The sequence below is a fragment of the Bactrocera dorsalis genome, chromosome 3, assembly GCF_023373825.1.
Source record: "Bactrocera dorsalis isolate Fly_Bdor chromosome 3, ASM2337382v1, whole genome shotgun sequence".
Lineage (NCBI taxonomy): Eukaryota > Metazoa > Arthropoda > Insecta > Diptera > Tephritidae > Bactrocera > Bactrocera dorsalis.
The window spans coordinates 40350904-40495082 of NC_064305.1; the positions used below are offsets into that span (position 1 = coordinate 40350904).

The 144179-nt window shown below is 37.4% G+C and overlaps 4 protein-coding genes, 1 long non-coding RNA gene and 1 other non-coding gene across 12 annotated transcripts; 3 read left to right on the forward strand and 3 right to left on the reverse strand.

Annotated features, from left to right (window-relative positions):
• The first annotated feature begins 36558 nt into the window (after nucleotides 1-36558).
• LOC105223785 (beta-glucuronidase) lies at nucleotides 36559-103064 on the forward strand. Of its 5 annotated transcripts, none has more exons than XM_049452089.1 (10): nucleotides 36559-37096; nucleotides 99975-100381; nucleotides 100450-100616; nucleotides 100669-100811; nucleotides 100891-101255; nucleotides 101323-101495; nucleotides 101555-101698; nucleotides 101770-101854; nucleotides 101910-102225; nucleotides 102283-103064. In XM_049452089.1, exons 1-10 carry the CDS (start codon nucleotides 37054-37056, stop codon nucleotides 102483-102485), a joined length of 2046 nt encoding a protein of 681 aa, XP_049308046.1. In that variant the 5' UTR covers nucleotides 36559-37053; the 3' UTR covers nucleotides 102486-103064. The 5 variants fall into 5 exon arrangements, with proteins under 5 accessions (XP_049308046.1, XP_049308047.1, XP_049308045.1 ...); XM_049452090.1 differs by lacking the exon at nucleotides 36559-37096 and adding an exon at nucleotides 66949-67232; XM_049452088.1 differs by lacking the exon at nucleotides 36559-37096 and adding an exon at nucleotides 83790-83923.
• Nucleotides 37113-61077, reverse strand: LOC125777355 (uncharacterized). 2 transcript variants are annotated; one of them, XM_049452112.1, is made up of 4 exons: nucleotides 58253-61077; nucleotides 55565-58184; nucleotides 51977-55417; nucleotides 37113-43217 (listed from the first exon to the last, which is right to left on the reverse strand). In XM_049452112.1, exon 4 carries the CDS (start codon nucleotides 41246-41248, stop codon nucleotides 39803-39805), a length of 1446 nt encoding a protein of 481 aa, XP_049308069.1. In that variant the 5' UTR covers nucleotides 41249-43217; nucleotides 51977-55417; nucleotides 55565-58184; nucleotides 58253-61077; the 3' UTR covers nucleotides 37113-39802. The 2 variants fall into 2 exon arrangements, with proteins under 2 accessions (XP_049308069.1, XP_049308068.1); XM_049452111.1 differs by having other exon boundaries at nucleotides 55565-61077.
• A 31983-nt stretch (nucleotides 103065-135047) lies between the features above and the next one.
• LOC125777103 (uncharacterized) lies at nucleotides 135048-135809 on the reverse strand. The gene is made up of 2 exons (XR_007422105.1): nucleotides 135659-135809; nucleotides 135048-135502 (listed from the first exon to the last, which is right to left on the reverse strand). It is a non-coding gene; the product is annotated as an uncharacterized LOC125777103 (long non-coding RNA).
• A 408-nt stretch (nucleotides 135810-136217) lies between these two features.
• LOC105223262 (beta-glucuronidase) lies at nucleotides 136218-139170 on the forward strand. Of its 2 annotated transcripts, XM_011200932.4 has the most exons (11): nucleotides 136218-136538; nucleotides 136606-136785; nucleotides 136994-137160; nucleotides 137223-137368; nucleotides 137438-137814; nucleotides 137863-138035; nucleotides 138128-138271; nucleotides 138336-138420; nucleotides 138477-138653; nucleotides 138739-138877; nucleotides 138940-139170. In XM_011200932.4, the coding sequence occupies exons 1-11, from the start codon at nucleotides 136218-136220 to the stop codon at nucleotides 139137-139139; spliced, it is 2109 nt and encodes a 702-aa protein (XP_011199234.1). In that variant the 3' UTR covers nucleotides 139140-139170. The 2 variants fall into 2 exon arrangements, with proteins under 2 accessions (XP_011199234.1, XP_049306980.1); XM_049451023.1 differs by lacking the exon at nucleotides 136606-136785.
• Nucleotides 139171-139177: 7 nt separating this feature from the next.
• LOC105223254 (zinc finger HIT domain-containing protein 3) lies at nucleotides 139178-139851 on the reverse strand. The gene is made up of 3 exons (XM_011200920.4): nucleotides 139692-139851; nucleotides 139450-139610; nucleotides 139178-139385 (listed from the first exon to the last, which is right to left on the reverse strand). The coding sequence occupies exons 1-3, from the start codon at nucleotides 139805-139807 to the stop codon at nucleotides 139207-139209; spliced, it is 456 nt and encodes a 151-aa protein (XP_011199222.1). The 5' UTR covers nucleotides 139808-139851; the 3' UTR covers nucleotides 139178-139206.
• Nucleotides 139852-140407: 556 nt separating this feature from the next.
• Nucleotides 140408-140480, forward strand: Trnar-ccu (transfer RNA arginine (anticodon CCU)). Its single transcript has one exon. It is a non-coding gene; the product is annotated as a tRNA-Arg (tRNA).
• Nucleotides 140481-144179: the final 3699 nt, after the last annotated feature.

The following is a 144179-nucleotide window of genomic DNA, read 5'->3' on the forward strand; positions in this document are numbered from 1 at the left end:
AAATCGTGACGATCGCTTGATGACCGCGATCCATAATTCCACACGTATGTATGTCATTGCATCCTGGGATTACTCGTTCATGTGCCTTGGTGTGCCATACGTTGATAGCAAATAAAACGCCGACCAATATTAGCGCGACCTCTTCGTCGCTTCATAAAAAAAAATTGTAATTGATCACTTCGTCTGAAACACACTAAAGTTTTCGCTGAATAATTTTCAATAATTTTTCTTTCAAATAGCCCGAATAAAAAAGCAAGCGACCGAAATTGAATGATTCAAATAATTTACAAATCAAAATATTGAAAAACAAAAGAAAAAAATGTATGGAAAACAGTCCCTTTTTGGAAATTTCCAATTTTTCGAATCTTCCTTATAAAAAGTATAAGGTTTTTTATTTCTAAACGTTTCCATATCCACAGCGAACAACTTCTGAAAATTTCATGAAGATTAGTTCAGCCGTTCTCGAGCCTTAGCGTTACTAACAAACAAACATTCATTTTTACTTCTTTACATACATATATATGTATGTGGGAATGAAACGATATGGCAGCACAGAAAAGTCAGAAGAAGAAGAAGAAGAGTACCAGCAAAACGAGCAAGACGAAAAAGACGAGCAAGAGGAGTAAGACGCGAAAAACGAATAAGAAGTGTACGTGCGGCAAGAGAAAACTAAATTAATTTTAATATTAGATAAATCGTTTCTTTGTATCTTTTAAATCAGTTTTAATTAATAAACCGCATTCTAAATTTGTTAAGTGTAATTGATCTTGCCTACAAATTTGGGGGCTCAACCTAAAAGTAATAGCTGTAATTGTGTAATTGGACTTTTCAAAATGGCGAACCTACAAAGTTTTGGTAATGTACGTGAAAATATACGACGAATGCGAAAAGAGACCATTAGCGCATTGCATAGATTTATTTTCGAAGACGAGGGTGATAGACAAAATAGAAAGAGGCTGCGCGAATTTGAAGGTTTTAATTACGACGAGCACGACGACGAGTATGCGCAAAAGTCCGCATACATTGCATCAAATTTGTCTGTAGAAGAGTTGATTTCCATTTGCAACTTGCTGCAACTGAGCTGCAAAGAGGAAAATGTACAGTTGCATATCTTTCGAAATCTACAAAAAGGGAATTTGCTTGGTTCCAACGATAACGACGAAGACGATAATGATGACGATGAAAATGACGACGAAGAAATTGGCGACGATTGTGAAGGCGAATGCAGCGGTGAGGTAGCAACATTCAACATAAACGGCAGAAATTGCGGCGAATTGGCGGACAAGTGTTCTAATCAGTCTAATCCAATTAGAAAAACAACCAACACTCAGGAAAGAGAAAACGACGATTGCTTTGTATCATTTTTAAACAACGATTACGTAACCGAAAAAGAGAACACAATAACACCGAGAAGCAGAGGAGCGCAACCATCACAATTGTCCCGATTTGCAATGAATTTTCGTGATGTAGAAGAAACAATACGACAATATGATGGAACTGACAGCTTACCAGTTGAAGTTTGGATACAAGAATTCGAGGAAACATCAGCCGTTATGGGATGGGATGATTTTCAGAAATATGTATTTGCTAAAAAGTCCATTAAAGGTACTGCAAACTTATTTCTGAACAGCGAAAGGGGAATTGTTTCTTGAGAAAAGCTGAAATGTGCATTGCTGAAAGAATTTCAAACAGCAACGAACAGTGCTACCATACACAAACAATTAAGCGAAAGAAAAATAAAAAAAAAGACGAAAACGTGCAAGATTATTTTTTTAAAATGAAAGAAATCGCATCAAGGGGAAACGTCGAGAATACTGCTTTTATCCAGTATGTGATCGATGGCATAAGAGACTTAAGTTTAAACAAAAGCATTTTGTATGGCGCTCGTGATATGACGGAATTTAAACAAAAGCTTAAAATATACGAAATGGTGCGATCGAAATCAAAAGATGAGGAGAAAGAAATATTTAAGAACAAGAAAGTAAATAGTGATTTTAACAAAGAAATAATAAATTCAGAAGAACGAAGTGTAAATAGATTCAGAAAAACAGTGAATAATGTTGAAGCAAAAGTGGACATTCGTTGTTGTAATTGTGGTGTAAAAGGCCATAAAAGTATTGATTGTAAAGACAGAGAGAAAGGTGTAAAGTGTTTTGGGTGTAACAACTTTGGCCATATGTCGAAAAATTGTCCAAACAAAAACATACAAAGTGACAAACGTAATTTACAAATTGTTAAAACAAGTAAAGATATAATGATGAAAGAAGTAGGGATGGCAGATAAGAAGTGGTTAGCTTTGTTTGATGCAGGCAGTAAATTTAATGTTGTTACATATAGAGTGTACGAATTATTAAAGAAATCGAAGCTGATAGAATCAAACTTTTATTTAGTTGGATTTGGACAAAAATCAAATGAAAATAAAGTGAAACCGATTGGACATTTTGAAAAAAGTGTGGAAATAGACAATAACATTTTCAATTTAAATTTTCACGTCGTACCATCAGACAGCATAGACGTTAACATGATTATAGGTGAAGAATTATATTCACAAGCTGAGGTGCGAATTAATTCAAGTGGTATTTTTGTACAAAAATTAAATACGTGTGATATATTTGAAGAACATGCGTTGATGAAGATTGATAAATGTATAGACGATATAAACGTGGACCCACTTGCTAGTGCTGCTGCAAAGCAGAAAGTTTTTGATTTAATTGAACTATATACGCCCAATAAAACTAAAACAACAAATGTAAAAATGACAATAGTATTAAAAGACGATACGCCAATTTTTTCTGCACCTAGAAGACGGGATTGTTGAAACTTCAGAGTCTGAATTCTGCAGTCCAGTAGTATTGGTGAAAAAACGCGATGGCACACCCAGGCTGTGTATAGACTACCGACGCATAAACAAAGTAATAATTAAGGACAGATTCCCACTGCCCTTAATTGAAGACCAACTCGATCGACTACAAGGCTCCAAGATATTTAGCACGATTGATCTAACAAACGGGTTCTTCCACGTTGACGTGTCTGATGCAAGCCGCAAGTATACATCATTTGTAACACATAACGGTCAATACCAGTTCCTCAAGGTTCCATTTGGATTGTGCAACTCTCCTGGCGTTTTTCAGAGGTATGTAAATGCTATATTTCGAGATTTTACGAAAGAGGGAATTGCTCTCCCTTACATCGACGACGTTATAATTCCGGCAACTGACGAAAAAGAAGCGCTAATTCGATTAGAAAAGGTTCTAAACTTGTGCCAAGATTATGGGCTTCAAATTAACAAAAAGAAATGCCAATTTTTGCAAAGACGAGTGGAATTTTAAGCGTGACGAAAAAGAAGCGCTAATTCGATTAGAAAAGGTTCTAAACTTGTGCCAAGATTATGGGCTTCAAATTAACAAAAAGAAATGCCAATTTTTGCAAAGACGAGTGGAATTTTAAGCGTGAAAATAAAGCAGTTATGAAGTATCCATTACCGAAAACGTTGAAACAGTTAGATAGTTTCCTTGGCCTAGCCGGGTACTTTAGAAAGTTCATTCGCAACTTTGCATTAATTGCAAAGCCGCTGAATGATTTGAAGAAGCAAAATATTATATTTAATATGGGGGATGAACAAATGAAATCATTTAATACTTTAAAAACCCTTTTAAGTCAAAAGCCAGTATTAAGTATATACAATCAGACGTATGAAACGCAAGTACACACAGACGCATCCATAAATGGTTACGGCGCTGTTTTATTACAAAAATCCCCAGATGATAGTCAATGGCACCCCGTGTATTATATGAGTAAAAAGACGATGGAAGCTGAGCGAAAATTTTGCAGTTACGAACTCGAAGTACTCGCTGTAATAGAAGCTCTTAAAAAGTTTAAAGTTTATTTATTGGGTTTACATTTTACCATCATAACCGACTGTAATGCGTTTGCGAAAACAATAGACAAAAAAGATTTATGTACGAGAGTAGCTAGGTGGATAATGTTATTGCAAGAGTATGACTACGCTATTGAACACCGTTCTGGTTCAAGTATGAAGCACGTAGATGCATTGAGTAGATTTCCGATTTTAACAATTACCATAGATGACGTCACTTTAAAAAGCAAAGAAGCGCAAGCACAAGATGAGGAACTGCGACTAATTAAAGAAATTTTACAAGAAAAAGAAAGTTATGAAGATTCCTTTATGAAGGGTGACATTTTATATAAATTAGTAAACGACTGCGAGTTATTAGTCATACCTAAGAACATGCGAAAAGAGATTATACGACGAGCTCACGAAAAAGGGCATTTCGCTTTAGCAAAAACTAAAGATATTATATCCAAAGAATTCTATTTTTCAAAACTGAATGAAAAAATTCAAAAGTGTATTTCCAATTGCGTTCAATGCATCGTTGCCAATCGCAAAAGAGGAAAACAAGAGGGCGAGTTACATCCATTACATAAAGTAGATACTCCATTACATACGTACCATGTCGATCATTTAGGACCATTAGAATCTACAAGTAAAATGTATAAGTATATATTTGCAGTAATCGACGCATTTACAAAATTTTCTTGGTTATATCCTACCAAATCAACGTCAGCAAAAGAGGTCATCAGTAAGCTAACGACGCAAGGCACCAATTTTGGTAATCCAGTTAAAATTATCTCTGATAGAGGTTCGGCATTTACGTCTGACGAATTTAAAGAATACTGTCGATCAGAAAACATAAAACACGTTAAGATAACTACAGGGCTACCACGTGCGAACGGCCAAATTGAAAGATTGAACAGCACAATAATTGCAGTTTTATCGAAACTAAGCATCGAAGATGCAACAAAGTGGTATCGTTATGTCGACCGAGTACAACAGGTGCTAAATTCTACATATCATCGAAGCATAAATATGACACCGTTTGAAATGATGATTGGGACCCGAATGAGGTCTAAAGAAGATATTTATATTAAAGAACTCATCGAAGAACAATTAGTGCAACAGTTCAACCAAAATCGAGATGAAATGCGCAACGACGGGAAAAAACAAATCCGTAAGATTCAAGAAGAAAACAAAAAATCATACAATCTGCGACGTAAAAAAGCTCATATTTACAAACTAAATGATATTGTTGCTATAAAGCGTACACAATTTGGTAGCGGTTTAAAGCTCAAACAAAAGTTTCTAGGCCCCTATCGAATTACTAATGTAAAACCAAACAACACTTACGATGTCCAAAAACTGGGTAGCGGCGAAGGTCCAAAAACAACAACAACATGCGCAGAATTTATGAAAGAATGGCTAAATACATTTGATGACGACGATTCTACTTAGTTATTCGAGACGAATATCACGCAGGATGGCCGATATGTGGGAATGAAACGATATGGCAGCACAGAAAAGTCAGAAGAAGAAGAAGAAGAGTACCAGCAAGACGAGCAAGACGAGTAAGACGCGAAAAACGAATAAGAAGTGTACGTGCGGCAAGATAAAACTAAATTAATTTTAATATTACATAAATCGTTTCTTTGTATCTTTTAAATCAGTTTTAATTAATAAACCACATTCTAAATTTGTTTAGTGTAATTGATCTTGCCTACATGTATGTACAGTACAAAAGAAAACGTTTTGTATGGGAAAAAGAAAAGGGCTGTTTCAGGGGTTTTCCGGCAATTATTCGAATTTTTCTCGATTGCAACCGAACATTTATACTCTTGCAACTTGCAAGATTCAAAGCCAGGGAAATACATACTTCTACCAATCAAATAGAGTAAAGCCAGCCGGATGTTCGAAAATCCTGTTATTAGTCATATAGGGGCTAGGCCAAGTTTATTTGCGCACGCAGGCACACTGTCATGAGTAAAACACGCTCTCTTATTTTCATTGGCCGATATATGCCGATATATATACAAAGTTCGAACATCTTAATATTAAGTATTGGACCGATTCAACATACAGACATACGGACATACCATTATAAGAGAAGAATTATCCCTTATTTTTTAGATATATACATATATCACACATTGACCGACATTTTCGATCAAAAGTCAAGTATAGGTACCGGAGTCTAAATATTCAGAACATAGGGGCTTGAACAGTTTTTATTGGACTTCAACTATATTTAATCATAAGGTGGTACACATTGAAGAGACCCGTTATATTAATTGCTTTTTGATTTGTGTGCTGGAAACTAAACGAATCAAGTGGAATTGTAAATTATGCTATACAAGAAGTAGGCGTGGTTGTTGTCCGATTTCATCCATTTTCACAATGTGACATAAGAATCTCATATACCATCTCGGTGGAAAATTTAATATCTCTGGCACAATTAGTTATTGATTTATCGCGCTTTTAGTAGTTTTTAACAGTACCGTTATATGGAGAGTAAGCGAGGTTATCCTCCGATTTCATCCATTTTCACACTGTCGGTAGAAGTTCTTAAAATATGTGTACCCAGCAAATTTGATTGTTGTAGCTTTGGTGGTTTAACAGATACTTATGTACATTCAGTTTATTAGAGGGCGGGGTCATTTCCACTTTTTTAAAAAAATTTTGTTCACAAGTGGCCCTTACTTCTACTTTTGTCTGTACCAAATTACAGTTTATATCTTAATTTAGTGCTTAGTTACGGTTTTTTTATATGTTTTCGGTTAATACCGTTTTGTGGGCGTAGCAGTGGTCCTATAACGCCCATATACGAACTCGATTTTTTGTACTAAGGGACCCACATACCAAGTGAACAATTATGCAATAACTTATTAAGTTATTCGGAAATACCAACCTCTCAACTCAAACTATTCCACTCACACTCACATTCGCACGAGTGTTTAAAAAGAAAAGTCAGTGTATTTATAAAAAGCACAATACTTGTATATTTATAATTATCGTATTATTATATACATATATTATAAAAGGGTGTTGGTATCGAAGTACAGCCCAATGTTTTACAATGCTATATGTCGGCGCGGGCGGAACGATGTCGATTAGATCCAAAGGTAGTCTTGACACGGCGCAGTATAGATTCGGACGTTGATGCTGCGCGCGGGATGGGTGTTATAACCGGAAAGTGTATCAAAAAATGAATGTAAATGTGCGGCTTGTATAGATCGAATGTGTCCGCAATCCTTTTTTCCAGCCTTTTTGTTATGTGCGTTCATTGATGTGGAGGGGGGTTGAGTTGTGTTGAGTGGTATCAGCTGTGGTGAACTAAGCTTTCTTATTAGTGTGCGCCCGTTTTTCCGCGTAGAGTGGGTGGATGCTTAACTCATTTAAACATCCTGGGCTCCCTAGGCGAATATTTTGCCTAGTATTGCGTATGTATATGCTATTGCATGTATTTCGGCGTACTGCTGGTAGAGTTGCCGAGGGCGCAGAATACATCCTGTAAATCGGGAAAATGCCTTTGGTTTTAATAGCCAATTGTATTTTGTGTAATATTGGTGCTTGGAGTGAGTTAGGATGTCTGCTGTAATGAAGCATTGAATGGTGTCTTTTGTGACAATGTAAGCAATTAAATTTGCTTTTGCAATTTTTATAAGTATGCGCATGTAACAGACAATTTGTGCAAAGTCTTTTTGACCTGACAAAATTATTTCGTTCGTTAACTTTTAAGTTTTTAAACCTCTCGCAAGATTTAAGTTTATGCCCTCTTTTACATAGTTCGCATGACGTATGTTTCCGTTGTTCAGATGTGAACGATTGTGTTTTGTTAGAAATTCTGTTTGATTTGGTTTTGCTTCTAGCTTGGGGTCTATTTAAGCTTCTATTTTGGTCGTGTTTAATGTTCTTAGTTTTGATTATATTTTCTTCTAACCTTTCCGCAATTTCATATTGAGTGGTGAGAAAATCCCGTGATGAGAGCGATTGCTACCATAGAAGTAACGACATTTCTCGTAATGCGGCGGTGCAAATGTTTACCAGAATAGGATCCCAGCTGTCTGTGGGAATATTTAGTGAAACAGTGGATTCTCGTTTGATGAATTCTACACTAGTTCCTTTCTTAACTTTTGGCAAGTTCATTAGTGTCGTTACTTGTTTATCGACCAGTAATCTTTCGTTTTCAAATCTAGCTTTTAGAGCTTCCCAAGCCAAATTAAAATTGTCGTCATTTAATGCGAACTGTTTAACTATTTCGCCTGCTTGACCTTTTGTTTTGTATCGGAGGTGATACAGTTTTTGAGCCTTTGATAGTTGTGGATGGTTGATGTAAACGGCTGTAAACATGTCCCGGAAGGACGGCCATTCTTCATAACCTCCGTAAAATGTTTCTGTGTCACATGCGGGCACCTCGAGGTAGATGCCTGAACTTGCCTCTTGATATTGTTGCATTTGTGGCAGCTCTACTCTACTGTGGGGAGTAGGTGCAATTGCTTCAATGAGCTTTATTTGATCGGAGATCATAGCTTTTGTTTCTTCGAACTGGTCTAAGCAGTTTTCGTATATGGCGTAAGCAGATAATTTAAAATTTTGTGGCAGATCTGAATCGTCAGAATCTACAATGGCGTCATGAGCCGCTTGGAGACGAGTCCAAAAATTTTCAAGATTTTGGCTTTTTATTTCTAATAACGATTCAGAGTTTTCTTGAATCGGTGAAGAGGCAAATCTAGTGCAGTATCTTGTTAAACTGTCACTTTCGGAAATAAATTTACCAACCTGTTTTGGGCGTGTAGCTCCTGCAGGTGTATTTTGATTATTTTTGTTGTTAACCATTTTTGCAAAATCATATTATCTATTTATATTTTAGTTCGAAAATATATTTAAATTGTGAATTTGTATTAAAAACCGCGCTTTTTATTAATTAAAATATTTGATGTCCGAAATTTTGTATTTAGGTACACCCTAATACTCGGACTTGTATGTATGTATGTATATGCTTATTAAGGTACTTATGTTTTGTGCGATTGAGAGCTCGTTGAAGAGATCAATGCGTTATTTACATAAGTATGCACAATTTGTTTTTATGTATTTATAATTATGTTTCTGTTCTTAAGCAATTGAGAGCTCGTTAGAGAGATCAATTAGCTTTTTGTCCACAATCCTGCTTGTTTTTGTCAATCTCCAGTAGTCGAAGTCGATTAAGAATCGGTTCTTGACATTCGAAAAATCGATTATTTTACGAGAAAACTCGATTCTCGAGTAGAATCGGAATCGAGTTTACCATCCCTACTGGTAGCCATCGGGGCACATATAAAACCTCCGCACAATAACCACCACAAAAAAAATGATTTTTTTTCTATGTAATTTATATGGAAAAGCAGAAAATTTGAAATAGGCACCTCTTAATATTAATATTAGGAGCTCATCTTTTGAGTGACTTTTTTTTACACATTTTCGAAAGTTTTGAGCCTGTTTTTCAGTTGAAAAAAAAGGTTGCCTCAGAATGGCACACCCTAATATATAATGAATAATATAATGAATATCTGTTTCCACTAAATAGCTATATATGCATATATGTATGTATGTAGGTAAATGTAGTTAGTTTAGTTTTGTTTGTGGTTTTGTCTTCTATTTTATGTTTTCAAATATTTCAGCCTTTGCTTTTTGTGCTTATTGCTTTATCAAGCATAAGGGGCTGCCGGAAATTTTTCGCATGTGAATGCTTGAATGTTGGCTGCGTTTTGTTTTTGTTAAGTGGTTGTGTTTGAAAACACCAAGGTAAGCTTAACAAATAGGCAGTTGAAAATTTTTTTATTTAAGTTTGTAAATATTTATATAAATGTATTTTTATATCAAACTTTTATAGGTTTTCCCGTAGATTGAACTTGGACCTTATAAGTTTGGCAACCGTTTAATAGTGATATTAAAACGGATTTTGATTACCGATTTTTAATAGTATGTAAATCAGTAGTTTGTTTTTTTTTTGTTATACATATATGCACATTAAAAATTATAGAAAATTGTATTGAATACGCTCACTTAGTTCCTGCAGGGTTTTTTTTGTATGGCTTTGTGCTGCCTTTTGCGTTTGTCCCTCTTTGTGCTCCAGCTACCACAATGCGCTGTTCTTTTGTTTGTTGGTACATTCCATGTAAGTGGGAGTTGAAGTGGGGGGGGGGGGGTGGCGAATGAAGAATTTTCGATACTTTGTGGTAGGTATTTGTATATTTATTTTAATTGTTCCCGCCCGTTTGTTCCGTTTTTGTGGATTTTAGTGGAATTTTATTGTTTTATTGTGTTTTTAGATTTCGCGCCCGATTTATGTTTCGCGCCTAATATTCTCTCTCTTGTTTTGTTTTTTTTTTTTTGTTTTTTGTTGGAGCTGTTATTTATATTTTAATTTTCCTTGTAATTTATTTTTGTGCTTGTCAGTTCACCTTTTATATTTTTTAAGAGTACTGCACTCCACTTTCTTTGGTTTCTTTTTTTGTTTTTTTTATTTTCTTTTCTTTTATTTTTATTTTGTTCTGTTTGAGTCACTGCACTTGGTATTGATTTGTATTGGTTTTCTCCACGGCACTTATGTACGAGTATATATTTCACTTTCGCACTTCGATTGCCACCAAATTTATTTATTATTGTTATTATGTTGATTGTTAATGTTTTTCATTTGTCTATTATAGGTGCCTTTCGTTAAGGCTCGAAGGACCATGAACAATTTTGCAATAACTTAATAAATACCAACCTCTCAACTCAAACTATTCCACATACACTCACATTCGCACGAGTGTTTAAAAAGAAAAGTCAGTGTATTTATAAAAAGCACAATACTTGTATATTTATAATTATCGTATTATTATATACATATATTATAAAAGGGTGTTGGTATCGAAGTACAGCCCAATATTTTACAATGCTATATGTCGGCGCGGGCGGAACGATGTCGATTAGATCCAAAGGTAGTCTTGACACGGCGCAGTATAGATTCGGACGTTGATGCTGCGCGCGGGATGGGTGTTACAACCGGAAAGTGTATCAAAAAATGAATGTAAATGTGCGGCTTGTATAGATCGAATGTGTCCGCAATCCTTTTTTCCAGCCTTTTTGTTATGTGCGTAGAGGGATATCGATTCAAAGTGATAACCGGTCATATGTAAGTAGCAGACGCACTGTCTGGACAGCTGCTAGACACCATAAGGCAAGCGACGACGATGGCGCTACAATGGAAATGGTGGCGCGAGTAACGGAAGTTCGCGCAAACCCAGAGAAGTAGGCGGATTACATGGAAAAGGATGGCCAACTTTATCGCCACATTCCGTGTCGATCCCAGGATGAAGAGGCTGTACCCTGGAAGCTATGTGTGCCTAAACCACTCCGTGTAAGGGTGTGTAGCGCCGGACACATGGGCATACGCCGGACAGTAGCCCGAGTCGCAAACCGATATTACTGGCCAAGAATGTTCCGCGACATTAGCCAGTACGTACGCCGGTGTGAGTCCTGTCAGAAATACAAGGAAGGAGAGCAGGGAAGATGCTTTCACAGGTGGCACAAGAACCGCTTGTCAAAGCTTGCTCCGATTTCATCGGGCGCTTACCGCGATCAACCCATGGCAATACAATGATACTGGTGTTTTTCGACCGCTTCAGCAAGTGGGTTGAATTACTCCCCATGAGGCACGCTACAGCTAAAGGACTTCGTCGCGTATTCAGAGGAAAAATCCTCGCAAGATTTGGTGTTCCGAAGATCCTTATTTCGGAAAATGGTGTTCAATTTACTAGTACATTATGGCACCACTATCTAAAGGAATTAGGGGTACGCCAACAATTCACTGCACCTTATACCCCTCAAGAGAATCCCACGGAACGAATGATCCGTACAATCAAACGAATTATCGCACAAGTCAGGTCCGCCAATATAACTTGAGGCGTAGAAAATGGACCCCCGCGATCGGAGACCTAGTTCTCGCAAAAGAGCATCATCTCTCTAAAGCCACGGATGTTTTCGCCGCAAAGTTAGCCACGAAGTACAATGGTCCTTATAAAATTCTCAGATAGATTTCACCAGTGATCGTACATGTTCGACAGATCGACGGTGACAAAGAGATATCATGCGATGCCTATGCGAAGCACCTGGAAGCCGAATTTGGCACGATACTCAGCCCATTTGTTGTCTGGCAGCTAAACCAACCAGGAAAGCGTGACGAAAATTTCCGCCACATTCACCGCTGGATCCGGAACGTGGACATATTTGGACAAAAAGGTAGTTCTAGCCCCACATAACATCGCTCATCCAATCGCGAGCTCACGCACCACGTCACCGATACAGTCTGTTTTCACCACCACCAGATATGAACACTAGATTCCTGGGTGAGTGGTATTTGCCTGGCGCAAATTCCTCGAGTGGGAATACAAGGAGAGATACGTGTATGAAAATTTTGAATATCAAGAACTGCTTCTAGTCGTACCCCAGTAAGAGAACACAAATCATTGCGGTATCTACCTGCTGGAGACGATTGAACGGGTCATGAGATACATCGGACGAGGTGAAGGAGCATCTCCAAACCGGCGAAGGCCTGTACTGTTTCAAATACTTTCAGAACTGGAGTGTTTTCACCCATACGAACGACATGACATAAACAGCATAGCCGCTGTCTCCTTATCCGCAAGCTCATCGTTCCATCGCATGCGTTAGTCGTCGTTGCTAATGCGCAAAAGACCATCAATTTTTCTCAGAACCTCTCTCTCGAAAGCTCTTATCGTCGACTCATCAGATGTTGCCATCGTCCATATATTGCTAGACGGGAATAATGAGCGACTAGAGTCTTTGTTCGTCGAGAGAGGACTTTTGCTAACTCAGTCCGAATCAGCATCGCTTAGCAAGAGTTGTTATTTAAGAGATTTCAGGCTGACGTTGTTGTTGTTAATACTGGTAGAAGAAATTATCTAAGACTGCAAGGTTATAACTGTCAAAAGTGACATGGGAGCCAATTTGCGAATGTTTATTTAATGACAGGAGATATTTCTTCTTGACCTCGTTCATTACCAGATCCATTTCCTTCCAGTCTGGGGAGAGCACAAGACCAATGATACCAATATCAACGGCGCATGTGAGCAGTTGCGCACTCTTATAGAAGATTGTACCTTCTTTATTCAGCTCTGCAGCTCGATCCAGACGGAGCTTTTGGGTTTGCGCAACATCAGTTTGTACGTATTAGTTATGCGGGGATACTAAATTCAGACTTCGCGGCAAAAAGACAGCTCCTTTTCGTGCGGTCAAAAGTAGCTTTAAAATGGATGAGTGTCCTTTTTTCCCAGATTTGGTGTATTGTGAGTCTCAGATAAGTTTTCTTTTATGAACCTTCCTCACAGTTGCGAAAGATGTCGGTTGGTTTAGCGGTTGGTATCCGTTTTTTAAAGAGAATTTCGGTATGTTTGCCTCCTCCCGCTGCAATACACTTATGCCAACGAATTTTCCAATCATCATAGCACTTGGAAAAAACCTCCGTCGTGATGGCCAACAGACCCTTCTTCGATTCAGCTTTTATATCCTCAATTGTGTTAAAACGGTATCCTCGGAAGGGTCATGTGAATTTTCTGAGTAGCCAGAAGTTACACGAAGGTAATCAGGCGAAAGCGGTGGTTGAGGCACGATATTAGTTAAAAACTTGGTGAAATGATCAGGAATAACCAATGCAGTATGAAATGGTGCATTATCGCACTTCTTTGTTCAATAAATTCAGACATAGTAAAAATGAAGAATTCACTTTTAGAGCCTCACAAAACGACGCCTGTCGCCAATACTAACTTTGACGTGAAATTTAGCATAGATGTCACTAACAGCACTACCAACTTAAAACATGTAAATTATGTATAAAATAAAATTTCACCTTTCAATTTGATCACAGTATGTTTATAATTTATATATACATATAACCCTATATCTAACTTCATTAGTTTTGGGTGATACATAGAACCGTTAGGTGAACAAAATTATTTCTCACAAATTATCATGCAGAATGTTAAATTAGCGTTTTCACCCACTCACATTAACCCTTTTTGGGAATATTTCGCACATGCGTCGCAATACTGTATAAGTACTCCTGATGTGCGATTCTCGAGGCGTCTGCATTTTCACTCCGTCTCCCCGTGACAAATATACTGGCATTCATTGTAATTAGGAGGCTGATTTACTAACAGATTTAACTATACTAGTACAGCATAAAATAACAACAATGAGCAAACAGATGATTAAAAGCACACCCCAAAAGTCTAAGAAGCACGTGGTTCAAATGGACTCTGATTTGAAGCAGACCTGGTTACGTATCTAATCGCATGTTGTGCTGCACTGGACCATGCCGTAATTTTCGATTATTTAATTCGGTTCTGCTTAATTTCAATAATACTATAGACTATTAGTTGTTGAATTGTGTTACGAAATAAGACGCGTCATTTTATATGAATTTTTATTTCGATTCAGGTAAGCGCATATTACCGTATATGGAAAAGCGTTCAATTTTAAATGTATTGAGTCTTCAGTGAGTGTGTAAAATTAAATATTCAAAAAGCCGCTTAAAATGCTTCTTTAACCCTGCATTACTAACCTCAAATCATGTCGCATGGTTACTAACCATGGGTCTTATCGACCCTCATTTGTATTATCTGTTAAAATCGTTTAAACTAATAAATTGCTAAAACGTATACGTCTTTTAGTATATTGTAGTATTTTATTGTTTAATTTATAAAATGATGTGTTAAAAAATTAATTTATATACTTAAATTGAAATTAAGTTTGTATTCATTACAACATAGCCCAAAAAAAAAAAAAAAAGTTATCCAGCCAGATTCCGCATAAAATGATAAGTTTTAAAGATATTGACTTCAAATAAAGTGCATTTGAAACCTGAAATATAAAAGTAAAATGTTAAAAAGAAAAATTGGAATGACTAATGCAAAAATTTTTCAATTATGTAATGTAATCGACCCAGGCTATTTTTTAAAACAATTTTTTATGCATAATATTTTACATGTTTCTTATTCTTATTGTTTATAAACGTTTAAATATGTACAAATTTAGATTACACATGTATCTTGCGTTAAAAAATATTCTTTATTTTTTGTTAATTTAAAAAGTTTGCGTGTCTGGGTCGATTCGACCCTAAGGTTAGTAATGGAGGGTTAAGCAGAAAATAATAATTAACAGTTACAAATGAGGCATCACTACCAATTCGTATAAATCACGTCGTTTAATATCAGCTGACAGCAATTGAGAACTGTATATTTTGATTGTCTTTTTCAATTAATTAATTTGAATAATGTAGATTTAATTTATATCAAAAATTGTATAATAATAAATAAAAAATCAATGAAAATAAAAACCATTGTTTTACCTATTACTAGTCAAAAACGTGGTCCAATAATACAAATAATTGTCTAGTGTAAGTAAGTATTACACTCACTAAACGAAGTGGCGTTGGGCCAAAGATGATAATATCCAATGACACCGCAATATTAATGTAACGACAGTTGATCTCCCTTTTGCACAGATTTTTTCCACATGGTTTTTTGTGCCCTCATATTTATCTTTTTTACACGGTTTTAGTTTTTACTTTTAAAAGATGCTAGATCTTTAGAGTTTGTCAGGATTCGATTTATTTATTATTTAAAGATTATATCCCGCACAATATTATTATTACATATGTATTTCAATTGTTTAAATATATTACTCGTTTTTAAAGTTAAAATAAAATGAAAAACCAAAACGACCAGTCTCGAACGATGCTGACGCGACGATGTATTTTCTCCGACTACTTTTCTCGGGTTGCTGGTGCGCTCGTTCTTTTGTGTTGCAGGGATGCAATTATGCGGTTGACCTTACAGTCGGCCAATCCTGATTACAGGAGTCGACCTCGACTCCGACATCATTATCAAACCCATCGAAATTCGGCAAATTACACCATGGCTTCAACTTATCAGATGCATAGATTGATGTATAATGTCGTTGTTTGCGTTTTGACCCTGGTATATCTTCAACGAGATACCTGTCGTGGCCAATCACCTTGGTTACCATGAACGGACCTTTGTATAGTGGCTCCAATTTGCGAGAACCACCAGTACTAACAGGCTCATTCTCGGCGAGAACCAAATCACCAACGTTATATTGTGTAGGTTTTCGATGTTTTTCGTTAAAACGCTGTTTAGCTTTTTCTCGCTGCTGATTAATACGACTTACTGCTTCAGTTTGAATTTCGTTCATCTCGTCATTACTTATAACATCATCTTCATGTAAAGCTAATATTAATTTATTCTGAAGAATATCTCGAGGCTTGTAATTGAATAAAAGTTCTTGTGGAGTTCGCTGAGTTGTTTTGTTCTTTGTAGTGTTTAGTGCCCACTGTATACCTCTAAGTTTATCTTCCCAGGTTTTGTCGTCTTCCGTCGACGGAAGTAACATACCCAGTAGAGTTCGATTGGTACGCTCTGCATGTCCGTTTGCGCGCGGAGTTCGAACAGCATTCAAAATCTGTTTAATATCATTATCGTTGCAATATTGTCTAAAATCCTGAGAAGTAAACGCTGTTCCACGATCGGTTACTATTCGTGTTGGCACTCCGAAATAGCTGCTTACTTCGTTAAGTAATGTCAATACATGTCGTGTCGCTGTGCTTCTAACAGCTCGTAATACTGTAAATTTCGTGAAGGAATCAACGAGGACTATTACGTGTTCGTTCTGCTTCTTGCTACGAGGAAAAGGTCCTAGATGATCGATATGTACCGTCTTGAATGGTACAGGTTCTATCTCGTCATAATGATACGCTCCTTCTATTTTGCCACCCCGCTGTTTATTATATGCGCATTCAATGCACGATTTCAAAAATGTCTTTACAAAATTACGCATTCGAGGAAACCAAAAATATTTATTTAATTCTTCCATGTCTTTTCTGTACTAAGATGTTTAACTTTCTCGTGCACGCTCTGTACAATTTTGTATCGCATTGATTTTGGTACTACCCATAGCTTATTATTTTTCTGCTTTCGATAAAGTCTTCCGTTTTCGATTTTGTATTCATCATTAGTAATTTTATCACCGCTGGCAAGTTTTTCTACAATATCTCGAATATCTTTGTCTTGATACTGCATACTGTATATCCAGTCACCTACGTCTAAAGTTGTTTTCGCAATTTTTAGAGACGCTGTATCGATTTCTTTACCTTTTTCATATGGCATTCTGTTGAGAAAATCGACATGCTCCATTCTTCTTCCTGGTCGGTGCTCCAATTTTACAAGAAAGTCTTGAATACGTAGCCACCAACGTGCAATTCGTGGTATCAACTCACGTTTGTGCATTGCTGTAGTAACCGCGCTACAGTCAGTTACAACTACGATCTCTTTCCCTTGCACATAATACCTAAAACGCTCTAAGCTGCTCACCACCGCCAGTACTTCCAGCTCATAGCTATGAAAGTTTCGCTCGCTGTCTGTCGTAGATCTGCTGTAATATGCAACTGGTTTCCAGCCGCCGCCTTCTCGTTGTAAAAGTACACCCGCAATACCAACAGAGCTAGCATCAGTATGAATCTGATGATCTGCCTCAACACGATATCCTGTCATAAATGGCTTCGATGTTAACGCTATTTTCAATGCTAAAAATGCTTCTTCTTGTTTTTCTGCCCATTGAAATTGTTGATTTTTACGCAGCAATAAACGTAACGGCTCACTTATAATCGAGTAACCTGGTACAAAGCGTCGAAAATACCCGCTAAGACCAAGAAAACGTCTTACATCTGTTATAGATTTTGGAGTAGTAAAACAATTTACGGCAATTGTCTTCACAGTACCTGGGCTTATGCCACCTGAATGAAGTTTGTGCCCTAAAAACTCGATCGTCTGCTTCATAAACTCGCATTTTTTAATATTTAATGTTAAATTGAGTTCGCGCAATGCCTTAAAAACACGTTTAAGTTTTTCATACATCTCGGTGACGTTACTGCTACCTACTAATATGTCGTCCATATAGTGGATCATGTCACCAGGTCGAGTTCTATCTTTGATATTTTGCATTAGCCGCTGGAATACCGCAGGCGCGTTTCTGAGGCCAAACGGCATTCTCTTAAACTCAAACAAACCTTCAGTTGTTATAAACGCTGTATACTTGCGACACCCTTCTTCTATTGGTACCTGATAGTACCCGCTGTTTAAATCTAGTACTGAAAAATATTTGTATCGCATGGCTTCGCTAAGCCTTTCTTCAATATTTGGTGTTGGATAAACTTCTTTTATCGTATGCTGATTAAGTCGCCTATAGTCGACGCAAAGGCGTTCACCCCCAGTTTTCTTTTTTACTAAAATAATTGGACTTGCGTATTCAGATTTAGATGTGGCAATAATATCGCATGCCAAAAGTTCTCTAATCATTTCGGTAACTAAATGCTTCTTCGGCTCCGGCACCCTGTATGGTTTTTGAGCTATTGGTACGTTCGTTGTCAATTCGATTTTCATTTCCGTCGCGTTAGTCAAGCCAATATCAGTAAGATTTTCTGCAAAAACGTCTGTGTTATCAGCTAACAATACTTGCAAGTCAGCTTTTACATTTATGTCGTCAATACTGCTAATAATTTCGCAGCTTCTCGATGCTTAAGTTCTACCTTTGCAACCTGCGTAGAAAATACGAAGCTGTCGTTCTTTATTTCTGCAACAACGTCTGCGTTTTTAAAAATATCTTGCCCCAAAAGCACGTCCATTGTTAATATATCGTCATCAACAATAAACAAATTGACGGTTAAAACTACATCATCAACAGCCATGTTCACGTTGATACTCTCAGTTGAAGTACGTTTTCCACCGCAAATGCCTATTATTTCTACAGCGCATGGATACTTCTTGGTTTTTAAACTTGTTACAGCTGATCGTCGTATCATACTGCATTCACTACCAGTGTCTACGAAAGCTACTAACGCCTTACCGTTTACGCTGATTGGTTTTTCGAAAAACTTAGATGGTTGATGTATGTGTGTTTGCTTCACAGCTACTGCTTTTTTACCACAATTTTCTGGTTCGCTACTTCCGTGGAATTTATTACAATCTTTACATTTACGCGGTTGCCTCGGTTTTGGACAATTCCGCGCGATATGTCCACATTCTTTACAATTATAACACGTTATGTCTTTTGTTTCGATTGTATTCCGACGCATGTCTTTTGCACTGTCTTTATTTCGATCACTCGTATATTCATTTTTAAATTGCTTTGTCACAGTTAAGTTTTGAAGGTAACATTCAATTGTTTCGCGCATATCTTTTAACGAATTAAACTTCAATGCAGCTATTGCAGTCTGCAATTCACGGTGTTTCAATCCGTCGCGAATGTATTTTATAATTGAACTTTCACTCAGGTCATACCGTCGGCCTAGTCCGCTCATTCTAAAACAGTACTCTAAAATCTTTTCATTTTGCATACGCGTCGTACTTGCCATTTTATAATGTACTTGCGCTTCATTCAATTCACAACCGAATTCGCTTTTTAACGCTTTCGCCAAATCAGGCCAATTGGAATAAAACGCTGGTGCTGCGTCTAACCACATACGCGCAACACCTTTTAATTTTCCATACACGGCTAAGAGTAAACACTTTTCGTCCCAGTCGTAAGGACTTATGGAACTGTCCACTCTATTTACAAATTGTGTCACTGTTAGTGAGTTATCAGTAGTTGGGTCAAACTCAGGAATTGTCTCTCCAATTTCCTTTACACTGGCACTTCGTCCCTCTGTTCGTATTAAATTCTGTGGTGTAGTAACTAAACGTTCTTCATTTACATTTTCTCGCACTGTATCATTATTTCTTTGCTGCATTTGACCAGCAAAACTTTGCATGGTCGTCATCATATTCTGCATCATTTCACGCAAATCATTTACCTGGCTTTGTAAATGAGATTCTGTTTCGATTTCGATTTCATCACTACCTAAGAAATCATTTAATCGCATTATCAATTCAGCTTTTGAACCCGATGTTAGTAAATTATTATTACGTAGTTGCTCCTTCAGTTCGTCAACTTTCAAAGATGCTACTTTTATTTTCATTTTGCGTTTTTTTTTTTTTTATTAACAAGTATTCTTATTGGATTTTACTTTTCTTTATTTTGCTTCATTCGTCATGCAACAAAATTTTAGACAATAACGACACACAATTGTCACTGTTTCTCTTCTTTTGTTTTTACACTTTCTGTATGTATCCGTTTCGCAATCTCTCGTCCATTCGTACGCGAGAATGTAATTCAAACACAAACCGTCACAATGTTTTTTTTTTATTTATTTCTCTCTCTCGTTTCACCGAACGCTTGTCCGTTTGTACATGCGCAAATGCAAACCCTCGCTTTTCTTGCTTTTATGCCTCGCCAACTGCTCGTCCATTCGTACGCGCAACAGGCAAATTACAACAACAGATATGTCTACGTTTTTAAATGCAAACCGCCGATTTCGTTTCTATGCTTCGCTAATCGCTCGTCCATTCGTACGCTCGATAGGCTAATCGCAACAATTCTGTTTGATTTCAAACGCAAACCGTCACCAACATGACGTTCTTGCCACACTTGGTCTGCTATGTTCAAACGCACGACCACTCGCATGTGCGACTGCTCAAACCGATCACAACAATAACACACACATGTGAGGCTATGAGAAGCGTCTCACTTCTGAACTAAAAGATGCTAAATCTTTAGAGTTTGTCAGGATTCGATTTATTTATTATTTAAAGATTATATCCCGCACAATATTGTTTATTATTACATAGGGAGCGTTCAAGTATTACGTAACGCAATTTTTGAAGATTTTTGACAACCCCCTCCCCCCTCGTAATAGACCGTAACGTTTTTCTATACCCCCCCCTCCCCATCAATAAACGTTACGTAACAATCATTTTTTATAATTTGCCCTAAAGTCGCAAAAGGTTATGGTTTCTACCTTTGGTTTTAATTTAATTGCCTTTGCGGTCATAATCCATACTAATATTATAAATGCGAAAGTAACTCTGTCTGTTACACTAGTGCTAAATAAAATAAGAGATTTTTAATCCGTAACACATTTCTTTATTTTTTTTATAAATTTTTGCTTTACACACAGTTGTTTCTCTTTCATTCATTCATTCCTTCATATTGTTTTTTTTTTACTAATAAACCCAACTGAAATTAAACATTATACTCGAAATAAAATCATATTCTTACAAAATTTAAAAATAATCAATTATGAACCAAGTATCTAAGTAGGTCTATTAAAAACAATTCGATTAAAATTACTGCTCCTCTGTCCACGGGTTTGCTAGCCATTCAGATTCTTTTCTTTCATCACTGGCATCTGGAGTGCAGACAAGGACGGTTCTGGAATTGTTAAGCCAATTGCATCAACTTCGTCTTCATCGAGCCAGTCAGCATCCTCAGACGATGTGTCATAACTACACACAATGCAGAGAAACTCATTTGCCCTTCTGGCAGCAAGGCGCTGCGGCCGTACTCTAGTTTCACAATTGTCTTGGACAGTCTTCCCATGCACGGAACGACAGTGCATTTGAACACTCTTGTGAGATGTGAAATAGATCCCACAGGTTGAACAGACTTTTTTCTTTAGGTCGGATTGTGCAGATGGACAAAAGAAGTCGTAAGGCATCTGCCTAAACCCTTCTAGAGGAGGTGGCAGATCAAGGGACAACCTCACAAGAAGTGGTGAAAACTTGGATGTTCCTTTGTCTAGCAAACTAGGTACTACGAGCTTGCTTGGGGTTTGAAGCATTGGGTAAGGTGGCGGCATGAAAGTATCCGCACTTCTCGGTGGCGAACAGCAGGATTCATCCGCGCATTTTATAACCTGTAAGAAATATTGGGATTCGCGGACGTGAACGCTATACCACGCCAAATTTGGCTCTACTGGATCCTGCATGCTATCTTCGGGCTGTCTATACTCCGCCGAAACGTCGTAATTATCAATTTTCATTTCTCTCCACACTTCTGCAAGTGTTTCTCCAGCGTGCTGAAAATTGCGTTTTTCCAAATCAACATCCGTAGTAATTCCAGTGCTTTTATGTCCAGTGACTGCGACAATTGATTCCACATGAGATGAACACGTGGATGAAGCTACAACATCCGAATCCTATAGAAATCAAGAGGTTAACATTGGAAATAGGTAATATTGACGCATGCGATAAAAAGGAACATAATATACAAGCAGATGCACCTGTTTTGTTAAAGAGCAAGTGAAGTCGATGGAACATTGGGCCTTAGCGTGCCTGGGCGTGGTGCTGGCGTGCTTGATGTTTTCATGGGTAGCTAGAAATAAATAATACTTATGAACTTATGACCAGTTTTTGAAAAATCAAGATTTCTATTACATATTATAATACTTGTCATAATTACGTTTTAGAAGTAAACTTACCTGTGTAAAATAACTAAGCATTGTTGCTTTCTTCTTCGTAGCCTTCACCTTCAACTGTCATATAACATCATTTATATGTTCTATAAACTTTTCTTTATTTTTTAGTTTTTCTTTAGCCATTTTCCAAATATCGTTGGCATTTTTTTGACACAGTTGCACTGGCAAGTTAGCATGACAGCCTTTATAGGCCAAGAATAGCTGCTGATACAAAACTCCCTCTTTTGAAGACATTACAGTATTCGAACACTATGAATTCACTTAAATATAGCTATCTGCATAAACATTAACGAATACTGACAACAAAAATCACATTAAATAACGTACAATACAATCTAGGGATTCCCCGTGAAATATAAACGAAAAGGCTTGCCAACTTGCGAGAACAAAAATGACAACCAGACTAATATAATCGGGTTGCCATCTTGTGAGTTTTAATTCGCTATTTTATTATTTAACAAAAGAAACAATGTTACGTAACGTGTTGTAAGAAAGACCCCCCCGGCCATGTAACGCATCGTAACGTTTTACGAGACCCCCCTCCCCCCAAAATTGCGTTACGTAATACTTGAACGCTCCCATATGTATTTCAATTGTTTAAATATATTACTCGTTTTTAAAGTTAAAATAAAATGAAAAACCAAAACGACCAGTCTCGAACGATGCTGACGCGACGATGTATTTTCTCCGACTACTTTTCTCGGGTTCCTGGTGCGCTCGTTCTTTTGTGTTGCAGGGATGCAATTATGCGGTTGACCTTACACTTTTTTGCAATAAACTCTGCGTAAATACATGTTCAGTTTTGAACATATTATCGAAATACGAGTTTGAAACTGGCGACGGAACTAGAAGATCATTTCCTCAACTTCGACCTATGTAAATTTGAAACCTATTATTGTTATTTTACCATTCCGAGAATATTTTTTGTTTCTTATTTTTAACATCATACATATACACAAATATAATACCATGTAAATTCTCATGGTGCAAATAGATAGATTTACATGTAAAATGAGATTGTTTTAAACGTTTCTCTATTTTGCACGAGTAATTTACTGTCTACATGGTTTTGTTCACCTAAAGGTTGTATGTATAACCTGTCTGTCCGTCGCTTTAGTACAGATGATTGCAGTAGCAAGGGGGTGTTCCTTGCCTGGTTAAAAAATTTTGAAAAAATGGGCGTGCCCCCGCACTCTAATATTATATGTTCAATGCACATATCTCCTAAATTACTATAGCTACAATACAAATTTGCTGAACGCAAATAATATGAGAACTCCAACCGACAGTATTAAAGTGGATGAAATCGGAAGATAATCCCGCTCATTCCCCATATAATGGTACTGTTCAAAACTATTAAAAGAACAATAAATCAATAAATAAATAGACCAAAGACATTAAACTTTACCTCCGAAATAGCATGTAAGGGCTTTTAGGTCAAAGCTCATGTCTCGGGACCCGATTAACCGATTTCGACTAAATTTAGTAAGTGGCATTTTTCATATTCCTATGTTTCAGTGTGAAAATGAGCGGAATCGGTCTACAATCACCTTACCTCACCTAAAACTAAGCGAAACGGATATGGGGTTATGCATATATACATATATAAATGATCAGGATGACGAGAATAGTTGAAATCTGAATGACTGTGTGTTTGCTAAGCGCTCGCTCTTCATATAACGGTACTGTTCAAAACCACTAAACGGCCAATTTTTGGTAAAATCACATATCTCGAGACCCTACCGACAGATTTCGACTAAATTTAGTTCGTACCTCTCTCCTCATATTCCTATATGACAGTGCGAAAACGGGTAAAATCAGACTACAACCACGCCTACTTCCCATATAACACATTTTTAAATTCCATTTGATTCTATCACTTTCCAGTACACAAATCGGAAGAAATTGATATAATAGGCCAAAACTTTGCTTTTATAATTCCTTTAAAGTATGACACCTTATGACAAAAAATTGTCCAAATTCAACCGAAACTAGATAGACTGCTTGACTTTTGACCGAAAATAATCAGGTCAATACTTCCCTGAGCCCCCATACCTAATATAAAAATTTTCAAAGTTTTATGTGGCTTTATGCCGGATATATCTCCCAATATCTGATATATCAATATCTCAATGAAAATTACAGAGCATGGTTTACTCATAACAGTATATATTTGTAGCTAAAATAGATATGTACATATGAACGAAAACTTGCCCAATTATACACATAGGTGACTAGTTTAAGCCCGCGGCTACGCTCGCTGCTTGTTGTCAAGTAAACCATTTATGGTGATAACAACATAACAACACTTCGTAAATCACTTAAGGAATAGTACATACATAAACCTATATACCTATTACACCACTTATAATGACTTTCGTTTTTCGAAAAAATCTTTTGCCGAATTTGCGGGTCAGTGAATAAGTTATATATATATATATGCCATTTCAATTCAGTTGTAATCACAGGGATACGCGGTATCAAAAAAAATGGCAACAACTCCTTCACTGCCAACAGACACATATGTGTATCTATAAATTATGCTCTGGGTGACGTTTTATATTTAAAGGTATTTCCCTGGCGTTGATTTTTGTAAGTTGCAAGAGTATAAAATGTTCGGTTGCACCCGTACCCGTTAGCCCTTTCATACTTATTTTTCCATATGTTTAGATCACCGATGTCACTAGTATTGGTTACAACGTGCGTGGTAGTACATGTTGTTGTACTGCTTTTTGCAGGGCATTGGCATCATTCGAATATGCTGTCATCCTTAGGAGGCGTTTACTAAACTCAACCAAACAGTTGTATACATAAATGTGCATTTGTACATCTCAATACAAGTAAATCCGTGTAAAACAAATTACATGAGATTGAAATTGAATGCGCAAATTCTAAGCACGGATCGCCCTACATACTATTTCAAGCACATCACTCAAGTGAGCCTTTTATGGAACTTTAAGATGTGCAGTAGATCGTATGTGTACATGTGCAGCAATTAAATAATAATACATATGTATGTATATACTAGACGTAGATTATTAATTTGGATCAAACATGATATTTTAAATCTTTCTAAACCTTCGTTCTCAGAATATATGTAGATTATCGTGTCAATAGTCGATTCCGCTATTTAAGACGAAATATGTATTTAAGTACTGAAAAGCTTTAATGGCTGTAGTTGTTGTTTCAATGTCAATCACACGTTTTAGCTGTTATTTCGTGTCTATAAAAACACTTGTAAAAAAGGCGATGGCATTTGAGTTATTAAATTCAAAAAGTTTGTATAGCACAGTCGCTTCCCCATAGTAAGTACGGCGGTTTACCAATGGTTTGTTTAACAGCTATCTGCTATAGTTGCCGAATCGCATGATGATATCTTGTCAAATAAAATAGTTTCTCATGCAAATATTTAATTTCGCTATATGCTATATATCCGATATCGACTTTGTCAGTTGATCAAAACTTTCTGTTTACTACACTTGCTTTCCAAACCAAAGAGGTTTATCACCCAAATTTGCTCAGGATGATTACGCCGCCTAATTCCCTAAGTTCAATAAATCAATAACTAAATGTATCGAAAGCATTCAGTTTTACACCCGAGACAGGAGACAGTGTCAAATTTTGACGGGGGGCTTGCCGCCGCCTACGTTTAAGTGAAACCAAATTCAGCCATATGGCATTGGGCAACATTGCCCTGATACCCATACATTGCAGTGCGAAAATTGGCGAATTCTGATAAAACCACGCCACGCCTACTTGTAACACAATTTTAAATTCGAACTGATTCTTTCAATGAATGTATCAAGAACAATCTGTTCACGAATAGTCCCTTTGAGACGTATTATCTTACGACCAAAAATTTTCCAAATCGGACCAACACTACTCAATCCTTTTAATACCGATTATGTTGATCACAGCTGCTATAGAAATTCAGTTGAATCGGATCAATAATTCCGATATTTTCTATACCGTATGTGGTATACCTCATATATGTAAGTCAAGAAGACCTCTGCGAATGGTAGGCACCTTGTCATGGTGCAGGGGCTTAAACCGCAGCACAGCACGGCATCTCCGTGCGCGGCAGAGGCCGCATGTGCGCGGCGACCAAGAGCTACCACCTCCTAATCCAGGGTGTTATGCGACCCGTGCCCATTGGATGATTTGCGTCAAGGGGCTCTGGCGCAGCGGACGTTTAGATTCCCCTTTCGAAGACTAGACCGGTAGGCCCACAATACGGGCCAAACGGTCGTAAGAACAAGATGGAACAACAACAAAACAACAAACAAACAACGGCAACAACAACGGCAAAAACAACAACGACAACCGAAACAATAACAACAACAATCGGAGCAACGGACAGAAGCAGCAGCAGCAGTAGTACCGCAAGCAAGAGTGGACCAGGAGCTAGACGAAAGTTTAGCTTCCTGGATGCCCTGTCGCCTGAAGAACGAGCACTCTTCGAGGAGCACGCACGCGACGACGACGATGTGCCCTTCTGCAGCGGTACACAGCGTGGTGAGTCAATAAAGACCACGGTAAATCGCGCAAATGCACCCCGCAACCCCCTAGAGCAGGATCGACTGCAGAGAGGAGGGTGGTTTCACGAAAGTGGAATCAAGGGGTGAACGTAAACGGAGACGGCAACGAGGGAACATTCCACGTACCCCGGAGCCAGGACAGCCAGGAGGTCATGGCGATCCTCGTAGAGCAGGAATGAGCGGAGCCACTCTTAAGTGGTACCTAAGATTCCTGGAGGACGGCATGACACCAGAGTCAGCTGAAAAGCGGGTTCTGAGTAGGAGCAGTGGGAATAACCCCTCTCCCAACAATGCACAGCGCACAGGTGCCAACGGTGGATCGGCGGCAACCAGGCGCAGAAATCGAAGGCGTCGCCGAGCTCACGCTGCCTCGCTAGAGGGACGGAGTGAAGCAAGGCCGGCGCCCCAAGAGGCACCTAGAATGGAGAAGAGGAAGAGTGGCCAAATAACACCTCAGGAGCCACCTAGACCAAAGAGGGTAAGAGAGGATAAACCACAGGAGGCCAGTGGAAAGCGCTCCAACCCCAACCAGCAGCCAACCGCAAGCCGCAAATACGCAGAGGCTGTGAGCAGCATTCGGATGGCTGTGTTGCCCCGCAACTACCCGGCGGAGGCCCTGGGATCCGAACAACTGACGGCTCTCCAGGACTGCATTGTGGATGCCCTTTCTGTCGGCGAAGGCTTCACCGGAGCCTTTAACGGCATATTTTTCAAGGGCGGCATGCTGCTGGTTGATTGCCAAAATGAAAAGTCGGCCACCTGGCTACAAGGGATCACACCAAGGCTAGGAGGTTGGAAGGGTCCGGCCCTGTGTGTAGGAAGGGGTGAAGAGATTCCACAGCTACACAGCATGGTGGCGTTCTTCCCTAGAAGCGCAGACAAAGGCTACGACATCGCGCTCAATCTGGTAAGGAACCAGAATGAAGGTTTAAGTACTTCGGCGTGGAAAGTCGTATCAAGCAAAGTTGAGGGTTCTGGGTGGAACCTCAACATAATGATGGACGATGAGTCCTATAAGTACATTCGGCAGAAGGGATTCGTGTTGAATTTCCGCTTCGGCAAGATTCTTGTGAGGCCATGGAGGCCCAAGACCACGTCATCAAGCGAGGGAGCTACGACGGGGATGACCGAAGCACCGGCTCTACCCGTAATCCGCCCAGCAGCGCATGAGGCAACTGCGGCTGTGGTTTCGGAAGGGCAAACTGAGTCCCCCAACGAATCCATCCCGGCTGGGCAGGTTGAGACCACCGCCGCGGCTGTTGACAACAGCAACGAGTCCCCCAACGAGCAAGGAGGCACGCTGCCATCAACCCAGGAGCTCCTGGAGGCGCTGGAGATGCAGGTCGAGGAAGACATCGTGGACGAAGACCTGCCTCTTACAGAACCCATCCTATAAGCTCTAGAACCGGCATGGAAGTGGCTCAGGTAAACCTGCATCATGCATCGGCGGCCTCGGCGGTCATCGTGAAGAGGTTCATCTCGGATAACCTGAGCATCCTTCTAATCCAGGAACCCTGGGTTTTCAGAGGAGGGGTAAGAGGCCTCAACACGAGAAATAGCAAGGTAATCTGGGATCTCTCCAGCGAGAGACCCCGTTCCTGTGTAGTCGTTAGAGCCGATATAGACTTTTTCTGTATTTCAGAGTTTTTAACGCAAGATCTGGTGGCGGTGCAGGTGAAGGAAAAGGAAGGGTCGGACTTCGTCCTCGCATCCGCGTACTTTCCGGGAGAGACAGCTACAGCACCCCCCCATCGGTACTCAGTCTGGTGGAGTATTGCAGGGCCAACAATCTTCCCTTGACCATAGGATGCGATGCCAATGCGCATCATACGGAATGGGGTAGCACGGACTGCAACGTGAAGGGTGAGTCACTTCTTGAGTTCATACTTAGTAATAGTATTAGTATAGAGAATGTAGGGTGTGAGCCCACCTTCGTAACTAGTGTTCGCAGGGAGGTCCTTGACATCACCCTAAGTAACGACAGCATGACCGGGCTGATCTCACAGTGGCGGGTGTCAACAGAGCCCTCACTGTCAGATCACAGGATCATCCGTTTCGTTCTGGGGGTGGCAGTCGGGGACCAACCTCCGACTCGTACCCCGCGAAATACGAACTGGGGTACTTTCAGAGAAATTCTAAGCAATAATATAAGCATAAGCGTAGTGGGGCAGGCGGATGGTAGGTCCACCGCAGATGGACTGGAGAGCAGACTGAGTGCCATAAACGAGTCCATTGTGGACGCCTATCATTGCGCCTGTCCAGTGAAAACGACCACCAGCAAACAAAGCTGCCCCTGGTGGTCCAGTAAACTCTCAGCCCTCAGACTTAAGGTGCGCAGGCTATTCAACAAAGCCAAGCGCACGGGCAGCTGGGAAGACTACAAACGGCACCTAACAGTCTACAACAAGGAGATTAGGCTTGCCAAGTCAAACAGTTTCAGGAAATTCTATGATAGCGTCTCCTCGACCCCTGAGGCAGCAAGACTGCACAAGGCGTTGTCGAAGGGTAAGACGGACACAGTATTATTCCTCAAAAGACAAAACGGGACTTATACGACAAGCGCGGAGGAGAGGGCAGATACACTCCTACAAACGCACTTCCCGGGGACAGTTCAAGCGGACCTAATTCCAACCTCGGTCACACGTAGGCCGGACCGCTCAGACTGGCTGACTGCAAGGAACCTGCTCACTGCAGACTCGGTTAGGTGGGCACTGGCCTCCTTTTCGAGCTACAAGTCACCGGGAGTGGACGGCGTCTTCCCGGCCCTCTTGCAGCGGGGTATGGATATCCTCCTTCCACACCTGCTAAGGCTGATAAGAGACAGCCTGGCGTTATCGTATATCCCTGAACCGTGGAGAACAGCAAAAGTAATTTTTATCCCCAAGATAGGGAAGAGAGACTACTCGCTAGCCAAATCGTTTCGGCCTATAAGTCTCACATCCTTTATGCTGAAAGGGATGGAAAAAGTACTAGACAATCATATTAGATCGGAAGTGCTAAGGATCGCACCCCTACATGCCAGACAACACGCGTACAGAGCGGGTAGATCCACGAACACTGCTCTGTACCAACTCACGTCTAAGCTACGGGATTCGCTGGACAATGGCGAGGTTGCGATCTGCGCCTTCCTTGATATTGAGGGTGCCTTTGATAATGCGTCCCACACTAGCGTGATCAAGGCACTCGAGAGAAGGAACGTCAACCCCACGATACGCAGATGGATAGAAGCCCTTCTGCGCACGAGGGTTGCAGAAACATCGGTAGGAAATAGTAAGATACGTCTTGGCACCACGAGGGGCTGCCCACAGGGTGGAGTACTGTCCCCTCTGCTATGGAGCCTGATAGTAGACGAACTACTCGAGCTGCTCACCAGCAATGGAATCCGCTGTCAGGGATACGCAGACGACATTGTCATAATGGCGAGAGGCAGATTTGAGAACACTCTCTGTGACATTGTTCAAAGGGGCCTAAACCTGGCGAAAGGATGGTGCACCACGGTAGGGCTAAACATCAATCCAGCAAAAACCCCCGTGATCCCATTCACTAGGCGGAGATCTCTTGCGGGCCTGAGGTCCCTAACAATTGGGGGCACAGAGGTGGAAAAGTCAAAGGAGGTCAAATTCCTTGGCCTCACCTTAGACTCAACATTGAGATGGAGCAGGCATTTGGACTTAACGTTGTCCAAAGCAACTAGAGCGCTCATGATATGCAGACGCCTGGCCAGCAGATCATGGGGATGCAAGCCTAATATCATCAGATGGCTGTATACCATGATAATAAGGCCTATCGTCACCTATGGAGCGGTTGCCTGGGCCGACAAGGCAGCACAGTCCTCTGTGATTCAGAGACTAACAAAGCTGCAGAGACTTGCATGTGTCTGTGCTTCGAGGGCAATGCGCACATGCCCCACGGTGGCACTGGAAGTCATACTAGAGCTCACACCGCTGCATCAGGTGATCAAGCTAGCAGCAAAACACACCATGCTGCTAATGTCAGCAGAAGGCTGTGGAAGGGGGAAGATAGTGTCCTCTAAACAGATGGATGCTCTAGCGGAAAGCACACCGCTAGCCCTCCTCCCAAGAGGCGGCACATCAAAGAAAATAAACTTCAAGCAGAACTTCACAGTAACTCTAGGCAGCAAAACGGAGTGGAATGATTCCACTCTGGAAAGGCTGCTAAAGGACAGTACCATTCAGTGGTACACTGATGGCTCAAAAACACCGGAAGGCATTGGGGCAGGTATAGCGGGTCCGCATACTAAGCTGTCCATCCCTATGGGCTGCTTCCCAAGCATCTTCCAGGCTGAAGTTTTTGCCATCAGTCAGTGCGCCGAAGTGAACCTCAGCCGCAACTATCGCAACCAGCGCATAGCTATTCTCAGTGATAGTCAAGCGGCACTAAAAGCGATCCTGTCGTTCGAGACCAAATCGCTTTTAGTCGAGGAATGCATAGAAAGGCTAAACCGCCTGTCCTTGCGCAACCGGGTGCACCTAATTTGGGTACCAGGGCACAAGGGAGTAGAAGGAAATGAGAAGGCCGACGAACTGGCACGCAAGGCGGCAGCGTCCAAGATGTTGGGACCAGAGCCATATATAGCAGTAGGATCCCACACTCTTAAGGAGCTGCTTCGCACTGAGGAGAGAGAGGAGAGGAAGCGGTACTGGCGGCAGGCAGCAAGTATGCATCACGCCAAGCTGCTTCTAGGAGGATATAACCTCTCCAGGTTCAAAGAATTTATGAACCTCCCCCGTGAGAAATTCCGCCTCCTCGTCGCAGTCTACACAGGGCACTGTAAGCTCAGGAAGCACATGTCCAACATGGGCATGGTCTCCTGTGCTACCTGCCGGTTCTGCGACTTGGAGCTGGAAACACCAGCACACCTAATCCTGGATTGCTCAGCAATCTGTGGAAAAAGGCTCAAGGCCCGGGATTCAGTATATATCAGCAGGGATCACATCACCTCACTGGCGCCCGGCAAACTACTGGAACTGTTCAGGCTGCTGGGGCTCTGGGAGGCCATGTGATATAGGGGAGGGCACAATAGACCCTAGGTCGCGGTGCAGAACCTCAAATTTTATTCTATTTCTATTTCGCGTTGAAGACATGCGTCGTTCTGGTCGACCTTATACCTCTTAAACTAATTAAAATATTAAAAAAGTGAACAATATGGTACTTGCAAATCGTCAGGCAAGTCTCTCGCGTTATTGCACGACTCGTCCCGATAAAGCTGATTTTTTTTCAAAAAGAGTACCGTAAAAAGGTCTCTTTGGACATGTTTGGTCGAGCCGATTCCGAATTCTTTGAGAGCATTATACCTGCTGATGAGACATGGATTTAACAAGTTCAAAAACATCGCAATGGGACCCATTTTCAGTCGATTGAAGAGATAAAACAAAATTCGCTGAAGGAGCTGAAGGGGCTGAAGGCCATTCAGAAAATGCTAAGTGTTTCGAGTAGTGGAAAAATTGTTGGTATAAGTGTTTTACATCTGGTGGGGACTAATTTGAAGGCGACAAATTAATTAATGACTAATTAAATATTTTGCGTTTTGGTTACAAATTCCGGGTACTTTTTTGTCATATTTTTTTGTCACAAGAGTACATATATAATAAGCCTGTATTTCACAAAGAACGTTTAACGATGTATGCAATTAATTCACATCATGTTAGGAAAATACTTTCATCATTAAAGCAACTTCACATGCGGCTCATCAAATGTTACATTAATTGACGACGCACCAGCAAAATGGAGAGTCTCATATGAAAACACTTAAAAAGTACACAAAGCACATGAATAGTGCGCGCAATGCTTACCTGTTTTGCAGATTCGCCCAGACTCTGCGCAACCAGAGCTTAGTAAATAAGTGTCGCCAAATGTTAGCAGTACTAATTGTGCGAAATTTTGTTTCAAAGAATTATTCATTGTAAAGTAAAATAAGCTGGTGGAATATAAAATTGTGTTTTAATGCAATAATATTGCAATAAGTCAGCTGCTCCTCATTTATCCGTAAAAGTTGTTTTTTCTACTAGTTTTTACTAAACTACTAAATACTTAATCAAATAATTTTATATTAATTAAATAATTCAATGACGAAGTTCGAATAGCAAATTGCCCGCCTGAAAAACAACAAAGCGGCAGGGGCCGATGGATTGCCGGCCGAGGTATTCAAACATGGCGGCGAAGAACTGATAAGGAGCATGCATCAGCTTCTTTGTAAAATATGGTCGGATGAAAGCATGCCCAACGATTGGAATTTAAGTGTGCTATGCCCAATCCATAAAAAAGGAGACCCCACAATCTGCGCCAACTACCGTGGGATAAGCCTCCTCAACATCGCGTACAAGGTTCTATCGAGCGTATTGTGTGAAAGATTAAAGCCCACCGTCAACAAACTGATTGGACCTTATCAGTGTGGCTTCAGACCTGGTAAATCAACAACCGACCAGATATTCACCATGCGCCAAATCTTGGAAAAGACCCGTGAAAGGAGAATCGACACTCACCACCTCTTCGTCGATTTCAAAGCTGCTTTCGACAACACGAAAAGGAGCTGCCTTTATGCCGCGATATCTGAATTTGGTATTCCCGCAAAACTAATACGGCTTTATAAACTGACCTTGAGCAACACAAAAAGCTCCGTCAGGATCGGGAAGGACCTCTCCGAGCCGTTCGATACCAAACGAGGTTTCAGACAAGGCGACTCCCTATCGTGCGACTTTTTCAATCTACTGCTGGAGAAAATTATTCGAGCTGCAGAACTGAATCGAGCAAGTACAATCTTTTATAAGAGTGTACAGCTGCTGGCGTATGCCGATGATATTGATATCATCGGTCTCAACACCCGCGCCGTTAGTTCTGCTTTCTCCAGACTGAACAAGGAAGCAACGCAAATGGGTCTGGCAGTGAACGAGGGCAAGACGAAATATCTCCTGTCATCAAACAAACAGTCGTCGCACTCGCGACTTGGCTCCCACGTCACTGTTGACAGTCATAACTTTGAAGTTGTAGATAATTTCGTCTATTTAGGAACCAGCATTAACACCACCGACAATGTCAGCCTGGAAATCCAGGTCTAGGTCAAGTTGTTCGGATGGATGAAAACACTCCAGCTCTGAAAGTATTCGACGCAGTACCCGCCGCGGGAAGCAGAGGAAGAGGAAGACCTCCACTCCGTTGGAAGGACCAAGTGGAGAAGGACCTGGCTTCGCTTGGAATATCCAATTGGCGCCACGTAGCGAAGAGAAGAAACGACTGGCGCGCTGTTGTTGACTCGGCTATAATCGCGTAAGCGGTGTCTACGCTAGTAAAGAAGAAGAAGAATAATTCAATATTATGTTTAAATGTTATACATTTTGTGATTGCCATGCACGACAGATAATTTCAAATTTGTAGCAAAATAAATTTCACGTAAAAATGAACAGCTGTTTTGCAACATTGCCATTCCGCGAAGTTTGCAATAAATGAGTAACACAATAGTGGTATAATAATATAATATGTGACTTTAGCCTAGACAAAAATTAATTACGTATATTAGTGTTAAATAATTCAATAGTTGCCATAATAAACATTTTCTCAGTTTTTAATTTGCAAACTTTCTCCGAAGTTTGTGTTATCGAGAAAAGTGTGTTTCTTCAATTTTGTTATGGAAGGTCGGGGAATTGAACACTCAAATAAATTCATATTATGTACTTACATGTGTATGCGCGGAAAACATGTACTTTGAGATGTAGTATGTATAAAGCAAGTTCAAGAAGGATCTAAAGTGCGAGGGAAAAGCAAAAAAATTCACGTTAAGGAAACTGACAACTCACACCGACAAATAAAAGTGTAGCGTGCAAAAGAATAGCAAATCACATCGATGCGTGCTTGGCTAAGCCCTTTGCTAAGCAATTCCGATTCCTTCATGTCTTTCTTTATAAACATAACAGCCGAAGTGTTGTCAAGCCGAGAGAGCATTGAGTAACAATGAAAATACACTGAGTACTACTTCCACAACAAGAACAAAAACAAACAAGTAAGGAAGATGTACTTTGGGTGTCACCGAACATTATATACTCAAGGAACTTGCAAGGATCAAAGCCGGCAAAATACCTATGCATATGTAGGTGTTAGCAAAAAAGAATATTAGAACATTCAACATTTGATATCTTATTAGTTTACACTGAAGGTATTGTACTCACCTAGTATTATTATTATACATTTTTTACTTGCGTCAACGAAAATTTTACAAAAGTCATCTCTAAATGGGACCTGAGTGATATAAACTAAACCCAAGAGGCTAAATTTAATATTTTGAGTTGATGTGAAAAACGTAAACCAGAGAATCGAAATTCCTTTCATTAGCGATATGAAGTTTCGACCAATTTCATTCATATTTAATGGTAAACCACATAATTGTTAATTTAATTTCATTAAAAATCGTAGCCAGGTGAAAAGTCGGAAATATTACAACATTATGTGGGGATTTGCGTCATTCTTACTAGTATACTTTCAATTAATTTTGTTAAGATACTTTCCGTATAAACCGATAAATACAATGTAAAACCAATCGGAAGATCAAAAAGCCTAATTCTCTTAATTTTGGGTAAAAGACGCATCATTATTAGAAAAACATCCTCGATTTCATAACATAACTCGCATATTAGCCAATATATGCAACATAAAGTCAGCCGCAAGCTCGCAAGTTTTTCTATTGGATATATCGGGAGTAAGGAAATTATTGATACAATTGAACCCATTATTGGAACACGTGTATATAATTAGGTTATCAAAAAAGTCTTGCGGTATTTTCGCTAGTTGGCGCTGAAAGCGCGTAGTTCTAGTTTTATTCGTCGGATCGGGTCATGCTATACCTTTTTGGAAAGCTCATTTCATGCGGTAAAACGTGTTTGAGAAAGATAAAATACGGCATATTTTACAGTACTACTACGATAAAGGCAGAAATGCATCTCAAGGCGCCAATAAAATTTGTGCAGTTTATGGACCCGATACAGTTTCCATTTCCACCGCACAACGATGGTTTCAACGTTTTCGTTCTGGTATAAGGTGGTCGAAGATGCGCCACGCTCCGAAAGGCCTGTCGTCGAAAATTGCGATAAAATCGCTGAATTGGTCGAAAGAGACCGGCATAATAGCAGCCGTAGCATCGGTCAAGAGCTGGGCATGAGTCATCAAAAATTCATTTCAATTTCAATTAAAAAAAAAAAAAACATCAATAAAAATACCGCAAGACTTTTTTGACAACCCATTATTATTAGCTCAGGGTTATCTTTGAGTAAGTATAACATATACCACAGTTTAATATCTATTTTCGATAAAAAAAAGTGGGAGGAGTTATCATCCAATTGCATCCATTACAATGTTAGGAAGAGATTTTCAAGTGATTTATCTTGGACGAAGTTAATTATTATAGCTTCAATGTTTTTCTTAGTTTAATAACGTTTTGTAAGCATAGCAGTGGTTCGATTACTCTCATCTAGAAACTCGTCCTCCACTTCTTGCGACAAAGGTTTCATTAAAATATATTTATTTTTACTCATCTTGTCATCCTGATCATTTATACATATATATGTAACCCTATATATAACTCTATTGTTTACAACCGTGATGTGACAAAAATATTATACTCTGTAGCAACGTGTTGCAAGAGTGTAAAAATTACATTCGATTTTTTTGAGTCATTCAACCAACCAACCATTCAGTGAGGATATGGCAATGGGTGACGCTTTTATTCAGGCGGACATCGCTCAGTTGTGCCCGAGTTTTGTAAGAGTACATACGCAGCACGGAGTAGCTCGCTGTATTTTACGAATTCTTGTTCGTTCGTCGTTCATTTTGTATTTTACACAAATACATATTTTATGTGTTTGATTTTTGCTTAAATTGATTTACAACAGGCTAAACAACAAATTAGGCAATGAAACCATGCCACTTCTGGGTGAAAGGAAAACAGGACAACCGTAAAAATAAACTAAGTCACAATATGCAGTTATGGAGTCCACCCTATAATTTTCATGCGAGTTCCTTTTATGTGTGTTAGTGGTGATGGCATTTGCAAAAGAAGTACTTATATAACATGTAATACAATATATGAATATAATGAATTGTGGCTTGTTTTCAACATACTGCTTACGAATAAAATATGTACATACGTGTGTATTCTGTCTGAAATGGAAAGTGTGTGGTTGTGAATATGTCACTTTATTCAAAAGCGCGAATGAAATCATAAATATGTATATAACCTTCACAGATAAATGTTTTTGAAATACCGATGGAAAGTTGTCCTTTTGTTGTCTGGTAAGTAATATTATATTATAGGCACAATTCCGATTTCTTTGGCGCCGCGATCTGAAGGTACCATTAGAAAGATAAAGTCCTCCTGATTAAAAAATGTACAGAGTTATAGGTACCGCAAACACTTAGCTTACGATATTTTCGACTTTAAAGTTTAAAAATTCCCTAAATTCGAACATTTCGGCATTCTATTTTACCACGTTTTGCACACTCTAGCACATTTTTCACTTCAAATTAATTAAATTAAACTATAAACATATAAGTAAATCCATATTTTACACTTTTTGCATGTTTTTTACGTAATAAATCTTTATTTTAAAAATTACATCTTACAATCGTAATGGAGAACATTTATGTGCCAACAATTACGACGAAATGCAGCGCTGCCATACGATAACTAGGCAGTTCGCTGAAATTCCTCTTTTTCGCGAAAATTCCTTTGTTCATGCATATCGATATTTTCTTTTTTAAATTTAATAAACAAATAGGTAATATTATATAACAATATTATATATTTAGTCACCTAAATCACAAAACAACGTATCATCAAAAGAAATGACAATCGCTGGCAGATATAATAACCAATATTAAACTATTTTATAACGAAAACTCAAATTACAATATGTTTTAATATGAGTGCATGATAATCAAAATAAAACCACTTTATAACCAAAACTCAAATGTTAATAATATTATATTATAATTGTTTCTCTTAAGAGGAACTGTTTGAATAAAACACATGATTTTTTTTTAACGTTGGGAAAGCTAGAAAACCCAACGATGTTTATTTGACCGAATCCAAATTAATACTAAAACATTGCTACTCATTACTACTCATTACATCTCTATCCTTCAACATTTCAACATTGACGTCGTGGTATTTCGTTGATGCCATATCGCACCAATTCACCTAATTCTTAACAGCCCCACCGAAAAACCATAAGTTTTTCAAAGATAACCGGTAACAATAACTCCCTGGTCTGGTCTCAAATTCTATTTACCTTCTGTGTCTATAGGCAGGATACATATCTTCTGGACTGACCTGCGCAAGATATTCGTCGCAGTTTGAATTGCCACCGACGCACCATCCCTACTTGGACAAAGTTCTATTATACGGCCTATTGCCCATTGTGCAGGTGGGAAATTTTCACATTTAATCAGCACTAGCTGCCCCAATCGCACTCGTTCGGATTCTCGTCGCCACTTCTTGCGCTGTTGCAGTGTAGTCAAATATTCGTTCTGCCATCTGACCCAAAACGTCTTGATAATAGCCTATCTCTCTGTATCGCTTCGATTTGAGTAAGTAAAGTTGATAGTTGCTCAAAAGAGAGGACTCGAATACCAATGGTTCGAATAAAATGATACTTCATGGACTTTACTGCCGCCACATAAATGCCACCTTGATGGGGCGCTGCAGGGGTCATAAACCGCCATTCCGTTCCTTTCCCACTCAGATGCTGAAATAGTTCCTTTTGGTACCATACCTCCGTTGCTTTACGTATTTCTCTAGCTGCACCTACAAACGCTGTACCATATCGCTTTCACTTCGACTGCGCCGTGCAATAAATCGTTCATAACAGGCAATGAATGCCACTGACGTTAAGTCTGTCCCCACATCTAGGTGAACTGCTCTTGTTTTGAAACATACAAAAACCGCAATCCACACCTGTTTTATAAGCTGATTTTCATCCCTGTCAATCATCTTAATCTCCATCGGCCCAGCATAATCCACACCTGTGTGCAAAAAAGGCTTCCTGCTCTTACTCGATCAGGGGGTAAGTCTGCCATCATTTGAACCTCAGTACGATGATATGTCGCACGCAGATAACACATCTGTGCAGGTATTTCCTAAGTGCACTACGTAGGCGCGGAATCCAGTAGTTCTGACTAATAAACTGCATCATAATTTGAACCCCACCGTGTTTCGTTTCGCTATGTGCGTGATCCTTTATTAGCCACGCTAATCGTGAACCATCCGGAACTATCACTGGGTGTCGCATACTTTCTTCTAAATTTGAGTTTTTTAATCAACCATGCACTCTGAGTAGTCCGTTCATCATCACAGGTTTCAAAGACTCAATCTTACTTTTCTCTGGAATTCGTCGACCAACTTCCAAATTCGTAATTTCTTTGTTGTAATATTGCTCTTGTTCTTGTCTCAACAGAAATTTCATTCCTTGTGTTCTGTGCTCATTATCCGGCACTAAATGTAACTTTTCTCTTCTTTTTGATCGCCTAACTGCTAAGCGGACTTTTACATTTGATATGAATTTGAACAAATACGCCACGATATCTAACGCTCTTTGTAATTTGTCGACATATTCAATTAACGCAACTCTATTCCTATCTGTACGCATTGTAATGTGGATTGATTCCTTGAAATCTGTAACCGCAAAGGCTCTGAATTCAACTTCAGCTTCCCCCACTGTGTTTGGCAGAAACACACACTGTGGCCACTTTTCTGGAGCTAGCGACAATCAGTTCGGACCTTGCACCCATAAGTCTTCGTGTACAATCTCAGAGGGATTCATCCCACGCCTTAGTAAATCAGCTAGATTATCTTTAGTATTGACATATCTCCATTTCTTCACATCAGTATTTGTCCGTATCGATGATACCCGATTTACCACAAACGTCTTCAGGTTGCGTGGTATCTTTTTTATCCAATGTAGCACCACTTGCGAGTCTGTCCACAAGGTGTAGTCAACTTCAGTAAATTCCATTGCGTGATAACAATTCTGCAGCCGCTAACTCAAGTCTTGGTACCGTAACGGTTTTCATTGGCGCAACACGGGTTTTGGATACAAGCAATGTAATTTTGACCTGTCCATCTCCTTGCGCCTTTCGAATATAGATCACAGCACCATATGCCGTCGTTGACGCATCGGAAAATCCGTGTATTTCAGTTTTCTCATCTGTATCTGTACCGATCCATCTGTCGAGCGCGAAATTTTCCAGAAGCCTGATTTCCTGCCAATGGTTTTTAAACCTTGTCCCTATCTCCTCAGGTACAGGCTCGTCCCAATCTAAACCGATGCGCCACAGGTCTTGTATAAGTATTTTGCCAAAAATAGTAACCGGGGAAATGAAACCATTTGGATCATAAAGCTGAGCTACACAGCCTAATATCTTTCTCTTGGTGATCACACCTTCTAGTTCTGGAATCTTGACCACAATCTTAAACTGATCCTGATTGACTTTCCATTTCAGCCCTAAGACCGATGCTTTCTCGTCGTCCACAAACATGAAGGACGCTTCTTCTTCTCCTAACCTCATTTGCTCGATAAGCTTTTTTGAATTTGACTTCCACTTCTTCATTTCGAAACCACCACCTTTCAGAACATGATCAATATCTTTTGCCAATTTTATCGCTTCGCTTTCACTTCTGGATCCAGATGCGCAGTCATCCATGTACAAATCATTTTCAATTACTTTAGAGGCATCTGGGAAGTCTTTTGCTGCATCTCTGGCGCACTGTATTACTGCGCGAACAGCATTAAACGCTGATGATGTCATACCATATGTAACAACCTTCAGCCTCCAAAAAATCCGTTGCAAGTCCCATTGATTTTGGACTGTACGCACTTGCCGGAACATCTTTTGTATGTCGCCTATGATGCCAATTTTATGCCTACGAAATCTCAAGACTATCTCCGCTAGATCCCTCTGTAACTTTTCACCAAGCATTTGCACTTCATTGAGAGAGATACCCTTATATGTACGGCAGCTAGCATCGAACACCATCCTGAACTTTTTTGTGACACAGTGATGTGGAATATGATACACTAAATCACCTGGTTTAGCGGCCCTCGATACTAGTTCCATATGCCCCGACGTCTCATACTCCCTCATAAAGTCGACATATTGCTTCTTAAGCTCCGGATTCTTGTCTAATCTTTTCTCTAAAAACATAAATCGCCGCAACGCTATCTCTCTTGAAGCTCCAATATCGCCAATATTTTCTCTTAACGGGATTGAAACGACAAACCTCAGCAAATATTTTCTCAACGCTTTCTTCTTCTTCAGTCCGCTTATAAAATGTAGCCACTTGATCAAGCTGCCAGAATCGCCTGACCAACTCACCCAATTCCTCAATGCTTGTACAACATATATATTACATCGAATTCCCAGTTTCGATACTGCTTTGTCTTTCATGCGATCCACATACAACCATACCTAAATGTGTCTCAAGATATACCATTCCATCAGAGTTGTGTGAGTGTACGGCTATTAAAATTTTTGCAAAGGTCTTAACATTGAGCACCACTTGCACTATGCCAGGTTTCCAATAATGCGGATCAGCAAGCGGTACAGAAAATGAAACTGACGCTGGTTCCAACTTACAATCAGCATTAGGTAGGATCGGTTGCCAATTGTTTTCCTTTGGTAGAATCCAAAACTCCTCCTATGTACCCATTTGATTGGAACCATGGCCTTATCTTCAGCACTGTACGTCGATTGACTCCAAAGGATTTCCCCTCTATACCGACCATCTTGTGCGATGTTGGTAAGATTGGAAACTGACATCTGTCACTGAGACTGCCAGCAACAAAGTTTGGTTGTGCGTCGCAATCTAGTAGCGCTCGAACTGGTCCGAAAACATGACCATTTGCTTCCAGTCTTACAGATATAGTAGGCAACAAGGCTGGCCTCGAATCTAAATTGAAAATAAAACTCGTAGAATAATCAACATTTGAGTTTATTTCTCATTTGCATGTCGACTATCTTGATCACCTCATTAATGGCAACAAGGTCCTCTGCGATATTTGATTGCACAGGATGAGCATATCCAATTTCTGCGCTACGACGCCGTTTAGTGCTTGTTGCTCCACATTTGCCTTTTAACTTGCGCCTGCGATAAGGTTCATCAACCTTAACCGTTAGTGCTTGTTTTACCACCTCCCTCATCGGACAAAGCAAGCTGTTATGTTTAGTCTGCCCTGGACAACGAGAACACCTTTTTGAAAGAAATTACCAGCTCCGTGCCCCTTCTTAAAACAATTCTGACAGATATCGTTCTTCTCACAAACTCTTCACGAGATCTCAAATTGAGTGCGATAAAGTCATCGCACGTCCATAGTGGATGATCGCCACCACAACCAATGCATGGAAATGATCTTTTACCTAACGACCTGCTTTGGTGGAAGTTTTCACCTTTCGCTACACGTTCCCGTTTACTACCTGTGCTTCGGTCGTTGTTAAAAACTACCTTGACGTCTTGTGACCGTGAATAACGTGCATCTGTTACATTAGCTAAAGCTGCTGCTTGACGATCCAAGAAATCTAACATCAGTTTAACAGTTGGGGTTTCTGTATCTCGTTGTAGTTCCCACAGCCTACTCGTATCTGGATCTAACCTTTCATGCAACATATGAACAATTATCATATCCCAAGACTCGACTGGGACTCCTTGAGCTCGGAGTTGCCGCAACATCTTATGTGTCACATTAGACATTCGCTGAAGCTCATGCGCTCGCGGTACCCCTCCTATAACTGGTAGACGATTAAACTGTCGTAAATGTTCACGACAAATCGGATACTTGCGATCATACAACTGCTTGTGGCGATCCCCACGCCTCTATGTAATTATCATCCGTAAGCTGCCATTTGTGCAGCTCCACCAACGAGTGATTTTTTTAAGTAAGAAAATTTGAAAGCTGGTGAAACATATCTATTTTCGTGTATGGCAGCAGAGAACCGATCACGGAACCCAGGCCACATCGTTAATGTGCCATCAAAATTACACCAAGTATTTTTTAAGTCATGTTGTTGGTATGGCATGTTTACCTGCACCGCCATAGGTTGCTGCTCCAGTACAATCGGCATTGGTGTTAGCTCCTTAACCTTAGCAGCCAACAGGGCTTGTGCTGTAAAATAGCGCGACTCCACTAAAACTGCGATCTCGTCATGTTCATTGACTTGTGCACGGTCCTGATCCAACTGCATCTCGTGTGCATCTACAAAACGTGCGTAATAAACTTCCAGCTTCTCTGTATAAGTTAAATTTTTATTTTATTGGTTTAATTTTTAAAAACTAGCGGACTCGCGTCCGCAGTCTTTCTTTATTAATTGCTGTCTAAAAACTAATTACAAATTATTTCTTAAGTCTAAATTAAACCTAAGCCTGTACCTGGTCACGTTGCCAACAGTTGCGGCGTCAGCAATTGAACGGACACGCGTGTGGAGTCACTAACTGATATTGCTGATGCAGTGTCAGCAATTGGGTGGTTTAAAGTTTCCAGCTATTGACCAACGGTGGGAATTAGCTGACGGTGTGAACCACTGTGTTAACTCTTCCCCCTTTAAGCATGATCGTCCTCGATCATCAATAGAATGGCAAGTCGTTGAAGTTTACGTAAGTTGGCTTGTTGATGTTATCGTTTGGTGGACTTACTGGAGGGTTTTCAATTGTGACTTCTTTTCCGACATATTTAATCTTTATTGATCTACGTTTATAAAGTGCAATGCACATGCATGAAAAAACTACCATAACTGTTGTTGTAAGAGTTCCAATAGAAAGCGTTGTGATTCTTAGGAAATCAATTCGTCTGGTGTTGTTGATGTGCAATTCGTTTAGCATTTCTAGTGATAAAAGCTTGATGTGATTCTTTTCGTCTGGCGTAAGTTGTAAGACTGTGGGTATGGCTTCGAAAGGTATTGTTTCAAAATTTCTATATGTCTGGTTTTTGACTTCTATCGTAGCATTATAGAATTTAATAACGTGTGTCCCATTTGTCATCTGAGGCGTTCTGTTTATATTTATTATACCATTAAAATTGTTTAATAGTGGTATTTCTGGTTGTATTTCTTCGATTGTAGGAATAGCGTGACTCGTGATTGTGGTGCAGGTAGAATTTAAACTATTTATTATTTTTGGTAAACATGTATCTTCACTTAAATCTACTAAACATTTTTTTTTCACAAATTGTTACATTATTATATTTTTCACATAGTTTCTTAACTCCATATATTGAATTTTTTCCTTTAATTATTTCTTTATATTTAATATTTATTGCAATGTTTTTTGGCTTCTTAACCCTCTCATGCCCGAATTAAAATGGGCGGGGCTAAAAAATATTTGAGTACAGATAAGTTTTAATCGCGATTTGAGTATGGACTGACCAAAATTTCATAGTCCTAGGTGTCCTGGTTTGGGAGTTACAGGATGTTGCCTATAGGCAACATTGGGCAACAGTGTATAATAATTTTTTTTTTTTTTTTTTAATTGACTTCTTTTATTGAAAATTGTGTATGATAGAACACAAACACATTAAAAATTATGCATGGTATGATGCGAAGCAATTTTTTTGTGGATTGCAGCACAAATAAACGTTGCATTTGCTACATTTAGATCTGGAAAATCCAGTGTGGCATAGTCTGCATCTGCCTTTTGATCCCCATTGCACCCAGTGATTAGACGTATCGAAACGCGTTGCTCTTGAAGGTTCTGCAACATACGCTCTTTTAGATGGGGTTTCTTCAGAGGCCATTGAAGGAGCCGGCGGGGACTGAGACGATGACATAGGTGATGAAGTAGTTGAGCTCATTGTTGCAAGAAGTGAAGGGCGTCCTCTTTTCCTTGGTACAACTGCTGTTTGACTTGCATTCAACAAACTTTTTCACTTCTTCCACAGTACATTTCAATTCGGTGCCTTTTTTTGCAACGCATATAAATACGTTTCGTCTCGGATTTTTTCCAACAGCGCATCCGCAAAGGTTGTTTCACCTGATTGCAGCATAATGCACTTTTCCAAGTGACATCGCATTCTAATAGCTCTGTGCTGCTCCACTTCAAAGTCGCTAAATCAAATTTCTCTACCACCTCTTGTACAGTTTCAGTATTTTCGTTTTGTTCTGCGATTTCTTCTGTACCAAGTAATTCTTCGATCAAACCAACGTCGACCCCTTGATTTTTTTCAATGTTTTGTAACGCTATTTCGATCAATTCTTCCACATTTTCACCTTCTTCCTCCTCTTCTCTTTCCATTTCCTCATCCTCAGACTCGTCCCAGTCAAAATTAGCGAACTCTTCAATATTAGCTTGTGTCAAACCTTTTGGGCGCATCTTAGTATGTAAACAAGTATATGCAAAATTTTATTACACACAATTGACCGATGTTGCCTATAGGCAACTTAACTTTTACAAAATTATTGCATAGAAACGAAATAACTTTTTCCACTTTCTTTTTTTGTAAATTACTCACTTACCTTTCTTTATTTATATTATCAATGTTACTTTGTGACGAAATAGTGTTTTTTAAGTTTTTGGGAACTTTTCCCATATGCACTTTTTTCCAAATTTATTTTTTTTTATTTTCGTCTACGGAGATCGATTACTGCATGAACACGCGCGAAAATTATAACGAACATGAGAACTAAAATGATGTAAAATACATACACCGACATTTTTGCAAAAGATCTCACATTAAAAAAATTCAAATTGCGGTACTTATGCGCTCATAAAGACAATGTTGCCTATAGGCAACGTCGGGCATGAGAGGGTTAACTGGCCTTATAATTATTCTTCTAAATATTTCGCTATTTGTAAGCGGTATTTTTATCATATAAATTATTAACATTTCTTTACTTAGTACGTTTATTTTTGAAAATTCTAACGCTTCTTCTGCGTTGTTAAATGGCATTTGTTCTTCTCTTAATTTTTCTAATGCAGTTTTTATTTCTTCTTTATTTAGTAATAATGTATTTAAAACATTTGTTTTCGCCCATTGAATGGCATACTTTATATTAACTAATTCTTCTTTTATTAACCTAATCTTACTTTGTAAATCAATTACAATTTCATTTATTATACTATCGTCTTTTCTTATTGAATTTGAAATTAAATTCATTACATTTGATATATTGTTAATTCTGTTAGTAAATAGTTCATTTATTATTACTTGTTTGTTATTATTTTGGTTTAGGTTCAAAAGATTCTTATTAATGATTTCGAGGTCGTCATGGTCTGGTGATCCTGCCAGATATTTCCATGCGGTGCCTAACATGTTCATTGACTTTCTAATTCGAGATGTTTTAGTGGGTTTAAGTGTATCGAGGATTTCAAGGGTTTGATTTATTTCATGTTTAAGGATTGGGCGAAGGAAAGTGTCTTTGGGGATTTTGTCCGTTATATGGTCCTGTATGTCTGTCAAAAGTTGTTCGTACTTGTTGATGTCAATTATATGGATTAGTCTAAATGTTCCGTCCTGAATTTTAGCTAGTCCGTTATTTATCGTCACTAGGTAAGAGTTTGTATAGTCCAAAATCTCTATGCTAGCGAGACTGGTCGTAATAGTAGTCAAGAGGAGTATGCATCTAATGGTGTCCATTTTTCCTGAAAGTAGATATTAGTTATTTTTTATTAGTCCTTTATGAACTATTCTTCCTGATGCTGTTTTAACTGTGGTTCTCATATTTTCGGAAACTGTTTCTTTTTTGTATTTTGAAGTTAATTTTGATCCTAATCTGTTATTTATTTTAACATAAATAATTTCTCCTGGGCTATAGTCCTTGTGTTCTGATCTATTTTTATTATGGTATGAAAGATCTCTTTCTTGTTTTTCCTTCAGAAGAGTAATAATTTTTTGTCATTCTTTTTCTATTTGTTGTGGGTCAGAGCGTATCCTGTTCGAGAAAAATATGTCTACGGGTTTGTTTTTTGTCGTTGAGTGAATGAATGAATTGTATTCTTGAACTGATTTAAATAATAATTCTTCAAATGGCATACCTATGGAGTTAGCTTTGATACATCTCATTATTTCGGAAAGAGTGCTGTGAAACCTTTCTACTTGTCCATTACTGGTGCTGCTGTAAGGAGGTGTGGTGTAGACATTTATAGACATTTGGTCTTTGAGAAGGGTAGATATAGAAGCAGAATTTAGTGATTTCTCATTGTCTATTACAACGAGTTTTGGTATTCCGAAAGCAATCATTAATTCTCTTATTGGGTCCTTTATATGTTCTATTGCTCTTGATGAAATAATTTTAACCTGTGCATACTTTGAAAATTTATCTAAAGCTGTGAGGATGAGATTCTTCTGTGTGGAATAGATGTCAACGTGGACGATTTCTCCTGGGACCTGTGGAATAGGAGTTTCTTGGATTTGGGGTTTCGGTGGATGTCTGTCATATTTCTGTTCATGACAGGTAGAACACTGTTTGGCGATTTTTTCAATTTTGGAATGCATACTTGGAAAATAGTATTTTCGTAAAATTTGAGATTTATACTCTCTACTGTTTCTATGTGCTCTTTCATGTTCCTGAATGATAATTTGCTCTTGTTCGGTTGCGGATGCGATATCTTTGAGAAACGTTTGCGTATAGCGGATTTTAGTGTTACTGAAGTGAAGTGGGTATATTTCCTGTATCTTGCCCATTAGAGTTTCTGTCGTGTGTAGTCCGTTGATAAGTGCTGGGTCTAAGTACCGTTTGAATATGTCAATGATGTCTTGTGTAGAATAGTTTTGTTTTGTAATTATGTGTCTATGAAAAGTAGGGAATGGTATTTGAAAGGTGTAACTGTTCTCGTTGCCAAATAATAGGAAGAGTTGATTTTTAAAAGCATTAATAGGGGCTTCTGTAGCTGGAATTAGGAGATGAGAAGAGCTGTCGTTACTGTGCTCAGTGGTTGTAAGAACATTAATGTCAGTCTGTGGAGGTCTCGATAAGGCATCTGCTACGACGTTTGTTCTTCCTGGCTTATACTTCATTTCGTAGTTGTATTCCTCAAGGATACACTTCCATCTCTTCATTTTGCCGTTGTGGTTTTTGTTGCTCAACGCAAAGGTGAGTGGTTGATGATCTGTGAAGATTACAACTTTCGCTGATCCGTATAAATAGTTTCGGAGTGATGTAAGAGCCCAAATAATAGCCAGCATTTCTTTTTCGTTTGCGGCATAGCTCTCTTCGGTTTTGTTTAATGATCGGGATATAAAGGTGATAGGTTTACCTGCTTGCTCGAGGACGGCTCCTATGGCATAGTTGGATGCGTCGGTAGTAAGATGAAATTCTTGTGTGAAATCTGGATATGATAGGATAACTTCTTTTGATATTAGGGAAGATTTAATTTTGCTGAAGGATTCTAAGGCGTATTTATCAAACACTATTGGCTTTTTACTGGAGGCGGTTTTGGACACGCGTCCATCTTCCCCCCTTAAAAGCGAGGTCAGAGGTTTCGCTAACTTGGCGTAATCTCTGATGAAGCGTCGGTAATAGCCTGATAGGCCAAGGAAAGACCTCAAGTCTTTCAGTGTTTTTGGGCACGGAAATTCTTGGATTGCCTTTACTTTGGCGGGATTGGTTTTTATTCCTGTGGGTGAAATGATGAAGCCTAGAAATTCGACTTCCTTGCGGAAAAACTCGCACTTGTCTAATTGGACCTTCATGTTTGCATTTTGTAGCGTATGGAATATTGTTTCGACATTATGAAGGTGATCTTGCTCATCTTTGCCAAATACTATTATGTGATCTATGTAGACATAACATATTTTGCCTATGTGCTCCTTTAGTATATCGTCTAGCGCTCGTTGGAAAATAGCGGGTGCGTTTTTAAGTCCAAACGGAAGTCGAGTGAACTCATATTTGTCATTATTAATCGAAAAAGCTGTCTTCTCAATGCCCGATTCCTTCAAGGGAATCTGGTGGAAGTCACTCTTTAGATCAAGAACAGAAAAATATTTGTTGTTTCCAAGTTGTGAAATTACTTCATTTATTTCCGGGATGGGGTATCTATCTGCTATTGTCAATGTATTTAATTTTCTGTAATCAATTACAAGCCTATATTTCTTTTGTCCTGAGGCATCTAGTTTTTTAGGTACAACCCAAACAGGTGAGTTATAAGGAGAACGAGATGGTCTGACAATTCCGTTTTTAAGTAGATCTTCTATTTCTTTAGTTACAAAATCTCTCATCGCTAGTGGGTAGGGATAGTATTTTGTATATACTGGAGTATCTGAAGAAGTCCTGATTTCTCCTAGTACGGTAGTAGTATAGGTAAGACTTTCATCTGGTTCAACGAATAAATGAGGGTATTTGTTAGTAAGTTTATTAATGTTTTCCTTCTGTGTTGTTGTCATATGTCCAGTCCTAATGACAATATTGTTGACCGATGGGGAAATTTGTTGTTTTATTCTGACTTTTATGCCATTGCCAAATGTAAGGGTGTCATCGTGAATATTTATGGTTGTGTAAAGTTCTTTGAGGCTATCATTACCAATTATACCGTCAAAGGACTTCAGAGTAGGAAGTATAAAAAATTTTAAATTTGTGTCATCTTTTCCAAATAAATTTATAACTGTATGGTGAGTTACTTGTATTTGTCCTGCTATAGAGTTTGCAAAAAATGGTTGTTCGTTAGGTATTTGCCTTAAAACGTGACAGGGTTGAATATAGTTTTTGCTTGATCCAGTATCGATTAACATTTTTAAAATTTTTCCGTTCTTCGTTTTACATTCAACATATGGCAACGAAGAACTATTCATCCTAAAAAATGGATATCGATATGTTCATGAGTATCATTTCCTGGTTTTGGGTTGTCGTATTGGAATGATTGTCCGTTTTCTTCCATATTCAAAGCTGTTTCGTATTCTTGTAAGGTGTGAGTCCCGGTTTGTTGGCAGTACTGGTCTTGTGAGTACTCCTGTTCTTCTGCGTAGTATGGGTCTTGTGGGTACTGTTCATGTTAATTACCTGTTTCTATATGGAAGTTTCTTTGATGTTTGAGAGGTATTTGTGTTGAAAAGTTAGATGGTCTTTTTATGGGTGGTTTATTGAAATGTGGTCTATTTATGTAGTTAACTGCTCTTGAGTGTATGGTGTGATCAACATCCATGGGCTCTGGAGGTGGGGGCTTATTGGTGACCTGAAACGGTGGTCTGCTAAGCTGAAAATTTTGATAATCATGTTGGGGGCGTTGGTATTGGGGTGGCATCGAGTTTCTAAAAGGATTCTGCGGTCTGGGAATGTATGCTAATTGAGGGTAGAATGGTTGGTTGGAAGCAATTGGTTTCCTTGGTGGTAAGTTATGGGTATTCGGTTTACGTACAGCACCTTGGTTGTTATATGCGTATTGAGTCCTGTAGCCTTGGATTTCTAGTTTTAGGCACAAATGAAGTGCTTGAGGCAGATCTTCAGGTTCTTTCATTCCTAAAAGTCTAGGAAGGTCACCTTTTAATCCCCTGATAAACGTGTCCAAGGCTTTATGCCTGTAAGTTTGAACTAACAGACTTAGTGACTCCTGGCTCATCTCCAAACTCGAAAGTTTGTTTAGAATAAGCGAAAGGTGTGTATAAACATTTTGGTAGAACTGCTGGATAGTACTGTTGCCTTGCACAATTGATGTAAGCTGACATTCAAGGGTCGTAATATCTCTTTTATCTGCGTAATGTAACGTCAAGCATCTAGATATTGCTTTCCATTCCAGTGGGGTGTTATAGGACTCAAGGGCGACATCAGCATTGCCAGTTATTTTATTGCGGATAACAGAAAGTATTACGAAATATGTAGGCGTTCCCTTTTCGGATTCGTAGATTTTTAAAACCCGATCTACACTTTTTTTCCAAGAGCTAAATTCTCCTTGGTTGCCGTTAAATTCCCTTAACCTTCTAACTATGTCTGGTATTTTATCTAGGCCTGATAACTGTCCTCTATATTCTGGGTTGATAGTTTCGTCTGTCGCATTAAGTAAGTCAAAATTAGGGTTGAGAACATGTTGTAAATGTTGTCGGCCCTCATTCCTGAGTACCTGACCTACAATTGTGGTAATTAGTGTTGTCAGTTCAGCATTCGGTTGAGAATTATTGGCGGGAGTTGGGTTTGGGTTTGCGTTCACTGATCCTTGATTAGGAGCAGGAGGAGGGATTGCAGGCTTATTTAGTATACTGGGCCTAATCATTTTAGAAATTCTTTTAAGTTTTGGGATATTTGAATTTTATAGCTAACTAATTTTATTGTTAATAGTGTTTTTGTTTGTTAATTATCCTTTTTCTCTGGAGGGTCCCTTTGGTGGTGAATCGCAGAGTAGGATGTAATGTTATATTGAACCGGAGGGTCCCCCGTTAGGTGGAGAATCGCGGTTCATGTTTATTTGTCCTTTTATTGGCTGTACAAGCCTATGTTATGTTTTTTATATTCCTCTGGAGGGTCCCCCCGAAGGTGGTGAATCGCAGCCTGGATTGTTTTAGGTTATTGGCTGTACGAGCCTGATTTTAAATGGGTTAGTAAATTTTGTTAGTTTTTAATTATCCTTAAAAGTTACACTTATTATATGGCTATCTAATATAATTTTAATTTTTCTTAAAATATTAATTATTTATTCTTACAAGTATCCTCGTGGCGACGGGGAGGTGTTCCTTTTTGGCCTTCTGCTTACTGGGGTTCCCATGGTGCGCACGTATCGAGGGTGCGTTCACTTCCTACAGGATTCCAACGCTGTGTTTCGCTGTGTTTTGGTTCGGGACCAGTTAGTTCGCTTCCGTTTTCACTTGGCCGTTTTTCTTTACGGGCTGTTATACGGGCGTACTGTCTTTGTGTGTTCACTTGTGGCACTGAAACATATGTACTGGCACTGCAGCTGCTTTGCAGGCGTCTGGCCAAACACTACGACACTTTTTTTTTGACGCGGCTGTTGTACAGGCGATTGTCTATATTTAAGTGTCGACGCGGTATCACAATGTTCAATTTTAAATTTTTAAGGACACGGTGAAACAACACTTTGACACTTTACGGCGCGAATCTAAGCTGGTCCCTGCTCGGGCGCCAGTTAAATTTTTATTTTATTGGTTTAATTTTTAAAAACTAGCGGACTCGCGTCCGCAGTCTTTCTTTATTAATTGCTGTCTAAAAATTAATTACAAATTATTTCTTAAGTCTAAATTAAACCTAAACCTGTACCTGGTCACGTTGCCAACAGTTGCGGCGTCAGCAATTGAACGGACGCGCGTGTGGAGTCACTAACTGATATTGCTGATGCAGTGTCAGCAATTGGGTGGTTTAAAGTTTCCAGCTATTGACCAACGGTGGGAATTAGCTGAGGGTGTGAACCACTGTGTTAACTTATATTCACCTTGTGCTTCTTGTCACCAACTGTCCTTTCTACATTTTAACAAATAATTTCATCGTCAAACTACGTAGGCGACGCCAGTATCTACATATGTATATATACATATATACGTATCACGATGCTTCTGCTACTCTTTCAATCTTTTACCTTTTCACTCCATCTTATAAGCAAGAAATATAGAATAAGTTCCAATTCCAGAACATTCGCTCTCTTGTTTTCTTTTAGCCACTTTGACTGCCACTACATGTGCACATACATATGCATGTGTGGCATGTATACTCAAGCGCATGCACATATAACTTAACAAAAAGAAATACCATCTAGTGGACTGTAATCCATAGCATATGCACATCCATATGTACATATACATATTCACATGTTGCTATATTCTACTCCTCTTCTTCTCATATAATTCTCTCACAAATTCTATAGAATTCTATTCTCATCTCTTTTCACCTTTCCTTTATTAAGGGATACTCTTCTCGCAAAATTCTCGCATTTTCTACGACTGCTATTCTCAAAGTTGACAACGAAACCGAATTAACTCCGAGTTGCAATGCTCCATGTACTTATGTATGTATATTTTCGCTTTGCCACAGCAAGCAAAATACAAACTTAGCTCAATTTTTTACCACGCACGCGAACACATTCCACAGAGCATGCGTACATAAGTGTTGCCATTTCACTGACTATTCGCAACAAATAAATACAGTTTCACTCTGTTTCTCATATTCGCATGTATATATACATATGCAAAGTAGTACAAATAGTGTGCACTCTATCTGGATGATAGGTTTAAATTCTTTACCTGAAAGTTCACCTCTTTAACACAGGTTCATACATACAGTGCGAATTCTTAAATTCGCCTTGGATACATACGTACATATTTAAGTATTTTAATCTTATCTCCTCTTTATATCGAGGCCGATCACAAATCCGGCTCGACATGGACCAAATGTTTCTCTTAAGAGGAACTGTTTGAATAAAACACATGATTTTTTTTAACGTTGGGAAAGCTAGAAAACCCAACGATGTCTATTTGACCGAATCCAAATTAATACTAAAACATTGCTACTCATTACTACTCATTACATCTCTATCCTTCATTTATTTCAACATTGACGTCGTGGTATTTCGTTGATGCCATATCGCACCAATTCACCTAATTCTTAACAATAATATTACGTAACAAAGTGTAAAGTATAGAGTATAAACTTCTTATTTAAATTTAATAAACAAATAAGTAATATTATATGATAATATTAGGCAATGAAATAATCAATTCAATATTTTCTCGACCAGAGGTATTGCTTTAGACAGGTTTCTACTTATTTGTGTATATTACATATAAATCACATATTATATATAGAACAAGAAAAAACGTTAACTTCGGTTGCACCGAAGCCAAATACCCGTCACCTGTGCATTTCTGTTAGTAACTATGTGTTCAGTTTGTATGGAAGCTATATGCTATAGTAATTCGTTCTGAACAATTTTTTTGGAGATTATATTGTTACCTTAAGCAGTAATCCATGCCAAATTTCGTGAAGAAACCACGTCAAATGCGAAAGTTTGCCATACAAGCCCTTTATTCCGATCGTTCGGTTTGTAAGGCAGCTATATGCTATAGTAATCCGATCTGAACAATTTCTTCTGATATTACAATATTTCTATAAACAATAACTCATACCAAATTTCGTGAAGATATATCGTCAAATGAGGAAGTTCCCCATGCAAGCATTTGATCCCGATCATTCAGTTTGTATGGCAGCTATATGCTATAGTAATCCGATATGAACAATTTCTTCGGAGATTACATTGTTGTTGTGCCAACTTTTGTGAAAGTACATTGTGAAATGTGAAAGTTTTCCATACAAGAACTTGATTCCGATCGTTCAGTTTGTATGGCAGCTATATGTAATAGTGGTCCGGTATCGGCAGTTCCGACAAATGAGCAGCTTCTTGAAGAGAAAATGACGTTTGCAAAACGATATTTTAAAAACTAAGGGACTAGTTCGTATATATACAGACAGACGGACGGACGGACAAACATACGGACGTGGCTAAATCGACTCAGCTCGACATACTGATCATTTATACATATACATATACACCTTATAGGGTCTCCGACCCTTCCTTCTGGGTGTTACAAACTTCGTGACAAACTTAATATACCCTGTTCAAGGTATAAAAAGTGTTCACAACTCAATTATAATTTGAAAATGTTGGGAAGTATTTTTTATTATAGTTAATACTAGCAAACTCGGCGAACTCCGTTTCGCCATCAGATGGCTTCGTTTTAAGTAACATTTCGTTTTGATTAAAATATGAAGAACATTTTTTTTTGTTTTATATTTGAGAAGGAAAAATTATATTTCATTTCACATCTGGTTTTTGTCCCGGTTCCAACTCACGTTCAATTTTCGTCCATTTAGGATTGCATGTGGACGTAATAAATAAATCCGGAGTTCCATAATTTCACACGTACGTCATAGCCTCTTGAGCGTATTCGTGCATGTGGCGTGGGCTTCCGATATAAGATGATGGGAGAATCGTCATACGTCCAATATTATGAATATCACCATCTGAATGAATAGCATCATGCAAGTATATATAGTCCTCAGATCGTAGCTTTGCCTGATTGAATCGGATGAACGCTAAACGTTCGGTCTCGACTTTGACATATGTACATATCGAGAGCGAATTGCTGGAATTCTCCTAATGCATACGAATCATCATACGATACGCATAGTAATTCATTGCGCTTAGATTTTTATTTAGATTATTATTTTTATAATAGCAATAATTAGTGTGTAAATATTGTACCTGTAATTGGATCGACCATCTTCAACGTGATGTCGTATCCGTCTTGCCCTTGTCAATAAATGATTGGATGAACGACAATGTCTCACGATTTAGTTGGATCGCCAACAATAATTGCAGCAAAAAGGGTGGGTGTATTGAATCTTCACACATGTTCACCTGTTGGGGTACAATCCGCTCTTATGACAAATTTGTGCGTATCCGATGGCATTCGTTCCAATGCTGTTTTGAACATATTAACCACAGCATTATTAGCGTGAAAAAATGCTTGCAACTGTTCGATAATTCGTCTCTTTAACTGTTATTTTCCCTGTATATTGCACCGTACATTCAGCTGATCCACCATCAACGAAATGAACTATATTTGCAGAAATTGATGCGATTCATCTGGTGTTGGCACCATTGAACCATGCAAATGATATATATACATATTTGTCCTTTATCTGTAATTGCAAACAATCATTTGTTGAAGAATACGGTGTAATTTTTCTGATCGTGTGATGGTGTAGTGATGGTGTATATGTAGTTGTTATGTGTTGCAATTCATTGTGTTGGTGTGCGTGATTGGTTATGTGTGTTGTATCTTTTACCTTGCAAGTCGCCATGAAGCCGCCTTCTCGAATGATATTAGCTCCAAAGGAAGTCGTACGAAAACAGTTATTGTATTCAAGGATGTGTTGAAGAAAATGGCTGGAATCGGGATCACTTCCATCGAACAATGGTTTCAGTGGCTGTGGTGGTGCAAGTAATGGATCCAGTTTGACTTTTCCACTAGCGCAGCACAGTCCAGTGGTTTCTCTTTTGAACTTCAACGCATTGCAATATCGGCCAATGCCAATGATCCTCGTGTCCTCACGCGTTGTCTCAATCGGGCATTTTTTCTTATTATATTTTGTCTTTCTTCGCTTAAGTTCTGTGAATACACTTGTTGCTGGCTTGCATGTCTTGAGCGGCGGCCGATGTCACACGTCGTCTTCAAGGCATTTTGGACTATGGACAGAGTGGTGAATTTAACCTCAAATGCACGATCCATATAATTTACACAGTTCAACTTACCACCTTAAAGACAAATGAAATTTAATAAAAATTTGCACAATACACGTGATTGATTTGATGGTTTCCAATTGAAATGTTAGAAAACAAATAAGTTATTTTTTTTCACAATTTCACAGTGAACACAATAAGTCACATGAAATTAACTGAGAGGAAACCATGAGTAGCTGTTAAGCAACGTATCAAGTACCGGCGCAATCTACTTAAAATATTGGTTTGTAGTACATGCTATGTACTGCCCGGGTACCCGGGTGTCCACCACCACACTTTTCTGCTGGTAATTCGGTGAAATTTTGTTTTCAAACTGAGCTTCCGGATCCTTGCGATTTAACTTCCAACAAAGCTATTTCAGTATTCAAAATTGAAAAAAAAATTTTATGAAGTTGAAAAATATGTTTGAAATTAGGAATCTCGGGTACCCACTATATGAAAAACCACGCAATCATCTGTAAATGAGATTCAATACTGATAAATGTTTTAATAATAAATAAATAATTACATGAATTGGCAATATAAATTTATTAAGTCTTCATTAATTATTCAGAACAATCAGGACATATTACATAGTTGCGATATAGAGTGTTCATCGCACACAGTCCTTTTCCAATTAGTACAACTTTTTCGAGTTTTTCTTCGCCTTTTGATTGTCAGTTGGTAACAAACGTGACAAGAACCAGTGACTTTTTTCCTACCAGAGCTGTCGCGAGGCTCAATTTCTTGTTCAGCAACAGTGACAAGGATGAGCGAAAATCCGAGCACGCTTTCGATCGCGATTTTGCTAAAATAATTCCGCATTATTTGCTTGTTTGATGAACGGTCTTCAATGAAACACCAGTAATATATTTATTACTAGCTGACCCCGCATACGTTGTCCTGCGTGAAATTATGTGTTTTGAAATGAAAGGAAAGTTGAATTTACGTTGTGTTAAAAATCTTTTATTTTTGATTTTTCTAAATTTTTTTCAATGTAACGCAGTTTGATAAACAACATTTTTTAGTTTCTATTCCGGAGCGTAAATGTAGAGAAGATGGTTTTCCAACTCGGGAACACGCCACGTATAACTGGCACGCATTCATGCAATCGTAGTTACGATATTTGGCAAATGTAGCATAAACATTCGTGATGAGTTCACATTTCGTTGAAGTAAATTGACAAAAGGCAGGTGGAATTGATATCAAACCACTGGAAACGAAATTTGCCTAATTCCAATTCTTATCGAATACGATGTAAAATGTCTTCGGCAATTTTGTAATTTTGTTCGTATTCGGATTTGAAGGCTGATATGTCGAAATGACCACCAAAAGTTTTCGCAATGACTCAAATCAAACTGAACGACGTATATTTATTAATAGCAATCGAAGGTATTAGCAATCGTCTGGATGTCAATCTATTGGTTGGCCTTGCTTTCTGCGTACCTATTTCTTCGGCGATGCATTCCATGCATAATATCAAGGCATTTCCAAATAGAGCAATGTTCTCACAACGAATCACTGACGCAAGTGGAGAAAAAACTCATCAATGTAAATTTTGTTGTTGGAAGTGTTTCCGCTGGCTGTACTGTATTCTCTGGGTTGAAAAACACTCTTTAGCCATTCTCCAAATGAACTGCGAAACGCACAACAGTCGGAAAAGTCGATTTCACCAAACTACAATATCAAACATTGGCATGAGTTTTGAATGTGAATTAGACAATAGTGGCGAATACGGTACGATCCATATTTAGTGGTAGTGCAATTTGTTTTTCACTATCACTAAAGGTTTAGTGGTAGTGCAATTTGTTTTTCACTATCACTAAAGATTTAGTGGTAGTGCAATTTGTTTTTCACTATCACTAAATATTTAGTGGTAGTGCAAATTAGTGGTAGTGCAAAAATGCCCAACCCTGGTGAGAAGCAGTTTGACGAATTTCAGATGGCTTCTTATACCAGACAGTTTTACCTTTCGCAACGTATTCATCGGCATTTTCTATAGTCTTCTGACCATTGGTCATCTCCCCTCCTCCCCTTTCGGACGCCTCGGTTGCAGTGGCAGCATCTGTTGCTGGAATATTCGCTGTGGCAGAGCGTGGAAGCCAATCCTCATCTTCATATTCTGAGCTCTTATCTTCTTCTCCGAGTAAATTATCCAGACATTCCTTCTTTTTAGAACGAGTCAATCTAAATTAGTAACCAATTAGTAAAAGTACAGTGAAAGTCGAAATGTTATTGGACAAAATTATGCTCACCTTCCGAATTAATAACGTGATAGATAAAGTTCCATTACGAACTGTCAATTATTATCTCTCATAAATGCTCGATTGAGTCCACAAAGTGTTCGATTAATAGTTAATAATGTCGATTCTAACGCAAAGCCGCTCTATGCTCATCGGCGCAGTCGACTTTTCGTGCTTTACACGACATTCCTCATCAACTGTTCACTTCTCACTGATTCACAGTTGCCAAGCTGCCTCACTCACTCACTCACTGAAATAAGTCTATTCTTCGATACTAACCCAACTACAAACATTTCGAACACGTCGTGCCGTGCAGAGCGTGGGAAATCCCTATCCCGATTTCTCTTCCAGAAAAACGAAATGTGCGACAAGAGTCAAACGCAGATAAAATACTCGTTATATTCTCTTAAAAGAATTATTAAATTTTTTTTCAGAATTTCATTCGCTTCCAAACTTAGAAAGTATTTTATTATATACGAGTATAGCAGTGGGTACCCGGGTACCATGGGTGCCCATTAACGTGGCTAAAACTGGGAGCTCACATAAGGGTTAAACGAAAGAATTTAACATTTGTATTTGCATACAAATTATTTAAATGTATTTTTTTCTACAGTACTCAAATATTCGGCTTATGTAAAAAGTTACCAATTATTTCTTAACTGGTCCCGTTGCAGAACGACTAGGCGAACAAATATAATTATGTGATTTTCTAATAAGACATTGGTTTTAATTTACATTAAGCTGATGAAAATGTTGGGAGAAAACAGATGTGCTATGCACACGGAAAATGCTCCAAATGGGCCAAAGTTTTATTGAGAAAACCATTTATAAATAATAATTGGTGCTGATTCGCAAGCCATCTTCGTTTTAATTAGGAGTGATTTTGTGTTCTTCTATCTGTTATGATGCGACTCATTGTCGCATCTCCCACAGCGTAAACGTGATGATTGAAAGTAAAAATGTGAAATGAAATAATAATTTAAAAAGTAAGGAAGGGCTAAGTTCGAGTGCAACCGAACATTTTATACTTTTGCAACTTTCAAGAATCAAAGCCAGGGAAATACTTTAAAATTCCTCAAATCTACTCTATTTTAACAAAATCAAAATTATCTACTTTAGACACAAAGATACACTGTTATAAATAAAACATGCTCTATTATTTTCATTGAGATAACTCACATATCAATAGTTCTATTAGGTATACGAGTATGGGGGCTAAGGGAAGATTTGGTACAATTTAACCCATTTTTGCCGTACAGACATACTATTATAAGAGAAGGATTATCCCTTAATTTCACATTGACAGATATTTTTGATCAAACGTCAACTCTGGGTGTCATAGTCTAAATATTCGGTTTTTGAACGGTTTTTATTAGTTTTAAACAATTTATAGCCATAAGGTGGCACACACTAAAGAAATTATTCGTGTAGAGTTTTATCTCGTTATATTAATTGTTTCTTAATTTGTGAAAAGTAGAATAAGAATGTAAGAAGGATGCCACGTACTAAATTTTGTAGTTGGTGGCGTACCGAGATACTCGTATGGGATTTCACCAAAAAGTGGGCGGTGTCACGCCCAACGCCCCATTTTCACACCGGCTTCGATAGAGCTCTCTCATACCATCCCGGTTGTACAACTTAATGACTCTGTTGTATTTAGTTATTGATTTATCGTGCTTTTAGTAGTTTTTATCAGTACCGTTATATGGGGAGCAAGCGGGGTTAGGTAGAAGTCGATAGAAGTTCTTATAAATTTGTACTCAGCAAATTTGGTTGTTCTAGCTGTTGGGCATTGCCCACTTTTCCGAAAAATTTTGCCGACAGATGCCCCTTCCTACAGCGATCCTCTGTACCAAATTACAACTTTATATCTTAGTTACTTACCGATTAAACCCATCTACGAATTTGAATTTTTTTTTTTGTACTGATGAACTCACATACCAAGTTTCATCGAGATATCTCATTTTTTACTAAAGTTACAGCTTGCACGGACGGACGGGCAGTCAGACAGTCAACCGGATTTCAACTTTTCCCGTCATCCTGATCATTTATATATACATATATGCATAACCCTATACCTATCTCGATTAGTTTTAGATGATTCGTGCAACCGTTAGGTGAAAAAAATTATAACACTCTGTAGCAGCTGGTTGCAAGAGAATAAAAACAAAATACAGGTACTGTTTATTACAAAATAAATTGATAAACGGTAAGAGAGGTCAAGTTCGAGTGTAACCGAACATTTTATACCCTTACAGCTTGCAAAGATGAATGCCAAAGACTTACTTCGAGGCGTTGGTTATAATCTTAATATATAAAAATCACGTGTCACATTGTTTGTTTGCGATGGACTCCTAAACTACTGAACCGATTTTAATGAAATTTTTAACACTGTGTGCAGTTTGGTCCAACTTGAAAGATAGGATAGTTTATAATTCTCCTTATAGTCGCATTATTTATTTATTGCAAATTATTTGTTTATTATTAGCAAAGAGCTATCCACCAGTTGGTGGCGCTAACAGCGGTATTGAGTGCGGTATGTTACAGTAGATGGCGCTACAAACATTAAAAACATTAAATGAAAATACGTTGTTTGAAGTTTATATTATTTGTGGTAAAGTTATACGAGTCTATGACTTCCAAAAAAAATAAAAATTGGGCGGGGCGAAGTTCGCCGGGTCAGCTAGTATTATATATTAAGCAAATAATGACGGACGTCAGTCGTGCAAATTTTATACGGGCTCCTATAAATCCCTCCTGTACCATCCTGGGTGTAAAATTGTGTGTTTAAATCCAATTACATCCATTTTTGTACTGCGCACTGCAGCGAATTTTGTTATTGTAGCTTAGGATATATGTTTGTAAAATAAACCTAGGTGATGCAACGCCTATTTTTATACTCTCGCAACAAAGTTGCTAAGTAGAGTGTTATAGTTTTGTTCACATAACGGTTGTTTGTAAGTCCTAAAACTAAAAGAGTCAGATATAGAGTTATATATATAAAGCAAAGTGTCAGAGTGACGAGTAGAGTTGAAATCCGGATGTCTGTCCGTCCGTCCGTCCGTGCAAGCTGAAATTTGAGATATCATGATAAAACTTGGTACACGTATTTATATTAAGTTTTTTGTACATATCTCGGAAACTACTATAGCTATGTCAACCAAACTCTATAGAGTCGTTTCCTTCAGGCATTTCCATATACAGTTCAAAAATGGAAATGGAGAGACTCCGTCGCCGAGTACTCCGGAGAATGAACGTCTAGCCACAATCCGCATCAAAGCGAGGTTCTTCAACATATCGCTGATTTGCGCCCACGTCCGACGGAAGAGAAGGACGATTTGACCAAAGATGCCTTTTATGAGTGCTTGGAGGAAACATCCCCAAATGGGTTGAGGCTGATCGACTTCGCCGGGGCCCGAAATATGGTTATCTGTAGTACTAGATTCCAGCATAAGAAGATACATCAAGCTACCTGGCTGCCTCCGGACGAAAAACTACCAACCAGATCGATCATACTGTGATAGACGGAAGACACGTCTCCAGTGTTTTAGATGTGCGTGCGCTCCGAGGTCCTAACATCGACTCAGGCCACTATATTGTTGCAGCCAAAATTCGCACCCGCCTCTGTGCAGCAAAAAACGCACACCAACAAACACAAGGAAGGTTCGACGTCGAGAACCTGCAATCACAACAGACAGCCGAACGATTTTCTACTCGGCTTGCACTCTTGCTCTCTGAGAGCACTGGTCAACAACTCGGTATAAGGGAACTGTGGGACGGCATTTCAAACTCCTTACGTACAGCTGCAACCGAAACCATTGGTTTTCGGAAAGTGCAAAAGAACAGCTGGTACAACGAGGAGTGCCGTGTCGCAGCGGAGAGAAAACAGGCTGCCTACCTCGCAACGTTACGATCGACCACAACACGTGCGGGATGGGATAGATACCGAGAGCTGAAGAGGGAAGCGAGACGCATTTGTAGACAGAAAAAGAAAGAGGCCGAAATGCGTGAGCACGAAGAGCTTGATAAGCTGGCCGATAGGAGTAATGTTCGAAAATTCTACGAAAAGATGCGGCGGCTTACAGAAGGTTTCAAGACCGGAGCATACTCCTGTAGAACCCCCCAAGGTGATCCAGCCACCGATGCCCAGAAGTTCGAATAGCAATTGCCTGCCTGAAAAACAACAAAGCGGCAGGGGCCGATGGATTGCCGGCCAAGCTATAAGGTGCATGCATCAGCTTCTTTGCAAAATATGGTCGGACGAAAGTCTGCCCAACGATTGGAATTTAAGTGTGCTATGCCCAATCCATAAAAAAGGAGATCCCACAATCTGCGCCAACTACCGTGGGATTAGCCTCCTCAACATCGCATATAAGGTTCTGTCGAGCGTATTGTGTGAAGGATTAAAGCCCTCCGTCAACAAACTGATTGGACCTTATCAGTGTGGCTTCAGACCTGGTAAATCAACAACCGACCAGATATTCACCATGCGCCAAATCTTGGAAAAGACCCGTGAAAGGAGAATCGACACTCACCACCACTTCGTCGATTTCAAAGCTGCTTTCGACAGCACGAAAAGGAGCTGCCTTTATGCCGCGATGTCTGAATTTGGTATCCCCGCAAAACTAATACAGCTGTGTAAACTGACCTTGACAACACAAAACGCTCCATCAGGATCGGGAAGGACCCCTCCGAGCCGTTCGATACCAAACAAGGTTTCAGACAAGGCGACTCCCTATCGTGCGACTTTTTCAATCTGCTGCTGGAGAAAATTATTCGAGGTGCAGAACTTAATCGAGCAGGTACAATCTTTTATAAGAGTGTACAGCTGCTGGCGTATGCCGATGATATTGATATCATCGGCCACAACACCCATGCCGTTAGTTCTGCTTTCTCCAGACTGAACAAGGAAGCAACGCAAATGGGTCTTGCAGTGAACGAGGGCAAAACGAAATATCTCCTGTCATCTAACAAACAGTCGTCGCACTCGCGACTTGGCTCCCACTTCACTGTTGACAGTCATAACTTTGAAGTTGTAGATAGTTTCATCTATTTTTGAACCAGCATTAACACCACCAACAATGTCAGCCTGGAAATCCAACGCAGGATTACTCTTGCCAACAGGTGCTACTTCGGACTGAGTGGGCAATTGAAAAGTAAAGTCCTCTCTCGACGAACAAAAGCCAAGCTCTATAAGTCGCTCATAATTCCCGTCCTGCTATATGGTGCAGAGGCTTGGACGATGACAACAACCGATGAGTCGACGTTGCGAGTTTTCGAGAGAAAATTTCTGCGAAAGATTTATGGTCCTTTGCGCGTTGGCCACGGCGAATATCGCATTCGATGGAACGATGAGCTGTACGAGATATATGACGTTATTGACATAGTTCAGCGAATTAAAAGACAGCGGCTACGCTGGCTAGGTCATGTTGTCCGGATGGATGAAAACACTCCAGATCTGAAAGTATTCGACGCAGTACCCGCCGCGGGAAGCAGAGGAAGAGGAAGACCTCCACTCCGTTGGAAGGACCAAGTGGAGAAGGACCTGTCTTCGCTTGGAATATCTAATTGGCGCCACGTAGTGTAGAGAAGAAACGACTGGCGCGCTGTTGTTGACTCGGCTATAATCGCGTAAGCGGTGTCCAGAGAACGTTTAATATAGAGAAGGTTCACGGCGCGAATAACGTAAAAATATTTTTGGCTAACTCGGCAGAGATGGAAGAGTCTCACCACAGACAAATTATGAGCGTGTTTCACCACATTTAACAGCGATTGAGGGGTTTTTGGAGTCTATGAGAATAACATGTAAATGTAAATAAAAGAGAACCAATGCAGAGCAATATACATACAGGTGTATTTATATGCAGGTGACTTTTGGTTGGCGGAAAAGTTCCTGTATGCTTTTGTATACTATATACAAGTAGTTAGATTTTTTCTAAGTCTAATACACGTATGTATGCATGCTCCTTATGATACTCCCGCGTGTTAGGAAATTTTTAATATCATTTTCGGCTTTAGCAACCCAAAATATAGCAAGAAGTAGCCTCTAATAGCTGATCGACTTCGCCGGGACCGAAATATGGTTATCTGTAGTACTAGATTCCAGTATAGAAAAATTCATCAAGCTACCTGACTGCTAACGGATCAATAAAAAACGCACGTCAACAAACACAAGGAAGGTTCGACTTCGATTATCACAACAGGCAGCCGAACAATTTTCTACTCGACTTGCACTTCTGCTTTCTGAGAGCACTCCTCAACTACTCAGTATGTTGCTAAAATATGTACCTATAAAAATATATACTATATAATATATGTGTAAAACAATGTTTAATACTTTTAAAAATTGCATTGGTTATTGGAGTTTTCTAATTTCTTTATTCATCTTGAAACATCAAAAATAACTAAATGTCGCATTAATATGCGAATTAAAAATCAAAATAAATTAAGAAAGTAAATACAATAAACAACGGAAAAGGAATTACAGTATAGACATGCTTTGCAAGTGCAAAGTGAGATCGCAAACAGAAACGCGTCTGCAATACTTAGGCGCAATGTAGTACAGAAAATGTATTAAATGTTTTAATATGTTTATATATTTATGTATATATATTTTCAATTCACTTGGGAGCGGCCAGAATCGAATCTTCTACATATGGCCCCAATCGATGCAGATGTTCCATTGCCCTATCACGAAGAAGTTCGAATAGCAATTACCCGCCTGAAGAACAACAAACCAGCGAGGCCGATGGGTTGCCGGCCGAGCTATTCAAACAAGGCGGCGAAGAACTGATAAGGTCCATGTAGAATATGGTCGGACGAAAGCATGCCCAACTGTTGAAATTTAAGTGTGCTCTGCCAAATCCGAAAAAGGGGATCTCACATGAGACACGTGAAAAGAGGATCGACATACACCACCTTCGTCGATTTTAAAGCTGCTTTTGACAGCATGAAAGGGAGCTGCCTTTATGCCACGATGTCTGAATTTTTCGGCTGTGTAAACTAATTTCGAAAAATATCAAAAGATCCGTCAAGTTTGGAAAGGACCTCTCCGAGCCATTAGATACCAAACGAGGTTTCAGACAAGGCGACTCCCTTACGTGTGACTTCTTCAATCTGCTTTTGGAGAAAATAGTAGAGCTGCAGAACTAAATAGGGGGGAAGATATTATCTTCTATAAGAGTGTACAATTGCTGGCGTATGCCGACGACATCGATATCATTGGTCTCAACAGAATAGCTAAGGAAGCGAAGCAAGTCATTAAACAAACAGTCGCCATATCACTGTTGACAGTCATAATTTCGAAGCCGTAGATAATTTTTTCTATCTTGGAACCAGTATCAGCAACAACAATAATGTCAGCCTCGAAATCCAACGAGAATAACTCTTACCAACAGGTGCTACTTCGGACTGAGTATGCAATTTAGGAGAAAAGTCCTCTCTCGACGAATAAAAACCAAACTTTATAAGTCACTTCTTATTCCCGTCCTGCTATACTATAGTGCAGAGGCATGGACGATGACAACTTCAATGGAACTATAGGTCTGCGAATTAAAATACGCTGACTAGGTCTTGTCGTCTGAACGGACAAAAGCAAAGAAAGAGGAAGACTTCCACTCCGTTGGAAAGACCAGATGGAGAAGGACCTGGTTTCGCGTAGAATCTCAAATTGGCGCCACATAGCAAAAAGGAGAAACGACCAGCTCGCTGTTTTTAACTCGGCTATTGAAGAAGAATGTGTCCTAGTAGCAAAAATAAATCAAATTGGGCGAATACTTCTCTTAGCACCCATATAAAGAAGTTATTAGTTATTTTATTAAAATTACACGGAAGGGTGTTCTCTTGCTTAAATAAGTTTAATGCGTTTAATGATCCAGACCCCTGAATAAAATCGGTCAAGACCTACATCTAGCATCTTTACCCGTAAATTCTGGTATTTTGAACATGAAACAATAAGACCCTTAACTTCGGTTGCACCGAGGCTATAATATCCTTCACAAAGATTTCTAACAAGAACTTGATTCTGACATTCAGTTTATATGTCACCTATGTATATGTTATAATAGTCTTGCAGAATTTATTCGAAAATTGTGGCATTGCCTTATGATTCCGATCGTTCAATTTGTATAGCATTCATAAGCTATAGTGATTCGATCTGAAAAATATCTTCGGAGATTGCATCATTGCCTCAGTTAGTAACTCGTCACTAATTTGGTGAATATCCCTTATAAGCACTTGATTCCCGTCGTTCAATTTGTATGACAGCTATACTTGTATGCTACAGTCGTCCGACTTGGCCGGTGCCAAAAAGCAGATTCTTGAGGGAATTCAGATCGACATATATTTAAGCTTCCAGGAAACTTTATATACCCGGTTCAGGGTATAAAAATAATAAACTAATAAATAACTATACAAATAGGCATAAATTAATTAAGTGAAAACTAAAAAAACTTGTACGAATTAATTTTTGATGACTATAAACTATTAAGCTAACTGGCACTCTAAAGATATCACAAAAATATTTGGGCACAATTAAGACAAACACCGTATTTTAAGTTTATTAAAACGTTATTTTCTTTAACTAACTACTTACGACAGTTTTCTACTCTCATCGTTGATTTTGCCCACTGTGCAATGAATTAACAAGACGTCAACGCCTGACTTTCTAAATCGTTCGGTTGAATTCTTGTGGTCAGTTGATTTGTGGCGAGTAAGTGTACGAGTAGTATGTTTGGAGGCGGACGATTGGTGATGTGCACTATTATTGTCATGGTATAAACAGTCTATTGAAATGTGAAACGAATACAGAAGTGTAGACGAAGGATCAATAATTAGTAATATAAAAATTAAAGAGTATTTAATAAATTCAATTGTGTTGTAACTATCAATTCATGTGCAAATGGACATCGTTTCCTCTAGTACTCAGTCAATTAATTTCAATTTCACCAATGCTGTAAATATGTGAGAGTGAGTGACCTTAAAATCTACTGTGGTACGTATGGTAATTTAAAAAAATAAACATCATAGCAATTCAATAGTAAAATCATCTTTTAAAAATTATTTAGTACTTTACTAATTGCAACCACTAGCGACTTATGCCATTCAGAATAAGGGAAAGTAAAATGTGTGGTGGCCCTGTCCCTCTACCTTCGCATGGCATTGTGAAAAGTAGGTCTCGCAACGTCTCGTGTTTAGCGTGCATTTTCACCAATCAATTACCTACTGTTTTCCCTGCGTTTGTCATACACAGTTCACAAGTCTCGTGCTTCAGAGTCGAGGAAACCAAAAGTGTTAATACGAACACAATTGTTTGTTTAACGCAAAGAATAAGAAAGAAATAAGAATGAGGTGTAAATTCAACTATTCATGCATATATTTGTATATACATATACGCTCTTTTATACCCTGTACAGGGCATATAAGTTAGCCACGAAGTTTGAATCAGCAATGAATGGACTCGATTTTTCCATGTCCCTCTGTCTATCTGTATATACGCGAACTAATCTTTCGTTTTCGGGACATCGAACTGAAAATTTGTGCATGGTCTTTTTCGGAAGAAGTTGCTCGTACCAGTATAGTTTATGTTACGTTATTTCTTGATTTTTTTTTAATGTTATATACCATATTTTGGTACTAAACATAGACCAATGCGTTGCTGTCCACTTCCTTGGTTTCATAGTGTATCCAATATTATATTATATATGTAACATAACATGTTGATTCATAGTAAAGAGTTTGGTTCACTTATGGTCGTTTGTATCACCTAAAACTAATCGAGATAGATATAGGATCATATATACATACATATATAAATGATCAGGATGACGGGAAAAGTTGAAATCCGGGCGACTGTCTGTCTGTCCATTCGTCCGTGCACGCAGTAACTTAAGTAAAACTAAAGGTATCTTAATGAAAATTGATATACACGATCCTTAGCAAAAATTAGGATTTCGTAGATGGGCATAATCGGACCACTCCCACGCCCAAAAAACGCTATTAACGGAAAACTTATAAAGTGTTATAACTAAGCACTAAATTAAGATATAAAGGTTTAATTTTGCACAGGTGATCACAGTAGCAAGGGGCATCTGTAGGCGAAACATTTTTAAAAAGTAAAAGTCTCCTAAACCACTAAAGCTACAAAAACGAGATTTGCTTATCGCTCATTTTATAAGAATTCCTACGCTCACTTCCCCTATAATGGTACTGTTAAAAACTACTAAAAGCGCAATAAATCAATAACTTAATACATCAGAGACATTAAATTTTATCAGCACAATGGTACTGTTAAAAACTTCTAAAAGCGCAATAAATCAATAACTTAATACATCAGAGACATTGAACTTTATCAGCACAATTTTAAATTCCATTTGATTCATCCACTTTCCAGCACACAAATCAAGAAGCAATTAATGTAATGGAGTAAAAATCAGCATGAATAATGCATTTAGAGTATGCCACCTTATGCCCAAATTTTTTAAATCCAACAAAAACTTTTCAAGCCACTTGGTACTCAATATGGGGACCTCAGTACAAATAGTTGACTTTTAACCGAAAATATCGGTTTATATATGGGATAAACATTTGAAATTCAGAGAGAATCTTTTCCGTATAATAACATCTCTGCGTATCAAAAATGGGTTTATTCGGGTAAATATTTCCCTCAGTCTCGCGCATAAGCGCAAAACTCAAAAACGCCTGTACCAATTTTGCCAATTCTTTTTTTAAAATGTTCGTTGGGGCTCAAGGATGGTTTTTACGGCAAGAAAAATTCTAATAATTGCCGGAAAACCCCTAAAAACAGCCCTTTTACATATATTTCCCATACTAACGAATGATTGTTTGTTTATTAGTAACGCTAAGGGAACGACTGAACCAATCTTGATGAAAGGATGTTCTGTGTGGATCGGGGAAGGTTTAGAAATAAAAAAACCTGTATGCTTTTCGTGAGGAAAAGTCGGAAAATTGGACGATTCCAAAAAGTTAATTTTTTCCACACAAATTTTTTTTTCAATTTTTTTGTTTTGTTTTTCAATTATTTGAATCGTTCAAATTTGTCGTTTGCTTCAAAAATTTTTTAAAATTATTCAGGGAAAATGTTATGTGTGTTGCACACAAAGTGATCAATTACAGATTGAAATTTGAAATATCGGTCGGTGTTCTTTTTGGCATCAACATACATTAGCAGCGCAAGGCACTTGACCGAGTACTCCCAAGATGCGATGGCATACGTGCGGTATTATGGATCGCGATGAATCAGCAAGCGATCGTCACGATGTCACATCAAGACTTTTCAAGACAATTACACAGAAAGCAAGGCCAACCAGTAAATGGACATCCAGGTGTGTTATCAACTAATGCATTAAGATGAATTCACGCAATCCACCCGAAAAACGACGATTAGTTCTACCTTCGGTTGCTATTGATAAATGTACGCGGTTCAACATCATTTGAGTCATTGCGTACTGTGAATGATACGGTGTGTGCAACTTTTTGAGAAGCAAGCCAGCAATTACAATTGCTGGAAAATGATAATCACTAGAATGCAAATGAAGTTCGCACACTTTTCACGATAATCATTTCGACATATCAGCCTTCAAATCCGCGTCTATTATGGGATACGAACAAAAATGACATTGCCGAAGACATTTTACATCTAAAAATTGAATATGGATAAATTTCGGTTGATACTTCCGGTGGTTTGATATCAATTCTATCTGCCGTTTATCGATTCACGAAAGATGAACTCATCAAGAATGTTTATCCGAACATTGGCCAAATTATCTTAACTACGATTCCTTGAGTGCACGTGCAATGATAGCTGCCTAAAATACCGATGTTGATGACTTAAACTGGAAGATTCAAAGTCAAATTCCGGGAGAATTGTTTGGTATGCCACCGCATCATTTGCATCTCAAAGTTTGATCTGTCGTTATTATGCTTCGCAGTCTATAAGCGCCGAAAGTGTGTAATGGAACCCGACCTATTGTGACGCACCTATCGAATACAAGAGGGCAGAATGCTTGATTCTACGAATTTGTTTGAGTTCTCACGATTTGCCATTTCAGTTCAAACGGATTCCGTTTTCAGTAAAAATAGCATTTAAGATGACAATCATCAGGACACAAGGATAGTCGCTAGAAGTGTATGGCATAAATTTTGAGCTGCTGCTTGAGTTGGAAAACTATTTCTCTGTACATTTACGCACCGGAACAGAAACCAAAAAATGTTGTTTATCAAACTGCGTTACATTGAAAATAAAAGAAATGATAAATTTAACTTTCTTTTCATTTCAAAACACATATGTAATTTCACGCAGGAAAACGGCTGCGGGGTCAGCTAGTTACATATATTTTCGAACTTCTTGGGGATCTTATACTGCATATATTAACCATTATGTGTGTTATGTCAATAAAGTGAGGAAGCGTATCTTTGTGCCTAAAATAGATAAAATGGTCCTAGGCCCCGTATAACTAATATCGATTTTTTCGACATTCAGCTGACTTTTCTTCATTTTTTTAGGGTATTTCCAAGGAAATTTCGTGACGGGACTGAAAAATTAATAGTTAAAAAAAAAACACCTTAATGTATATACATAAAATGTCTTGGATTCCGATCCAATTGACGTTTGGCACCTTAAAATATATCCCCGGCTTTGATTCCAGTTAGTTCCAAGAGTTTAAAATATTCGGTTGGGCCCGAATTTAGCACTTCCTTAATTGTTATTTATATGTATGTATTTGCCCTAGCTCCTAGCGATATAATTTTTCTTAAACTACTACTGCGCTCAGATATAAACCAGTATTAACCAATATTAAAATTTTTTTGCACTCTTGTTCCATTTTATTACGCGTTTCATTCACGCCACTGTAAATTTTCGAAAATGTTGTTACGTTAATTTGCATTTCAGGTGACATATGTACATTCAAAAATTTGTGTATAAATTAATATCATTCAGACACCTGGCAATATTTCACTGCCTTTTATGCAAATTGCGAGAATATTCAACCAAGCATTTTGTACATAAACACTAAATAACTAAATAATTATGCGTACACCCTAAGTATTTTGAGTATCTTCAAATTTTATTTAAATTATTTATGTACATATTCATTTGAGATTTTACGGTTAAGTGACAAATGACACTTAATAACAAACCGTGTGAAAGAAAGTGAAATAAAAATAATTTATTTAATTCCAGAACTTATTATTTATATTCAGGGTTTGTCCGGAAAGTAAAGAACGACTATTTCGGGGAAAGCCTACCGTAACGCTTGGAAATCGCGCCGGCAGCGCTGCATCGACGCAGAAGGAACCTACATATTTTGAAAGTTTTTAAAGACTTGTACCCATTGGTTCAATTAATTTATTTACTGACTCTGTCCTATTACTTTCCGGATAAACCCTGTTACATATATTCAACAGCAGTATATAATAACAGGGCGACTAGTTTGATTTAACATCTAAATAAAACACACAAAATTTATTTAATTGTTGTCAACTATAATCATTATAATATGATATATTATCAGTTTCGTTTATTTATATTAGAAACTTCAAATTTGTTTTTTTTTATCATTCATTTATTCTAAATTTAATTTATTAAGTGTTTTTAACCCAAATTATTTTTAATAAATTCAAAATAAAAAGTTATATGTGAATTTTTAATTATTTTTGTGCTTCATTATTTCGTGCTTTTCCGAGTGAGTTTTTTTATTTTTTTTATTAAAAATCGTTAATATACTTACTATCTAAAAATAAAAGAATGAGGTTAAATTCTATTCACAAGGAAAACACAGAAACCATATCAATCGCTTATCTCATTTAATATAAATTACGAAAGTTAAGTTTCTGTTTAAATACGCGATTAATTATAAATTTTTCAAAGACTATTTTATTGCTGAGATATATTGACTATTTAGTATTTCAGCATTTATTATACATACGACGGCCCGACATCAACGAGACAAAGATTCAACCTATATTTGGCATGTCTTCCCTCAAATTGTTAATTTGTATGCTTCAGCATAAGGTAACATCACTTTACTTAAAATTTGCAATAAGCAGCTAAGTATTTCGGAACGAAAATCTCTTTTTATGAATTTGTTTTATTTGTTCTCTAAGCTCAACGCTCCAATGCCCATTGCCCATTTTGAATCATGAAACTATAATATTTCGCTATTCGTTCAATATATATTTATATTCCATCATCTACTTAGTAAATTTATCAATTATAAATGTGCTATTTTTGAAAGAAATTATTAAGTAAATTTTCGTGCCCTGACTGTTTTACACCAGCTCAACAGAACTCACATAACAAAATGATTTCAGAACGAAAATCCATTCTTATAATATAAATGTAAATGCAAGTATGTTGGGATACAATATTCCGACCGTACTTTTGAAGTGATTATACGATATTACATTTAATCTATTTACTAATCTAGACCGTTCTATAGATTTATAAAACAACTGTTTTGACATTAAAACATTCACATCGTTTATATTTATTACAAAAAAACATTGCAATGCCGTATTTCGTAATAAAAGTCGTATTTTTCCGTTAAATAAAAATTAAGGGCGCATTTTTCGACATGGAAAGTCAGATGCATTGATTTTAATTAAACTGTTTGAAAGTGAACGTAGCACCGCCCTTCAACATGTTTAATGTGCATATTCCCTAAGCCACTTAAGATACAACAACCAAATTTGCCGAGTAGAAATCTTATAAGAACTTCTACCGACAGTGTGATAATGGATGAAATCAGAGGATAACACCGCTAATGGTACTGTTAAAAACTATAAAAAGCGCGATAAATCAATAACTAAATACGCCAGAGTCATTAAATTCTACCACCGAGATGGTATGAGAGGTCTTTATGGTAGCCGGTGTGAAAATTAGCCGGTTGTACCCGAACTTAGCGCTTCCTTAGTTCAAGAGGTACCACGTCCAAGACGGCCATCAACATCTACTGATGATCAACACGTACATAAAATGAAGAAATTTGTGGTTGAGAATCGACTGTTAGCAGTCAGAGATCTTAGGGGCATCGTTGGAATAACGGAAGAATTAGTGAAAACCCTTTTAAAATATCATTTGCACACATGAGGTGCACTCCAAATTCCATTGTGCGATCGATACATTGTTTTGCTGGAAAATCAATTTATCACTATGTAAATCATCAACAAAGCCAAGAAGTTCGTTCCCGTGAGCGGGTCAAATCCCTTCAATATTTATGACGATTGGTCTGTCTAGTATAATGTAATTCGAATTCTTCGTCCTAAAGTTTATATTTTCATAAAATTCAATTCGTCCATTTTTATAACTTTGTTTTAGGCATAGCTTAGACATAAATCTTCTAAAGTTTTCTTATTATTAGATGCACACATTGTTTAGTCATATCTTGACCAAATTCCGCTGTTATTTGCCTGCAACTATCAGTTGCTAGCTGCCATTCCTTCCATCAATGGTATCTATGTATACGACCACTATGCTTAATGTCACCATATAACTACATACATATGTATATACTGCACTTAGTACTTCAAAATTTTTATTCAATCTTTTTCTTCTGATAGGTTTAATTGACAGCAGTCAAAACACAAATAGTTCATTTTGAACATACAAGTATGTATGTATAAATATTTTATACATAAGTACGTTGCAACTAACTTCATCGTACATAACAGTATTATAAACATTGTATGTAAGGTGTGTTAAACATAGTAGAAGGATTCTCTTGCTTTGAATACAATAATGTTTTGTTTGGTTTTGGTCAATAAAGCGTGAGTTAGTAATATATGATATCCTCTTTTAATTGACTACAACCTTTTTAGGAGGTGGAAACCTATAGAACGTAGATGCATACGCATAGTGTATCAGAAATTCCATTTTTGAGTTTTCTTTTTTAATTTTACAATGTGATCATACTTACAAAACCTAAACAAATAAACTAACTGACATAAATTTAATGACTTTTTATTAACTTTTACTAATATTTTTTATCTATTCCATATTTAGAAACTCTTTCTCTGATTTATATGTCTAACAATTTATATTTTTATTCTATCCCAAATTTCTATACTCTTGCAACCTACAGAGTAAAATAGTTTTGTGCATCTAACGGTTGTATGTATCACCTAAACCTATGCGAGATAGACTTAGTGTAATATATACATATATGTACTAGCTGAGCCGGCGAACTTCGCCCCGCCCAATTTTTATTTTTTTTTGGAAGTCATAGACTCGTATAACTTTACCACAAATAATATAAACTTCAAACAACGCATTTTCATTTAATGTTTTTAGCAAGTGGCAGCTTTTGTTATGACAGCCTAAATCCATGAAAATTTCGTCCATCGAAATCAAACAACGTGACACGTGATTTTTATATATTAAGATATACTGTCTGTCTGTCTATCCGTCCGTCCGTGCAAGCTGTAACTTGATTAAAAATTGAGATATGTATCTTAATGAAACTTGGTACGCGGGTTCCTTAGTACAAAAAAATTACGAGTACTTAAATGTACGTAATTGGAGTACTGACACGCGTACTAAACGCTAATAACCGAAAACCAGAAAGTGCTATAACTAAGGACTAAATTAAGTTATAAAACCCTAATTTAACATAGGGGATCGCAGTAGCAAGGGGCACCTATGGGCAAAAAGTTTGAAAAAGTGGTAAACTAATAAACCTACAAAAACTAAATTAGCCTAGCTCAAATATTATAGGACCTCCTACAGATAACCCCGCTCACTTCCCATATAACGGTACTCTTAAAAACTTCTAAACACACAATAAATCAGTAACTAAATACGTCAGAGACGTTAACCCGATATGAAACTTTTTTTATGAAAATGGATGAAATCGGACAACAACCACGCCTACTTCCCTCATAGCATAATTTTAAATTCCATTTGATTTCCAGTACATAAATCGAGAATCAATTAATATAACGGGGTAAAGCTTTGCACAAATAAGGCCTTTAGTGTATGCCACGTAACGACCAAAAATTGTTCAAATCCAACAAAAACTGTTCAAGCTTATATGTGTGTACCCAATATTTGGACCACAGTACCTATAGTTGACTTTTAACCGAAAATTAATATCAGTTATATGGGGCCTGAGGCCCATTTATGCACAAAAATACAATCAATTTCATTAAAACAGTACCAAAAATTGTTCAAATCCAACAAAAACTGTTCAAGCTTATATGTGTGCACCCAATATTTGGACCACAGTACCTATAGTTGACTTTTAACCGAAAATAAATATCAGTTATATGGGGCCTGAGGCCCATTTATGCACAAAAATACAATCAATTTCATTAAAACAGTTCCTTCATCGGCCGACATACATATGTAGTATAAAGTCAACTTGATGTTCAAAAACTTTATATTATGTATGTATAAGGGGCTAAAGAAAGTATTGACGTAAAGGTGTACCATATTATTTTTAAGAGAACATTTTTCCCGAATTTCAATAATTCATCGATATTTTCGGAAAAAGTTAGCCATCGAAGGCAGTGCAAAGGTTTTTCCGAATATATTGATTGGTGCTTCATTTGTGTACTCGAAAGTAAATAAATCATATGGGATTTAATATTGTGCTTTATGAGAAGTAGGCGTGGTTTACATAGGATAATAACCGGTCACCCCTGCTACTGCAATCCCTTTTGGGCCAATAACGCCCATCTACGAACTTCTTTATGATTTCATCAACTTTTGACATTGCCCAGGTATATACAACAACATGTTTTCAAGCAATTTTTTAAAAATACATAAAACTCATACACTGGCCGAAAAATGGTATTCTGCATAGCACTTTTAAGAATAAAAAAATCATTGCAAATTTGGGTAATTCGTAGTAGAATATTTGTATCACATATTTTAGACATTATGCAAAATATTTTATGTTCAGTTCATTTTGTTAAGATGTCTTACATATTGTCCGATATATCCGATATAAAGAAGCTTGAAAATCTTGTATTTTGTATAAGAATGAGAGGCATGCGTAGTACTGAATTGCTTTTATCTATTATTATTAACAGAAATCTTTGATTAAGATAACACACATATTGAGCGATTTAATATATAGTATAAAGTCGGCCGGAAGTTTAGGACTGGGAGAATTTTTAATTCGATTCAACCCATTTATACCAGTCGCGCATATTATTAGCATATAAGAATTCTCTCAGATTTTGTTTACTGGAAGGTGAAAGAATAAAACGGAATTTAGAATTGTGTTATATGATAAAAAGTCGTGGTTATCTCAATGACTCACTTTTTTCTCAAGCCAGAGCTTGCAGAGAGGGACGAAAGGGCAGATAGTGATACAGATTTCAAACCATCTCCTCATCCTGATCATTTATGTATATATCATATATAACAAAACTATTATAGTCTATAGCAACAACACAACACAAACGTTCCACCTGAGCACGGGCGGCGCGATATCTTCATCTTTCCTCGTAGTCCACTCGCCTACAAAAACCGCTTGGGGCGACAAAAATAGTCTGCGTGAAGACATAGTTTTAAATTGTTAAAAGTGTGCCCAATAATGTACATACTAAGGTTCGAATAAAATTACTAAATCCATATTTAAAAAATAAATTCGCAAAAAAGTCTTTTAGAAATATGAAGAAATAGCTGAATTCTTTAGACTATTGCCACGGACGATGAAATGAACAGTAAAATTACTGACAATGTTTACTGGTTTTCGAAGAGCGAAAATACGTGATGTCTATATTTATACCCTGAACAGGGTATATTAAGTTTGTCACGATGTTTGTAACACCCAGAAGGAAGCATCGGAGACCCTATAAAGTAACTGAAAGTGAAACTATAGCATATAGCTGCCATACAAACTGAACGATCGGAATCAAGTTCTTGAATGGAAAACTTTCACATTTGACAAGATATATGAATGGAAAACTTTCACATTTGACAAGATATATTCACTAAATTTGGTACAGATTATTTTCTAAGACAACTATGTAATTTCCGAAGAAATTGTTCAGATTGGATTACTATAGCATATAGCTGTCATACAAACTGAACAGATAGTTACTAACAGAAATGCACCTGTGAAGGATACTTAGCTTCGGTGCAACTGAAGTTAACGGTTTTTCTTGTTTTATAGAAGTTTTGAGATTTAAAATACTAAGAATAGCACTTATCTTTCCGATTATCCAAAAGACCATGTCTTTTGTGTTTTATGTTAAAAATATAAATTTAATATATATATATATATATTGTATATACAAAGTTTCAAATAAAACTATTTTTTAGTTAATTTTTATTTTATTTAGTTCCTTTATACAGTTTTCCTTTTCTTATATTTGTAAGTGTTGCTATATTTTTTTAAATTAAAAGTCGAAAGTTATTAAAGAAATCACATGTATAATTTAACTGTGCAAATTATTTTTCATTTTTAATTGATTTTCAATCGTTACAGACAACTTTCAGCTATGATATATAGATTAAGAGTCATACCTGACAATTTGATGAATTTATGGTCATCAATATATTTTATAGGGATAGGAATACGTATTCACATACTTCTGTCTTGCGAAATGGTTTGTTGTAACAACTTATATTTGCATGATATTACGAGTAGATTTACGTACATGTTTACATGCATACATAATTTGTTAATGGATCACTGTACTTATGGATTGCAGCCTGCACTGCATCTGTACATCTAATTTCACTGCAATTACAATTGCTTCAACTTCAACTCCGCATTTCATGTACTTAATTAGTGAAATACTCAAAGCTATGCACATATGTGCATATGTGTTAATGTTTTCTTGTGCATAAATAATGTATCATTTTATTAATGAAAAGGGTTCAATTTGTTTGACCCCGTATTTTCAATAACTAATTTTTGAACGTACCAACATACAAGTAGTTTGAATTGATTAAGAGCATTGTTTGAAGTTGTACAATTGTACCCGATTTTTCGGGTTGCCGTTTCATCAATGCAAATCGAATAAAAGAAGAACTTTCGATAGAAATAAATTAAATTAAAACGATTTCCAGCGAAGGTTGAGGTAAGCATTGATGCAGAAATTAAAATGTACACTCTCTTATAGATTTCCATTGAACATTAAGAAATTGCGTACCACCTCCGTTATATCCCTGTACATTAGTTAGTTGATTCACAGGGAACAAAAAACCGGAAATACCTTATACGGGAAATGTTCTACAGATCATCCTGAAGGACTTTTCCTAAGAGACTATGGCTTTAAATCCGATTTCGAGCCAGCAATTTTTAAGGCGTAATAGCTCAACACACAAAATTAGGTTGAACAAAAACCCTCCACAAGCGAAATTACTAGTTTCTAGTTTGAGGATAGTGGGGGAAAGGCATGAGCTGAAAACTTTTTAAAAATGGGCATGACCCCTTATATCTTTAATCATATTTTACTAACTGTAATAACTATTCCATCTAAAGGCAAATCTTTGTTTGATAGCAGGAATATACCAAAGCATTAGCCAAAGGGTGATCTCGGAGTTTAGATATATGTACATATATTTAATTCTGCTGTCTTCTACTTCTTTTTTTACCATAGGAATACCAAGATCTTTATGGATACTTTCGTTACGCATGTACCATGGTGAACACCTGATTGTTCTAAGCATTTTTGATTGGAACCTTTGTATTAGATCAATATTAGTTGCACAGGTCGTACCTCACAGTTGAATGCCATACATCCAAATCGGCTTTATGACCGCATTATATAAAAGCACTTTGTTATCTAGGCTAAGTTTGGAGTTTTTATTTAAAAGCCAATTTAAATTTGCATAACTAATCTTCATATATGTTATTCTACTAGATACGTGTTTTCTCCACGTGAGCCTTCTATCTAGGTGAATACCAAGATATGTTACTTCGTTCGCTTGGGGTACTAAAGTATTGTTTATTTTTACTGCCGGGCACATCTTTGGTATAAGCGAAAATGTCACATGCTTACACTTCTGTTCATTCACATTTATACGCCAGTTCGCTAGCCATTCTTCGACAGAACTTAAATGCTCCGTTAATATTTTTGATGCTAAAATGTGGCATTTGTTACGGCTCACTATAACTGTGTCGTCCGCAAAAGTTGAAGTTAGTACATTATTAGCTGTTGGAATATCTTCTGTATATATGTATGATGTATAGTGTTGGACCTAAAACACTGCCCTGGGGTACACCAGCCCGTATCTGTCGTTCATCAGATACGAAATCTCCCACTTTTACCATACATTTTCTACTTTTTAAATAAGACTCCAAGGCTTTATACAATTCTAAAGGTAGAATTTTTTTAATCTTATATAAAAGACCTTCGTGCCACACCTTATTAAACGCCTGTGCTACATCTAGAAATATTGCTGAACAGTACTCCCTGTGCTCGAATGCTTTCCTTATCTCGTTAGTAATTCTATTTACTTGCTCTATTGTGCCATGTTTCGCACGAAATCCGAATTCATGCATTGGTATTGTGTTATTTTCGTGGAAGAAAGGAGACATTTTTGATAGTAATACTTTTTCAAATACTTTTGAAAGACAGGGTAGAAGACTGATTGGTCTGTATTAAGACGGATGTGTTAAGTCTTTCCCAGGTTTATCTATCAAGATAATCTGCGACGTTTCCATGAAATTGGATAGTATCCGAAACTAAGAATTGCATTAAAGAGCAAAGAGAGCACCTCTACAGCAATAATTGGTAACTCAATTAGCATTTTTGGAGAAATTTTATCATGTCCCGGCGACTTTTTTGGATTAAGTTCTTTGATGATACCAATGATTTCAGAAGGTGAAGTCATAAGAGGCTCAAGCGACTCTTTAGCTGTGTTGGGTAAGATTGACAGCTTAAAGTTGTTCTTTGGCAAATTGGGTTGAAATACCTTTTCTAAGTGATTTGCAAAGCAATTAGCCTTTTCCTCGTCACTTCGAGCCCAATTTCCTCCCAAGTCTCGTATAGGCATGTTGGAGTCAGTTGGTGGCTTCATGGACTTTTGGGCTTTCCAAAGGGAATTTTGCTTGTTTGAATTTGGGCACAGCTTCTTTATATACATTTCGGTGTTGAATTCTTCCTCACGTTTAAGCGCTTTTTTTAATTTACGTACAGCAGATTTTACACCCCTATCATGCATTTCGATTACGTTCCCGCTCTACGCTCCGCCGGAGTCGATTTTAGGTATCATGCGTTGCAATTGGATTGAAAGAAGAAGAGGAAGAGCTATAACTCTTTCGAAATCAGCTGTTTGCCTTGAAATATGTGAAACTGGAACATAACAAACAAAAATACACAAATTACTGCTGTTCAAAGAAAATAAATAAAAGTAAAATTTTTATGTTGTTATTATTTTTATTAAACGTAAGTATGGAATCTTTTACCGCGGCGATATTACTGGTTGAGGAGGAGACCAGCGTATCTCAGAATGCTGGGGTGAGAATTGAAAAGAGAAGATTACGAGATATGTGCGATCCCTTCGAGATGAATGACGGGCTGTAAGTAATTGCACGTGAAAGTAGACAATTTTCTTACAATTTGTTTACTTATTTAGATTCAAACAAACTTTGGTCTGAACAAGGACGCATTCAAGTATGTCCTAGATACGTTTGCGGAAGAAACGACGGCAAGTAAATTTGATGCTACCTCTTTCCAAAAAGCCTGCAAATCTTCTTTAGAACGCTGGTGGAAACCGTTGGCTATAGCTAGCTTACTCTTCATCATTTCTGCCAATTTTTCAAAAAACATCATTAGAGCGTAAAAACTGGAAATATCGTGTGTTTTACAATTTTTAAATACAAGTTTTACTTACATTTTTAGAAAATTCAAAAAAAAATCACGCAAATAATAAAATTTTCGCCGCAAAATAAAAACACAAAAAGTTCTCCGCCAACAAAATTGCAATTTAACAGAACTGAGCTACGATCGAAATGCATGATAGGCAGAATTGTAAATTTCGAAGTTGAACTGAACGGGAACGGAACGCATAATACCAAAGTTGCTAAACGGAGAAAACTTCAATCCAAGTCGAAATGCAAGATATGAGTGATAATTGAAGCGGAGTGGAAGGGGGACGCTTTATCTGCCATTCACGTCTTGCACGCCTTTTTTCATTTACTCGTACAAGCATTTCTATTTCTCTATTAGAGATTTTTCTGAAACCAAGCGGCTTATAGCTTTTGTTTTGTGTTGCTAAGACAGCTGCGCTGGTTATTATATCATTAACTTCTCTTATACTTTCGTCAATATCTCTTCCTGTATTTATTTTGTACTCAATATTAATATGGCTACTGCCGTATTTTTTATATTATAGCCAATTTGTTTTATAAGAAGTTAGACCCACTTTTGGATTAACGAATATGGGTGTTCACATAATTTATTAGTACAGGAAAATGATCAGAAGATAGATCAGTACCTGTATCAGCTGTTATGTGCGATTTATCTACATTTTTGATTACAGCAAAATCAATTAAATCTGCCAGGAGATATTATTTCAAGGTTATTGTGCCTACTTAAAACAGTTTGATACAGCTGTCGTCATTTCGGATTAATAAGACGTGAGCCCCAGTACGTGTGTTTTGCGTTGTAATCTCCACCTGCTAAAAATCTTTGACCTAGTGTTCCAAAAAAGTCTTTAAATTCGATTTCTGTAATTTTAAAACGAGGTGGACAGTATATAGCCGTAAGTTTTAAGTCACAACCCCAATTTTTTAGTGATATTGTTGTAGCTTGTAACTGAGGTGTAGCATGAGATTCTAGAGCACAGTGGCTTAAACGATTTCTAATCAACACTGCCGTGCCACCATGCGCTTTTCCATCCGGATGATTTGTAACATATAGTCTAAATCCCGGTATATTGAAATTATTTTTATTTGTTAGATGAGTTTCTGAAATAGGCATTACATCTATATTCTTTTCAGACAGAAATCTGATAATCTCTAATTTATGTTGGTTAACACCGTTAGCATTCCATACACAGATATTTAGTTAGCTCATTTTTTACTCAACAAATTTTGCAGCATTTGATTTTGTGATTTTATTAAATAAATTGCGTCATTCACTGTGTAAGATTTACTGCTTGTTTAATATAAAGTTTCACAACATCTGAAAGTACTTCAGGCTTTTGAACTTTCCAAATTCCGAAAAATAAAATGTTCAGTTCAACCCAAACCTTCCTTACTTATGCAATATAAAGTTTTGCAGCGCCTGAAAGTATTCACCCGTTTTTATTTCGGTTGCACACAATTTTCCTCTTTCTTATTTTTTATGCTTCAGTTAGTGCCCGACGCAAATCCGTATGCCGAATAAGCTAATATGACCTATCTTTTGAGATTGCAATATAAATGAAGACACACACTCTGCTTCTCCCTTCCGTGTACGTGAATATCCGTGAAATTTGGATTTCTCCCGTAGAAACGAGTCAGCTGACGACACAGGGTTGCCAGTCTCGATATTTTGTAGTAAATAAAAAATAAACTTCAATTAAAATATTTTAAATTTTATTAGAGGCAATGTTGAATACTATTATTCATACATAGCTAGACTTTTTTAATAGATGGATTTTTGTTTACGAAAAATTATAACAGAAAATGGAAAAACTTCTCAAATGTGATCAAAAAATAACAACTGCAGCATTACCAGTGCGACAAATTTTGTTTGATACCGACGATAAGTACGGAATAGGCAAAATCCCGAACGCAGGTGGCAGCTTGCGGCTAATATCAAAAATACAGGTTTCTTATTGTTAAAAGACCAAATTACTCTAAAGAAGAAAGAAACAAAAGTAAGCCCAAATTCTTCCCTAGAATTGGCAATAAATTAATTGTATTTATTTAACATATAGCGACATTGAACTTGCCTGAAAATTAATCAACTATAGTCTAAACATCCTCGTATACAAAATTACATATGTATGTATGTATGTATATGTGTGGTATGTCAGTAAATCAAAAGGGATGATCTGCAAATAATGGCAGGTATTGAAAAAAATTGAAGTTAAAGTTGACCTTAGTGTGCCCATTTTCAGACTCAATCAGTCAGATACAAAATCATAACTAATTATACATATACATATGTATATTAATATAATATATAAGTATATAAATATATATATAAAGTATATCTGTATAATTAAATAAGTAATATCCGACATATGTAGGGGGCAACTGGTTCCAAAGTTGATGCTGGTCCAACTATGCGATTAATTTATTTAATTCAATTAAAAAAAGTAGACTACTCTCTGTGTTTGTAATTTGTTTATCGCTTATCATTTATTCAGTCCGCCATGTGGCTGCAGTCGGCAACCACTGTGGAGGAGGCATTTTTAGGGCAGTTGTGTACTCCAAGTTACAGTCAGTATAAAAATGTGAGTGTCGATTGGATTGAGTTCATACTAGAATTGGCGGCTCTGCACTACATCCACTTTAAATGAAAAACCACGACATGCGAGAAAGTGCAGTTAAGCCACAACTGAACCGAATGATTAGTCTGCCTTTGAACGCGGTACACGCATATAGCTCATCAGCGATAGCCGTAAAAACCTCTTGCAAAATGTAGAATTTTATTAAAACTACAAAAAAGTGTGAAAATTCTTTACTCAAGTGTTTGTAATTAAGAGACAAACTGCAATCGATATGCGTTTGAAAATTGGACTGGAGTGCCATCGCTTTGAAATTTACGGTAAGCGGTGCGGGTGGTAGCCGGCATATCTACGGCTGTCGACGCCATTGTTACCTGGTGGAGTTAAATAAAAACCTCAACCTAAAGATTATATTCCTAATTAGGTCAGGTGCGGCTAATAATTTCCCACTGTGAACCTTGGGTGGACACAGTTGGCATTTCAATTGCATTTTAAAAATGAAGTAGAATATATTAGATTGATAAAAAGAGGTGAAAATGAAAATTACGCGCTGTGCCAAGACTCCGATAAAATTCAAATGTGATCCAGACTTATATTTTCGCATTCAGTACGTCGCTTTTCCAATTCATGTTGTCAATTATCTACCTACCAACATGAACATGGCATACATATGTACATATGTAGTTAAGCGTAACTATGTATTTGTAGGTGAATTTGTTGGCTCAACTTCGTCAATAAAATTCGTTGCAGAATGTGATCGGACAATCAGTAGCTTCGTGGTGGCAGAGAGATATCGCAATAAGAATGTTTGCTAAGCCTGCTTTAAATTATACGGCTGCTTATTAGGATTATTTAAAAGCTATAACGATTTAAGTGCAATATAAGTATAAGTAAGTTGAAGTGCAAATTCAATTAAACGTTATCAAAATATGTATATAAAATTGTGCTACTTGTGATTTGAAAACACCACCATCTCCTGTTTCAATAAGATTCTTTTATAATTTTGACAGACAAGAATATAATCGGCAATTTAATGGACTAAATTTTTACTAACTTGGGCCTCAGATAGGAGGAAGCAAAAGGAAATGTTTCCAGAAATTGTTGATGTAGCTATAGTACTTTGTAAAACATGTACATATATACACGGTTTGTCAAGAAAGTAATAGAATTGAGTCGATTTAAATAAATTTATTGAACCAATCGGTACAATTCTTTAAAAACTTTCAAAATAGGCCCTTCTGCGTCAATGCTGCGGTGCCAGCGCGATTTCCAAGCATTGAAGGCGTCACGATAGCATTCTCCGGAATAGTCTTGAGAGCCGTGGTGCATGCTGCTTGGATTCCCTCTGTTGTCTCAAAGCGTTTGCCTTTCATCGGCAACAACAAAAAAGTCTGGGCTGTAGGGCGGCTGCGGAAGCTTGGTATGCCGGCCTTGGTGCAACTTCCAATTCACACACACCTGGCACATGTTCAATTGCTCTGTCACAATGTCATGAATCACAGATTTTGATAAATTTAACATCTGGGCAATTAAATGAATACTAAATCGACGGTCTGAGTTCAAACCTTTGCGCACACGAGTCACATTGTCGGTGTGTGTCGAAGTCGCAGGTCTCTCACCACGGCCTTCATCAGCGACCTCTTCCCGGCCCTCCAAAAGGTTTGGAGCCACCGAAACACACCACTTCTTGCTAAAGCAACGTCTGAGTAGGCCTTTTCTGATCATATCAAACGTCTCTGTCGCAGATTTACCGAGTTTCACACAGAATTTAATCGTGTACCTCTGCTCTAATGAACGCTGCATTTTCGCTTGTACGACTCACAGAAACACGTCGAGCGGAAATGTTTGTCCTGGTTTATATTTATCATAAGTTTTCACTTGACGACATTTTGTTATTCTACAATACCAACAACTTTAGAGTGCAAAAAAACACGTGTACCACCGATTCGTTTTTGTTGTTACAAACACCTAACACTTACTAAACTACTAGTAGTATACTCTGCGCAACGTCTTACGAAGGTCTAAAAATATTTATGTTCAACAATAAGTGACAGAACTCTTACTCTAAAGAAATAATATCTATCTCTCATTCAGTTAAATTTTTAAAACCCTTAAAATCAAATATTCTAATTATGAATAATATTTTAATAATGATTAAAAATTAAATCAAAAGGCTTAAAATTAAGAAAGCACCTTCGATTCAATTATAGTTGAAGTATTAAAGAAGCTTCCATAAGAATGGTTGCTCAAACAAAAAGCTCATCCATCTTTTCACTTCATCAATCCGACTGACAAGTCTTTGGAAAACTACTGTAGTTTTCATTGTTCCTAAACCGGGAAAGCATCCTTATAAAGTCTCGTCATTTAGACCATTTTTAGGCAATAGAGGCAATTATCTGACGATGCTGAAAAGAGCATATTATGTTGAAAACGGCATATTTTTTTAAAAGAATTGAAATAAACCTGAACGTGCAACTAGTGGGTTGCGCCAATGATTGAAGGTGCTAAGGGGTATTGATAGGGCTAAGAAACGGTGATAGTGACCTAAAGGTTAATACATTTTCATGCAGAGGCCCACTACAAATGGCTTAATTAACATGTGAATGAGAAAATCTCTTTCTAGACACATGTCCACCTAATCACTTATGTCGAAAAAACGCACATAATTCAATTGATACTTAGAATACTACGGAATTACGAATTTCTTTGTTATATTTGTAAGCAATTAAAATTAAACTCATTAGTTCTATAACGCTATTTCAAATCATTGCTGATTACAAGACTTGGTCTTATCAAAAGTTCTCAGCAATATAACGAAACATAACCGAAAAACTTGTAAGTCTAAGCTAATGATCTTTTTTTCATTACCGTCATTCGGGTCATCATGAACTAATTACAAATACTGAATAAAGCAACTGATCTCATCGCCAAGTTGTGGCGCCTACGTAAAGCAATTTTTAAATGTTTCCCTCATCCTAACTTGTCAGCTACATTTCCAGATTCTTCATAAGGGTCAGACCACCTCTTCTAACTTCCCTTAGCCTCTATTTACCTAATTATCTTCGTGAGAATGAGAGGGAGAGTATTTTAGTAATACTACTATGTGCATAAAATGCACGGAATCGGTGAAAACTTGCCATAGCCTCCAAATAACTAATTTCACGATTTTCGAATATTCGGCTGACTTTACTCTTTATACATAAACATATTGGTTATGGTAAGAGTGTACCTTAATGAAACTCGGGTAGCATATTATTATCAATTTTCACACTTCCGATTGGCCTTATACCATATATACGAATTACTCCCATTTTGTTTTTCTAACAAGCCTTATGACGATTAGGTCGTGCTATATGTGAGTTATATTAAAAAAAAAACTCTTGAAAATATCTTCTCAAATTAACCTGAGCCTATACTTGAAGCTGTTTCCCCACCTTTGAATTTTGGAAGTTGCAAGAGTAAAAAATATTCGGTTGCATCCGAATTTAGGCCTTTCGTACTTGTTATGTATACTACTATACTCAATAAGTTAAGATGCTAACATTACTAGTCATGCCTCACAGACAGGTGACGCTGTTATCAAAAAATTAAAAAAAGAGAGGTGTTGAAGGTTGTGTTAGGAATCTGAAGAAGTCACATCCTGAAAGTTTCCGCTGCATGTTTGAAGTCGTTGCCTTGTTGAAACCAAAATCCAGACCAAATTTCGCGGCACTTTGCTTTAATTTTTTCTTTTTCAAAATACATTCACCTACTCCACCAGCTGTCATACTTTCCCACGTCATAACACCTACTTAACAATATTTGACAGAAAAAAGAAATTTTATTTATTGAGCGCTGTCTCCGATCTTCTCCGCATCATTTTCTGACTTTTAATACCAAAGGTACTAAACAAAACGCTTGCCAGAGAATAGAGCTTCAAAACTTTCAAAACTCTGGTAACATATTTTAATATTTATTTACGCTAGCGACACACTTTTGTCGATTACCCAGGGAGTTACATATGTGAGTTTTTTATTAGCAATACCTCAATGATTATGCTTTCTTTAAAATTGTTTTGTAGATGGAAATGCTTATGGCCTTTTGAAACTCTTGCTATGCATCAAAGCTTTCTGTAAGGACATAACACTCTTCCCTTCTCTCCGTGTCAGCTCAGAGAACGTTCAGATCTAATATGTCATAATAATATTCCTTTCACCCTTTTTAATTTTTTTAGCTTTTCCTCCAAAAAATGTTTAAAAACTACTAAATAGTACTTTAATCAGGAGTGTTGTAGAATCTGATAGTTGTCGGAACCCAAATTGAAACCGAAATAAAATGTAGTACTTGTCATAATTCAGAAATTGTTAATGAATTGATGAACGAAATAAAAATTGTATCGGATTTGGATGTCATGCAAACCAATTTCATCGATTTTGTTACTAGAAACAAAGCAAGAAAATAGTCGCTGACAGATTTTAAATGTAAGTTAAAAATAATAGTGTACTGTTGTTGTAATTTTATTGTTAAGAGTGACAAATATCTATTTTTATAGGTGAAAACATGAGAAAAGTTCACAAAATGTAATATTTATGGGTCTTATGGTAAAAAGTTCCGATATTTTAAAAGTATTTACAAAGAGTTTAAGCTTTAATAGAATTGCTTCCCATTCATTTGCAACATTTGTCACATTAGTAAACAGCTGATATGAGTCTTGGTTATGAGAATCTTCGAAACGACGAAAATTCTATCAATATTTGTGCCATTGAAAATCAGACCCACAACTCTCCTAAATAAGATTGCTTTTATAAAAACGATTGTTTATTTAAATTCGTCGGGTGTACGATACAAAAACTAGAACAATGAATGTGGCAAAAATTTTATGGTAAGGTGGAAACGAAAATAAAAAAAAACAAAGCTTTAATAAAATATTTAAAAACTACAATTTACAATATTTTAGTTCTTCCTACCTTAAACCTGTTTATGTTGAATAAAACTTGTTAATTTTTTGTTAGTTTATTGTAAAATAATTTATACAAGTTTCATGACTCTGACTCATTCAGTTACTTTTAATAGTTTTTGACCGTTACGTGGGGAGTGTGCGGAGTTATCATACGATTTCATCTATTTTCGTACTGTCGTAGGGATTGTTGAAAAAATTAGTATTGTGTAAAGTTGAGTATTATAACTTTATTGCTTTGGAAGATATATACATTAAATTTTTTAGAAGGTAGGGTCACGCCCACTTTTCAACTATTTTCTAACCACAGGTATCCCTTCTTAATGCGATTTGTATTGTTGTGTATTGTGTAAAGTTGAGTGTTATAACTTTATTGCTTTGGAAGATATATACATTAAATTTTTTAGAAGGTAGGGTCACGCCCACTTTTCAACTATTTTCTAACCACAGGTATCTCTTCTTAATGCGATTCGTTGTACCAATTTGAGTTCTGTATCGTATATTTTTACGTTTTCGGATAAAACGTAACCTCTTACGGGTGTATGCTTATGTATCGTTACAAATGTTTTGTCCTTCGAATGTTCATCGAACTCATCACCCCTTTCAGTACTTGAATTCATTAAAGTGTTTAGCCCACGATCAACAACCACAATTTCACTTTCAGTCAAAGATTCATTGCAAATAAAGCAAACTTGTGACATTTTTACAAAATTTTGTAAACGGTTAAAAAAGAGAATATAATTCACAAACACGTCTATTCACTACGAAAAACTCTTCAAAACTGACTGCATTTACTAAAGCCATGTTTTTCGGGAAAAAGAAGGTATACGCTGGTTTCGACCCGAAAAATGGAGTCGCAGACAGATTTTTCTCAAGGTCAACCGCCCAATAGAATTAGGGACAAACCATGACCCACTCAGAATGGAGCAAATAAAACTATGTTCTAATGTTTTTTGTTCTAATGGTTAATCCGATGATGCATATCCGTATTTTCTATGTTTAAAATATCCATAATTCGGGAACGGTGCACCGTAGAGGAAAAAGTGTTGAGTTTTTTTAAGTACAATTTTACGATCTACAATTTTTTTTTAGCCATTTTTCGGTAGCTCTCGATGATTTAGGGATATACGCAAATAACGCAAATTTAGTGACCTTTGACCTCGAATAAAAAAAAACGTGCAAGCGGGATCGATGGGAACTTTTGACCAGTCATTTGTAATGACGGATCCAAGGCCTGCACAAAAATCTAGCTTTTTGGGAATTAATATAAACTTGAGTCATAATTTAGCCTATTTTGACTGGACTATTATAATTTTTCATGTTATTTTATAATAGGTTATTATTAATAATTTCAATATATTGCGATATATTTATTTAAATAATTGATTTACCTAACACCATTATGATATTTTCATGCTTCATGTTAGCTTTCATCCAGGGAATCTCTTGTATGTGCAATGTATGCAAATACATACATACATATGTATGCTTTTATTGCTTTATGCCCTCAGCAATTCCATATTGACTTATAAAACTAATTATGCTATGAGTATAATTTTGTATGTATGCATGCATAGTAATATTTATAGCCAATTTGGACTTGCATATTTAATAATTTTATATACTAATAAATATTTTTGTATTATATTTCTTACTAATAGAAATTAAATTTATCACAACAATATAGTATATGTACCTACATGTATGCACATACATATTCTATCAAATAAATCTTATGTCTTTGCACATGCTCATATCATAATCTTATTGTCTGCTCATATACATAAATGTATGTACATATGTATACGCATGTGCATGTGCAAACAATGATTTTATCACTTATCAATGTATTTCATGTGCGCGCATTGATCTGCATGTTCATACATTCATACACACTTATATTTACATACATATATTTGTATACACTTCCGAACAAATAATGCACAAGCATACAAACATACATACATATGCGTACACATGTGAATATGTCACCAACAAAAAATTTTTTTATTTAACTTTCTTTATTTACAATCTACCTACATTAAGATATTCAGTAAATTAGATCTAGTAGGTAATGGCAGAGATAGATTTGTCCTTGAGCAAATCTACATAAAGGATTACTTAATTTTTACATATACATAAGTAAAATATAATTAACTTAGGTTATTAAATACATCCATCAAAAATTCATTTTTTTTTTTCTTTCTTTTTTTTTTTGCCAAACTTAAATCTAAGAAATTTTTAGAGAAATGGTAAATCTAAGATATGAGAACGTTTTAGCCGTATAGTTTCATAAGTTGTATCTAACAGACAAACAGCAATTGGGTTTATATGGTTTGAGAGACGTGCAAGATATCTAGCACTATATTTAGGGATCTCATTTTTTATAAAGGGAATACCTAGGTCGTTATGGATAGCTTCATTGGTAACAAACCATGGGGCGTTAATAAGTGACCGCAAAGTTTTTGATTGATAACGTTGCAAAATCTCCACATTGGACTTACTGGCAGTACCCCAAAGCTGAATGCCGTATGTCCATATGGGTTTGAGGATAGCTTTGTAGAGCCGTATTTTATTTTCTATGCTAAGTTGAGACTTTCGACCGAGCAACCAGTACATGCGTTTAGTTTTGATTTTTAATTGCTGCTGTTTAGCCTGAATATGACTTTTCCATGTAAGACGTCGATCTAGATGCATCCCTAAATATTTAACTTTATCCATAGTAGGAATCTGCTTATTATTTAGAAATACAGCAGGACACTCCTCTTTTCTTAATGCAAATGTGACATGTGTAGACTTCTCAGAGTTAACCTTTATTTTCCATTTGTTGAGCCAAACTTCCAGCATATTCAGTTGATTTTGAAGTAGAGACGAAGCTTCTATAGGGGAGCCACTAGAAGCGATAAACGCTGTGTCATCAGCAAAAGTTGCTACCTCTATTTCTCGTAATGTGGGCATATCTGATGTAAATATTGTGTATAGGACTGGACCCAAAACACTACCCTGCGGTACACCAGCATTAATGCTGTAGATTTCTGATGAGGCATCTCGGTGCCTAACATAAAAGTGTCTGTCACTTAAATAAGATTTAAGCACTAAATAGTAATGTGCTGGCATTAGCCTTTTTATTTTGAAGAGGAGTCCTGGATGCCATACCCTGTCAAAAGCTTGTTGAACGTCTAAGAAGGCTGCAGAACAGTATTTTTTTTCTTCCAGCGCATTTGTAATTACATTTGCCACCCTATGGCATTGCTCTGGCGTACCATGTCCTATTCTGAACCCAAACTGATGTTCAGGTATGATATTTTGATCCTCAATTACTGGTGACATTCTTTGCAAAAATATTCTTTCGAATATTTTCGAAAATGTTACCAGTAAGCTAATAGGACGATATGACGTAAGACAGCTTTCAGGCTTATTTGGTTTTGGGACCATGACCACAGTGGCGCATTTCCATTGTGTGGGGTAATGATTTATATTTAAAATAGCATTATATATTAATGTGAGAAACTCGATAGCTTTTTCCGGAAGAATTTTAACAACTTTGCTATCAATATAGTCGTAGCCGGCTGTTTTACTATTATTTAATCTACGTACTTCCATAGCAACTTCGCTATTTGATATCTTGGTAATGGGGAGGTCCATTTGACACGGAGATTCTAAAAAATTTAGAATCTCTGTTTCATCACTACTAGTACCTAAGGAATTAGGTTGAAAAATTTGGTAGAGGTGTTTAGCAAAGGCCTCTGCTTTGGCTTCGTCACTCCTGCAAAATACCCCATTTGAGTCCCTAACTGTTGCGTTTCGTTTGGTTGGTCGTTTAAGATACTTGGTAGCTTTCCAGAGTCTGTGCTCATCGTTTTTAGTGGGTTCAAGGCTTTTAATAAACAAACTGAAGGATTCATTCTTCAGTTCAGATAGCTTTAATTTTAGTAGCTTGGTTGCTTTATTAAGTGCTCTCTTTTCAGCTGGGTATCTATTTAGCTGCCAGGCTTTTCTTAATCTTCTTTTTTCTTTAATAAGACCCAAAACTTCAGCAGGAACCTGTAAATGATCAGTAAAAGTCGGCTGGTTTCTTATCGGGCTAGATAGATATGCGGCCTCATGAACCAGGTTTGTAAACGATTCTACCGCTGAATCCAATTCACCACCATTTTCTAAGGGCACGTTAAGGTCAATATGTTTATCGATCCAATATTGGAAGGATTTGAGATCGGTTTTCGGGGTAAGGATCTTATATTTTTTGGAAGTCTGGTAAACATTTTCATTATATGAAACAATTAAAGGCGAGTGATCTGAACTTAGTTCATTACTGTCTTGAATGTTTAACTTATATCTGGGTAAACCAGAGTATATCACAAAATCGAGAAGATCTGGATTTTTTCTTGGGTCGCTTGGCCAATATGTTGGAGTGCCAGTTGATAAAATGGAAAAATTTCTTTGGGTAATACATTTTTCGAGTTCTCTGCCCTTAGGATTAATGATCCTAGAGCCCCACCAAGGGTGCTTTGCATTGAAGTCCCCACCTGCCAAAAATTTTGAACCAAACTGTCTAAAAATATCAACGTATTGGTCTGTTTTAAGGTTAAATCTTGGAGGAAAGTATACAGAGTATATTGGTAACTCATGGTTGTCACATTTAACTTTAACTCCTGCTGCTTGTAGATATTGTTCTCTAACTTCTTCCAGATATTCATATTTGATTCTGGATTTGATTAAAATGGCGGAACCCCCATGGGCTGTGTTGTGCGGATGGTTTGCACATATAAGATCATAACCGATGATTTTGAAGTACGATTTAGTTGTGAAATGGGTTTCAGACACCAAGAAAATGTCTATATTGTTTGTATTTAGGAATAATTTTACTTCCTCGGTATGATTAGTCAGACCATTGGCGTTCCAAATAGCTATTCCGAGACCTACTTGCATAGTTTTTCCAAAAGAGTGGACATCATTTTAAACAAACTTTGAGTAAGCTCAAGCTGTTTAGAAAATAAGGTTTCAATTTTTTCAAGAACGTTGTTTTCTGAATTAAAATTACTTCGAACACATTGGGCATATGATATATTTGGGTTGGCATACACATTTTCTGTTTGTTTATAATTATTCAGTTGGGGGAAATTATGAGAGGCATGGGAATATGATGGGAAATTGCTTCTTTTATCAGTCATATTCGATTTTTTGGCAAGGTTTTGGTACACCTTGCATCCCTTGTAATTTGCTGGATGGTTTTGTAAACAATTAATGCATTTGGCAGGCGTATCTTTACTTTTAACGCATTCAGCTGTTGGATGGTCCAGACCACACTTCACACACCTGTACGATTTTGTACAATATGATTTGGTATGCCCAAACTCTTGACAGCGATGGCATTGTACAACATCATTTACCTTTTTTGGAGGGTCAACCTTAACAATAGCGTTACCAAGATATTTTAAATTAAAGATATTTTTATTGTCATTGCTTGGTTCTAAGACGACAAAATGCATGCATAAAGGCATGTTCGTAAATCTACTTCGTATATTGCTAACGTTCCTAACCTTAAAACCCAACGCTTCTATTTCTTCTTTTATGTCATCTACTGGAGTAGAGAAATGTAAGTTTTTTAAAACAATTCTATACGCACGCTCTTGTTTAAGCTGGTACGTATGGTAGTTAATTTCTTTTTCTTTCATATCTTTTACCAGAGATCTGTATGACCCTATAGATTTTACCATTACTCGAATTTGACCGTCTCGCAAAGCTTTATAACTAAATTCAGATTTATTAATAATAGTTTCGAAATACTTAATCATACCGCTAATATCTCTAATATTTGGTACAATAATTGGTGGTGGTTTTGGTGTATTCTCTTCTATGTTTTGATCCATTAAGTTATTGCTATCCGATTCGTCTTGTAGCCCGGCAAACATGTTCGTGCTGTTGGAATTGCTGCTGATGTTATTGTTGTTGAGTTGAGTTGTTGGAATAGAGTTATAGCTATCCGCTAAGTTTGTATAGTTGTTTGTTTTTGTTCGTTTTTGATCAATAGTGGGAGAGCCTGATTGAGGTTTTTTATTAGTCACAGTGTGCCATTGCATTGTATTATTTTCAAGTTTCTCAATTCATTAGCAGAACTGACATTTTGCATGCTCAAAGTTGTCATATTTGTTGAATTATTTAATAACTCAACATTTAGGTTTGGTGTTTCTGTTAAAAGAGTCCTTGACTTTATTAATTAATGTTGTTCTCTTCATCGAGTGACCTTGCTCGAAAGGTGAGCACAGGTCACTCATTTATGTATTCACGTGGACGATTTAATTAATAAAGTTTTATGAGTAGAGTTTTATTTTATTTATTCTCAAAAATAATAAGAAGTCAATTTAGCTTTTCTAATCCACATGTGCACTTGTTCACTCTCTTCACAAGACTCCAACACAATATATTGCAATAATAAATTAAGAAATTACAAAATTTTTGAATAATTTTATTTTTTATAATATTGAGAAAATTTATTTGCTTTTGTTTTCAAAGCTTGCTCACTTCACCAACAAAAAATTGAAGCATTATTCTACGAAAACAACAATCGCCTCAGTATAAGCATCACAAGTCAATATGGCAGCCTAATTGGCGAAGCCCAAATGTAGTAAATTTTACAACAAAAACGATTTCATTCATAAACGCAGGCGCATATGCCACAAGCGACCTCGCTTCATTCATAAAAACAGACGCCGTAACATCTCCCCGAGCATGCCTTTGCCACAAGCGTCTTTTCGCGACGATGGCAAAAGCTAAAAATCATAAATTGAACAACTTTCTGATGCTTCTTCACAGAAAGAAGTGAGAAAAGTGGCCATATAGCTATTGTCAATTTACAATATTTGTCTATCTAAAATAGTTTGCCGTGTCTCGCAAAAATCTGCATCGATATGTATGCAAGCTCATACAAAAACATATACATATGTATATACGCTAGCGTGTATGCGAAGCTGTTCAAGCTGCAAGGGAAGCGGTAACAATCGACGATCGTTTGTTAGTTTCCTTCGGCACAGCTCGGATTTTCTACCAGCAACACAATGTTGTTACGCTTTGTCGTCGGGCTTCGACACATTGACTCTTTGACAAAACGTGAGTTTCGGCCATTGGTTGTCCGTGACAACGGAGATGCGAAAAGATGCGTGCGGCACTTGTTATTCCCTTATGAATGTTTGTACATACATACATATGTATGTATGTGGCTCGTATTTTCTTTCGTAAACATACAGACAAATGTGCCAAAGAAATTCTATTGGTACAAATCTGGAGATGAGAACGAAATAATGCGAATATGCCTATTTCATGAAGGTCATCAATTTTCTTTGAAGAAATTAAGATCATTTTGCACATCTTCACTTTGTAATAGTCGAAATAAATATTAATTTTTTTAAAAATTAAAAAATAAAAATAAAGAGAAATAAAATTAAAATAATTTTTCCCGATTTTGTAAAAAAAATTAAAATTTTTACCACTTTTCGGAAAAAATTGTTAATTTGATACAAAATAATCACGCATATGTGACAATGTTTCATATAATACAATAAAGCATGTATATGCCAATCAGATAATGCTTTTTTACATTCTCTGTGTGACTTTGTATATTTTCCTACAAAGCAATTCTCTTTATTTATTCTCAGTCATTTCACATAAATCTGCTAAATAGCAGCGAGAACGGCGAATTCCTTGATCTGATGCTATCAGCTCTGTTAGCTGCGCAATCGAACCATGATTCAGATTTCGATTTGCACATTCTCTATACTTTACATTCTCTGGCTAGATCTTTTAAGATGATATCAAAACTTTAAATGTAAATGTACAAATTTAAAACTAATTACCTTAAACTTACATTAATTATTTGGATAATATTACAAACTTTACTCTATTATATATTTTTAATGATTTTATGGAATCATCATGAAATTCATATGTATGTACATATGTATGTAGGCACATTTTAATATACATACATACATACTTATGTACATACATATGTATATACTAAGTACATGCTTTGATACCAAATATATACCGATCATCTATAAATTATATGTCGAGTCGGTTGCGCATAGAAAATAAACGAATCTGTAGGCGTACATTTCTTTACATTGAAATTATTTTATATTTCTCATTTAACACCGAAAATGCTCAATTCTGCTATTTTCAATTCCCCGCTGCAAAGCTCTGGTGAAACACGATTTAAATTCGTCTGTGGTGAAACTTCCTCATCTCTCCCGAGAATCCCTGCGAAAAGTTACGATATCTAAAACGTGAACCTTCTCTATGAGAAACGTTCTCTGTCTGTGATATACGTTCTCTTATATACGTTCTCTGATAAACGTTCTCTGGTAGCAACTTAACTTGAGGTGAGTATTTTAATGAAATTTATTTCGGAAGCTTTTGGAGGAGCTTTTGGTTTAGCTTTTTTCACCCTCGACCTCACCTGCCGGGTAACAGTATAGTGGAAATATCAGAGAACGTATATTTATAAATATACGTTCTCTGGTAATATCTTCAACATAACGAACGACTTCACATGTGATTAGTTCACATTTCTACGCCAAGCCAGAAAGCAGTGAAGTGAAGTGTTCGTAATAATTTGCGATATAATATGCATATAGTTGAAAACTTTATGTCATAAAGTATTACATATAGCAAAAAAGGCTATTTTTGATTAAATCCAGTATACCTATTATGGGCTGGGGAGTTCGTCGTCTATTAACATGTTTGTTCTAACATAGTTCGATGTTTTTTGACAAAAACAATAATAACAACATGCATACATACATATATGCAAACGGAATTATTTCCAATTATAACCTACCGATTTCAGTTATCTAAATGTAGTACAATATTATTTGGCCGCGACCAATGAAATGCTCGGTGTGTTAAGTAGATTTTTAATTAGTAATTTCTTTACTTTAAAATGACGTTATTCATAACAGATCTACCGCTCATGCATTTTTTAGTATGGAATATTTGTTTTTATTTACTTAACGTGTGCTCCGTTGAATGGCGTCATCGTTCGCTCTTCTCTTTCAATATATGTAAAAACAGCTGATAAGACTCTTCTCCGTTGCTATAAAATATACAGACATAAATAAATATAAACAACCGCGTGTAAATAAGTTTGTTCCCGAACTGCTAGAAGCTGCTAGCCCTTAGAATTATAGAGAGCACGCAATTGTGAAAGCTCATCAATGGAATGTCAAATAAAAGTGTCAGAACAGAAACAATGAGAGAAGATGCACTGCGTTGAGTAAGTCCATTATTATACGCGGCAACAAAAGTTGCTAATTCTCGGGCGATTCTCTTTTGCTGTCGCCCATTACCTTCACACGAGCAACTTGTGTTGCGCAACTCTGTTCGAGTTTTTTCTCATTCTCTTTCACTTTACTTTAACCCATTGTCTACTCTTTACTTTAAGCCATTGTCGTTTCTTTTTCCTTATGGGTATTTGGGCCACTCTATCACATATATTAATCAGTTCTGACAATTAAGAAATACATTTTATTTATAATTCAAAATTAAAACAAAGATTATATGACAGACTTTCACATAAGTATGTACATATGTCACCCTTTTCGCTATCGTCTGAATCAATTTGTATGGCTTTCTCCATACATTTCAAAATATCTTTAATTAATTCGATACTCGTCATACTCCATTTTCTAAAATATTTATATAATATTATGTATATCTGTATACATATTTGCAAATTACTTGCCAAAAGATGAAATTAAATTTTTTAAATATATTCAAAATATTAATTTCAAAAAAATATACTCAAATGCAACTATGTACTACGAAAGAAAGAACACGAATGCCGAAAAACGTCGCAGCGAACTGCTACGAAGAAGAACACAAAGCGAGTTGCTGAACACTGGAAACTCGGCGCGATTCTCCTCTCCTCGTCGCCCCCTCGCCTATAAACCAAGAGTTGCCGAGACAAAAGTTGCCGCGTGTAATAAGCGAGTAATCAACTACAGTGGAATTCCCCATAACGGATAGTCCTCAGAGGTGGACATTACGCAACGTGTTAATTATTATTTTCGTACAAAAGCAATTCCTATAACCGGACATGAGTGCGATCCAATGACCGGACACGGACACGTATTTCATAATATTTGTCAAGAAAATTGTGTAGAATTTATAGTGTTCGCTTTTTAAATTCTTATTAATTTTTGGTGTTTTGAGACATTGGCTCGCATTTATCATGGAAATATAGTTTTAAGTTGAGAATATATTTTAAGCAAATGATTTTGCCGCATCCCATATATGGACAGCTCCCTTAGCCGGACAAAAAGTATGCGATTATAAGGAATTTCACTGTACATGCAAACCCTATTAGACACCACTGGTTAAAAAATTTTAACCGTCAAATTTTGAATGTACTACTAGGGCCACTAAATATTAATATGTCTCATTTTTCTTTCGTTTGCTCATTTATGTATGTACATGCGTGTTTGCTTCGACATTATAAGAAATGTCGCATACATATGTATGTTGCTATTATTGTTGCTGCCTTTCATTCCCGGCGGTTCTGTTTATATTTCCACGTTTTTAATTTATTATTTTCGATTTCCTTAACTGCTGTGCCGTGATGATTATCACTTTTTCGGGATCACATACATATTTTCAATTAAACATGGAGTAAGTAATCAATACTTTTAACGTAAGAGATAAAAATTTAATACATATGTATATATATACTTATGTCTATATATAATACACACATGTATATGTATATATTTTAAAGCAAATCTTTACACTTCCATCAAATATAAAATAAGGAAGTTCATAATCGAAATCTGACAATGACAAATGATAATAAAAATAATTAAATGCTAAAAAATTACTTCAAACGAAAATATTTCCAAAATACCGAAATTGTATATTAATGCTATCAATTCAATTTCGCTCTTTTATCACTTCAAATAATCGATAAGATAAAAATAGCTACAGATATAGAAATTATGAAAATGCTGATAGTATAATGCTTAAAAATGTTTGTGTGTTTGTAAATCGAACACTAAATACCTACATACATTAAACATAAAGATACATATGTAAATGTCCACTTCAATACTATGAGCCGGAGTAGAAAACAAATTATGGTCAAATAATTAGTATATTATTTATTATGCGAGATATCTATATACATACATATGTATATAAAATAATACTATGCCTCCAGCTAAACAATGTTTTTAGAATATTAAAGTATATTCTAACCCAAATAAAAGCGAATTTTTAAAGTTCTTAAGCCTTAGTATTTTGGTTAACTTAAGGTGATTCTAAGATTTTAGCGAAGGTGTTAGCGCTAATTAAGGGAATAATTAATTATATCTTTTTAATTACTCAATTAAAATTATATTATATACTTTAACCATGGTCACATTACTATTTTTTTATATTTGTAGCATTTTCTTTACTGGTCATGGGTATCGTTGGATATCTTATTCACTTCGCAATAGCTTTAGTTATTGTTAATAAAGAAGTGATTCCTACACGCGGCATGCTTTATCCACGTGAGTCTGAAACTCGTGAAGTACGATCCTTAGATGGGCTTTGGAACTTTGTGACATCTGACGAAGCTAATCCGACGCAAGGTGTGAGAGATAAATGGTTTAATGACGATTTGAGTAAGGTAAAGGATGTTATACCCATGCCCGTGCCAGCCAGCTACAATGATATAACTACAGATAAAGCTATTCGCGATCATGTGGGTACAGTGTGGTATGATCGAAAATTTTTTGTTCCCCGATCGTGGGCAAAAGATCAAAGGGTATGGATTCGTTTCGGTAGTGTACACTACGAAGCGTTTGTGGTAAGTAATGTGCCCGAAAGAAATATGGAATTATGGACTTTGTGAACAGTAATAGCTAATTTTTTTAGTGGGTTAATGGAGAAATGGTTGTTAAGCACGAGATGGGTCACTTACCATTCGAAGCAGAGGTATCAAATTTCGTAAAATACGGCGAAGAAAATCGGATTACTGTTATGTGTGATAATGCACTAATACAAACTACAGTGCCTCAGGGAAAAATCAGTGAAGTAAAAAAGTAAGTTTTTAGATGAAATCATATCCAGAAATAATTGTGTTTATTTTTTAAGGGATGGAGGAGTTGCTATAGTTCAGTCTTATACCTTTGACTTCTTCAACTACGCGGGAATACATCGCTCCGTCCATCTGTATACCACACCTAAAACCTTTATTGAAGAGGTTGAAGTGACTACTAACTTAGCCGAAAAATCAGGTTTATTTTTTATACTCTGTTTATATTTTAATTTACTCTAAAGACTAAGTTATTATGTTTACTTTGTTTATATCTGCAGTTGGTCATATATACTACAAAGTCAAAGTTAGCGGAACGGCCTCGAATGAAGCAGACAGTGCTCTCCAAATACATGTGCAATTATATAATAAAGAAGGTGTCGTTGTAGCCAATGGTACATCGAATGGTGATTTAAATGGTGCACTTGAAGTGAAGAAAGTGAAGCCCTGGTGGCCATATTTAATGCATCCCGAACCCGGCTACCTCTACCAAATGGAATTGCTTTTGTATACTGCCGATAACACGCTTCTTGATGTTTATCGACTAAAAGTAGGCATTCGAACCCTTACTTGGAATAATTCTTCTTTTCTCATTAATGGCCGCCCAGTATACTTCCGAGGCTTCGGGAAGCATGAAGATTCAGATGTAAGTAGCTACTATCCACTTTTATGTATGTATGCAATTTAAATAAAATTAGTTTTTTCATCATTAGATACGTGGCAAAGGATTGGATTTGGCTTTACTCACCCGCGACATGAACTTGTTAAAATGGATTGGAGCGAATGCTTATAGAACGTCTCACTACCCATACTCGGAAGAATCCATGCAATTTGCAGATGAAAATGGTCTTATGATTATTGATGAATGCCCCAGCGTTGATACAGAGTACATAATTAGACCATTATTTTCGTTGTACCAACTTTTATTCATATAATAAATTACAGCAACTATAACCAAGCGCTATTGGACAAACATAAATCTTCTATGGAGCAGTTAATACACCGCGATAGAAACCATCCGAGTGTAATAATGTGGTCTATAGCCAATGAACCCCGTACAAGCCCATTCCAAGCTGACTCACATTTTCAGTAAGAATCTCATGCTCGTAAACAGCTTACGCTTCTGATATATTCATGAATGTACATATATATCCGCACAGGTTCGTTGCTAATTTTACACGCTCCCTTGATAGTACTAGACCAGTAACTGCTGCCATTGCTGTTCCATCGGCCAGTGACAGAGCTGTAAGTCTTATCTTCCTTTATCGTAGTTTTTGCGTAAAATGGTTTGTTTTTTCAGGCAAAGCATTTAGATATAATATGCTTCAATCGTTACAATGGATGGTACAGTAATCCTGGAAAATTGGACATGATTACAACGCATGTTGTCGAAGAAGCGATTACTTGGAATAAAAAACACAATAAACCAGTAATGATCGGAGAATATGGGGCTGATACAATCGAGGGTTTACACTTGCTTCCAGCTTACATTTGGTCGGAGGAATACCAAAACGAGTTGTTCTCGAAGCATTTTAAAGCCTTCGATAAACTTAGAAAAAATGATTGGTTTATCGGCGAATTTGTTTGGAATTTTGCAGACTTCAAGACAGCACAATGTATAGTATGCTCCTTTATTTTCGGCAGTGGTTTTTTAATTGTATTTTCTATTTTAGCGATAACACGTGTAGGCGGCAATAAAAAAGGTGTTTTCACGCGCAACCGACAACCAAAAGCAACTGCACATCTACTCCGAAAGCGCTATTTTGCTCTTGGACGCGAGTTGGACCGTTGCGAAATTCCCGAAGATCTATTTCTTTACATCACCGATGCAACATCTACGGGGTCGCATGGCAAACGAGAAACCGCTGATTTATAGAATCGATTCCATATAAAAGAACACAAAAGCTAGTGAATGTAGTAAAAACAGCTCCAAATCCAAGTTCAATTAAGCATTTAAAGTTTTGTCTTTTGACTGGCTAAATATTCATATATTACAATATAAAGACGAATGATTTTGTATTAAAAAATATTTTTATACGCATTTATTAAGCTTTGGTATACTTAATGATAACGGTTAATAAAATATAAAAAAAATGTATTTATATTGTACATTGTAAATACATACCCATATTTAGGAAAACGAAGGTTCACATATTTATATTGGACCAGTGCCCTAAATTTCAATCAAATGATAGGCTTATAACAGTGCAGTAAGACTTAAAAGGTATTTATTCAAAGTGAGTCAAACTATAAATCCATGTCTAAAGAACGCCTCAATTCAAAAAAAAGGAAAAAAAAGCACATATACATATACACATATTTTGCATATTTACTTAAGTTATTCACAAATGCCTTAAATTATAATTAATATATTCAGTTCACTGTCTTCTAATAAAAGTAAAAATGTAGTATATTATAAGAGATTGAAGAAAAATATGTTTGACGCTCTAAATAATCATTGTTTTATTTCATTTGTGATTTATCAAAAAATATTAACAAATATGCGGCATGTAATCACTACCACTCCAGGACCAAGGCAAATACTATAATTAGTTGTTTTTGAACATTGCTTAATTTGATTCATGGATTTTTGAAAGACATCGCATTACACAAATAGTAAATTAAAACTTGTTTGTGTTCGTTTGATAATGCAAGAAATCGCATGACAATGAGATTAAAAGTTATCATAAACAATATATGACGTTAGTTTATCTCAATTTCAATTGTTTTTCTATGAAATTCTTTCAATAACTTTCATTAAGGAGATCATTCCTTGTTACGTCCTGTTTTTAAGGAGTTTTTTCTACGACCAGTCGATAGAGCTTTAAGCTTTTAGGTTTCTTAACACTTATTAACACATCTTTCGGAGTTTTTTTTTTACCGCCAGTAAATAGATAGCGCTTTGAGGTTTTAAGTTTCTTATCATTTATTAACACATAAGTATTTCGGTAGCATAAACATAATTTTAAGGTAATAAATAATAAAAAAAATTAGCCGCGTTTTAAACTGTAAGAATTAGTATCAAATTAATATGCCAAATAATTAACTGTTGATAGACATTTGAAAACAGTTGCGAATTATCCGTTTTTTTTTGCTATTCAAATTGACATTTGGGGACTGATAATAGTTCATTCCATGCGATTCATTCATTCGGCCAACCCGTTTTTGAAATACGATAGAGGAAAATTTGAAAAATCAGTTGTGAGAAAAACGCGTTTAAAGTTTTAAGTTCCCGATCAGCTTCTTTCTTCTAACTCATGGTTTTCCAACATTTCCTTTGTCAGATACCACTTTAATATTATTCTTGTTAGCAAGGACTACAATAAAAACAATAATAATAAATCTTTAATTAAAAACTCAGTAGGAAATTACACAGAAAGAAAAAAACAATATTTTTAGGATAAACCTATATAATTTTGCATTAATGTGACTTCTGAGTTTGCATCTTATTCGTGGGTTGGGTTATTCTAGGATTAATATTGTTACTCAAATGAACACGCAAAAAATTGACAAAATTCATTTATCGTTGGATTTCGAAGCTGACGTTGTGTTGGTGTTAATACTGGTTTCAATATAGATGAAATTACTGACAACTTCGAAGATATGACTGTCAAAAGTCACCTGTAAGCAAAGTCGCGAGTACGACGACTGTTTGTTTGATGACGGGAGATATTTCGTCTTGCCCTCGTTCACTAGCAGACCCATTTGCTTCGCTTCCTTATCCAGTCTAAAGAAAAGCAGAACTAACGGTGCGGTTGTTGACACCAATGATATCAGTGTCATCGGCAGCTGTACACTCTTATAAAAAATTGTGCCTTATCTATTAAAATTTGAAGCTCGAATTATTTCCTCCAGAAGTAGATTGAAGAATTTGCACGATAGGGAGTGGCCTTGTCTGAAATTTCATTTAGTAGAACGGCTCAGAAAGATCCTTCCCGATTCTGACGGAGTTTTTGATATTGCTCAACATCAGTGTACACAGCCGTATTAGTTTTGCAGGGATAGCAAATTCAGACATAGCGGCATAAAAGCATCTCCTTTTCGTGCTGCCAAAAGCGGCTTTAATACTATGTCTTACCAAAAATTTTAAGAGATTAGATTACATTTAATCTCTTCAGTAATCTAGCCCGTTCTCACTGCCATTGTAGAGATGATAAAACATATGTTCTTGCCATTCAAGAATTCACATCGCTTAATATTTATTAAAAGAAAGCATTCTTAAATAGTATTTTGTATTTTTTAACTATATTTCTTATAATATAGGGTGATTTTTTAAGAGCTTGATAACTTTTTTTAAAAAAAAAAACGCATAAAATTTGCAAAATCTCATCGGTTCTTTATTTGAAACGTTAGATTGGTTCATGACATTTACTTTTTGAAGATAATTTCATTTAAATGTTGACCGCGGCTGCGTCTTAGGTGGTCCATTCGGAAAGTCCAATTTTGGGCAACTTTTTCGAGCATTTCGGCCGGAATAGCCCGAATTTCTTCGGAAATGTTGTCTTCCAAAGCTGGAATAGTTGCTGGCTTATTTCTGTAGACTTTAGACTTGACGTAGCCCCACAAAAAATAGTCTAAAGGCGTTAAATCGCATGATCTTGGTGGCCAACTTACGGGTCCATTTCTTGAGATGAATTGTTGTCCGAAGTTTTCCTCAAAATGGCCATAGAATCGCGAGCTGTGTGGCATGTAGCGCCATCTTGTTGAAACCACATGTCAACCAAGTTCAGTTCTTCCATTTTTGGCAACAAAAAGTTTGTTAGCATCGAACGATAGCGATCGCCATTCACCGTAACGTTGCGTCCAACAGCATCTTTGAAAAAATACGGTCCAATGATTCCACCAGCGTACAAACCACACCAAACAGTGCATTTTTCGGGATGCATGGGCAGTTCTTGAACGGCTTCTGGTTGCTCTTCACCCCAAATGCGGCAATTTTGCTTATTTACGTAGCCATTCAACCAGAAATGAGCCTCATCGCTGAACAAAATTTGTCGATAAACACATTTCGAACCGAACACTGATTTTGGTAATAAAATTCAATGATTTGCAAGCGTTGCTCGTTAGTAAGTCTATTCATGATGAAATGTCAAAGCATACTGAGCATCTTTCTCTTTGACACCATGTCTGAAATCCCACGTGATCTGTCAAATACTAATGCATGAAAATCCTAACCTCAAAATCACCCGTTAGAAATAATCGACGCATTTTTTTTCTTTGGGAAGTCAGTTTTCAGGTGAAATCAGATTCATTTCGTTCATGTCAGTTGTTTGTTTACATTTTTTTCTCTTTGTCTGAATCAGCCGTACTAATGTAACAGATTTCCAATGCTGGCAAGTAGATGGTGCTAAATCAGTGTCGCACAGAGAGATTTTGCGTGGATCAGTTTCAAATCATTTCAATGAAGTGATTTGGAACTGTCATTTTTGTATGGCGAAATCTTGATAAATTTATAAGATTAGTGGGATAAACCACTCAACAGCCGAAATCGTGTGATTAAGTGTCGGTCTGAATATGGTATAAGAACACTGTTGGGTTGCGAAATGCTTAAATGTAATCTAATCTTTTAAATTTTCGATCTGAACATGGTTTTACAAATAGGTGAGATTGAGGAGGCTTATCTAACGATAGTTGACGCCGATGTGAGGTCTCCCTTTTTATAGATTGGACAGAACACATATAAATTCTACTAATCGGGAACTCTTTCGTCCGACCATATTCTACAAAGAAGCTCATGCATGCTTCTTATCATATCTTCGTCGGCGTATTTGTATAGCTTGGCCGGCAATTCTTCGGCCCCAACCGCTTTGTTATTCTTCAGACAGGTAATTGATTCGAACTTCTTCATGGTCGGGCAATAGAACATCTGCTCCATCGTCATCGATTGGGGAATCGGGTTCGCCTTCTTCTAGTGTTATGCTTTCATTGTTATTCACACATTTCGGCATCTCTATTTTTTGTCGGCGTCTCGCTTCTCTCTTCAACTCTCGGTATCTAATAGTGATGAGCGATATTTCACTACCGGTGATTTTTTCACTGTGATTGAAAAATCGCAAATCGCAACTGCGATCACTTTTTATAAATAGCAGTTCGCTTCTATGAACTGCGATTGCGATCGCAGTTCGAAACTGTGATCGCAGTTCGAATCAGTGATTGCGATCGCAGTTCGAACCAGTGATTTACGATAGCAGTTCGAACCTGTGAATTACGATCACAATAGCAAATAGCAGAAAAGTAACAACTTTCTTCAGGGTAATGTATATATCGTATATGCTATTTTTCGTCATAGCGGTTTGAAGTTTTGAGTGTAACGTTCTTATAATTTTTAATAATGGCAGGAAATGTATCAAGGAAAAGAAGTGAAGTGTGATGTTTGAAGTGGTAGATGAAATATAATCAAAATGGAATATTTTAATTTGTTTTAATAAAATTTTTAATTTTACTTATTGTTAAAACCAAATTTGAAAGCTTTTTATGATGAAAACAAGAATTGTAACTAATTAATTTCAGAAAAAATGATGGAATAAAAAAATTACGCGTTTTTAATATTTTCCCAAAGATTAGGAAACTCGCGTTAATTATTTGGTCTTGAAAATATTAAAAGCGGGTATACTAAACAAACAAATTATCAACCACACTAATGGTAATTCCTTCTAAGAAATGTGTGAAACCATCATACCAACATATAAATGAACTATGCAATACGCTCTAAGTGTCAGGTAGCCGAACCACTCCAACATTTGCGAAAATGTAGTGAAAAGAAATGCGGAAAAACTTGACTCGAGTTACAGGAGCCAAAAGAGAATTTGCCGCCAATAACGACAAAATGTTTCCGTCGTTCCCATGACAGTCGGGTCTACGTAAGTGGAACAGACCCGGACTTTTATTCGGCCAAGCAGTGTCAAATTGGCAGAATCTGCCGCTACAACAACAACAACGACGTTCGAACGTCGACTTAGTTGCGATCGCAATAGCAATATAAAATCACAGTGATTTAAAAATAGCAATCACTGAAATCACAGTGATTTAAAAATCGCAATATCGCTCATCTCTAGTATCTATCCCATCCCACACGTATTGTGATCGATCGTAACGTTGCGAGGTAGACAGCCTATTTTCTCTCCGCTGCGGCACGGCACTCCTCGTCGTACTAGCTGTTCTTTTACGAATCTTAGCTGCAACAAATGTCGATGTTAGGACCTCGGAGCGTACGCACATCTAAAACACTGGGGACGTGTCTTTCGTCTATCACAATATGATAGATCTGGTTGGTGGTTTTCCGGTCTGAAGACTGCCAGGTGACTTGATGAATTTTCTTATCCTAGTATTAAAGATATTATATATACCATATTTCGGGCTCCGGCGAAGTCGGACCCATTTAAGGATGTTTCATCGTGGAGGCTGAATTTACCGACCGCTCATAGGAGGCATCTTTGGTCACATCGTCTTTCTATTCTGTCAAGGCGTGGGTGCAAATCAGCGATATATTGAAGAACTTCGCTTTGATGCGTATTGTGGCTAGACGTTCATCCACAGGGGTGGATGACAATACTTGGCGACAGAGTCTCTCTCCCACCACGAAATTTGCGCTCCTTTATATGGCCACTGTAGTAAATGCCGCAAGGACCTACTTGCCTCAGCCTTTGTCCCGTCCATCGCATTTCTTGGACGATTAAGGGGCCGGACATTCCAGGTGCATGCCCTCAAATCGTAGTCATTAATTCGTTTGCCATGGTCGTTATGGTTGATGACAGGAGCAAATGGCGCATTCAGCAGCTAGCAACCAATATTCATATGAATTGTAGGCAAAACCGGCACTTGGTCTAAATGTAACTAAATAATGTATGCATCAAATAATAAGAAAAGATGTTTGCCTTAAATATGAAAATCCAGTGTCTAATAGAGGTGAGCGATATTGCGATTTTTAAATCACAGTTTCGAACTGCGATCGCAATTCACTGGTTCGAACTGCGATCACAGTTTCGAACTGCACTTGCGATTTGCAATTTTTCAATCACAGTGAAAAAATCACCGGTAGTGAAATATCGCTCATCACTAGTGTCTAAGCCATGACTAAAGTAATGTCATAAAAATGCATATTACATTTTATGAAAAATATACAGTGAGTCACAGTGAAAGTGAGCCACATAATGTTGCTATTGGAAACTTAACAATTAACACTAAAACGTAACTGATATTAAAAAAAAGAACGTTTATATTATTTTATTGTTTGAATATTAAAATGTAGTAATTCAATGTGCATTCCAAACGGCGCTTAATTTGAGTGTAAACAAATTAATTAAAACTAAAGATATTCACAAATTTACCTCACAATGAAAGTGAGCCACATATATTAAAAATTACATAAATAAGACATTAATATTTTGTTAGACTACCTTTCGCAGAAATTACGACTTTTAGACGTTTGGTCATCGATTTCAAAAATGTACATGTGTATGTGGAAGGAATTGCTCGAGTTAAAGAACGTATTCCTTATAATAGTAACAAACATCAAAATAACCTTGAGTTGGACCAATAGAAATGCACTATCACTACAGCAAACAATCCTAAACAAACAAACCTCAAAATAACCTTATCTTAAAACAAAGCAAATGTATCTAACCAAACTATTAACTTGTAATAAGTAAACATACTAGTTAGTATAAATAGACTTAAGAACCGTGTAATAAGTTAGTCTTAAGAGTATTAATAAAGAGTACAAATTTCGGGGCAGCTCAAAAATACATACATATATGGTTCTTTTTCGAAAAAATCCTATGCTTCAGGATATTTTGATCGAGACAGGCCCATAAGTTTTCAATAATATTTATGTCCGGAGATTGTGGTGGCACTTTTAATACATGTGGACACGTATGACTTATGTTTAGGATCGTTGACCTGATACAAATAAAAATCTTCTTCTTCTTTTTCAACACTCGGTTTATTGTTTTGACGTAAAATGCCTATATAAACGAATTTGTTTATTTTGAACTTTGACAGCTGATCGAGTACAGGAGGTTTTGATGTTTAGCAATTGGAAACGAGCGATGGCCAGATTGACATCTTACCAAAAAAATGTAATCGGAGGGATTTGTTGCATTGTTCAAGACCACTTATAAAACATTTACAAGTAAAACACTGAAAATTAAATAAATTTGTGAAATTTAAATGTATTTGATGATGATTGTAATGGCAAGCATCATAGTATTATTTTCAATGGAAAATTATTAAAAACATTTATTGATTGAGAACTAAAAAGCTGAAGTCCTTTTATTAGGTATCGAAAGGTCAAAAGTTAGGTATTTTAACATGCCATAAAAAAGATTTAAATAGTGTCTTCATATATTAAAAAAACACTATATACTCATTTTTATTCATTCTAAATGTTGGGTGTTTTAATTTAAATGCCCAAAAATTATTATTTTGTCCAATGTGGCCATAATGGAAGATGTTATAAAAAAACGCAACTTTTGAAGCGCTCTCACACTGGAATAAGTTAGACATCCCTTTATCCCTGCCCATACCATGACGGAACCGCCTCTGTGCTTCATATTAGAAGTAAGATTTTGCATGTTTTATAAGTAGAAAATTTATATTTTAAAAATTACCAACCCGCCTTCGCCACGATCGGTTGAATGAAAGCAACCTTATACCTCAATAAATAAAGTACATATGTATGTATATTTATACTCTCGCAACAAAGTTGCTAAAGAGAGTATTATAGTTTTGTTCACATAACGGTTGTTTGTAAGTCCTAAAACTAAAAGAGTCAGATATAGGGTTATATATACCAAAGTGATCAGGGTGACGAGTAGAGGTGAAATCCGGATGTCTGTCTGTCCGTCCGTCCGTCTGTGCAAGCTGTAACTTGAGTAAAAATAGAGATATCATGATGAAACTTGGTACACGTATTTCTTGACTCCATAAGAAGGTCAAGTTCGAAGATGGGCAAAATCGGTCCACTGCCACGCCCACAAAATGGCGGAAACCGAAAACTTATAAAGTGTCATAACTAAGCCATAAATGAAGATATTAAAATGAAATTTGTCACAAAGGATCACATTAGGGAGGAGCATATTTGGAAGTAATTTTTTTGGAAAAGTGGGCGTGGCCCCGCCCCCTACTAAGTTTTTTGTACATATCTCGGAAACTACTATACCAAACTCCATAGAGCCGTTTCCTTCAGGCATTTCCATATACAGTTCAAAAATGGAAGAAATCGGATAATAACCACGCCCACCTCCCATACAAAGGTTATGTTGAAAATCACTAAAAGTGCGTTAACCGACTAACAAAAAACGTCAGAAACACAAAATTTTACGGAAAAAATGGCAGAAGGAAGCTGCATCCAGGCTTTTTTTAAAAATTAAAAATGGGCGTGGCGTCGCCCACTTATGGACCAAAAACCATAACTCAAGAACTACTTGACCGATTTCAATGAAATTCGGTATATAATATTTTTTTGACACCCTGATGACATATACTAAATATGGGCGAAATCGGTTCTCAACCACGCCTTCTTCCAATATAACGCTATTTTGAATTCCATCTGATGCCTTCTCTGTATAATATATACATTAGAAACCAATGATCATAGCGGAATAAAACTTTACTCAAATACGGTATGTGAGCTGAGGTATCCCTTGTGGAAAAATTGTTGTGATCGGACTATAACTTTTCAAGGTCCGTGATATCGAACACGAAGAACTCAGTGCCCAACCTAACCTAACCTAATTTTTCACCGAAAATATCGGTAAATCTCTCAGAATTTAATTCTAATTAATTTTACAGCAAAATAAAAAAATATGTAAATGACGGGTAATGAAATCTCGATTATCACTTTATCGTGCGAGAGTATAAAATGTTCGGTGACACCCGAACTTAGCCCTTCCTTACTTGTTTTAAATGTTGTTGTTCCGTTCATAGTAAAAGCCGCTTTGCGTGTTTTATTGTTTTGTCTTTCACATTAGTTACAAAAATTGTGATCGAGTAACACGTCTCTACTACACTCTTCCTAGTTCATAAAACAAAAACTGTGTTACCGCTTAAAGTGAAAATAGAAATGCTTGATCATTTACGCCTTGGAGAGTCATTTGTATCCATTTCACGATCATTCAATGTCAACGAATTAGCTGTACGATCGATAAAAAAATCCGAAGATAAAATAAGGTCGTCTGTAGCTTCAACGTCAGCTAAAATTGTTCCCGATGCAGCAATAGAAAAAATGGAAGTGGCGTTGTCATTACGCTTCGAAGACCGGAACCAAAAAAGGGTGCCCCTGAGAGGTCCAATGGTCCGGGGGAAGGCAGGCGTCTTTACGCTCATTTTAAAGAACCTGATGGTAGTTTTAGTGGTGAATGTACAGATGGAGGATTTCAAGCATCAGAAGGTTGGTTCAATAAATTTAAGGTAAGACAATCATTACATAACGTCAAAATCGTTGGAGAAGCAGCTTCTGCAGACACTGCTGCAGCCGGACGATATCCAGAAGAATTTGCAAACCTAGTAGCTGATGGAGGATACAAGCCTGAGCAAGTATTTAATGCAGACGAAACTGCACTGTTTTGGAAGAGAATGCCAAACAAAACATTCATTTCTAAAAGCGAAAAGTCTGCTCCTGGATTTAAGGCAGCAAAGGATAGATTTACACTGCTGCTATGTTCTAATGCATCTGGAGATTGTGTCATTAAGCCACTGATGCTTTACAGATCGTTTAATCCTCGGGCTTTAAAAAATCAAAACCAAGACAACCAAAAAACATAATTTAGACTTTAAAGCGCTCCTAGTTTTGGACAATGTACCAGGTCATCCTCGCGAACTTGAAACTATGCACCCAAATATAAAAGTGACATTTTTACCTCCAAACACGACGGCTTTGCTTCAACCTATGAACCAAGAAATAATCCAGGCCTTTAAGCTCTATTACATTAGACGAACTTTCAAAATCTTATTGGATAATATGGAATGTAATCCTGATCTGAATGTTATGGAATGCTGGAAGAAATTTGACATAGAAAAATGCATCGTAAACATAAAAGAATCAATGGAAGAACTGAAGCCACACATATTGAAGTCATGCTGGAAAAAACTGTGGCCTGCTCTGACTGCAGAAAATGACGAATAATCTGTGCAAGCTCAAATTTTGACGGCAAGCATAGCCGAAATCGCGAATGGAATAGGACGAGATGGGTTCGAACAGATAGAATCAAGTGACATTCAGGAATTGCTTGAATCGGAAGATGAAGATTTGACTGAAACCGACTTGGAGGAAATGTTAAATTCACAACCTAAGAAGAGGCTTCAACAAGCACTGGAAACGTGACATTCAATTCAAAAAATCTTAGTGAAGGTTTAAGAATGGCAAATAAGCTCTGCGATTTCTTTATGAACATTGATCCGTCTATGGAACGAAGTCTAATTTTTGAGAGACAAATTAGTAATGCGACTGCTGTGTATCAGTCTGAATTGAAGGAGCTTTTGAAAAATAATTTTTTTATAACCTAATTGTTTTTTTTTGTCACCTAGGAACATATCCCCTATAATCCCATATAAATAACCATCCCGTATTCACGGTTTCTGTATTCGCGGCATATTTATGGAACATACATATAACCCGCGAATAAAGAGCTTTTACTGTATTATAATAGAGTTTTACTTATTTGTGTATATTAAATATATATCACATATTATACATATACATATGTATTAGGAAAAAGTGTTCACAACTCAATTATAGCTTGAAAATTGTTAGTAGTTAATATATAAAAAAGGATCACCAAAAAAAAAAATCGTTGAAAATCGTTTGGTGTTTAAGATGTGGCAATGCTCCTTTTCTAATAATTCTAAACAATCTAACCTTACAAAAAACAAAATAAAAGTGAACTATGAACATATTTCAATGTTTAGAGTGTGTATTTAAGTATGAATTAATCCTCAGCATTATGTGCTGTTGTTCAGGATTTGTTTAAGGCCTTCACGACCTTACGACTTTTTCTGGCATCGAACTGGTTTTTTTTAGATTAGGAAACTTATCTGGATCTGTTAGAACCCTGGGCTGGTGGTGGCGGCATTCTGTCACCTGAGTATGATGGGGTGACACCCATCACAAATGGCTGTCGGGCTAATGTCGAAACTGCCTCCGTCCCGTTAAAACTTTGGCAGGCCTCAGAGTACGTTCCCCCTCCGTCGTCATTAAGTTGGCGTCTTAGGTGTAAGTTGAGAGGACTCCTTCTTTACGCTGGTCGGCTCTGAACGTATTGCCTCATAAGGGCGTACGTCAACCCTCGCCTTGGCCTCATCACTGAGACAACCTTGGGAACATTATAGGCGACTACCTCTCTGGGGGTCGGATAGCGGCTCTGAATGGGGACCCTTATAACATGGACACAACACCAATAAACACGGACGAGAAGGTGACGAAGGGAGGTGAAGGGGCGTCGAAATCGACACCCAGATCTGTCCCAGGGGGGAAACTAGGACCCTGATAGGAGTCTCCGCATCAGGCGGTAGGATGAGGGAAGCCGCCGCAAACCCGCCGGCAAAACAGGTAGTGAAGGGTGGAGCCTTCATACACGGCGGAATCGCCAGCACTAGCAGAGTTATGAAGGGGTCACCAGGGGGCATTGGCAAAGGGGCTTTAGCTAGGAAGCTGAAGTCGGACCGTCGACTAGCGGCAAAGATAGTGGAACGCTACGGTGGTGAGACAGGAACCAGCGGTTAAGCGGCAAAGGTCGCACGAGGGAGAAACCTCCCTTGGCATAAAACCGAGAACGGGGGCGGCGCCAACCTTCAAGCGGCCCACTCACGACAAATTTGTTTCACAAATCTGTTTGAGTTTGAGGTGGTTTTTGTCGTGAGTGGGCATGTTGTTAAACGGATTGAAGGTTTGCGACAAATTTCAAAAACTAACAACCGATTTGTGGATTCGTTTGTCGTGAGTGGCGTGGTTTGCAAACATTTGGTCAGTTGCTTGAAATTTTTGCAGTGTAAACATCAGCGGATAAAAAAATGGCAAGCGTGAGCAAACATTTTTTGAAGAGTTTATTGAATTATTTAAAAATGAACCGGCCTTATGGCAATGCAAAAGTGAAAATTATAAGAATAAATGCCAAAAAGATAAGTCGTGGAAAAATTCAACTCCATTGAATTTAATAGTTTTACATGTGAGTGGTTATATCTCTCACATAACCACTCTTTCATCCATTCTTTCTTCATTATTTGTTTTTTTTTTGCATTTGGCTTTTTTCGCTTCATGCACTGGTGTATTACTAGTAGCGCAATTACATCATCCGCGTTATAATCAGACATGTTAACTCCGCGAAGCACACAATGGAAATAAAGTTTGTCAAATCGGTTTGTCGTGAGTGCTCAACCGTCTTCAAACAGATTTGTCAAACAAATTTGTCGTGAGTGGGCCGCTTCAGCGAGATCGCTAAAGGTGCTGGTGTAAGGATACTTGGCGTGCTCGACCGCAGCAGGGAGGACGGGGCTATCTCCCATGAAGAATGGAAGAGAGTAGCGGCCGCTATCTCTTCGGTCTTCCTCAGGGTGGTCAAGGAAAACCGTGGACCACCCCCAAAATGCGTTAGTGTCGGGTGGCACCATGGGCTGAACAAGCTTACTCGATGCGCCGATGAAAGATCGGCCATCTTATACAAGAAGGCAGTCTCTCTGGTGGGGGAGGTTTGGAAGGGGCCAGACTGGAGGCCGTAGACAAAGAGGATCTTCCTCTTCGCCATAAGGCTCGCGTCTGGCTGCCGGCCGAACCGTCTACTGCGAAGGAGATAGAGGAAATCCTCAGGTACTGCAACCTCTCACTCCCCGCGCATGACTGGAGGGTAATAAGGCTGGAGAGAACCGATGAACCATATCGGCAAGCGTTGATAATGCTTAATGCGGAGTCCATCGGTCCTCTTAGCAAAACCAAGGGAGCCATCAGCTATGGGTTTGAAATGGTGGTACTGAAGGTGCTCCCAACGGATGCCAGGGCTGATGGCGCTCAAGCTGCAGATGCGGGGGAGAAGGCGTTAGCGATGGTCAAACGACCAGGGAAAACGACCCAACCCTCTCGGACGTGGCGAGTATTGGAGGCGGATCGTCGATCGGCGACTCCGTCTTCAGCCTCGAACAATTGTTTGAGAAGGTGAGGGTCGACCATGACCTAAGCGCTGAACTGGCGCTTCTAGAGGATAGTCTGAAGGATGAGATTCCTCCAGATTAACCTCCATCACGCAAAGGCGGCCTCCGCCAATCTATTGCTTCGTCTGGAGCAAGACGATGCCGATGTGGTCCTAATCCAAGAACCGTGGCTAACTAGCAACGGAATATCGGGACTAAGTACGAAGAGCCACAAGCTGCTGGCGGCCAAGGATGCAGGTAGAAATAGAGTCTGCATGCTGGTCAGAAACGATCTAACGGTATTTTTTTACCCAATTTCAGCAATGCTGACGTAGTTACAGCAAAACTAGAGTGCGACACCGGGAGTATCTGGCTAGTCGCTGCGTAAATGCCTCACGACGATGAGGTGGAGCCACCTCCCGCATTATTAAGGAGGGTCTTGGATGAAGCGTCCCGGAATGGTGCTGATGTCATCATCGGCTCGGACGCCAACTTGCTACATTCGATCTGGGGGAGCTCGGATACCAACACTAGAGGTGAGTCGCTTTTTGATTTTATTGTTAGCGAAAATCTTTGCATCTGCAATAGGGGAAATTCTCCTACTTTTGTGACCGCAGGCAGGGAGGAGGTTTTCGACCTCACCCTAGCCTCACACAGGATTGCCCCGCTGATCTCGAACTGGAGGGTTCTCGATGACCACTCCTTTTCTGATCATAGATATATCGGGTTTAGTCTTGACGGAGAAGGTCCTCCTAGGAAATCTTTCAGAAATCCCCGAAGCACGGACTGGGAAACTCTTCCACGCGCACCGGGGGTAGGCGCGCTGGCCACCGCCGATGTGGTGGATGGGTGGGTCGAAGCCTTCAGCTCGGCGTGCAACACTGCACTGGAGAGCTCCTGTCCATTGAAAACACCGAAGGGTAGAGGTAAACCTCAATGGTGGACTTTGAAGCTCTCGGAAATTAGGGCGTCCTGTAGACGTTTATTCAACAAGGCCCGTAGGAGTGGGCTACCCGATGATTGGGTCTTGTATAAAACAGGACTTTCGATATACAAGTCCGAGCTAAGAAGGGCTAAGAGGATCTCGTGGAAGAGCTTCTGCGAAAAAGTGGAGGGCTTTCACGAGTCCTCTAGATTAGGTGAATTCTCGCGAAAAACCCTGTGTCCCTGGGGTACCTTAAGGATGTAAATGGGAACTGGGCACTGAGCAGTGAAGAGACACTACAGATGCTCCTTGATGCTTACTTCCCTAGTAACACGTCCTCCACGGAGGTATCTCTCGGAGCGTTGAATGCTGATCGCACGGCCTTTGTCGACCTTTTGGATGAGCGTCACTTGACTTGGGCGATAAATTCGTTCAAACCGTTCAAGTCCCAGCAGGCTGTTAAGGTATCATGCGGCTGGTTGGCACCGATCTATGCGAACTGTATCAGATTAGGTTACATCCCGGGGGCCTGGAGACGAGTCAGGGTTACGTTCATCCCGAAGGCTGGCAGGGGCTCCCACGTCACGGCCAAGGATATCAGGGTCATCAGTCTCTCCTCGTTTTTACTAAAGACTTTGGAGAGGCTGATGGACTGGTATCTAAGGAGGCGCATTCCGAGGGACTATCTATCAGGAGAACAACATGCGTATCGTAAAAGAAGGTCAGCGGACACTGACTCGTGTCGTGGCTTGAGGAAGCAATTGAGGGCAAGGACTTCGCGTTTGGGACCTTCCTTGATATTGAGGGAGCTTTCAACAATGTCCTGCCAGAGGCAGTCGTAGCTGCACTAGACGGTCTTGGGGTTGAACCGAACCTCAAGCACCTCATTTTCAGTCTCCTGTGCGACAGAGTGGTCGAAGCAGAATGGGGCAGGGCGAGCGCGCGGCGGAATGTGAGTAGGGGAACCCCGCAAGGGGGGGTTCTTTCTCCTCTTTTATGGATCCTAGTCGTTAACGACCTTCTCAAAAAGCTAGAAGATCTTGGCTGTCAGGTGATTGCCTATGCAAACGATGTAGCACTTATGGTGAAAGGAAAGTTTCTAAGCACCGTGTATGAATTGACGCAGGGATATCTCAGCGTTGTAACGAAATGGGCGGTCGAAAGTGGACTTGCCATCAATCCAAATAAAACAGAAATGGTTTTATTTAGTAGAAGGTACAAGATCCCGGAGGCGCCGTTACCGCTATTGGGTGGTATCCGCTTGCAACCGGCGGATACTGTTTAAATGAGTTAAGCATCCACCCCTCTACCCGGTAAAACTGGCGCATCCTAATGCGCCTGTGTAATTCACCACCGCTGATGATTACAACACAACGAAACACATTTGTATACCAACCCTGCCAACAAAAAGGATGGGCAACGGGAAGGCAGGCTCAATTCGTTTTTGATCACTTCGTGACATACAATTCGATCATCAACTACATACGCTTATACAAGCCGCACATCAATATTCGTCCAAAACCTCATCGCACATCTACATTCGCTTGTGCACTGCGCCGCGTTAGCACTCTACGCTAATTTACTTGGCTAACATCAACACCGATCCACATATCAATATATGTTTTTCTTCCGTCACCGATCTGGCGCGCGATCGGCGATATAAACCGAAGGAGGAATCAGACATTGGCGGAATTTCAGTCGAAAATAATTTCGTTACCCTCGGAACGGTTTTTATACAATCATCTTAATTGTAACGATTATAACTTAATAAAAATAAAATAAACTCTAATCTATGTAACCGAAATAATTCGCATTTTAAATTGTAAATGGTACTCGAGTGTAAGTGCTTTACTAACAACCTAAACAGTAGAGGGTGTTCCCACGAATTGGGCATCCAATTATATAGATACAGTGAAGTATTTAGGGCTCATCCTGGATAAGAAGCTTTCATGGAAGCCGAATATCGAGGAGAGAGCCAAAAAGGCATCGATTGTCTTATATTGCTGTAGAGGAGCTATTGGCAAGAGGTGGGGCCTCTCACCGAAAGTGGTACTCTGGCTCTATGACACCATAGTCAAGCCCATAATGTTCTATGTAGTCTTCATGTGGTGGAGGGCTTTGCAGAAGACCACACTTGCAAAGAAACTTGAGAGCGTTCAACGAGCTGCGCTCAGCAGCATGTGCGGTGCATTAATGCAATCCTGAACATAACGCCGGTGGATATTGCCGGAAGGTGTATGGCCGCAAAGGTGGCTATTAGGCTCAGGGAGTCTGGGTTCCTAAAGGGGCGAGCATCTGAACACTCGGATATCCTCACAAGCTTTGACTTCATACCGGATCACCTGGATCATGGAGTCGCCATATCGAACTCCGGTGGCTCCTTCTCTGCACATATACCGATAAGGGAGGTTTGGCAGGGAAGAAGTCGCTGGAGGAGAGGGGCAGTAAGCTTCTTTACGAATGGGTCGAAGCTTGGGCTGAAGGTCGGTGGAGGGGTCTACTGTCGGGAGCTCTCCATAAAATCCAGCTTCTGACTTCCCGACTATTGCAGCGTTTTCCTGAGGTTGCAGCCATCAAGGTAGCAGCAGACATGCTGCTCAAAAGAGTGTCTACCTTCAGGGAAGTGACCATCCACTCAGATAGCAGAGCGGCGATACTAGCCTTGAACGCGTTCACAGTTCGTTCAAGGTTAGTCGAAGAGTGTCTGGCGTCGCTGTCTCTGGCGGTAAGAGCTTTTATTATAAGACTGGTGTGGGTGCCGGGCCACAGCGGAATCGTAGGTAACTGCAAGGCTGATGAGCTGGCAAGGAAGGCACCCTAGAATCGCTATCGGTAGAGTGGGAACGGGTAGGTTCTCCTGCATCCTCCTGTTCTCTACTACTGGATGGCTGGGCCTCGCGACTGCTCGGTCAGCGATGGTCCAGCATTGGTACCTGTGCGGTCGCAAAGGCCTTTTGGCCCAAGATAGACCGCAGACAATCTGGTGATCTCTTGGCCCTCAGTAAGGCTAGCCTCTCATTAATGATGGGACTCCTGATGGGCCACTGCCATATTGGCACACATGCAGTAAGACTGGGAATCTTACCGGACGCCGCATGCAGAAGCTGCTTGGAAGAAGATGCAGTAGAAACTAGCCAGCACTTCCTTCTTGACTGCCCTACTTTTGGGAGGTCAAGACTTAGACACTTGAGGGCACATAGCTTCAGAACACCCGCCGACCTGGCGGGCATAGAAATTAAGCGCCTCTGCAGATTTGTATTGGACACTAAACAGTTTGCCGATATCTAAGTCCGAACACGGGAGTTCGTTTTTCAATGGCTTCACAAAGGACTAATTCTACTAGTCCATGTGCGATCTCTTGATCAGCCATCTAACCTAACCTAACCTACTTATTATTATTATTACTTACCACTATGTGCTGTTGTTTAGGGTTTGTTTATTATTAAAATCAAGTTAAACTTTTATAATATGAGTTATTTACTCAGCACTATGTGCTGTTGTTAAACTCCGAATTACAACTTTTATCGTGTAAATTATTTATTTACTGCACTTGAATCGCAGGTCGGAGCGTTGCTTTCACTTTTTCATTGAAAAAAGTTGTACCATTTATACAAACTTCTCCCTCGAATGTCATTAAATGTCACTTCTTCCCGAACTGCATACTTTTTGTATTCTTGGAAACTTAACAATAAAGTATATTACATCATTATTTTGGAAATTAACTTAGAATTACTTACAATATCGCTTATGCTTACATTTAAAGTGTACTCAGTGATCAATATTTTTGAAATTTCATCTGTATCCAAAATTATAGGACTTACAACGTTTAATTTACCTAAAACTATGGAATAAATGATATTGTCCAAATCTGTTATAACTGTTCGAAAAGATGACCAGTGTCAATGTCGACTTTTTTTGTATAAGCCATAATTTTGTTAACAGTCTCAGTCAATTTATCGATTTGCTATTGTATCGAGTGCTTATGAAAAGTTAGATTCTATAAGTTCTTGTGTTTTAAATTTAAGTTCATTAAAATCGTCGAAGTCTGGAGGTCCGGCTATGTATTTTAGCGCAGTGCCAAACATATTTATGCTTCGCGCTTGTCTATGGCGAATTTGTACCGTGTTAACCAATCGATAAATTTGATTAAAGTCTGCCTGAAGAACTTTAGTCATATGTGATTGGGGAAAAACGTGAAATATAACATAAAAAATAAAACAATGCGTTTATTAATCAGCACTATGTGCTTCTCTTGAGCTTTATTATAAAACTGACTACACTTAACTTTAAAGTTTATAATCTAACCTATGCTTGAGCCGGCCTACGTGACCAAAGATGCTTGGTCAGCTAAAAGGGTTTGCGCGTGTAGCGCTCACCTGCAGCTTTTTGGTTTTGGGGGAGAAGACATGGTTGCGCGTGTTTCGCTCACTTAAGAATTTAGCGGATGCGCGTTTAGCGCAGTTGCACTTTGGTTGTAATAGGACTCCAAAGTATGCAAACGGTTTGTATGTTTCTAGCATATAATGTGGGAATGGAATTTATGTAGAAGTTCATAAAATATTGTGTTAACTCCTCCCTCAGAAATATCAAGCGTCCCCGCTTGATTAATTAAAAAAATGGGATGTCGTTAAGACTTCTATGCTGCGTCCTTTTAATTACTGGCATTTGAAATGATTCCAGTTTGCTAATAATTATTTCAGGCTTTACGCGCTTTTTGCATCTGAAAATTGCAATTATGGTAAGTACTAGGGCTAATAGTCCAAAATGAGTGAATAAACTGGATTTCACTAAAAGATTCAGAGAACTTATTTTTTTAATGTTTTTTATATTAAGCTCTTTCATAAGTTTTAAGGATAGAACTTCCTCGAACTCTGAATTTGAGTTTTAATGTTGGATTAAAGCAGGCAGTGGTCTCAAGCTTTGTTGTTCTAAAGTTGTAAAATTCATGTTATTTATTCTTATAGTTTCATTAAAGATTCTTATCAAATACGATCCTCTTAATTTTCTAGTATTATTATTTGTAGTAATATTTCCTTCGAAATTATTTAAAAGTATTAATCCATTATTTATTTCTACAATATTTTTAACATGTTCCGTATTTGTTACGGTGCACCTTAGTAAATTTTTTATACAATTTTCGTTTTCCAAATTAACAATTTGGGTTTGTTTGCAAATTTGTATTTCATTTATTATTTTACAATCTTTTTCTATACCATAATATTCTTCATTACATTTCAGTATTTTTTCAAAATTTATCTTTAAAATAGTTTCGTTTTTACTTAAAGGCTTAATTATAATAAATTTGCAAATTTCTTTACCGGTTTCTTGCTAATTTCTGTTATATTGTTTATTCTTTCTAAAATGTTTTTGTTGATTATTAATTGTTGGTTGTTATTCTCGATTACTTCTTTAAATTTGCTGTTGATGGCTATTAAATCGTCATGGTCAGGGTTGCCAGCTATCCATTTCCAGGCTGATCCTATGTAGTCTAGTGATCTTTTATTTTTGTATTTAGGTAAAATGTTATTAATTGTTATGTTAATATTACTGATTTCGTCTATTATAAATGGGTAAAGAGGGTTGTTAGCTGGAATGTTTCGTATGAAGTTTCTGTTCAGTTCCCGTAATATTGTAGAGTATTCTGTTATGTTTGTCATTGGATAATCCGGTATGTTCCTGTTTGAATTTTGCCAATTCCTTCCTCCATCATTACGATTTCTGACTGAGTGTAATCTAACACCTCAACCGAACCATCGCTTAAAATAAAGTTCAGGAAAAAGAGAGATCTAAAAATAATAAAAATGTTCTGAGTTAGTTTCGTATGCGGTCCTTGTGAACTATTTTGCCTGATTCTGTTTTTACAGTGGAATGTCTGTTTTCCTTAACTATTTCCTCTTTGTACCTTTTTGAAAGTTTTGTTCCTAATCTTTTATTCTGTTTAACAAAAATTTTGTCTCCTGTTCTATAGTCAAAAGTTTCCTTTCTATATTTGTTATGATATTGCAGGTCCTTTTCCTGTTTCTCTTTTAATTTTTCTAGAACCTTTTTCATAGTTTCTTCTCTGTTAGTGGCATTTGAGGTAGGTCTACCGAAGAATATCTCAACGGGTTTTTTTCCTGTAACAGAATGAACAGAATGGATGTATTCGTTTACAGACCATTCCATTAATTCGTCGAAATTTTTATCAGAGTGTTCCTGTTTTAAGCATCTCATAATTTCTGATATTGTTGAATGGAACCGTTCTATTTGTCCATTCACCTCGCTTTTATAGGGTGGTGCAGTGAATATTTTTATATTGAATTCGTTTTCTAACATGAATTTTATTGGTTGAGAATTAAATGTCCTTTCGTTATCGAAAACTATAGCCTTCGGAATTCCAAAATAAAATATTATCTCTCTTAAGGGTTTTTTTATACTGTCTATACTTTTCCCGTCTATTTTCTTTATAATGGCTAATTTGGAAAACTTGTCAATAGAAGTCAGTACTTTATGTTTGTCTGTTGAGAAAATGTCTATGTGAATAGTATGACCTGAATATTCTGGTAAGGGTGTAGCTCCTAATTTTACATTGTTTGGGTGGCGATCATATTTATTTTCTTTACAAACTTTGCATAATTTTGTTATTTTTTTTATTTTTTTCGACATAGCGGGGAAATAATATTTTTCCAAAATCTGTAGCTTATTTTCTTTTTCGTTTCTGTGAGCACGATTATGTTCATCGATTATTATTTTATCTTGGGCCTCGGTCTGAGTAATATCTTCAACTACTATTTGTGTGAAACGAATTTTGTAATTTGCGAAATGTAGAGGGTAGATTGATTGGATTTTTAGCATAATGGGCTCTGTGGTTTTTATACCATTGATTACCGATGGATTAAGATATTTCTTTAAAAGCGATTTTAGCGATTCTTCATTGTAGGTTGTCTCAGTTATTAAGTGCCTATGGTACGTAGGGAAAACTATTTCGAATTTGTATGAATTTTTGGAATCTTATGATATGAAAATTTGGTTTTTGAAAACGTTAATGGGTATTTCTACTGAAGAAATTAAATTTTCGGAAGAGCTGTCACTACTGTGGACAGTCATTGAATTTAAGTTAGCGATTGGTGGTCGTGAGAGTAGGTCTGCGACGATGTTTGTGTTGCCTGGTTTATAAATGATTTCGTGGTTATATTCTTCCAATTGTGCCTTCCATCTCTTCATTTTTGCATTAGTATTTTTGTTGCTGAGAGCAAAGGTCAATGGTTGGTGATCAGTGTAAATCTTAACCTTTTTTGATCCGTATAGGAAGCATTTCAGGGACTGTAGTGCCCAAATTATTGCCAACATTTCTTTTTCATTGGCGGCAAAAGTTTCCTCTGCTCTGCTTAGAGTTCTTGACAGAAAGGATATTGGCCTACCGTCTTGGGAGAGTACGTCTCCTAGAGCGTAATTTGAAGCATCCGTGGTAAGCTCAAAAGCTTTTTCGAAATCTGGATAGTGAAGTATAACATCGTCTGACGTCAAGCAATTTTTCAGGTCTTTAAAAGCTTCTACTTGTTGTGCTGTTAGATTTAAAAGTGTCCTTTTAGACTGATTCTTGGAAACTCTTCCAAGCTCTCCTCTCAGTATTTCAGTCAGGGGTTTTGCAATTTGTGCGTACGCCTTTATAAATCTGCGATAATGTCCGGTCATTCCTAAAAAGGAGCGTAAATCATGGACAGTTTTGGGCCGTGGAAAATTTATTATAGCTTCTATCTTTTTTTGTGTAGTGCGAATTCCATTTTGGCCAACTATTATACCGAGGCACTCGATTTCCTTTTTAATAAATTCACATTTATCGAACTGTACCTTTAAATGCGCTTTTTCGAGAGTGTCAAATATAATTGGAAGATTTCTAAAATGGTCTTCTTTACTTTTGCTAAAGATAATTATGTCGTCAACATAAACGTAGCACCGAACGCCGATGTGTTTCCGTAGCACATCATCCAAAGTGCGTTGGAAAATGGCAGGCTCATTTCTTAAGCCGAATGGAAGTCGAGTAAATTCGAATTTCCCATTGGCAATAGAGAAGGCGTTCTTCTCAATATCTGCTTCGTTGAGAGCAATCTGATGGAATCCACTCTTAAGGTCGATTGTAGAAAAATACTTATTTGATCCTAGATTAGTTAGAATAGTGGTAATATCTGGAATGGGATATTTATCTGGTATGGTATCCTCGTTCAATTTACGATAGTCGATAACCATACGAAATTTTTTTAATCCTGAGGCGTCTTCTTTCTTCGGTACGACCCATACCGGAGAATTGTAGGGAGATTTCGATGGTCGAATAATGCCATCTTTAAGTAATTCCTCAATTTGTTTGTCTATTTCTTTTTTTAAAGGCATTGGATAAGGGTAAGTTTTGGAATATATTGGTCTATCGCTTTTAGTCCTAATTTCGGCTTTAACGTTCGTGACATATGTTAATTTTTTATCTGGTTCAGCAAATAATGTTGGGCAAGAGTTAAAGTGTTGTTTTAATCTTTCGTTATCTTCGGGACTCAAATGATTTAGCCTTAATGTAGTGTGTGCAATAGAGTTAATTGCTAACTGGTGGATGGGGTATTCATATTTATTGAGTAATGTAAAAAAGTTCTCCTTAGTAAAAATTACTGTGTTTAAACTTTTCATTGTATCGTTACCTATTATGGCATCACAGGTTCTTAACTTGGGCAAAATGTGAAATTTTAATTTACCTATTTCATCACCGAAAACACTGATATTAGCATGATGAGTAATTTTGACGGGTCCACCAACAGAATTTGCAATGAAGGGTTTGTTCGGAATGGGGTTCCTAATATAAGTTGGACTAATATAATTTTTGTTCGATCCGGTATCTAATAAAAATTTTAGTTCATTGCCATTTTTCATTTTGAAACGATAGTATGGCAATGAGGAGTTTAGTCTAAAAAATTGATATTGTCACTAGGGGTTGCTTCGATCTCTTCTTGTTCTTCGTTGTATTCGGGTTGGTAGTCCTGTGAAGACTCGTAGTACCCTTCAGGATATTCTAATATTTCATTATTGTATTCTATTGGGTCAGTTTCTGTAACTTCAGTATTGTATATCCGTTGCATTTTATTAGGAGTATGTATTATCTGTGATGGTGGTCTCTTACTAGCTTGATTATTATTAGCCTGCGCTGGTCCATTACTAAATGCTTGTGGTTTGTTACTGAATGTTTGCTGCCTATTATAAAATGTTTGATTTTGTTGATACTGAGGCCTATTCTGATAATTTATTTGCTTCGTTTGAACAGAGCGATCAACTTCCATTGGTGTAGGAGGTTTTGGAGGAAGAGGTGGTCTAAAGTTTGGTTGCACTGTGACGTAGTGTCGGTTTTGTCCGTACTGTTGATACGAATTTGGTCTAAGGGATTGGTTGTGAACATTTGTAAGTTCTGGGTAAAAGGGTCTTACTTGGGGTTTGAATGAGTATGACCTTGGTTGATTGTGGCTAATGGGTTGATTGTGGCTAATAGGTTTGGTATTGGTCGGCAAGCGACTGTTCGTTTGTATGGTTCGTCCTGTAATTCATGTTGCCTAATTTGAGTGGTAAACTGGTTGGTTCCTTTACACTTAACAGACTGGGTAAGTTACCGTTACCTCTTATAAATGTGTCGAGGGCCTTTTCTCTATATGTCGTTGTCATGGCATACAAAGCTTCTTCACCTAACTCCAGGCAATCGATTTTGTCTAGGATAAGCGAGAGATATTGATAGACTTGTTGATAAAATTCTTCAACAGTGCTACCCCGTTGTGCAAGTGTTGTCATTTGATATTCCAACGTGCTAACGTCTCTCTTGTCTGAGTAATGTAACATCAGACATTTTTTTATCTTACCCCAATTTAATGGGGTGCGGTAAGACTCAAGGGCCGTGTCAGCTTCGCCAACTATCTTGTGTCTTATTGTATGCAGGATAGCAAAATATTTTCGGGTGTTCTTATTCTGTCCGTACATTAATAATATTCTATCTACCGATTTCCGCCATGAACTGAATTCTCCGTTTTTACCCGAAAATTCTCTTAAACATTTTACCACATCCGGAACTCTTTCGGATGCGTCCACGTTAATGCTAAAATCTACAGGATGTTCAACTTCTTCTTCGATTTGTGGGTGTAATATGGTCGAAACTGTTTCCGATATTAACGAAACGAGTTCTCTTTTTTGATTAGGAGTGAAAGTGGAAGGGATGTTAGGAGGGGAAACGTTAGTGCTGGATGAGTGCAGATTTAATCTCGACAATGTCGATGCTATTTGTTCTTCCTGACTCATTTTGTTCACTTGTTTCTGATTATTTAAATTAAATTTTTTTTTTTTTTTTTACAGTGTTAACTTTTCTTTTGTTATAACAATAATTATTTCCTTTCACATAACCTTACTTACTAATAATCTTAATATCAAACTTACATAAATATCATTTGCATTTTCCTGTGTTGATAGTGTTTCCTCCTTTGTGTGATTAATTTAGATTTCTCCTCTTGTAGTTGTATTTGTTGTATTGGTTGTATTTGATGAATTAACTTAAATCTTTCCTCTTGTAGTTGTATTTGTTGTATTGGTTGTATTTGATGAATTAACTTAAATCTTTCCTCTAGGAGTTGTATTTGTTGTATTATTTTACACTTGTTTAATTTATTCTAAATTTCCCCGTCACGCACTTTTTGTTCAATGTATTTGTATTTAGCTTATGATTTTCGTTCGGCTGGGTTGATACTGCCCGTCCTTTTTCCGAAAGGTACTAAGGGGCCGAGTACGAAATGTTATTTAGGTTTAGTCCGCGAGTATAAAAAATATTATTATTTTTTCCTCACGGTCCCTGCTCGGGCGCCACATAAAAAATAAAACAATGCGTTTATTAATCAGCACTATGTGCTTCTCTTGAGCTTTATTATAAAACTGACTACACTTAACTTTAAAGTTTATAATCTAACCTATGCTTGAGCCGGCCTACGTGACCAAAGATGCTTGGTCAGCTAAAAGGGTTTTCGCGTGTAGCGCTCACCTGCAGCTTTTTGGTTTTGGGGGAGAAGACATGGTTGCGCGTGTTTCGCTCACTTAAGAATTTAGCGGATGCGCGTTTAGCGCAGTTGCACTTTGGTTGTAATAGGACTCCAAAGTATGCAAACGGTTTGTATGTTTCTAGCATATAATGTGGGAATGGAATTTATGTAGAAGTTCATAAAATATTGTGTTAACTTATATTTTCTTTTTCCCGCAAGACGGTGAGGTAATTCGTCAAATTCGTTCGATGCATTAGGTAGTCGTATTTGTCCCACACTGCTACATTTTCGTCAATGACTGGTAAGTAGTTGGATTTTGTAAAATTAATAATTTTGCTGTCGGATCCCTAAGTACGCAAAAGTGGTAAAATAACTCTCTAAATGTGAAAAAACACAAATTATTATTTAAGGTTACTCTTGTGAACCTTCATATTATCTATTAAAACTGATGATCCTAGATCCTGGCTTGAAAAACCTCGTAAGTTTACCGCTATTGCCCCTTGAAAAATTGCGGGCGCATTTTTCAGTCCGAAAGGAAGGAAGGATCATTATATGGCGAATTATTCCATCTCGTAGTAAATCTTTAATTTCCTGATTTATAAATTCTGAAGCGGCTATCGGGTAAGGGTATGACTTTGAATAAATCGGTTTGTTATCAACTATCCTAATGGTGGTTACCACATTCGTGTTAAACGGCAAAGCCTCATCTGAATTTAAGAAAGCTTTTGAATGTTTTTCCCAATATAAATGATATCTTTTCCGTATTATCTGCTTCTTTAGGAGAATTCCCGTTTTCAACTATTGATATTTTTACAGTCATAATAAGATATTTTCTCTTCACCAGCAGTGAAGGATTTCTTTTTGTAAGTCTATTTTTATGTCAACTTCTTTAAAAAAATCAAACCCAATCCGATCGTCGTAAAAAAAATTTATTTCTTCCATAGTCACTACTTCATATTCTTCTACTTCTAATGAAATCTTTAGAGACATTGTCCGTTCTGTCTTAGTGCTTTCCGTAGCTGCAGTGACGGCAGCTGTTAACGTCACTTATAACCTGATTGTATCAACGATTTTATTTATTCTTTAGCGCACATTTTTATAATAGCTATTTAAACATACATGAAGGATAGAGTCATATGTAGAAGTTCACGCAAGTGAGGATAGTTCTCTGATCGCCTTGGGCGTGGCCAGAACCGATTTTTTTACATATGCCTCAAGCAGCTCACGACTTTCGGTTTTAGACCAAGTATCCTCTGGGTAGCCTAAGAAGGCGAGCTAAAGTGAGAAGGCGAAATATATGAAAATATACCAGACCCCCCTTTGATGACGACCACAGCAAACGAAACAAGGATTATGATTTGAGGGCATGCACCTGGAATGTCCGGTCCCTTAATTGGGAAAGTGCCGCTGCGTAGCTGGTTGATGTCATCGTGAAAATTACATTACCGCCGTCCAAGAAATGGGATGGACGGGACAAGGACTGAGGCGAGTAGGTCCTTGTGGCATTTGCAACAGTGGCCTTATAAAGGAGCGCATGTTTAGTGTGGGATTCGTGGTAGGGAGAGAGACTACGTCGCCGAGTACTATCATTCACTCAGGCGGATGAACGTCTAGCCACAATCCGCATCAAAGCGAGGTTCTTCAACATATCCCTGATTTGCGCCCACGCCCCGACGGAAGACAAGGACGATGTGACCAATGATGCCTTCTATGAGCGCTTGGAGCGCACCTATGGGAACTGCCACCGCCACGATATCAAAATCGTGTTTGGTGACTTTAACGCCAGGGTGGGCAAGGAAGGTATCTTTGGCGCAACAGTCGGTAAATTCAGCCTCCACGAGGAAACATCCCCAAATGAGTTGAGGCTGATCGACATCGCTGGGGCCCGAAATATGGTTATCTGTAGTACTAGCATAAGATCCGAATCGCAAAACCACCAACCAGATCGATCAATGGAAGACGCGTCTCCAGTGTTCTAGATGTGCGTACTCTCCGAGATCCTAACATCGACTCGGACCACTATCTTGTTGCAACTCAGATTCGCACCCGCCTCTGTGTAGCAAAAAACACACGTCAACAAACACAAGAAAGTTTCGACGTCGAGAAGCTGCAATCACAACAGACAGCCGAACGATGAGTATGAAGAGCTTTACAAGCCGACAGGAGTGAAGTTTGAAAATTCTACGAAAAGATGCGGCGGCTAACAGAAGGTTTCAAGGCCGGAGCACACTCTTGTAGAACCCAAGGAGGTTATTTAGTAACCGATGCCCAGAGCTTTCTAAAATTATGGAGAAAACACTTCTCCCGCTTGCTGAATGGCTGAAGGCGGACCCGATTCCCCAATGGATGACGATGGAGCAGACGTTGCATTGCCCGACCATGAAGAAGTTCGAATAGCAATCACCCATCTGAAGAACAGAACAGCGGCGGGGGCGAAGGATGGCCGGCCAAGCTACTCAAACACGGCGGCGAAGAGCTGAAGAGGAGCTTGCATCATCTTCTTTGTAAAATATGGTCGGATGAAAGCATGTCCAACGATTGGAATTTAACCCATTAACCGCCAAAGTAAAATGAACAGCGTAATTTTTGCGAAATATTTATTTTACTGTTGTTTACAATCAAAATAAACACGTAAGTATGAAAAACAAAAAAAAAAACAAGTAAGGAAGGGCTAAGTTCGGGTGTCACCGAACATTTTATACTCTCGCATGATAAAGTGATAATCGAGATTTCATTATCCGTCATTTACATATTTTTTTATTTTGCTGTAAAATTAATTAGAATTAAATTCTGAGAGATTTACCGATATTTTCGGTGGAAAATTAGGTTAGGTTAGGTTAGGCACTGAGTTCTTCGTGTTCGATATCAAGGACCTTGAAAAGTAATATTCCGATCACGACAATTTTTCCACAAGGGATACCTCAGCTCAAATACCGTATTTGTGTAAAGTTTTATTCCGTTATCATCATTGGTTCCTAATGTATATATTATACAGAGAAGGCATCAGATGGAATTCAAAATAGCGTTATATTGGAAGAAGTCGTTGTTGTGAACCGATTTCACCCATATTTCGTACATGTGATCAGGGTGTTAAGAAAATATTATATACTGAATTTCATTGAAATCGGTCCAGTAGTTCCTGAGATATGGTTTTTGGTCCATAAGTGGGCGACGCCACGCCCATTTTCAATTTTTAAAAATAGGCTGGGTGCAGCTTCCTTCTGCCATTTTTTCCGTAAAATTTTGTGTTTCTGACGTTTTTTGTTAGTCGGTTAACACACTTTTAGTGATTTTCAACATAACCTTTGTATGGGAGGTGGGCGTGGTTATTATCCGATTTCTTCCATTTTTTGAACTGTATATGGAAATGCCTCAAGGAAACGATTCTGTAGAGTTTCGTTGACATAGCTATAGTAGTTTCCGAGATATGTACAAAAAACTTAGTAGGGGGCGGGGCCACGCCCACTTTTCCAAAAAAATTACGACCAAATATGCCCCTCTCTAATGCGATCCTTTGTGCCAAATTTCACTTTAATATCTTTATTTATGGCTTAGTTATGACACTTTATAGGTTTTCGGTTACCGCCATTTTGTGGGCGTGGCAGTGGGCCGATTTTGCCCATATTCGAACTTAACCTTCTTATGGAGCCAAGAAATACATGTACCAAGTTTGATCATGATAGCTTAATTTTTACTCAAGTTACAGCTTGCACGGACGGACGGACGGACGGACAGACAGACATCCGGATTTCAACTCTACTCGTCACCCTGATCACTTTGGTATACATAACCCTATATCTAACTCTTTTAGTTTTAGGACTTACAAACAACCGTTATGTGAACAAAACTATAATACTCTCTTTAGCAACTTTGTTGCGAGAGTATAATAATATTTAAGCCCCCTTTTTTCAAAACATTGTTTTTCAACACATAATGTTTTAAGACATTTTTTGCATTGCCTCCGAACTCTAACGAGACACCTTACACACCGTAATGGTTTTTCAAGCTTTTGTGGGTAGTGTCCTACACCATCTTGGGGCAAACCTAGGACCTATGAAGAGGAAGGCCGAGCCTTATGTTGTGTTTTTTGGCGTAAGTAGTACCTCGCAACAGAACGTCGAAACAGGAGCTGATCCATGCTAACACAGTGACTCATTACATGCAAACGCCAAGCATTTGCAATTTTCATATCTAGCATATATGTGAATAAAACCCACCACCACTTTTTCCCGTGAATTGCAATCCTATAGAGAGAAATTGATTGGCCCAATTCATCCACCCCGCCCATGTGTTTGTAATAAGTTTTAAATACCTTTGGTATGCTTACATCTGTTTTATCACGTTGCAGAGACAGCCAATGCTTGACAACTCCCAAAGGTTCAATAGTGTCATAATTTGTCGCCATAGTGCAAACACTATTATCCTTCTATCTACCTAATAGAATTTCGTTTTGCTTATCAAACCTGAAATCATATGAGGCACGGTCTTCTTTCTTCATCTCTTTAGTACTTCTCATGGGACATTTCTTTGTTCTATTTTCTCTTATCGTTCCAGTTGCACGATATCCTTCTTTTTTGAGGTCTACTAAGAGATTATAATTAGTAAAAAAGTTATTAAAAAAAAACCTGGTGCCTTGAAGGATCAGTCTACAACCTTTGAAGTAACGTTTTAACAACTCTTGACCCTAAGGGGTCAGTAGAAGCTTCAACGGCTCTTCCACAATAAAAATCAAAAACATAGCAGTATTCTGTGGAACTTGCTGCTACCCCATTTTTATAACCAAAACGCACTGGTTTTCCACGGATAAACTGTTTAGCAGAATGATGACCAAAATACTTCACCATGGACTCATCTATTGAAATATGGTCGTGCACTACACCCCACTGTAAAAATTTGCTCATAAGAATATCAGCCAATGAACGAACTTTAAACATTTTATCCCTCGATGAACTAGCTTCGTCGTTATTCACAAAATATATGTTTCTTTTTATATCTCTAAATCTTTGCCTTGGCATACACTTCGATATTATTTCAAGACCTACGACCTCATCATAAGACCAATACAAATCTTCTCTTGGTAGTTTATAATATCCTGACAGTATCAATATGACCATAAACCTTTTCAAATCGACAGAATCTAATTGAAATGTGTGCCTGTTATTTTGATTAGCGTATATTATTGTATTATTTACTAGCTGACCCCGCAGCAGTTTTCCTGCGTGAAATTATTTGTTTTGAAATGAAAAGAAAGTTAAATTTGTCATTTCTTTTTTTTTTCAATGTAACGCATTTTTTGGTTTCTGTTCCGGTGCGCAAATGTACAGAGAAAGTTTTCCAACTCGTGAGCACGCCACGTATTTTTGGCCGTGCGAAAAACATAGCAGTTCCAAATTTATGCCACACATTCCTACCGACTATCCTTGTGTCCTGATGATTGTCATCCCAAATTCAATTTTTACTGGAAACGGAATCCGTTTGAACTGAAATAGCAAATCGATAGAACTCAAATGAATTCGAAGATTCCCCCTTGTATTCGATAGGTGCGTCACAATCAATCGGGTTCCATAACACAGTTACGACAGATCCAACTTTGAGACGCAAATGATGCAGTGGCATACCAAGCCTCTGCAAAGAATTTAGAAATTCCACTGGATAATTCACAGCGTCGTCTTCATTGTCAAGACGATCGATCCGTTTGTATGAGCGCAAGTCTCCCGGAATTTGACTTTGAATCTTCTAGTTTAAGTCATCAATTGCACGTGCACTCAAGGTATCGTAGTTACGATAATTTGGCCAATGTTCGGATAAACATTCGTGATGAGTTCATCTTTCGTGAATCGATAAACGGCAGATGGAATTATTATTGAACCACCGGAAGTATCAACCGGAATTGATCCAATTCCAATCTTTTACGAAGACGATGTAAAATATCTTCGGCAATGTCATTTTTGTTCGTATCCCTTAATAGACGCGGATTTGTAGGCTGATATGTCGAAATGATTGCTATTCTGTATTCCCTGGGGTTGAAATACACTCTTTTGCCATTCTCTAAATTAACTGCGAGACGCACAACAGTCAGAAAACGTTCATGAATTGCAAAAGTAAATATCTTACAGTGCACTTTATTGCAGTTCACGTATCGATCGTAACGTTCAAGACCAATAACCGCCATGTTGCTTCCTTTGGTGACGTACTTACAAATGTATTTTATCGATTTCACCAAACTGCAATACAAAACATTGATATGAGTCTTGAATGTGAATAAGACAATAATGGTGAATATATAGTACGATCCATGTGTTGTCGATATTCACTCTTCTAAATTGAATGCTGAATGTTCTGCCATTGTCGTCTGATAAGCGACGCCGATAGAGTGGATATCCATCATTTCCAGAAGAAAAGCACGTGGATAGTGTTTCGTGCATTTATTGTCAGACATGCAAACCGAAGTGGGATTGTGGTGTCCGCAACGTCTATGGACCTTATTGGTTTTCAATACTTCGTATAATGCTGGATCTTTCTTTGCATCAGGAATTTCCGCATGATTGAATGATTTCATCAATTTGATCGGGTGTAACCACCATCCTCCATCCAAAAAATAATGTGTGCAAACCTCTCTTTTGCCACACAACAGAGTACATCTAGCATCTAACAGCACCACATATGTATACGTTGCTTCAAGATAAAGTCCATCGAAGCTGTTGCTTGAAAGGCTTGCTGTGACATCGGGACGATCGCTTGCTGTTTGACCGCGATCCATAATACCGGACGTATGTAATCGCATTCTGGGAGTACTCAGTCATGTGCCTTGGGCTGCTTATGTATGTTGATGCCAAAAAGAACGCCAACCGATATTAGCGCGACCTCTTCGTGGCATCGTGCAACACACATAACATTTTTACTGAAATATTTTCAAAAATTTTTGAAGCAAACGACAAATTTGAACAATTGAAGTACTAATTGAAAAACAAAACAAAAAAATTGGAAAAAAAAATTTGTATGGAAAAAATTAACTTTTTGGAATTGTCCGATTTTGCGACTTTTCCTCACGAAAAGCATACAGGTTTTTTATTTCTAAATCTTACCCGATCCACACAGAACATTCTCTGAAAATTTCAAAATTTCATCAAGATTGGTGCAGTCGTCCCCTTAGCGTTACTAATAAACACACATTCGTTCGTTTGTATGGAAAAAAGAAAAAGGCTGTTTTTAGGGGGTTTCCGGCAATTATTCGAATTTTTTTTTTGCCGTAAAAACCATCTTTGAACCTCAACGAACATTTAGAAAAAAGAATTGGCCAAATTGGTCCAGGCGTTTTTGAGTTATGCGCTTACCAACACATTTTGCGATTCATTTTTATATATAAGACAGATTTAAAATCGTATTTGAAAATTTATTTTCTTCATAATTTTTTTTTCGGAAAATTTTCCAGAATTTTCTTAAGTATTCTCCTTTCGCCATCTACTGGCAATACAGCATTTAAAATCATGTTCGTTTTTATTTCCTTTTTAAAATCGTATTTGAAAATTTATTTTCTTCATATTTTTTTTCGGAAAATTTTCCAGAATTTTCCTAAGTATTCTCCATGTTTGGGCGGCGACCTGTCCGAATTGGTGGTAATAACCGAATGCTACTGCACTTGACGCTGTTGTTGTTGTTTAGACAACAGATGAATCGCTGCTACCGCGCTGATGTTGTTGTAGCGAAGAGTTTGCCAGTTGATGGAAAAATACGGACGCGGACTATTAATGCGCTTACTGGCTCGCGTGGAGTAGGTCTAAGAACGCAGTGGGCAGACTGACATACTAATGTGTTAACTTATACAAACTGAAAAATGTGAAAAAATTTAATGAAACATTGTGAAATAATAAGTGTTATTAAGACAAATTTTTGAATTTTTAATCGGGAATATTTTAAAAAATATAAGTATTAGCAACATTATTTTTACATATTTCTCCTATGAAGAAGCTTATCCGTACATACCCGAAATATACCGAAATTCGTGTTTTTTACCCGACCGCCAAACTAATCGGAATCATGCCGATTTTTTAATCGGGAATATTTTTAAAAATATGTATAAGTGTTAGCAACATTATTTTTGCATATTAATCCTTCCTAGAAGCTCCCCTATCCGTACATACACAACTTATATACATATATTGAATTTAGCGTTTTTACCCGACCGCCAAAGTAATCGGAATCGTACCAACAGCGTGTACATTGAAAACAATAACGTAAACACTTTTGTTGAATTGTAAAATAAACTTAATTTACTAGTTCATATCGAAATTTTTTAATGGAATGAATAGAATAATGTTGTTAAATTGAAAACGTAACTGCCAATAAAGTGAATGATAAAAAGGAATTAAATGTGTGTGGATGTATGTATGTATGTTGTGCTTATCAGCTGTTATTTGTTTACAAGAGAAATATTCTGCAAGAACAAAGGATTTATTCAGATGCAAGCAAATCGAACATCTTCGGAGTTAAATCCATAAAAAAGTAGTTGAGAATCATTGACTAGTAAAACAATATTATAAGCATGATTATAGTGAGAACGTACATTAGGTTTCTGAACCTTTTATTTGCAATTTTTGGAAGTATCGATCATTCCCTCGGAATACCGGATGTGAAAGTACAGTATATACCAGCAAACAAAAGTGGTAATATAGACAACAAAGGTAAATCTTTCAATTATATGTGGTTGCATGATACTGCTTCAACTCGTGGTCTCCTTTATCCACGGGAATCTGAGTCGCGTGAAGTACGAACGCTGGATGGCATTTGGCGATTTTTGCTATCAGATGTTAATGATCCCATGAAGGGTGTGCGCGATTGTTGGTTCAAAACTGATTTAGACAAGGTAAACATCAATTGATAAGATAACTATTATTTTTTATTTTGTATTTAACATGTACATATGGATCAAGGTGAGACCCACACGCCCCATGCCAGTACCTTCAAGTTATAATGATATTAGTGTCGATACTAAATTACGCGACCATATTGGAACAGTGTGGTACGAAACAAAATTTTTTGTACCACATTCCTGGAACATGGATCAACGCATTTGGCTACGTTTTGGAAGCGTTCATTATGCAGCTATTGTTGTAAGTTTTAAAAGTAAATTAACAGTATACCCTGCTGTTTTATTAAATCGAAATGTGTTAACTACCATAAAATAGGCGGGTAGTTTTCCAAAAAGCATAATTTGTAATCGAAACGTTTATTTTTTTATTTTATACCTTAAACACTAAACGCTGCAGTATTTGTTCTTTGTTATTTTGTCATTATATTTTTTCGTATACTTGTTTTTAGTGGATTAACGGGGAAAAAGTAATGGCACATTCTATTGGGCATTTACCATTCGAGTCGGAAATAACTAATTACGTAAATTTTGGTGCTGAAAACAGGCTAACTTTAATTTGCGACAATACGCTTGTAAATTCAACAATTCCACAGGGGACGATAGTTGAGGAAGAAAGGTAATATAAAGTAAAAGTTTATTTTAAATCTTTTGGAACATATTTTATTTTGAACATTTTAGTGACAATGGTAAGGTTATGATTCAACGGTATACATTTGATTTCTTCAATTATGCTGGTATACACCGAACTGTTCATCTTTATACCACCCCTGCTGTTTACATTGAAGATATTAAGGTGTCAACAGATTTGATTGAGAATCATATAGGTAAGCGTTAAATAATGAACATACGTGAGGAGTATTAAAAAACTTAATTAATAAAATGATGCTTTATAGGGCTTGTTCATTATGAAGTAATCGTAAATGGGAATGAAAGAAAAGCTGTTGTTTATGACCCTCCTATAGAACCTCTTTATATCCATGTGCAAATGCGCAATAAAGAAGGTGAAATAGTCGCTCATAGTGTTTCTAAAACAACGTTAAATGGCACGATTGTAATAAAAGACGTTATGCCCTGGTGGCCATATTTGATGAACCCCGAACCCGGGTATTTATATACTATGGAATTATATTTGCATGCTGTTGATGAATCTCTGCTTGATGTATATCGTCTGAAAGTCGGCATTCGCACATTAAAATGGAATAATTCAACATTTCTTTTAAACGATGCTCCGATTTATTTACGAGGCTTCGGGAAACACGAGGACTCTGACGTAAGACTTAAATTTGAAATGTTCTCTTTTCTACTTTTGTGATTTTAGATACGAGGAAAAGGATTTGACTATGCCTTACTGACGAGGGATTTTAATTTGATAAAATGGATTGGAGCAAATGCTTATCGTACCTCACATTATCCTTATTCGGAGGAATCAATGCAATTCGCTGATGAGTTTGGCATAATGGTCATAGATGAATGTGCTGGCGTTAATACAGAGTATATATTTTAATCTATTTATAAGATACTAAAATATCAGTAATTTTGTTTTGTCTACAACATAAAATATGCATATGTACTTATTATTGTAGCATTTTTGAACCATTGTTATTACAAAATCATAAATTCTCAATTGAACAACTAATACATCGAGATCGGAATCACGCCAGCGTTATTATGTGGTCTATTGCAAATGAACCTCGTTCCGGTAATTCTCAGGCGGATAAATATTTTAAGTAATTACTTTCTTGAATTGCTGTTGTACATCATTTGTTTACAATAATATTGTATTTTTTCCAGAATTCTATCAAATTATACAAAGTCGTTGGATCCTACGAGACCCATCACGGCCGCTTTAAATATTGAGGCGAAAAAAGACAAATTGGTAAAATTTGTATTAATCACTTGATTCCAAAGTAATATACCATGATTTGAAAATAGGGACAATATTTGGATATAATAAGTTTTAATAGATATAACGCATGGTACCAAAACGCCGGACAATTGGATATGATTACTAAACATGTAGTGGAGGAAGCAACACTGTGGCATGTAATGCACAATAAAACTGTTATAATGACAGAGTATGGGGCAGATACTTATGAAGGATTACATTTTGTAAGTTAAGAATAAGATGACTCAAATTTAATTAAATTTAGTAAGAACAATATATTTGATAATTTTCGATTTTAAATGCAATCAGCTTCCAGCATATATTTGGTCGGAGGATTACCAGCTTTCACTACTCAGCAAGCACTTCAAAGCGTTCGACAACCTAAGATCTCAAAAGTGGTTTATTGGAGAATTTGTATGGAATTTTGCTGATTTCAAAACTGCACAAAGTATGTGAAAAACATTGAATATATTATTATATAAATATATATATATGGATTTACATTTTTAGCATACACACGCGTTGGAGGTAATAAGAAAGGAGTATTTACACGTCAACGCCAGCCAAAATCGGCCGCGCATTTACTTCGTCAACGATACTTTGGTTTGGCTATTGAATTAGACCAATGCGAGCCGCCTCTGGAACTATTCAATTACGTTATACACTGGCAAGAAAGACCACAATTCATTCGGAATTATGATGACTTATAACGAATAAATCTAAAAAAAATAGTTAAATTAAGTACATCTTTAATGTAAGTAAGGGGTAATATATTTCTTAATGAAGTGCATTCTGTGGTTCAACAATTTTCAAGCATTCATCAGCGAATTCTAAAAAAAGCGGTTCTTGCATCGCTGCTTTCATAGCTTTCCAAGCATTAGGAGCAACATCTATTTCAGAAAGTAATTTTCGCAGGTGTAAATTATAAAGCAAGTTCTCTAATGGTTTACAGTCCTCTATTGGAATAAATAAAATTCGTATTAAGAAATCCAAACATTATAGCTGCTTCGAATGTATTACTTAAAAGTTCCAGTTTATTACGTGGTACCGTGTCTTCAGTAATGAAAGGTTCATGCAGAGTGGGTTCCTTATGCCGTTCGTCTTCAACGAATTTATCATCTGTTTTTCGAGTTCGTTGACATAGTACTTTTTGGTGTTCTTTGTAACAGGGAAGCGAGCAACTTTAATTTAAAAAATGGAAGAAAATACTTATACATATGTATGTAGATAAAGATATTTGTAAATAAAATATTTAATCTTACTATGCCTCTAAACATTTTGGACACTTGTATTTATTTGTAGAAACACCGCACGTTATACACAACATCTCCGTTCGTTTAATGACACAAGAAACAAGTAATGCTGTAAGATACAACATTTTTCCCCCAATACATTTTTCCCACTCTAATTTATTAACTGTTATCCCATGTTATCCTAAAGCAAGATGGTACAAATAAATATTTTTAAAACTAGTTAGCAATTACAATTTGCTCAAAAATAAAACTCAAATATATTTATAGTAACAAATTCTGCATAAACATTGTGTTAAATAATTTTTGAAAGGGGCAACACTTTGTAAATATGTCAAATCAGGCACTTGTGGTTGCCATATTGCTTTAAACTAATATATGGTCAAAGATTCAGCGAGTCCCGAGGGATAGAATTTATACTGTGTGTTAAAATATCTATTTTGGTCTTATTAAATTAATGTTACTAAACTATATATAGAAATATGTTTTTTTTCTAAGCTTTGATATCACGTCTGAGTTAGTTCCCATAATTTTTTATATAATAGACACGCACCTAACGTGTTTGAATTGACGCGACATCTACCGCAAAAGTTACAAATGTCGGCTCTGTTAGTAGTTTAAAAAGAACGTCAATTTACAGCGAATTAATATGGTTAAGAACCATAAACAGAAACATTGTTCAAAGCTGACGTGCCTAAGTTCGAGAATATTGGCAATATAATTGATTCGCCCCAGTGGCCTAATGGATAAGGCGTCGGCCTCCTAAGCCGAAGATTGTGGGTTCGAGTCCCATTTGGGGTAATGTTGGAAATAACTTTTTAAATACTTTTATTTCGGTTGTGTTATTGGGATGCAGCATAGCAAGAGAGGGATAGCAAGAGGAACATCGTCATATGAGTCTGTGTCCCTTTCTTCGTCAAACAGAATTTTGTTGAAACATTTGTTATGGACACTTCCGTTTACGTATTTTTCAAGGAAAACTTATTTTCTGAATTGGACGAAACTTTTACGATAATTCAAATATGTCCTTATTAAGATCTACTAATGAATAGCAGTTTGCATTGTCTTGTAATATACATAAGTGCGTTACCTGATAAATTATTCTCTTTTAGATATCCCTTCACTTGTTCATTAAACCAGTTTTTAAACAAAAGCTTTGTCATCAAAAGATTTTTGGTTTTAGTATATTATAACTCCCATGTGCTACATATGTAAGTATAACGATTTTCGCTTTTCTAAACAAACCGTATGCCGAATATGTCAGTGAGTGCATGAGTTATATAGAGTATATGTACCTGTAATACAAGTATATAAAATTGCTTGGAATCCAATCCTCTGGAAGGATCGTGTTTTATTAGAAATCATAAAACCGAATGAAGCTGTAGTGAAAGGTTTTGTTTATTGCCGCCCTTGCTAAAAAGTATTAAAGTACTGCAATGTTCAGACGTGTATTGATAGTTTTTAAGAAATATGGTGTACAGAAGATGGACCAAATTAAATTCACTACTGACATGAGAAATAATATGATTAAAGCATTATACCAAAATATATGTACATATATCTAAACTTAAGCAGCCATCTAATTTCAAATGTTTTGGACAAGTCGTTTGCCGACACAAAAGAGTTCACCGATGTCTTAGAGTGTTAGCAAGACTCAAATATTAAAAAGAAAATACAAATTTGGAGGATCTTTAATTTACTTAATGAAAGCACAATGTCCAACTCGGTAAAATTCTCATTATGATTAAATCCATAATTGAGAATTGGTTTGAAGTTAACAATGTGCTAATGGATAACAAACAAATCTAACGATTGTTACACGTTAATGTATCTATTCTTTAAGACTTATTTGGATTGTGTAAGGTTTTTGAAGCTGGGTTCGAGAAATTACAACTTTGCAGTTCTCCATCGCTGAACTATAACTGCATATCTATATACTTTAATAATAAAAAAAAACATTTGCGAATCATAGCGATACCAGCGTTACAAGCGAACAATAAACAAAAAATTTACGAAGTATGGGTTGTCAATTTAAGTTTGTGCCATAAATCGGCAGCTTTACACTCTTCGCTCGATTAAGCTCTATATGTAGCTGGAATAATTTTTTTTCAGCAGTGGATTGAAGAAGTCAAACGATAGGGGGTCGTCTTGTCTGAAACGTCGTTTGGTATCGAAGAGCTTTTGGAATTGTTCAACGTCAGGTTACACAGCCGTATTATTTAGTTTTGCGAGGATACCAAATTCTGACATAGCGGCATAAAGCCAGCTCCTTTTCGGGCTGTCAAAAGCAGTCTTGAAATCGACGAAGAGGTGGAGCATGTCGATTCTCTTTTCATTGGTCTTTTCCCAGGTTTGGCGCACGGTGAATATCTGGTTACCTGTTGAGTTTCCAGGTCTAAAGCCACACTGATAAGGTCCAATCAGTTTGTTGACGGTGGTCTTTTATCTTTCACACAATACTCTCGATCGAACCTGATACGCGATGTTGAGGAGGCTTATCCCACGGTAATTTGCGCAGATTGTGGGGTCTTCATTTTTGTGGATTGGGCAAAGCACACTTAAATTCTAACGTCTGCTCCATTGCCATCGATTGGGGCATCAGCTTTGCCTTCTCCTGGTGTTATGCTTTCATTGTCATTTTTATTCCTTCCATAATTTTAGAATTAGTTACCAGATCACCTCTAGGGGTTCTACAAGAGAATGCTCCGGACTTGAAACTTTCTGTTAGTCTCCGCACTCGCGCAGGTTTTTTCCGGTATAAAATTCCTGCGCAAGTACATATGGGACGGGGACAACGGGACTGATTTTGACTGTGACCGATATGGTAACCCTACTTATACCGAATTGTTGATTAGTGCTCTCAGAGAGAAGGAGCGCAATATAAGTAGAATAGAATAGTTGTTCGGCTGTCTTTTGTGATGTCGAACCGCGTACGTTTTTTTCGACCCGAAAACAGCCAGGTAGCTTGATTCATTTTTCTATGCTGGAATCTAGTAATGCAGATAACCATATTTCGGTCCCGGTGAAGTCGATCAGCCTCAACCCATTTGGGGATGTTTCATCATGAAGGCTGAATTTACCGGCCGTTGTGCAAAAGAGACCTTATTTGCCAATCCTTAAAGTCGCCAATCACGATTTTGAAATATCCCCGCCACTATTTCAAAATAGTGATTGGCGGTTTTAAGTTCTCATAGGTGTGCTCCACGTGCTTATAGAAGGCATCATTGGTCACAACGTGCTTTTCTTCGGACGGGGCGGATTGGCTAGAACTTCATCCACCGGGATAAATGTCAGAATTCGACCACAGAGTCTCTCTTCCACCACGAATCCCACACCGATATTTCACTTCTTTATATGACCACTGTAGTAAATTCCACCAGGACCTACTCGTCTCAGTCCTTATCCATCGCATTTCTAAGGTAGCGGTGATATCAGCATTTTCACTAGAGAGGGCTTAGTTACTCAGAGGATACTTTTTCTAAGACCGGAAGTCGTGAGTTGCTTAAGCCATATGCGCTCAGAAAACTTTCCTCACTTGCGTGAACTTCTACACATGGCTCCATCCTTTGGATATTGATCAGGTATAATTGATTTATCATTTTCATTGAGATAAATAACTTACATATTGGCCCTTATTTGAGGTATAAAGTCAACAGGAGGTTTGAAAGGTTTATATTAAGTACATGGGAGTTAAAGGAATTTGGTTGAAATCGGTCTAGCAGATCACGAGAAATGTTATTCCATTGAAAGTGGGCGATGCCGCGCACATTGTCCAATTATGAAAGTGCTCTTTGTGTCATCTTGGATGTAACATTTATTTTCCCTGATGCATTTTGTTATTGATTTATCACACCGTTAGAGGTTTTTAACAAAACCATTATATGTAATTCGTTGTACCATATTTTAGTTCTGTGTCTTAATTTACGGCTTAGTTATGAGACTTTATGCGTTCCATTTACGTAGTCGTCTTTATCTTTTGGCAAAGAAATATGTGTAGCAAGTTTCATTAATATATCTAAATTTTTACTCAAGTTACAGCGTGCATAGACGGATGGACTGTCACCCGGATTTCAACCTGTCTTGTCATCCGGATCATTTATATTTAACCCTATATCTATCTTGATTAGTTTTAAGTGATTCAAGCAACCGTTTGGTGAACAAAACTATTTTACTCTGTAGCAACTTGTTGTAAGATTATAAAAAATGTAGCGAAGGTGTTCAACTTCATTGTTCGACGAAATCGTGAATGGTTCACACTCAAATTTGGTATTATATTAATCTATTTTGATTGCTATAGACTCAGTTAGTTACAAAGCCTTCAAAGATGGTCGGCATCGTTCTAAACGACGTTCGACCTCTTCAACTGGTGAAAATATTAAAAAAGTTAAGGATAAGAGAGCTCTACTCTCCCGCGAGTCCGTTCGAATGATTTTAGTGGATATTTTGGGTATGAAACGCGGTTTTGCTCGACTGCTGAACATGCTTGATCGTGCAAATTTC

Coding starts and splice junctions, on each gene's coding strand:
- LOC105223785 (XM_049452088.1), top strand. CDS start 83,878: ATGCGTTTGAAAATTGGACTGGAGTGCCATCGCTTTGAAATTTACG. Junction 101,496..101,554: donor TGCCCCAGCGTTGATACAGA/GTACATAATTAG, acceptor AATAAATTACAG/CAACTATAACCAAGCGCTAT. Junction 102,226..102,282: donor AGACTTCAAGACAGCACAAT/GTATAGTATGCT, acceptor TTTCTATTTTAG/CGATAACACGTGTAGGCGGC.
- LOC105223254 (XM_011200920.4), bottom strand. CDS start 139,807: ATGTTGTATCTTACAGCATTACTTGTTTCTTGTGTCATTAAACGAACG. Junction 139,611..139,691: donor CCAAAATGTTTAGAGGCATA/GTAAGATTAAAT, acceptor TTTAAATTAAAG/TTGCTCGCTTCCCTGTTACA. Junction 139,386..139,449: donor TAATAAACTGGAACTTTTAA/GTAATACATTCG, acceptor TTATTCCAATAG/AGGACTGTAAACCATTAGAG.
- LOC105223262 (XM_011200932.4), top strand. CDS start 136,218: ATGATTATAGTGAGAACGTACATTAGGTTTCTGAACCTTTTATTTGCA. Junction 138,036..138,127: donor TGTGCTGGCGTTAATACAGA/GTATATATTTTA, acceptor TTATTATTGTAG/CATTTTTGAACCATTGTTAT. Junction 138,272..138,335: donor CAGGCGGATAAATATTTTAA/GTAATTACTTTC, acceptor TATTTTTTCCAG/AATTCTATCAAATTATACAA.
- LOC125777355 (XM_049452112.1), bottom strand. CDS start 41,248: ATGAAAGACAAAGCAGTATCGAAACTGGGAATTCGATGTAATATATAT.